This window comes from Rhamphochromis sp. 'chilingali', assembly GCF_963969265.1.
Source record: "Rhamphochromis sp. 'chilingali' genome assembly, chromosome: 19".
NCBI lineage: Eukaryota > Metazoa > Chordata > Actinopteri > Cichliformes > Cichlidae > Rhamphochromis > Rhamphochromis sp. 'chilingali'.
The window spans coordinates 20,314,156-20,425,641 of record NC_137946.1 but is presented as its reverse complement, the minus strand read 5'-3'; the positions used below and the strand labels follow the sequence as shown (position 1 = coordinate 20,425,641).

Genomic DNA, 111,486 nt, shown 5'->3' with positions numbered 1-111,486 from the left:
CTTAAAATACGCATCAGTGACTGTGGTAATGTGCCAACAAATGTCTTAGCCATCACTGGTGCTCCTTACACTGAGCAGGATTCATTTTACAGTTAAGCTCCTCTAAGGGGCCATAATGCCTTTTCAGATTGTAAAGTCACACATACATACAAGTACAATAAGTTAACCTGAATATCTTTTTTTTTTTTTCTTTTTTTTTTTTTTTAAATCTTTATTTTTTTAGTTGCTCCTAATTGGCTTGCTCTGCAATCATAATTTCAGGATGTATTTTGTCTACTTAACTAGTACTGCTGTTAGACTTTCATATTTGATGATCTTTACTGAATGTGACTAAAAACCCAGAGACAGAAAACCATTTTTGACCAGTGTGACAGCAAAGTTAGCCTTGCATCTGATATCCAGATGTTTCACTGTTTCCACTTTTCACGATTCTTTGTAAAAGAATGAGCAAATACAGAAATGGAATCTATAGCTGCCACGGAGTGAGAGCTCTGTAAAGACGTTTTACTGTATTTTCCGAATGCGTTCTTAAATCTGCTCTTCGATACTGTTGCCTCTGACTGACAGATGCGTAGAGATGAATTGTACTTGTGGGGCTGCTCTCCCCGACACTCCCTGCAGATTCTTGTTTAAGATGAATTGTTTTTGTCCATTGAGTTTATCCAAAAACAGCTTTAGGACCTGCTCTGTTTAATGTGGCTCTCAGTGCCATTTCTTTTCTGTTAAAATGCTTCATGTTGGTTTTTGGACTTTATGCCTGGCATTGCCTTGTTTATTTTACAAAAACTGAATGTCAAATAAAATGAACCATCCACTCTGAATGCTGTGACTGTTCTTACTAATACTTTGATGAAGTGTAAGGAAAATAACAAAATAAAGATCATTGTTTTGGAAAAGGTAAGCGACTGAAAAGTGGGTGTGATACCACCTGCTGAAATTAAAATGAAATGCCACACAAATAATGTTAAGCAAATAATAATGGGTGTAGTACGTAAGGTCAAAAGCAGTCGAATGTATTACAAAAGCTGTAACAATCAGTTTCTTTGAAAAGTCTCATTTATATGTACATTTTGGAGACAATGCATCAGGTGACTGAGCCGTTGCGTCTGACTTTGAGGTACTGCAACAGCAGAGGGCAGCAATACTGTAGGAAACATGCTCCCCAAAAATGAAGCCAAAACGTCTCTATCACCGCCTAGTGTCTTGGCTGCAGTATAGGTCATAAAAAAAACCCTCATCTATGTTAGCGGATGGGACTGGGGTCGGGCTAAAATTAGAAGAAAAAAAAAATCAGATCTTTTTTTTTTCCAAAGATGCTTTCTATCATTATCAGTAGTTCTCATCAGGCTGATTTATGTTCATTGGGTCTCCTTTCTTATAAGTTTGATTCTAATTAGTAACACAAAGCTGTTAAATTGGGGTGAAACGTCATCACGACAGCTTTGACTGGCAGCTGCAGTCACGGAGAAACTTGCTTATCTCTGTTCGGGAAGGGCAGATGGAGCCTGACGCTGAGAGGAGGTCCAGCGTTTACGTTTCAAAATCACGGCTGCCCCTGGGTGGGTCTGGGATGGGCGTGAGGTTCTGGGGGCGCTCCGTCTCTGGGCTGGGGCCCGGGCCGGGCCTCGGGGGCTTGGGTCCTGGTTGGTGTGTTGCCGGGGTTGTGGGCGGGTGGGTGCATGGGGGCCCAGCCCTGGAGCAGGGTGCCGCCGGTGCATCGAGCCACCTGGGGGGCTCTTCAACTGGTGGGGGAGATTGTCACATCTTTCAGGAACTCTCTCTGCAGGAGGGGGAGATACAGGAGAGGTGGAGGAAGATCTCAGCCTGGGTGTTTATTGTCTTATGTAGTCTGGAAGATGAGTGGATGGTGGGGTGGGTGCAGTTTTCTCTGTGGTGGGGTTGAGTGGACTGTCCCGGGCTCTGTGGGGCCAGGAGGCGCTGCTGCACTGGGCCCCGGTCTGGATGGGCCTGGGCCCCCTTTCCCTGGCGGGTCGCGGAGTATGGGGGTGCCTACTGGGGTCAGCGGGGGAGCTGGCCACTTGCCCCTCCCTTCCTTCCCTCCCCATCTCCAGCTGCCTCCCCCTTCCCGCTCCACCACAACCACCCACACATGCAGGACCTTGGAGTAGGGGTATGTCACCAGGATGCAGAGGAGGCTACCCCCCCCCCCCCCCCTCTCTGTCCCCTTCTGGCTGCCTCTGCCTCAATTTTATCCCACAACTTAGACATTCACATTACTCACACTCTCATTACACATACATATAGGATCTTGGGGGTGGGCACGATACACGGAGTCCAAAGTACCATCAGGGTGTACACCCCACCCCTGGCATCGTTGCCCACCTCTCAATTTTAAATACACTTAGACATTGAGGGCTAGCAGGAGGGACCATGCGCTTACCTGCTGCTCTCTGGCAGGTAGCTCCATGCCCTCCTGGGTTTTAATTGCACCTTAAAACACACATGCATCAACACTACAATGAGCGGGTGGAGGGAGGTTTGGAGTCTTCTCCCACCCCCATTCTCTGCGGCCTGCTGGAGCAGGGGGGCTAGGAGGAGGAGTTGGCCGTCCGACTGCGGTCTGGAGTGTGGGGTCTCCCTGCTGCTGCGGAGTCGGGGCGGTCTGCCTCTCCCCACCGCAGGGAAAAAGGGTAACACCACCTGGGTCTGGGTGCAGTTCCCCCCTCCAGGGGCAAGGGTACCTAGACCCGGTTCGTAGAGTACGCTTGGGGAGTGTGATCGTGTGTACAGCGTCTCTTTATGTCTGTCTCCACATTGGTTGAGTGTGGAGTAAGTGCATATGAGAGCATGAGGGTGGGAATGGATGTTTGTATCTGTGTGTGCCTGTATGTCTGTGTCTATATGTCAGGTTGGGTATCAGACGCCACCTCTCTGGGGACATCTCAGGCCCTCCAAGGTTTGGAGGCCTATCTCCCCCCACCACCACTTCCCCTGCCAGTGGCGGACTCCCTCAGACATCGGTGCATTGGTGGTTCTTTGTGTCCGGGGATGGGCATCCAGGTACACACCGGCTCACTCCTTGGCGGCCGCTTATCGGGGCCTGGAGCCTGGGGCTCGCTCGGGCCACTTCGGAGGTGGGGTGCCCCCGGCCTCTCGGCCTGGGGCTCGGTCACTCAGGCACGGCTGGCTGCCGGCGGAGCTTACGGGCGCGTCACTGCAACTCCCCCTGGCTTCTGCTCCGCGGCTGCTGAGTGAACCCTCATCTGGGACTCTCCTCAGCTCTTTCTGGGACAGTGGTGCTGCTGCCCCTCTGTTAGTCTTCCTTGGTCTCTTGTGTTCTGGGGGCCTCTGGATGTCTGGAGTTTTGATCTCCTCCACACCTGCTTCATGCCCTGGAGGACGGGGCTGTGGCCCCCCCACACCCTCTAGCAGATCATTACATGAAGGAACCTTTTAAAAAAAACAAGCGCGTCCATGCTCACAGGTGTACACACGGGTGATCACACCCACAAACTACACCCTTTTTGGCTCCTACCTCAAAGCACACTGTGTTCTGTTGATCTTATGTGCTGCACAATAATGTTTAATATTTAGTATTTACTGTCATATTCCCATATATCATTGTGATGTTGTTTATTCTATTACTCTTGTTCTCTTCTGCTTGTTTTCTTTTTTCTTTCTCAGCAGGTGATCCAGGTGATTGATATATGCATTTTTTTTCTGCCCGTTCTGTTGGTTTTTGTCTTTTGCCCTTCTCCCCCGTCCCTCTTCTCAGCTGTTTCTCTTTCCCTCTTTCTTTCTCCCCTTCTTTCCCCCAGTCAAGTCTGTCCCGTATTCAGTAAGTGAAAATAAAATAAACAATAAAAGGTGAATCAAATGGACCATTACGGCAAGGCTGGGATGGTCAATTTGGTAAAGTAAATCCGTTGGGCATCTTTCTTTGCCTTTAGACAACAATTCTGATGGCAAAAGAGCCAAACGGGACAGGCGCAAAAAACAAAAACAAAAAAAATAAATCACGACCAGCTGTTTCATAGTGACAGCCTGAGGTGTTGTTGAGTAAAGTGGACTACCCCACAGACAGACCGGTGTTGTGCCAAAAAGTGATTTCCAATGTTTCTGTGTATTTTTTATGTGTAATATCTTTACGTATGTTCGTAAATAGACTTCGGTGAACAGGGTTTACAAAGGGGTTATATAGAGAATTAAAAAATTATCCGTTTTTCAAGTATCTTTATAACTCTGTGTTATTGTACTTGCATTATAACCAATCCGGTCCTTTATCCCCACTTAAAATATTTTTATAGAACTATTGTAATATTTGCTGCCATTTCTGCTGTGCTCTTGGCCAACTTACTCTTACAAAAGACATTTTAATGTTAATGAGTTTCTTTTAAACTGCATAAATAACGGTTATATAAAAGTCACTGCCAAAAACTGATTGCGGCTTCTACCTTTTTACACGAATGTTGTTTGTGGCTCAAGATGACTTTATGTCATCCATAAGGGATGCATTTGACATATGTTTCACATAGTATAGCCCAACAAGTTACTTATAGCAGTTTAAATACAAGCAATCAGTTTTTGGCAAATACCGGAAATCAGTTTTTGGCAGACAATCACTTTTTGGCACAACACCGGAAGCCCCGTGGCTTTTTTTCGGTAAGTTAAATGTGTTTGTGTGGGTAAGTACTGTCCTTAGCTAGGTCCTGAAATGTAGGCAGCTAAGCTGAGAAGCGGGCTCTTCGGGGAAATTTGTTTTGTAAAGTTGGTTTAGCTAATGCGTCCAGGCGAATGAATTGACCGTGACAAAAGAAATGATGAGAAAAGCAGTGGGTAGGTGTTTTGTCCAGTCACTGGTGCTAGCTAAGAGGATGTAATAAAGGCAAGGTAGCAGAGGTGAAAAAGGAGTGGTTGTTGATAAATAATTAGAGAAAGAGGTGTGCAGGGCAAAAAGCAGGTGTGAATGTGTGAAATGTGTTGAGTATTTGAGTGAAAAAATGCGTGGTCTCCAGCTAATTTGGAAAGGCTGCTTGCACGATGTACAGCATGTGCACTTGAAATAGAAGAATTTTCCCCATTCTCTTCGCCCGTCATGTGGCGACACAAACAGCCCAGCCCCATTTATGGGACCTCTTTGTTGTCATGGTGTCACAACGACCACTTGTCTTGTGCCAACAACTCATTGCCTCACAAAAACTCACTTCCTATCTTTCCCTCTGTTTTTTTATGGCCAATATCTTTACATATCTTGCTAGATAGACTTCCCACAACAGGGTTTACAAACGCCTTATCCTCTTGGTCCACTTAAAATATCTTTACACAACTATTCTTACATTTCTTGAAACATCTGCTGTCCTCTTGGCCACACTACTCTTAAAAAACACATTTTTAATAGCAACCACATTTTTTCAACTGCATAAATAAAGCATATATAAACATCACTAACAAAAACTGATTGCCGCTTCTACCTTGTTATAGCAATTTTGTTTCTGGCTCAAGATGACTTCATTTCATTCATGAAGGTTACATTTGATAGATCTTTTCACATATTGTAGACCAACAAGTTGTTATGGCAGTTTAAATACGACCGATCCGTTTTTGGCAGACCATCATTTTGTAGCACAACACCGCTAAGCACAGACTCAGCCATCCTTTCTCCTCTTCTTCTTTTCATGCCGCTGCCATGGGAAGCGCCCACAAATGTGTCATTTCACACTGGCAGCAGGCTGGCGGAGCTAGCCGTGGTGCTTGATTTCTCTGACTTTGCTCTTTCACTGTGTTTAGATAATGTGCCATCCCCAAACAGTTGCGCTCGTTTTCGTGCTTTAGCTTTGTACTCAAGCACACACACACGTGTGTGTGTTCGCTTGTTGACACACATGCAAATGGCATGTGGATTGTACTCAGAACTTGGAAATTCTGTCTTCTGAATAGGAAGATGTAGGTAACTCCAGACTGCAGATAAGCTGCATACAGAGCTGGACTGGGACAAAAAATCGGCCCGGGCGTTTTGACTGACCGGCTCACCATTATAGGAAAAATCATAAAGCCTTTGAATGAAAACAAACGCTGTTGTGACAGTGATGTACACTGTTCTGATGGTATATATGTATCAATCTATCAATTGTTTGTTGTAAGATTCAGATAATTATTTTTTTAAAGCTAGATATTTTAAATGAGAATAAGAAAGAAAAGTATTTCTTTGTGCCCCCCATTCCCTGTTAATGCCCTACATGCCCCCCTGGCAACACTTTGCTAGACCCGCCCCTGCACAGTTACCAGCTGTCAGCTACCTAAAAAAGGATCCTGGTGTTATTTGTCTCTCAGAAACAGTTCATAACTTCCCTCCAACTCATTCATGTCACCTAAAAGGTAAACCTGTTTCTCCATCACCTGTTCAGCTCTGATGATCCAGTAAGGACATCTCCTGGTTTCATCTTCATGTTTCCCTCTCACCAGATAACCAAACCATATCATGACCAGCAGGTTTTACAGCTGTGGCTCCAGCAAACATCAGCTGATACTAGAAACTAATATTAAATAAATTCTAACAACAGCTGATCAAGCTTAAACGCGCTGCTGTTGTTTAACGCGACATCCGCCGGTTTCCTCTTTCTGGCAAGTGGGCGATAAACAAACAAGAGAGAAAAGCCGATCAGCTGATCATTGGTCAGTTTCATGATTGAAGTAGAAACAGGAGAGAGAGGGGGAGAGAATGAGAGAAGAAGAGGCAGCTGTGCAGCAAAGACATAGAATAACTCCAGCTTTGTGTCTTTTTTATTCTAGCTGAAGTACGGGGACAAACTGTGTTCCTTTTCACCTCAATACGAAATGCGTAATAATTTCTCTGAATACGGGACGATTCCGTTTTTTATGGGATGGTTGGAAACTCTACTAACTAACCTTATGAACAAAAAAAAGTTCAACATCAGTAACATAGCACCACCCAGCTGTATAGAAACTCGGTCAGGCTAGCTAGTACGCAGTACGAAAAAGTCAACATAACGAAAATAAACTACACCTAAACTTGGTTTATAGGTCATATAAACCAATACTTCAGGTCATAACTTCTTACCTGAAGTTCAGTTCACCTGACACTCGGACCGGCGGCCGCCTCGGGTCTCTGCTCCTCCTGCCTCCCCTTTCCTTCATCCACCTGCTGGCCTCCACCACTTGCTAATGTTACTGAATCTGTGGAAGCTCCGCGATAGCCACCGCAAGAAGTAACGAATAACGAGCCTATCTAAATCCCAGTAACGATTAACGCGTTCCTGATTTTGTTATAATAACTAGTTACCGTGCACGTTACCACAATAATAACGTAGTTACTGTAACACGTTACTTAATAACGCGTTAGTCCCAACACTGCATATAAGCTACTTTTTTCTATTGCTCAAAACTTGTCTGAACACAGACTGCACTTGTTGGTCCACTGTGATGTATGTGGCTGAAGAAAACATACTGCTGTTATTTTTAGCTTGTACAGTCCCGATCAGAAGTTTAAGACCACTTGAAAAATGGCAAAATAAATCATATTTTGCATGTTTGGGTCTTAACAAGGTTCCAAGTAGAGCTTCAACATGCAACAAGAAGAAATGGGAACATTTTTTGATCATGCAATTTATTGAAAACAACACTTGAGCTGGACTCCCTCAAGGTGGTGTCGGAGAGGCGGATGCTGTCCAAGATAAAGACAATGTTGGATAACACCCCCCACCCACTCCATGACATGCTGGTCAGTCACAGGAGCACGTTCAGTGAGAGACTGAGATTACCGAAAAGCACCACTGAACGACACAGGAAATCTTTCCTGCCTGTGGCCATCTCCCTGTACAACGCATCCACTTAACACACTGTTTGCTGCTATAACTACACATGTTTCTTTTTCAGCTATTTATTTATGAGTGACTTATGTATGTATAAGTCACTCATAAACTGCTTGCTTGCAGTGACCTATTGACCTATTGTATTAAATTCTCTGCTATCTTTCCATTATTGGTGTCTTTTATCATGGTGGTACAGTCTTACCTTGCTATAACCTATGTGCTGCAGTTTACTCTTATTGGTGGCTTTTATCTGTGAACATAATTCGTTACCTTTATGTATTTGATGTTAATGTGTGAACTGTTTTATTTTTTATTGTTTTATGTAAAGCACTTTGGTATGCCCAAGGCTTTTAAATGTGCTCTATAAATAAAGATTGTTGTTGTTGTTGTTGTTGTTGTATGTATGTATGTATATATATGTGTATATTGTACTATTCTTAGTTAGTGTATTGTCTGTCTTGTCTTAATGTTGGTTTATAATGGAGCACTGTAACAAAAAATAATTTCCCCCAGGGATCAATAAAGTATTCTGATTCTGACCTTAATTTTTTCGGGGACATTCTGGCTACAACAGTTATTGTATGTAAATATGAACTTTTAAATAAAAAAATGTATTGTATTATACAGCTCTTCTGTACTTTTTCAATTACCCATAAAGAATTTTATAATTTATTTTTAAATTCATAGTTATTTACTGTAAAAAAATAAAAAATACAAAAAAAAATATAAAACTCTTTACTGTGAAATTCAAGGTTACCAGAATAGTATACCGTTTCGTGTTCTACATTTACAATTGATTTTTCAGGTTGAAATTCTGGCAACCACATCTGCCAGTAATTTACCATAAAGTCTACATTTTTTTTACAGTGTTATTACAACCAAGTAATGCAGAAGAGCATCTCTGAACAAACCACACATCAAACCTTGAAGCAGAAGACCACACTGGGTGCCACTGCTGTCAGCTAAGACCTGGAAACTGAGGCTACAATTCACACACGGTCACCAAATTCTTACTCAAAATTACTCCTTCATGTTCAAGAATCATTTTACCCCTCAGCCACGAAAGCCTGGAAAGGTATGGTCAGGGGACACCCAAGTTTATGACTGCGATAACTCAAGAAGGAAGTCACCTAGGATTTTCACATTTGTACCACACGTGCATCTAGTAGGAGGCTGAGGGCTGACAAAGGTGGCTGCCGGGATGTTGTTTTGAGCGTAGGATGAGAGGCGGCACAAAGCCTGAACACGTCACCAATCTGTCGCAAGACAGGTGTACCTAATAAAATGGCTGGTGAGTGTATGTAAAGCAGTTTTGTACTTTTGTGAAGGCAGGGTCATTCTTGCTAGTAAAATAATGTTAACATTTAATTGTACTTTGTGCATTAGCGTTCTTACACAGGACACTGAGTATTTCTACTTTAACAGACTAAATAGAGTAAAAAGACTGTTAAAGTGAAAACAAACTGACGGCTCAAAGAATTTAGTGATTGTGATGTCGGCTTAAGGAGATGTTGCACCATAATCACAGGTTGCATTACATCCGTTTAATTTTGACGTTACCACTTTTGGGTTATTTCTGCAATTGCACGATGTGAACACATGATGGCGCAGTTGTGTTAGTTTTTAGATTAGCTGGGCTCTAATCTAAGGCCACAGCGCTGCTGGACGCGCGCGCACACACACACACACACACACACACACACACACACACACACACACACACACACACACACACACACACACACACACATTCCTTGGGCTACTTGTGTCCCCGCACTGTTGGGAATCACTGCGCGCACTAAGTTAGTACCGGTGTTTTATCTGAGCGTTTTTCTTTAATCTGACATCTCCCGCAGTGCTCATGAACATTCCTGCATTAACTCAAAAATGTCTATCTCTGAATGCGTTTTATTAAACACCGAATTTTGCCTCAGAAATCTTAAATACTTTAACACTTCCGTATTAAAAGCCCCACCTGTGATGCCCAATTACACCTCCGTGGCCTTTTGATACCGTATTTCCTTTATAGTCCCTCGAGAGCAAATATACCAAACCTGACTTTAATGACCTGAAATTTAAAGAGTCCTTTTTTTAAATCGATATTTCTTCCTGAAACCTCACCAATCATATCTGATATTTTGAAAATTGAAAAAGTGACTAACCAACACTGTTTGATTACATTCACAAGCATTTATTTCCTCCACAGTTTAGCTGTGGGCCTACATGAGCTGACACGCGGTGATAAATATGTTCGTTATTATTTTTGGATTATCTGTTCCTGTTACACGTGTTTGATTTCTTCCCGATCGATCCAAACACCTCTCACACCTCTCAATTTTTGATTCATTCCATTATATTATTATTATTTTCTCCTCAGCTATGAAATTCTTTATATCCCACACGGGTTCATCCGCCACCGTCTCCTTCTTCCTCTATAAGCAAGAAAACTGAAGCATAAAAGACTCTTATTCTCCATAATCAAGGTCAAGAGCGTTTTTCAATAACCTTTGGGAATAAAAGCCTGGAACGGCGCCAGTGCGCCCTGCCAGTCATTTTCACAGCCAGCCGAACACCGCTAAAGTTGTTGACCTTTTGCACCTAAACAGATCAATACGCCGCAGTTTATTCTATTAAAAAAATAGTCCACCGAATTATCTATTAATATTTGTATTTAGTTTAAATCCCCCCTCGGCGGCGTGATAAATTGTTTCAAATAACAGATGGTGCTAAAGGGAGAAACAAAGCGGGGAAATCTGGTAGCAATTATCCTCAATTATGTTCATTGTTATTTTGAGCTAATTATTGTTATTGTCACTTTTGTTTGTGTGTCTTGCGGCGCTAGGCTGCAATAAGCAGGCCCGAGGAAGACAATGGGGGGAACAGGGATATGTTGTGACGAGGAAATGTGGCTTTTATAATTGAGCCTAACCAGCTGGTGTAAATAAAACTTTGATCTAAATGTAGAGGCTGCGGGTCTGCCTCGAGAAATAGACTAATAGGATGTGGACTCGGGACTATGGTCGAACATACCTTATTTTTCTTCTTCTTTTCTTCGTGGGGGTGTGGGGTCGCTACATTATTTAATTACTATGATTTTAAACAAAAACTAAATCTGCGACTAAGGTTTGAGTCATGGAGACAGAAAGATTAAAATCGTGTTTTGGGGCGTTTGTTCTGTTCTTAGATAGACTAGAACGAAACTGCCCACGCTGGTTAAATGTCTGAGATTGCCCTGTGATGTCCACTCTGCTGAAGTGCCGTTGCCCCCCCCCCCCCCCACCCCACCCCCCCTTTTCAGCTCCTCTATCTGAACTTTCAGCACGGATTCGCGCAGGACTTCATCTCCACATTTACAGAAAACCTTCTAAACGTTTATTAGAAATCCTCCCCTCAAAAAACGAGGAGAAAGCGGACCGGAGGAGGACAGCGGGAGAAGGAGTTCCGTGGCCACTGCACGCGGGGCAGACCTAACTCCTCTCTATTCTTTGTTTGGGGGCGTCTCCTCGCTTCTCTTCCCGTGCTGTCCCCTCCCCTCATTCCCTTTCCATCCCAGCTCTCTCTCTCTCTCTCCCCCCGGGGCGGGAGAAGCCGTGTTTGGTTCAGAGAGGGTCCTTTGGGAAGAGTCACAAAGCGGTTTCCTCTGAGAGAGAGGGAGAGCGAGCGAGAGAGAGAGAGCGGAGTGGCGAGAGCTCGGGAGTCTTCCGCGGGAAGCAGCGCAGCTCTGGACATCACCGACGCCAGCGCGTCCCGGACCACTGAGCTGAGGCAGAGACGAGAGCGAGAGCAAAAAAAAGAGGAAGAAAGAAGTGTCAGAAAATGATGACATCTGATCCGGGTACTAGCTGATCTCTCTGTTTTTTTCTCTGTGACAGCCCAAAGCGGTGGGTTTCCACGCGCACCAGGAGTGACTTTTTCCACCCTACACACATATTTTACGCACAGGGCGTGCGATTTTTAACCCTTTTTTTTTAAGTGCTTGGATGTTCTGGATTTTATGACTTATTATGATTCGCCTACCGTTTTAGCACCAACTCCCTCCTCAGGACAAGAGAAAGTGGAATAAAGGGTGCACGCTGGATTGAGGTCTTTCTAAGCGCACGCAGCACCAGCAGCAAGAGTGCGTCTCAAGGTTCCTCCGCTCGAGTCACTGAAAGGGATCCGCCAGAGAACAAGTGCAAAGCCGGGAGGAGAGAGGCAAACGGAGGGACTTGCATCGAGCTCAGGAGGTTTGTTAATGTTTGGAATCCAGGAGAGCATCCAGAGAAGCGGCAGCAGCCTGAAAGAGGAGCCGCTGGGAGGAATGAACGTCCGGAGCTGGATGCAGGGGGGCGGCGTGCTGGACGCCAACACGGCCGCCCAAAGGTGAGCTGTGCCTAAGTGAGGAGCACTTCCACCATCACTCATTTACCGAAAGATGGAATCAGCCTGCGTGTTCTCCTCCAGGATACTGCAGCTGTACAAGAATTGAGACTTTGGGAATGGAAGTGCAGCAGTCCGAAAAAAAATCTGTCCATTCAACTGCTGATAAAATCATCTGTAGAATTAATAATCTCATTCAGAACAATTCTACCACACAAGCTGTCATTAACTAAACAGTTGTAAGCAGCATGTGCTTGGTCTAGAGATTATTTTTTCCGCATATGTTTCAGATGCGATTTATTAAGGATTAAAACAAAGAACAAATACATAAATGCAGTCCTGTGCTAGAGAAAAATAAATCCTGTACTTCCCCCCATTTTCAAACTTACTCGTTGTTTTATTAGAAGGGAATAAAATTCTCCAACTGAACCACAGCCAGTCACAGTAAACGTGGATCTATCACGATCTCCCCTTTACGCGAACAGCAAGTTTGTGCTTCAAGTTGGTTTACAGATTCAGGAGATAATTAAATAAAACAGGCAGCTTTCATAATCACAATCTTTAAAATAAGAGGAAAATCTGCCAAAAAAAAAAAAGAGCACAAGCTAGATTTTATACTTTCAGTGCTTGTAGGCCCTTTAGGTTTGTTTTTATTTATTTATTTTAGGTTAACTTTACATAATTATTACTATTTAATTTGCTTTCCTTCTTATATTAATTTTGAATTTTTCTAATTTTTACAACATAAAAACTTTACATCCTCTGACTGCTTCTAACACCCCCCCCCGTCTGTGTGTCTGCAGTGGAGTGGGTCTGGCTCGGGCTCACTTTGAGAAGCAGCCGCCCTCCAACCTGCGGAAGTCCAACTTCTTCCACTTCGTCCTAGCTCTGTACGACCGGCAGGGCCAGCCGGTGGAGATCGAGAGGACGAGCTTCGTGGACTTCATCGAAAAAGAGAAGGTCGGTTCAGAAATACACGTTGGTCTTAAGAGTTTTTAGATGAAGGAAGATTACTGAGATTTTGTGAAGGCCTCGAATATTAAATTTGGTTTCTGACATTATTGAATGAATTTTTAACGTCCCATTTTAATGAACTACCTGTCCTTTAATTGTTTGTATTATTATTCTTATTATTTATATTATTATTATTATTAAAAACTAAAAATACAATATTATAAGCATTATAAATTTACTGTAAGGCACAAACCTCCTTAAACCCTCGTGTGTATTTGATAAATTTAAAAAAAATGCCTTTTGGAGTTTAAATTGTTTTAATTTACAGCTCCATTCAACCCAACCACTTGTTCTATATAAACAACGGCGCTGCAGCCCGGGCTTCTCATCAATTATGACTTGGCTTAAATTAGATGAAATGTATCGGGAGAATTCCGTGTTGGATTTATTGGCCCTCCAAACACAACTAGTAATTACGCAGGAATTAAAAATCCACAATAACACCACGATTACACACGGAGAAATTACAGGGCTGCACTCCTCTGAGCATAAATCAGCTTTTATTTAATGCAAGACCGCTGTAAAGAATTCATTAAGTTGGATGTATGCTTCACTAGCCTACATGTGAAAAGAGGAAAAAAAATAATTTCTTGCTATTTTTTAAAAATGGTGTTAAATTTTCCATAAACAGCTGTGTGTTTGTTGTGTGTGTGTCAAGGAGACCAGCGGAGAGAAGACCAATAACGGGATTCATTACAGGCTACAGCTTCTTTACAGTAATGGTGAGCAGACTGGCACACTCACACACACACTCACATATATATATGCATGCATAGTTAGAGTCAGCTTTGCCAGATCAGCTTCATGTCTTATTTTATCAGACACTTAATGATATTCACACAGGCAGCAGCTGATTCTTGAGGGGGGGGGGGGGGGGGGGGGGTCCTGTCCTCAAAGTAGTAAAAAAAATGTTGCAATGGGTTATCAAGGCTTCCAGAATTTATGTCAACGAAATTGCAGGGCAGAGATTCACGATTGTGTAACGTGACCGACTTCTATTAGTCAAATTTCAAGGCAGCTGTTACAGGATGTGACCCAGCTTTGTGGCTTCATTGCTGTCACTGTCCCTAAATTAGTTTGTCCAGTTTTATGTGCTCTTTATTTTTCTTTTTCTTTTTTTTTTTAAATAATTTTTTGACAGTGTGAGCTGCACTCTAACCCAAGCAGGGACATCACAGCACCAGCCTCCTGTGTAATAAACAATAGCTACAATTCGTGTCTCGCATGTGTTGATATTTGGGAGTCAGAATAGGCACAAGCAATTTATCAGATAAGTCAACAAACAAGGTGTTTGAATCTATTTACCACCTTAACACGGGGCTGAACGCCCAAGGTCTCGTGTTGTGTAAACTATGCCGAGTTAAACGTGTGATTTTCGTGTGATTTGGGAGCTATATGGATACAGCCGGCTTGGCGTAAGGCTTGCATCGCAGCAGAGAGAAATGCAGAAGCTGAACAACATTTATTTTCACACTGAACTGATGAGCAGCTGCTGGCTGATCTTTAATAAGCCTCTCACCTTCTTCACAACCCCTTTCTGCCTCGTTAAAAAGGAGCCACTGTGTGTCAAGTCGCAAGTGTGAGCGTTTAAAGCGTTCTGCTCTCAGACTGTTCTCCACTGACTCATATTTCAGGCCTAAATAGGAAACATTAATAAAAGCTTTAAGAAGAAAGAATTTGCGAGTCAGAATTACGTTTGCCCCGCTCCTTTGTTTATTTATTGCGAGCTTATTGCTGTAAATGACGTTAATCTCGTTTCCTTGTTCCCGCTGCTGCCACTTTGCTAACCTAATTCCACGTATTTTAAATGCCCTGCAACGTGCTGCACTGTGTGTTAAAATATGTGTAAAGTTTACAATATTTCTCCCTTCCTCTGGATCCCAACAGGCATCAGAACAGAGCAGGACTTTTATGTTCGACTCATAGACTCCATGACTAAACAGGTAAACACACACCCTAACACACTCTCAGAGCGGTCTGTCACCTCTCCTGTTACCTCTCTGACAAAGAGCTGCTCCACTGATCCTCTTGTTCTCCGCCGCCCTCCTCTATTTCACACAGAAATGAATGTTTATGCGTGTATGATTCAATGGGTGGGTGTTTCCACAGTGTATGTGGGTAGGGGCACACACACACACACACACACACACACACACACACACACACACACACACACACACACACACACACACACACACACACACGGCATGGCTCCAGGCGTTTTTGCCTGTGCTCCTCTCGCTGTGATTAGAGTGAGGAGGCAGCGAGCGGGTGTTGAGGAACAGGAGCGTAATTCTGCTGCTCTCAGTAGGAAGTGGAAAGATATAAGGGCACCTCTGGGATTTGGTCTGCTGCGTATCAAGCATTCCGATCAGATCCAATTTTTCTGGTAATGCTCTTGTTTTTGTTTATGTGTACATTTATAAGAGGGAGGGAGAGCGAGAGAGAGAGAGGGAGGGAGACAGAGAGAGGAGCAGGTAGAGTTTGAGGAGAGAGGCGGGAAGACAGGGATGCATTTTCAGTTTGTGCGCTCCTGGTCCCGCAGGTAAAGTCAGGATGAAAACTGATTGTTTTTGTTCATGAAGAAAGTGCGAGTGAGAGTTATCTGCCTGATGGAATTCAAAATGTGTGTGTGTGTGTGTTGTGAAAGCCAAGGTATGAGGAGCCAAGAAGCCCACCATGCACTGAATACTTACTAATGTGACTCCAGGCTCTGACAGTCTCACATTACTGCTGCCACGTTGCACCACATACTGTGTGTGTGTGTGTGTGCACGCTGGCAGGCCTAAGAGACCACACTGTTTCCTAATAACACTCTTTAGGTTCGGCTTGGTGGGGTGACAACCAGCTACACACACACACACACACACACACACACACACACACACACACACACACACACACACACACACACACACACACGCATACACACAGTTGGGACTTTCTCCTGTAGAGTTTGAAAAAATTAAATACATGCACACTTTTTCATGCTGAAAAAATTAATGGCTTTTTAGAATTTCAATATTTGAAAAGGGGGGGAAAAAAGGATGGAGGCAGGTGTGCTGCACCTGTGGTGCCTTCCTTGCACTGTGTGAGTGCTGCTCTGTGGCTGTGTGGATGGGGAAGGGGAGCAGGTGTTTAGTGCTGTATGTATACAGTAAATGTGCAAAGGTGCTTTGGAGAAGGCGTAAAGCATGCTCGCTTCAGTTTGTGTGTGTGTGTGTGTGTGTGTGTGTGTGTGTGTGTGTGTGTGTGTGTGTGTGTGTGTGTGTGTGTGTGTGTTATTCCCAGTAGTGGAGGAATGGAACTTTAACAGGTGGTCAAACCAAAACAGTCGCGAGGTTGGCTTAGCTGGTCAGTGATGTCATGGCCGCTGTCTCTAACCGCACACACAGGCATTTGTTCGCACCCACTGTTGTCTTGCCAGGCGGGGGAAAAAAGAAAAGAAGAAGAAGCCACACAGAAGACCAGAGGTTGCACTGGTGTCGCTCTTATTTCACTGGTTGTTAACAAGATGTGGCTTCATCCACCAAAATTGAAAACACACGACCCGAGCCCAGCATGCCCAAACACATTTTTGACAGGAACACACAAAATAAAGAGCTGCTGAGTTTGTAACCGTGATAATGAAACAGGCTTTCTGTTTTACAACTTAGGAAATAATCATCAATATTTACATTTGTCATGATGCAAATGCTCGAAAATCCAGCCTTATTCTAGTCTCGTTAATCTCTCTTGGTGCCGTAGTAGCATACCTTTCACACATTTCACTGTTTAAAAGCCCAGAAACAGAAGACGATAAAAACAAGAAAGCAAGAGGGTCATTTCTCTAAGATTATTCAGAGTAAACCATAGAAACATAGATTTGTTTTAAGTATGAATTTCTCAGTTTTAGTAGTTGATCAGCGGTGTAAAGTATTAATTTTAGTTTTACTTAAATATTCGACTCTGTAATTCAGAGTATGTGCAACACACTATAATGAGGCAAACGGCTTTTATTCTGTTTTTTTCCGCCCTTCTCACTGTGATTTAACAGCCAGTAAAGGAAAAGCCTACTCCAACATTTGGCATTTAAAAGCTGCTGCCTGTTTCTGTTCTATTTCTGTAAGTCTACCTGTTCTGTGTTTGTGCGCTGAGGGCCAGAACTGATTGTGTTAAACGGAGAAGGAGAGCACCTCCTAGTCTTCAGAAGCAGAGCGTGGAGCTCGTTGATCACGACTCTGTCCCGGAGAATAAAGCGTCTGTCACTGCGGCCCTGCCGGATCACTAGCTCGCTAGTCGACCTGACACTAACGCAGGAGGAAGTGTGTTCCCCTGCTTAACGGATCCTTGTTTACATGCCGCACATATCACGCCACTTCAAAGGTGGGGAACAGAGAAGCAAAGATGCTGTGTGAAAGGCCTGCTGAGGTGGAGAGAGGAAGGAGACAGAGGAGGGAAAAGCAGATGAAAGAGAGGAGCAGAGCAGGCAAAGTGACAGCAATGAAGAATCTGAGGCAAACGTGGGCCGTGGCGGTAGAGGAAGGTACACACTAACACAAGAGGCTGTCACAGAGGGTGGATGAAGTATCTTTGCATTGTCACTTTTTCCTCTTTGGAGCTCCAGAGGTCTCTAGCTGCCATGAGGGCAGACCAATTAGAAACTTTAGACCTTAGTTTCATGCAGTTCTGCTGTAAATACTAATGTTTTGTTTTACCTTCCGTAACGCAAGACCTCTCTCGAAAACCAAACTGGTTTAAAAAAGAAAGATTGTTGGCACAGGGCGAGCAGCAATCAGTCAGGTGGGAAAGAACTGGATGTCTTTTACAGTTACAAACTTTTACTTTTGCTGCATGACCCAGACTGTAGCTCATCTATGCTGTTGACCCGATCGCCTTAAATAAAGGAGGTGGGCTGTTATGTGGTGGTACGTGTCACGGGCGACACGGCTGTTCTGTTTAGAAAGATCAATGCATTCACCCAGCCAAAGGTTTAATGGTTTACTTGTGTGTTTGCGTGTGGGCGTAAGACAAGAAAATAGCAAAGTGCAAAAAAAAAAAGGGAAGAGATGATGGTGATGCGCGCTCGGCGAGGTTAGGGAGCAAGCTCATTGCTTTCTCCTGGCCCACTCTTTTCCCATGGCGCGAGGAGCAGGACTAATCACAGACACAACTGTGGTTTATAAAACACGTTTCCTCTTCAGATTTGCTCTGTCAGAATTCTGTCCTTCTCTGCGTTTCCCCACACTTAGATTTGGCTTTCATTAAAGGGCAATCAGGGGGATTTTACGGTTCAAATGTTGATGAGTGAGCGTTTCCAGAAAGAGTTTCAGATGTTGGGTGTCGGATCAACCTCAGTAGTGTGTTAATGGGAGCGGTTTTTTTTCTTCTTTGTCTGAGGTCATTTAAAATATTTACAATCTGAACAAACGCTTATTTTCTTTCCTGCGTATTTGAACTTGCGTCAGACGCTTTGACAGCTTTTGGTCAGATTGGCTTTTCTTGGAGAATGTCAGCTTAGCCTGGTGCAGATTCCTCCATGAGCTCATTTTTGTTTCATATTTTCACCCCGTGCTTGAATCGACTGTGGGTGCACATCCCTGGAATCCTGGACCACCAGGAGCTTTTCGGTCTCCAGGTTCACATATCGATAGATTTCCTGCAGGCGTGGGGAGGAGGGGTTCAAATGGAATATGCACATGCATGGAAAATTGTAACTGACAAGGGCCTCGGGGCCTGAAACACATGGGGGCTCCAATTCCAGAAAACACAGCTAGCTATTAGTATGAAATGCTTTAGGCTACAATACTGGGGCCCTCAGACAGTACAGCCTCTGTCACTGCTTTCCATTAAGTTTCACATAGTTGGTACAAATGAGAGGTTCAGCCTACACCCTTTGCTCATCTTGAGGCCCCAATAAGAAGCCACTGGGAGGTTCAGAGCCTCTCCACTGTGCCCCTGAATCCTGTTTTATGCAACCAGCAAAGTGTGCCCCTGTTAATTTCACTTCATGGAGAATGACAAGGAATCACAGGTGAAATAAAAGCACTGATTATTCTTCTTAGAGGGTTTGCATTTGAGTTTTGGGCCATGTGTAGTATATCTGACAGTCCATAAGCTTTAAAGCTACTTAGACATAACATAGGTATGCATTAACATGTGAATATACATGTCTCATTTTCCAAGTATGGCGGTGTCAGTGTGGCCTTGTTAAGTGGTCTTAAAATCAGCTTTATTCATTCATCATTGTTCACTTGATGGCAGCAGGCAGTCTAAACATGAGCCAGAGATGATTTTAAAGGGCAGAGAAACTTCCTGGCTGCTCATGAGGAAAGCGATCTTGTCACTCAGTCAGGCTCGCCGCAGTTTTCGGTACGACACATCAAACCAGCTTTTGCAGACCAAAGACTGACAGGGCGTGCGTATTGATTGATAGGTAGCTTAGTGGTGTGTGACTTATGCCGGTTTATTCTGCTTCCATAGCAGCGCGGGAGTGTTGTGTAACAGAAGCAGGTGAAGCCTCGGCAGCAGAGGCAGAAAATGTGAGGACCATTCTCCGGAGCCGATGAGATGATGGTTGTTATTTTGAGGATTTTCTAAAACAATGAGTGTGAATCAGCTCCGTGTGTGCGTATGTGTGCATATGTGTGTGTGTAAGGAGGGGTGTGAGACACAATGGGTGTGAGTGTATGTGAAGTAGAGGTGCTACTGATGAAGGATGCATTCATGGAGGTGAAGTGGGACCTAACCTATTATCTCAATAACACTTTGGCGCTATTCTTAGTGTACGGTGCAGTTACGTTACAGAAAAACTACAAGTCAAGGTGCAGCTTCATGCTCGTTATGATATAAATCTACTATTAAGATAGTAATTTCTTCAAAGCTTTTTTTTGAAAATGAAGGTTTAAAGTTCCCACAAAAACAATTCACTGATCCCATTAACAAATCTCATCGGTCCAACTTCTGATGATTGCTCTGTTGTTGTATTACATATCAGTTAAATGGATCTCTGTGAGCCACTCACATACCGTAAATAAAAACAGTAAGAGGCTTTGGTGTGCTGTGAAATGAGCACGCTGGAGCCTGCGAGTTTAACTCTCCGCTTTCTTCTTCTCCTCTTTCTTTTCAGCCGATTGTTTACGAAGGCCAGGACAAGAACCCAGAGATGTGCAGAGTGCTACTGACACATGAGATCATGTGCAGGTGAGAACAGATGCATCACATCTCTCCTCTCTCCTCCAGCATACTTTGCCTGTGAAGTTCTCACCAATCACCGCTATGTACATTTCTTATTTTGTCACCCTCATTAACCCCCCCGACACGCACATACGCACACACACCTGAAGCCCTATCTGTTGAGGAAGATGAGTTTTGGCTATCATAGTTGTTGCTTTAATTATAAGCTTAAGATGAATTTCTTTGGAAGTAGGTTGGGAGGAAAGTTCTATTTATAGGGACGTTTTGCCGACCTATCCTATACAATAGGAAACGTGCGCGCGAGAACATGTGTATTTTGTGTGCGCATGTGTCTCTGACGCCTGGTTAATTAGGACACAGAGAAACTCATTAGTCAATCTGAACCCTTCTGTTGTTTCATGGCTAACAAATGGGCCTTGCTCTTCAATCTGACTATAAAAAATAGGCAGGAACTCGCGCACACACACACACACACTCGCACACACACATAGATCCGTAGACACAAAGAAGTATGCTTGTGTATTCAGAGCCCTGCACAGCGCAGTTATAAAAATTCAGATTTAGCACATGAATTACGTTGTTCTTTTTCCTTGACCTTGTCACTGAAAAACTTTAACTGTACCAATATAAATTGGGGTTCATCTACATGCGCACACAGGGACTTTAGTTGTGAAATCAGGCCCACTAATACTTCATCGTATAGCTTGGTGAATATTCCTCAGGCAGTTCAGCTGGAGAGGCTCATGATAGACCAATTGAAATTCGGATTTACAGTGAATATATAAATAAACAATTTGGCAACAGATTTTATTGTAAATTATTGCCGTTCATCAAGTGGAGGATAATTGCGGACCTGAATCAAATGTGCTTGCGTAACCTGTACGGTATGACTCTCGTACAGTAGAAGGTACTCGTTCTGTCCTGCAGGATTTTGTTTTAAATACTTCCTTTGGGGGAGCAACAGTGCAGAAAGTATGGCTTCTGCAGCGAGTGTAAACAGTCGCTTGTCTTCAACAGCCGCTGAGGTCAAAGTTACGGCTGTTGCCTCATGTTCTCACATGCTGATTCTGCAGCGGGGGCTTTGCACACAACACAACACGCACACACACACACACAAAGAGCTCAGGGCGTCCATTAATCAGTGTGGCTTATTGTCACGGCAGTGCTATTAGCCATATGCTCCCAGCCAATCTGCCACCACAAAGACCTGCGTTGCAAAATTGGCTGGAGCGCTGGCACGAATACGTGAGTGATTTCACTCTAAAATTGGACAATAGATGCTTCAATGAACGCGCTTAATACAAATGTTGGTCGTGCTCAGTGTATTTTAACATTTGCCCTCTTTCAAATCAAGAAGCTTTATGGCATTGTAGATATTTTATTTCACTCTGTCTGACAGAGCAGCCTCGGTATAGCTGGTTGAAATTGCTTTTATTTTTAAGGTGAGTTTAATTTATTGTGGACATTTTAGCATAATAGTTTTCATTTCTTTGGAAACTCCAGGACATGAAATATACTTTTAGACAAATTTCTGTGAATTTGGAAAATCCTTGGCTGCTCAGCTTCTGTGTAAGCAGACGTTTATCTGTTATTATTTGTATCTTTTTTTTTAACAGACATTTGAATGAAACATATCTCTCCAGGAATAGAATTATGGATTAGTGATGAGCCTGTCACTTATGTTTTTAAGTTATTATGTTTGCTAAACTAATCAAAATCTAAGGCTAATCTCTTGACTTTATTTATATCATGTGATCACTGACATGTTAACATAGCTGCTAATCATTCTGACTATTAAAATTAAAGTTAAACACCCATTATCTAATTAGCTTTGATTGGCCAACAGTCAATATCCAAAGATTTTTCATTTACAGAGACAAAAAACAAAGTTTGTAAGTTGTGAATTTATTTTGGCATTTTCCCTCCCAACACATGTAAATTGCAAGTAAGAGACATTGCATCGATTTGGACTCATTGTTTCAGTGATTAAAGCACAAAGATCAGGTGAAAATCATGTCTTATGTGTGTTTGGTGGGAGATGCATGTTAGAGCAGATGATTAGCTCACCAGCATCTACAGATATAGGTCCTGCATTACTCCCATCCCACCCCTTCCTTCTCCTTTCATAGCATAAAACACTCTTCTCCTTCCTCCACTTCCTCTTCTGTCCCTTAAGTTTCCTTCACATCTATTCCATCCCCTCTGTTTCCCACGCCATCACCCAACCTTCCCTCTACCTCTCCCTCATCTGGTTTAGCTTTCCTTTTTCACCCCCCACCCCGGTCCCTGATCTCCTGCTTGATTCCTCTCTCTAACCTCTCTCTGTTGCTGCGCTCTGCTCTCCAAAGTTACAGTGTAATGACCCAGTTCATAGAGCGGCAGAGAGCAAACGACAGCGAGAGCAGAAAGAGCGGCAGATAGCGGAGACAATGAGAAAGGTGTAACGTATCAGTCGCTTTCTTTCTACCTCTGCCATCTGTGACAGCGGGAAACCCGAGATGTCTCCCCTTCCTCTTCTTCCCACCCAGACCCCTCCTCTCCCCTCCCTCCCCTTCTCACCCTCTTCGTTTAGCTCTCCATCCCACGCACACCCTCTCACTCTTTACCCCCCTCCCCACCCATAGCCATCTTTATCCTCCGCCCTCCTGCTTACACCTTTATTCATAATTGATGCATGGAAGAAAGCCTTTTTGACACACTTGTAGTACACGTGTGAATTTCGGTAACCATGTCAGGTGTTTTGTTTTTTTTCTCACATATGTGCGTGCGTGCGTGCGTGTGCGTATACCACCCACGTGTTTTTGGAACCTCGGGCTTCTTTTTTGTTTCCATCTCCACTTTACCTGATGGTTCATCAGTACAATTAGGATGGACTTTTCGCGCTCGATTTCCAGACGATTATGCTGTTGGTTATGTTGCCTTTGGAAAAAACTTGACTATAAGCATCTAAATGATCTCAGCTTGTTAATTACGTACTCATGAAAACATTTTCTTGCAACACATGTGGAGGGGATTTTAACTAATTAACCTTTCATAACCCCAACAGTATCATATTGACACCAGGAGAGGTTATTATTCTGAGACTTTACAAAACCCCAGAGTTACAATCATATTATGCAGTCACCTTCATGGGCTATGAAAATAGGTGTAATGCCCCATTACAATCTAGTTTCATAGGAAAAAGTGTTGTGGCTCTCCACAGCACAAAGCATGGTGTTTTACAATAAACGCTGTAAAATTGTGACCTAGCATGTAATGTTAGTATATGCGTGTGTAATGTAGGGGCAGGAGTCCTGGCAATCTTGCAAAATGGAAAATGGAGCTTTGCAACATCTGGTTAAGGTTGTTAAAAGATCAGTTTTAAGCCAAAACACGATCTTGGTGCCTGGAGCTCTGGAACTTATCTTTATATTATTTTGATATTCAGCTAAATTACTACCTGCGTAGTTCTTATAATGTGCTGTGCAAAATTAAATCATCTATTTGAGCCCAATCCTAAAAACCTGAATGTTTGAGAGGTTGTTGGGATTCGGATGAAACTACTATCTTAATAGTTGATTGTTTGAGCCAGATGGGCAAACTGTGGTTAAAGGTGCACCTTATACTGGGAACACTGGTAATGAATATCAACCAGCTCAGCAGTAAAAAGTGGAGAAAATGGAAAAAAGAAATGCTAGGCAGTGACCACAGCAACAAATTACCCACTAGTGAGACAAACCACGACCAACAATAAATCCGGCAGTGTCTTTTTTAATGTATTTGTTAAAGCAGCGATCCCACAGTGTATTTCCTTCAGATCCTGCTATACAGTCACTTTCCTTGTCTTGCAGGTCTATTTTTATCCTTGCTTTCAGGGCAGATTTCTCTGAAAGACTTTCAGTAAAATTCACTATGGCCTGTTTTCGACAGATTGGGACAAATTCTGCAGATGTTGTAATAAATTTGTTTTATCAGTGCAGACGAAAGGCACGCACTGCAACACTCCCACTTAAACCTCTAATCTGGAAATTCCATAAAATGTACCCTATGCCCAAATTTCCCCCCACTTTGCCCTGTGTCTTCTTCCCTGACGGTCTTCTTTTCTCTTCCCGTAGTCGGTGCTGTGACAAGAAGAGCTGTGGAAACCGTAATGAGACACCGTCAGACCCTGTTATCATCGACAGGTACTGTCTCTCACTTTGCCTCTTCTCTCTCTCTCCTTACGCACACACTTGCGCACACCCACAGACACACAGTGGACGAGGGTTTGTGCGCTGACCCGTTTGAACGGCGCGGTGGGACAGGATGTTTGTGTGTTTGGATGAGCTGCTGTCACTCCTCGATAGAATCAGCGGCCTCAGATGCACGGGAAGCATTTGAGAAACCAATTTTGCTTTTATAAGTCAAACAGCAGGACTCATGAGTGGGTGGTGACAGTGTGGAATTACACTTGCAGACACACACACACAGGTTTTATCTGCATGTACATGCGCACTCTAGTAACGTAATCATCGATCTTTGCAGAGGGGACACAAATACACATCAGCTGCTCTGTTACATCCCAAAGGCGCACTTTCAGACTTGAGTGCTCAGATGAATGTCTGTTTCCTCTACGTCACGCGAAACACAAAGCAGCTCACTAGCAGGAGTCGTCTGTTGTTTTCCTGCCGCTCGTCTCTGTCTGTCTGTCGCTCTTTTTCTTCCCTTCTGTCTGTCACAGGAGAGGACTGAAGTTATCCCTCCCTTAACATCCACCCCACCCCTCTTTCTGTCTCTCCTGCAGCAGCACAGAAAAGTGGGTCATGAGCGAAGAAGAACAAAAAAAAAGTGACAGAGAAAAACTGAAATAAGATCCAACCTCATTTTAATCTGATTTCTCCTTGGCAGTTGTTTTAACCCTGTGCGAGCAGTTCTGTCGGTCTGTCTGCATGTGTTTGAGTAATTCATAGGAAGAGGAGTGAAATATTCTACTCCCTGTCACCACATTGTTACACAACTTAAATCACTGTACAAAATATCATATTCCTGCAGATTTGTACCAAGTGTTTCTTTTTTTTCTTACTTCACCATGACCAGATGTTTAAGTTTCAGTTTGTGAAAGATTTTTGGCAATTATAATATAAGCTGATCATCTGCAACATTAAAAGCACTGACAGATGAGGTAAATACCTCAGATCTTCTTGTTGCAGTGCAGTGGGTGCCGGCATTCATGTGGATATTACTTTCACAGCATCTAGACACTGTTGCAGTCCAAGCACACTCCCTGAGGCACTAGTACTCTTGCAAAGACTTCTCTGGTTTGGCTCAAGAAACACGACAAAGAGTTCGGGGTTTTGACCCTGCCTCGGGATATCCAGATTTCCAGATTCCAGTCCAATCATACTGCATGTAAGATGTGCTAGACCAAGTGAGATATACGGAGGAAACACTCCACAACTTACAGGACCCAGACGATCCACTGACAGTGTTCCCATGCCCTACCCTAAGCATACCCCCATTGTGTGGCGTGAGGAACCACACAATTGAAACTGAGGTTTAAATATTGTGGCTTATGAGCGTCTGATGAACAGTAATCACACCATAGACTCTCAGCTTTGTATCTACAGACTGTCCTTCAGTGCTTCTTCACTAAAGGTTCATAAAGACAAACATCAGTGTGATCAGCGCCGCAAACAGAGGTCATAAAGGTTATTACAGGGATAATTTGGCATGAATGAGATTCTTTATTCTCGCCACTTTGGAGGGGATGTACAAGGTTTCGCTCTATACGGTGCAAAACTCCTCTTTCCTCTTTTTCTTTGTGTTTGGAGAAATCTTATTAAGTGCACAAACGTGTGCGTGTGTCATACGCTATACGTGCATTTGTGTGTTCGTGAAGGATATTATAAGTATTGCCACACCACCGCCCAATTATCCTGTTTTGTCGGCTATCTCAAACGTCTCAGCTTACAGCCTTTTATATATTTGCCTAGAAAGTGTGTATGTAATCTGCGTGTGTGGATTCATGGCTAAGGCTTGGGTTTGGCCCCTAAAAGAATAGCTGATATATTAGACACAAACTGACAAAGTAATAGCTGCATAATCATAATACGTGTGTCACTGTTTGTTACATTGATGCTTGATGACTATTGAAGTGTGTGTGTGTGTGTGTGCGCGCACACACAGGGGGTGTACGTCTCATTTTCCACGGCAGGAGGAGAAAAGCGGAGTGAATTGTGGGAGATGTCAGGGAACTTGGTCAAGATGGAATGTCAAGGTTACCGTGGATACCGTGGGATACTTCCTGTTGCCCCCTCCACTTTGCAGTGGTTCACAGCCTCTTGGTGTAACATCTGGAGCTCTGCTGTTTGACGCAAACATGTGGAGAAAGAATGAGGCAAAGTCAAAATGACAGCTTAAAGTGTCATTGATTGTAAACAGAAGTAGAGCTCGAATTAACTCACCCACTCCAAAGAAATATTCAAAATGTAACTTTAATAGTTATTTTAAACAGTTACAATGAAAACATTAAGGGCTTAGCAGATATATCCCCCTGCATCTGTGGTTATACATACTCAAGTGTATGCTGCATTTAGTTATAATAGTTACAAAGGTACAATCCGGATTGGTTGACAATTTGGCTTGAACTGAAAGGTAATGCCAATGTTTCGGGATGAAGAAGAAATGAAACAAAAAATGGCGTCTTCGCTACAAAGATGTCTGTGATAAATTCCTTCTTTTTAACGGCTCAACTAAAAGACCAAAAACAGCACAAACATAAACAAGAGTATCCCACATTCTTGTCTGTGATCTGTTTTTTTTACACTGCCCTCTGGTGATAGTATGAAGCTACAACATGCAGATGTGCACGTGCCAAGCTCCGCATTGGATTTATAGTTATGTGAAAATGTGGGATGATGGACGCTAATGCACTTAACTGACCGTCAGCAGATGTGAGCGCCTCTATAGAAGAAGACGTTTTGGCAGTTTGGTGGTCTGGGGCGTTTATTCACGGCTTGGGTTTGCAAAGTTGCATCTGAACAAACTACAAAACCTCTGTAACAATGTCCTTTGGACATATGAGACCAAATTGGAGATGTTTGGTTGTAATGCACAGCAGCCAAGCCTGACAGCTAAAGCTTTGCTGAAAATGGATCATGCAACAGGACAATGATCTCAAACAGAGCAGAAAATCTACAGTAGAATGGCTGAAAAAGAAAAGAATGAAGGTGTTGCAATGGTCAAGTCAAAGTCCAAACCTCAACCTGACTGAAATACTGTGGTGGGACCTTAAGCGAGCTGTGCAAAAACCTCAGTGAACTGAAGCAATGCTGTAAGGAAGAGTGGGCTGATTTTCCTCCACAATTAAGTCCTTCACAATGCAAAAGGCTGACAAAGTCATACAGACATACGACAATTTAGTTTTTCAAAGGAATACATAGAGTCCTGTAGAAACTTTCTTTTCCACGTGAATGTATGGACCACCAGTCCACATACTTTGCCAGGCACTTTAAGTAAGTGTGCTATTAAAACAGCTTGAAACCTTGCTCACTAGCGTTAGAAGCCTGTGATGAGCTAATCAGCATCATCAGAGTCAGTGCGATGTGTGTCTTGGCCCCTTTGCTTGACATCATGGGAAAACCAAAGGAAACTGCCCCGACACTGGAAAAAAATTGTGACGTTCCAGAAGCCTTGTTCATCCTCGTGAGCAATTTCCTGAAAGATACCATGTTCATCTGTACAAACAATAGTATGTAAGTATAAATACCAGTCGTAATACTTAGGAAGGAGATGCATTCTGTTTCCGTGAAACTAATGTGTGAACAGTGCAAACGAATCCCAGAACAACAGCAAAGGCTTTTGTGGAGATGCTGGAGGAAAGAAGAGTATCTGCACTCACATTAAAACGAGCCCCATATCAGCATAAAATTGGAAAGAAAGCTCTCAGAAAGAAAAGAAACCACTGCCCTAAGACCTGGATACTGTTGCATGGTATAAATGCTGCCCAACGCTTCTGCAGGGATGGTTTCAGCCAAGTGAAACTGATATTACATTATAGCATATACAGCGCACAGTAGAGAGAAAAGGCTCCAAAATGTTGCTACAGCCAAGTCTGCAGTGGGTTACTGGCAGATGAAGAGATATGCATAAGCACACTTATTTACATACCATTTAAACATTACATCGACATGTGAACAGAGTTAAGGCTCACGCTCATTTAAACACATTACTCATGCTTTAACAAATTCAAACATTTGTCTGTGCGAACCATTAAAGAGAGTGACTGACAGCTCATTGCGTGTCTCTCAGTCCTTGTGCGCACATGTGTGTGACTGACAGCTAGCCCATCGTACCATGTACGTATGAGTGTATCTGTGAGTGTGTGTGGCCCAGTTAATCCTTGTTATAGCACACTGAGCATCCCACTGCCTCTCAGGGTTAATATAGGGTTAACGACATGCAACGCTATCCTATCATACGCCTGCTTGACTCCTAAAGAGCCACAACCACTCTTCTCCTCTGGGTGTGTGTGTCTATGTGTGTGTGACTGCCATTCAGTTTCTACTTGTAACTCTTACTGTCTTTTTTTTAATCACTCAGCATCCTCATCATCCCCTTTTCTCTTACTTTCCTCCATCACTTCCACTTCCCCCTTTCTCGCTTCCTCCTTTTCCTCCCTTTTTTCTGTGCCTCTGCTTCACCTCACCCTCTCTCTCCACACCCCTCTGCTTTGCTCCCTCTCCCAACCTCCTTTTTTCTTTCTTTGACTCTGTTTTCGTCTCCGTGGCCCTGAGGGGTTACCTACCTCACTGCTCAGCTTTGTGCCTGTTTAGACTGCTACAATTGGCTTAATAGGCTCAGACTGTGCGTGTGTGAGCAGTTTGAGGGGGTTATAGTCTCAGGTGGTGTGTGTTCAGGGCTTAGACGAGTGTCGCGGCGCGAGGAAGGCAGTTTGAGTGTGTGTTTTTCTGTGTGTAGGGGTGCTACAGATACCAGTGTGTGTGAATGTATGTGTCCTCTCAAAGTCTAAAGGGGCCCACATAAGCCTCGGGGTTTAAGGGGTTCCCTGTGTGTGTGTGTGTGTGTGTGTGTGTGTGTGTGTGTGTGTGTGTGTGTGTGTGTGTGTGTGTGTGTGTAATCTATAGGGTTAAGAGGGGTCAGAGCTTGAGCAAGAGATGATGGGAAAGAGGAAGGGATGGAGGGATGACAGAAAGAGGAGGTGAAGATGATAAGATGGCATTTAGAGGGAGCAGAAGGAAGAAAGGAGGAGTAAGGGGGGGGAGGGGGGGGGGAGAGTGGGAGCTTGTCTAGGCAGACAGAAGAGAGAAAGGAGGAGGAGCAGAGCCAGGTTTGTTTCAGGGGGATAAGAGCCTCAGTCTGGGGAGTCCTGTCAATCAAAGAGCACAGGGTGGGTGAGGAGGGGGCGCTGTCAATCAGATAGAAGAGGAGAGAGGAGGAGGCGGAGGAGGAGGGAGGGCGGATGGAGGGCGGATGGAGGGGTGAGGTGAAGAAAGGCGACAGAAAGTGAGAGGGATCTTCTAAACGGTCTCTTCATCTTTTCCGCCTTTGTCTTCCTCACTATTGCTCTCTCCCTCTCACTCTCACTTGTCCTAGTTACCAAAATATCTCTGCCAACCTGGTATGTCACTGTTCGCTCAACTGTCACTGTCTGACATGTAGCCTACACACACACACACACACACACACACACACACACACACACACACACACACACACACACACACACACACACACACACACACACACACACATCTAAAATAGACTGTGAGAGAATATGCCTCCTCCTTTCTTGACCCGTCCTCATCGCTCTTTTCTGTCTTTGCCCTGGTTTCCTTCAGATCTTCATCCTCTCAAATTCTAATTTGCTTTGCTTGGCATCAGCATAATTAGGTACAGGTACAATAATGAACTGTACAATGTAAGAAAATTGCATTAACAGCACATTGGATTTCTTTTTCTTTTTTTTTAAATTGAAGAGGCAGCTGAAAATCACAGATGCTATTTTTAAGGCATAATCCAAAAATTAAAGGTTCCAATGTCAGCTATTGATTTTTTTTCCTGGAAAAACGCCAATGCTTGGTTGTATATATACTGAATAAGACACAAATGACTAAAGAAACTTTATATATAAGCCAACATGACAGTGCAGTGCAGTATCATGGTTTTACACTGTCGATGGTGAAGAAGACATTCAAAGTGGTGGTTTTTCACTTCTTCTAGTTCTTCTGTTTCTCTGAGATAAATCCCGAGAGTTGTTTTGGTCTGACAGAGTTAAATTTCTTTGATTTTACTTTCATCTTGTTCTAAGAATTTGCTGTTTTTTTGTATCTTTACGAAAGATGTAGTGTTGTCTCGTTTTTTGGGGGGAGAAGTGGCATCATTTGCCTTTGGGTTGCCAGGTTTGTCTGCTTCCATCAGTTTCACTGGCTCGGTTATGGTTACTTAATTTGAATTTTCTTAATTTCCTATTTTTTTCTATTTTTATTGTCACTGCCATTAGAAATGGTCAGTTCAGTAAACACGCTTCCATGAAGTTAACCTTTTTGGTGCCATAAGTCCTGTGAGATGTTCTCTTTGTGACATTATTTACCGATACAGATTGCATCAACAAATATAGTCATTTTTAGGTGGTTATAAAGTTTATTGCACTTTTTTGGGAGGATAATGTAAATGAATTTAACCAGATAAACTTCTTCATCATTTATTCTCGGTGTTTCCGTGAGTGTGGAGGATGACATTGAGGTTCTTTGGCTGGTTTGTGAAGATGTCTCGCACTTCATAAACACACACTTATTTAATTATTTGAGGCTGATTCTTTCTTTTCAGCTCACGCTCTGCAGTATCACTTCCTGTGTTAAAGGTCATCGGTGCTGGGAATTATTCATACTATTGACATAATGCCACTGTTCACTTCTCTCTCTCTGTCTGTGTTTGTGTGTGTGTGTATTTAACAGTGTATAAGAGAGAGGGAGAAAGAGGCAGAGAGGACTATGTTTTATTCATTTCTCTCATTTAGCCTCTCAGTCTGCACCTGTCCCAGCATTTAGAAGCTCGGCATTCACATTACTTGCTGATTTAGTTTGACTGCTTGTTTTAATGGACACACACACACACACATGCATGCACACACACAGACACACACACACACATTTTCATTTCCTCTAACTGTCTAAACTAACGCAGAGGAGCTTGTTTAGGTTCAGAGATGGAGATATGTGTTGTTGTCTTTGTCTATCTACTTTTTCTTCTTCTTTTCATTTTCCCCCCGAACATTTTCCTTTGTATTGTCTGTAAATTGGAATAATTCTAATTCCAACTTATTTTTAAGAGCCAAGTTTCTCCATCAGGCTTGTGTGTGTGAATGGGTGGATGACTGGAAGTGTAAAGCGCTTTGGGGTCCTTAGGGACTAGTAAAGCACTATACAAATACAGGCCATTTACCATTTACCATTTCTGTATCATTTGAATCGGGCGTGGAGTATCAGGAAGAAAACTGCCAAAGGGCAAAACTGAAGAGAGTCCACACAGATGTGTAATATGTACCCCCCCACACACACATACACCTTTTTCCTTTTTCTTTTCTCCCCATTTCCTCCTTTTTCACCTCTCTCATCCTCCCCTTCCTGCTCCTGTCTCCCGGTACTCCCCACCCCCCACCCCAGTGCACATAACCACTCTTAGGCAGGGATCACGTTACCCTAAAAGCTACAAACACGACACGAGGGTCTCAAAGATTTTCCCATCTGTTCCTTTCAAAGCTGTTGTGATGCCTCGATTACTTTAGGTGTCTGCTTGTTGTCAAAAACGACAACTGTTTTCAGCAGCGGGTGAGTGGTGCACTGGATTTTTTATTTTTTTTTGTCCAGTAATAAATATTTGACTACTAAACTGCACAATGAAAAATGTGCCCATTGAGGATGTAAAAAACCAAGTGTTCAAATATTTCAATCTCTGACATAGTAAACGTATAAATATTTAAAGAGGAGTTTAATTGAATTTTTACCCAAATTCATGTTCAGCTCTGCAAAGGCGATGAGGGCATGGATTTAAGCTACTAAAAAAATTTTTTTTACGTAGGCACGTAAAAGACTTTTGAATCTGTAGAGTCGACACATTGTCTCAGAAATTAGTTCAAGCCTCACAGTGCACTGTATAGACGCCATAGTGTGTTATCACATCAGGTAAGGGGAAAAAATCCCGACGTGGAACAGAAGGCACGCCTTTTCATTTAGTTAACTGACAAATTAGCTGAATGACTAATTAACTTGGCTGATTGATCAACAAACTTACTGATTAATTAAGTCAGAGAGTGATTATGTAACCTACCAATGGACTGACTTCTGTGGCTCTCTGGCAGGCTAACAAAAGACTAGCTGTCGTGTGAGCGCGTGCATTGGTGTGGTATGTGGATAACCTCCAGGTGGGCGATGAGACTGTGGCTAAAGGCCTCTGGGCTCCTACACAGAGATCTCTCTTAGCATGCTCCTATTACTGGACAGCGATTAGTCTCTCTTCCACACACGCACACACACACACACACACACACACACACACACACACACACACACACACACACACACACACACACACACACACACACACACACACACATGGAATTGAGGTAAGCATACAGAGTGGCTCATTCATGATAGGTGGTTGGCGGTGGCGTGTGTGCATGTGTGTGTGAATATCTTAAGCTCTGTCATTAAAAAGCAAACACATTTAGTTTATCTGGAAACTCCCTGCAGATTACACACACATACATATATATACTTGTTAACTGACACACTGATGAGACGTGGAATTTTTTCCCCCCCTTTACCACAAAGTGAACTTGTGGTTGATGTGTTTTGGGAGGCTGAGCAGGAGTGTGTTTACCTACTGTATGAGAGTTTGTACAACTGTAAGAAGGAATTTGTAGAAGAGAAGAGAGGAGAGGAAAGGGGAGGAGAGTACGAATGTGCCAGCCATGCATCATTTCATTATTAATAGCCGTGTCGGAATAAAAACGCTAACCTTGTCTCATCTAACGGACGGCTGAGTCTGCAAGCTCTACACTCTCCTCTATTTGTGTGTGTGTGTGTTTTGAAGGGACACTAGTTTGCTGTTGTTTCCCTTTGTTTGGCTGTGCAGGGCGAGCTGGTGAAGTCATTGCAACCCATACAGGTATAAATATCTGTGTGTGCCTCTGTGTGTGTCTGTGTGTGTGTGTTGGGGCAGTGTTTCCCGTGTAAAGCAAACCAGGAAGAGAGCACCAGTGTCCTGCCGAGAGGGGCATTGTTATCTACCTCCTAACACACACACACACACATGAACACACACACACATCACCCCTCCCAGTCTGAGCTGCCTGATCTGCGCACCGTCTGTGTCACCACAGTAACACATAGCACACGCCCAAACAACAACAAACACTATGTTTTGCGCTGCTATTGACAAGAAAAAAAAAAAAAAAATTCCTTGACTCACATAATCACACATTTACTGTACATGCAAGTTCACGCATGTGGGGATTATGAGATGGACCACCCTGCTTTGAGAGATGTTTCTGTTATTTTTGTTCCATTGTGGAAACAAAAAAAATAACGAAAACCCAAAACCACACACACACAAAACGAGGCAGGCGAATGCAGTCCTATGGAACTGCGGAGGTGTAATCTGTCAGACAGGAAGCTAGTGAGGTCAGAGGTCACCAAGCACTAATCGATTAGCCGTCAGTTAGTGCTGCGCTCATGAGGAGAGCGCAGCTGTGGCCAGCTCTTCTTCCACTGTGCCTGTGTGTGTGTGTGTTACAGTGAAGTGTTTAGGTTTTTTTAGCTTGTGTGCGCTTATTAGGGATGGCTCATGTGTATCTGAGTGCTGATGCTCATGGGTGTCCTCCGTGGCAGCACTGTGTGGGTGTGTGCATTTCTTGGACATATTGATCACAGAGAATTTCAGCTGATTTTTTATTTTTTCAGTCTGACCCTCTGAGGTTAAATGCTGCTCTCTCCCTCTCTCTCCCTCTGCGTCTGTATCTTTCTCGGAGCGAGAGAAAGAGAGATAGAAACACTTGAACTCGGGTCAGGCTGCGTAGGTGTTTGCAGGCTTGAGTCTCAAATCCGCCTCTATCATCCGGGTGTTTATTTAAAATGAAAGAAGTTTTCTTTTTTTTTCTCTAAATCTGCATTTCTTCTCTGTGACCTGTGGGTCTGGCATAAACTTAACTGGTCTTATCATAGTATTTATAATGCTGGCTTTTATGAGAAACTGCCCCTAAAGCCGAAAGCTGGCAAAAACTTGGTTCCTTGCGTTAACAGACAGAAAAACAACATTCAAACACCTTAGTCATATTAACTTCCACAAAATTATGTCCAAAACTATAATTCAGATAATGATGGCCACATGTAATGTTTTTATGATGGACCCATTTTTATTCTTGTTTCTATGTTAAGCATCACAGTCTTTTTATTGGCTAAAAATACCACCTGTTATGTGAGTTTTATGCTGCAAACGCCATATTTCTGTCATGACGCTGTGATACTTATACATAAAAAGGAGAAATTGTTTCTAATTTTTTGCCTGTAAAATTAAAATTGATCATTTAATTAATAACAAAAGCCTAGAGGGTATAAAATAATATGACTTTCCTTTGAGATAACAGAGAAATACATGGTAACATAGTAATTGAGAACTAGGAAGTAGGAAGTAATTACTAAGTTACTCAGTAGCACGTATTTACTCAGAAATAGGGATGTACTGGTAATTACAGCCTCTTTTTCCCTTTTATGTAAAGTGAGGCATCATAGTCATAGTTTTTTATGATTCATAAGTAACTACTATGTATGATGTTTCCCTCCTCTAGGCAGCAGAAAAACAGCACCTTATCATGGAGTGATGAGTAATTAATGAGCAATTACAGTTTTAATCGCAAACGACACAAGAAGAAGAAGAAAGTGTTGAGTTAAATCGGTTTGTTTAATTATGAATGCATAATTACCTGGTGATAACTCACTAATATGACATCTCCTGTGTGGTTCTTTAGTAAATAAACATCAACTATGTAGTCGTGGATAAGGAGATGTTAGAAGAGCACTGGTGAATGTCTCACTGTCTTCCATGTTAGTTCTGATGCCTTCGTCACGTGTCTTTATGGAAACAAGATCCTCCTGGAAGCACTTTCAGCTGGCAACATGTGATATTTCTCGGCAGGGAGCAGTCACCACTAATTCTTACCCACAAACCTCACTGCTGACAGTTCTTGCTGAACGTATTTTTTTTACAGACGTTTACCATAAAAACTGAAAACCCGAGTGATGTCATCTCATTAGAAATATAGTGTCCTGTGCTACAGTCACACTAGGGAGACCACGGCACAACCAAAATTACTGCGACCGTGTGCGATGAACTTGAGCTCTTGTTGCTTTTGAAATGGTTGCTTAAAAGATGGGCACCAGTTGTTGCCTTCAAAATAATAAAATAAATCAATTTTGTGCAATCAGTTTACAACAAATTGGTGAAAATCACAAATCTGTTGCCGTCTACACATGCAGAAATTAACACTAATTACTTACATTCAGAATCCAGCCAGAACCTCACAGATGTGAAACAGAAAATCAGAAGTTCTTCCACAAATATTGTCAAGGTGCAGCTGCAGAACGGTGACATAGGGGCTCAGCAACCTTGCTTCAATACTGGGATATGACCAGAAACCAAGCAGGTGGCAACTGGCTGAGTCGAGTCCCCTACTGCAGGAGACGCGTCGCAGTTGCACTCATCAGCACAGACTGACTCAGATTTCACACCTTTGCCAGTCTGTCTGAGAGTGACTGGAGTCAGTCTGAGTTGGACCTTAGTCGTATGGAGAGGTTGCCTCCCATGAGGCGACCTGTGCAATCGAAAGCAGTTGCCGCAACTACTTGCAACTGGTTCTGAGTGTGAAAAAATTCAGCGTGTAACCTGCAATTTTTCCCAGCTACTTGGAGGTTACAGTCGTATTTGTTCTCTAGTCATTTGCTAATGATGCAACATGATGCATCAAAAGATTAAAGGACGAGAATTTGTTAGACTGAACTTCAATGACAATCTAATGAAAAGAACTCCCATGATGCTCATTTCCTCAAAAGTCAGAGTTCGGAGTGACGTCATTGCTGAGATGAGAATGTTCCAGTGGTAAAGTAGAAAACGTAAGGCAAAAGAGGATTTGTTTGGAGCCATTCAAACAACACTAGCAAGACAGGACAATGCTTGTGATTTCAAAGCACAGCTGTGGCATGTTCATGGTCAGTGCGCTGTGCATGGCTTATTTTGCGAGTCATAAATAGACAATAGTGGCTGCAAAGATTCACAGTTTTACTACTATTTACATGCACTGCTGCCATGTTGGATTGTGAAGCCGGGGATACTCCAGTTGAAAACTCCGATTGGAATCTGAGAAATTCCGACTTCTGACTTCAAATGGAACACACTGATAGATAGCCTAACTGTTTACCTGATAGTTTAGTTGACTCACAGGAGTGTCTGTCCTAACTTTTTACATTAAGTATTGTCTAAATGTGGTCCATAGTCTTCATTCAGTGCTGAATGAGTCTGTATTTCCCATATCCGTGTCCCTGTGTCTAATTATGAGACCCCTGCAGTCGGCGGGTCTCATGGGAGGCTGGTAGGTGAGAGTGTGAGAAAGAGGCATCAGGGGATTAGTTTTTAGAAGGTTTAGAAGGTGACCAGCTCATTATAAGACTACATGTTATAATGATTTGTGGTATGTGGTGTCTGTGTATGTGGGGGGTTATAATGATGCTCAGAGCGGGAGCAGCAGTATTTGTAGTGTTTCTCCAGGGAGTCGAGCTCATGACCTTTCACCCTTCAGCTACACCTAAACCCTAAGATTCCCCTGCTTTGAGTTTCCTCTAACCTTCCCCCATACGGAAAAACACAAATTCTCTCTCATGACTTGGAAGCAGTTTCAGAGCAATTGCAGGTTCTCAGCAGCTGAAAGTCAGATTTATCCCCATCAACGACTATATGTGTGTGTGTGCGGTGTCTGTGCCTGCGTGCGTGCGTGTGTGGCGGCTGTTAAGCAGTAACAGATAGCCTGAGCGCACTGCGTGGCGATGCTGTCATTACCGTTGTGCTTCTCCACTGATGTGTCACGGCTGATGTCACACGCTCAATTGGCCCCGCCGACAGCCGCCATCACTCAGACTGTTTACTACACTTTTACTACAGTTATCACTCACTCGCTGTCGCCACCGCCGCTGTGAGGACCAGACGCCCCGCACCGCTGCTGAAACCACGCGCTGAGATAACAACAGAGGCACACAAGCCTTCACACATACATACACACACACGCATTGGTTACTGCATGGGCTCTTTGTCTTGCCCATCAACACACGGAAACACTCATTTAGGCAGGAGTGTGTGTGTGTGTGTGTGTGTGTGTGTGTGTGTGTGTGTGTGTGTGTGTGTGTGTGTGTGTGTGTGTGTGTGTGTGCGTGTGTTGGCAGGAGGTAGAGGAAGAGAGGGAAGGTGAGGGAGGTGCCTAAAACAAAACATCTGTGCTTAGATTCTGTGTTGCATTGTTTTTAATTTTGTGATTACTTTGTTTTGTTTGTGTTTGTTTATATAATATATTGTTTTTTCAAGCATGTGTGTATGTGAGTGTGTATCTGGAAAAGTGTGTATTCAGAAAGGTTTACGATGTGTTTTATTGGTGTGTATGTGTGTCTGCGAATCTAGGTTATGCTTCTTATTTCCACATGATTAACTAACTCGCATCCCCGGGACTGTTCCCTCCACCTCGGCCCGTGCCTACCCATAAGGCCGTGTGTCAGTGGGGAACGCTTGATTTATGCTGGTTGAATATGTAACGAGAGGTTGTAAATTCAGCAGCCGGGGCCACATGCATCACTATTCTGCACCGTCGTAATTTAGATGCCACCTTCATATCTGAGATGCTAATTGGTTAAATTACTGGGTTAGTTCTGGAGATTTATACCCGGCTAACGAGAGGGGTGCGAGGAGAGAGAAATGGGGGGATGCAGAGAAGGAATAACTGAGGGTTGAGGAAGGGGAGTCATGCTGAAAAAGCGGGAGAGGGCTGAAAAATGCGAAGGCTTGAGTTCAGCGGGAGGAGAGGAGAAGTGCAAAGTGCACAGACAGTAAGAGAAATAACTCAACTACAGCCGAGGTTTAGACTAAAGGAGGGCACCAGAGCCTGAAAACAGCACACAGATTTAATTATTCCAAAGAGACGCTTTGTTACATTTAGATACAGGAAAAGTTAGTTTGAGTGTTTTATTGTCTCTTTCAGGGTTTTTTTTTCCTCTGCAGCAGCATTAAATATTTTGACTTGACTTGTAGGAATAATTCAAGTATTAACAATTGTTCTGCTCTAAGCAAGTGTCTCCATTCATCGCCTTTATTGCTTATCTGTACCCTGTATGCTTATTGTTACAGGGTCACCGTTTAGGCCTCAGTCACTGGAGAAAAAGGTGTATTTCCCAATTGGTTGGTGAGTTGTTGCTGGAAGTTTCTGGCAGTTGACAGGTGACATTGATTGTAAAGAGGGCACTGGCACAAAAAACCTCCTTGCATTGCTTTGGTTGGGAGGTTATCACAGTCACTCCTAGTTTGCATGGAAGATGCAGATTTGTAAGCAAACCGTCCCTGACTAATTACCAAATGGCAGTGACACTTGGAAAATGTGTGACTTAAACCAGAAAAGTAGAACTATTGCCTCAGAATAACAGTTGTGCCTCACTGCGGCAACACATTTCAAATAGCACAACTTTATAGTTTACAATCACACTACTGCTTAGAAACTAGTTGGTGAGTGTTTGCAAACAAGCCAGCATCTTCCATGCAAACTACAGGAGCCAATATTCAAGAGACCAAAGCAACTGCAAAGAAGTTTAGGTGGAGAACCGAATACTTCTTTGTGACTGATCAGCAACTGGTTGGGGAATATATATATATATTAGTCCAGTGAAGGGTGGATGGCAGGGGGTTTGCCAAGTTGTCTCTAGGCCTGCGTGACTGGAGCCTTAGCTTGACTGAGAGGTGGGATACACTGGGCTGGTTGCCAGTCTTTCGCAGTGAAACAGAAAGACCACTGAAACCGACATGACACATACAACCAATTTAGAATAATGAATTAACCTAACAGGCAAGTCTTTGGACTGTGGGAGGAAACCGGAGCACCCAAGGAAAATCCAAGCAGACGCAGGAAAACATGCAAACTAAACAGTAAAGCTCCAGCCAGCGAGCATGTTCACAGCCCGAGGCACCGGTGCTAACCACTGCATTACCGTACTGCCCATAAGAGAACCACTTATTCACATTTATCAATAGACAACAAGCAAACTTCCCACTGATTTTTTTTTATTTTTATTAAGCAAGATGTATTCAGTTTATTGATAAAATAAAGTTCCAGTTTGGATACACCACCTACTCTTGAAATGACCAACACATCTCCCAAACACACAGTGTTAGTGGTGGTGTATCTTACTAATTTCAGTGTTTCTGAAACAGTGTTTCCAGTCTTAAAAGAGTGAAACAGTATGAAAACGGTAGAATGCTGGGAGAACACTCTGAACATTTGACCAGGAGAAAGTTAAATAAAGTTAAAGTTTCCCTTTCATTTTGTAAACTCTGTTTAGTTTCAGTTCACTTTATTATTTGGCTAGCTTTCAGCACTTTGTTAGGGTTAGTGAAAAGTTATGATTTGTCTCATTTGTTGCTCTATTTTGTTGGTTTCTTAGCACAGAATTTCCAACCTAATAGTGACATAAAGATATATATGCCACACATTATATATGCACGTATTCACACAGCCACTAGGGGCTGCAATAGCTGGCACATAGTGCCTATGAGGTCATTTTCTTGAACTAGTGCATTCTGACAACCGGTCAACCTAAACACCAACATATTATCAACTTTAGTTAGCGTGAAGTTTCATATGACTGTAGTTCACAATACTCATGACTTAGCTTGGTGTGCACCAACACCTGATGGTGATATCTGGCTTTTAGCTGCTAAATTCTTTACCGTGTTCGAAAACTACTTGGAAACCCTGCTAGTCTGCTAATCTAGTCGTTGTTTAGTTCCAGACAATGGCACTAAATGGTGACATTTCAGAAAGTACCTGAAATGTATGGCTGAAAAGTATGGTACATGTGTTGCTTGCTGATGTGAGAAAAAATGCTTGCATGCTTTGTTTTTTCAGAGGGGGGAGGAGGAAACGGCGTACAGTTTAGCTTTCTATTCACAGAGACATGAAAGAAACAACAAAGGAGTAATCTACTGCTCTGACATTGTTGCAGAAGACGAATGGAGTTGGCATCAGACATCAGTTAGTAATGTTTAGGCAGTCCTTTTGTCTGCTGCAGGGTGGATGATAATTATTGACGCAAATTAGCTTATGTACACCAACTCACACACTCACGTATACACTTGAGCGACAAAATATATCTTCTCTCTGCCTCCCTGTGTACTCCTTCTCCACCTCTCTCTCTCTCTACCATCTGTCTACACTCAGTGCCAGCCGGTAATTAGTCCTTGTAAAGTCAGTGTAGTGAGGAGTCCCTGTGTTTGGATACTGCTGTCTAGTCAAACACTGGGGAGAGGGGGGTAAGGGTGTGGGTGTGTGTGTGGGGAGGGTGCTAACAGCCTGTGTTTTATCTGTCAAGTTTGTTGCTGTTATGCAACACTCTCCAGGGTTAAGGTTAAATCTCCGGAGATTCAGCCAGAGTGTTGTGACTTTATTTACTAGTTAAATCAGTCTGTTTGCCTCGGCGAACAAGCAGCCGCACATAAATGGCGAGGAGTTTAATTTCTTTGTTTTATTTTATGCTAATTCTCATCTTTGAACATCTTGCGTTTTGTGCTGTAGCTGTTTATTTATGTGCGGCGTGTATTCTGCTCAAATGTGTTACTGACGTCATTAAACACACGGGCTTTGTGTGGTTTTAGGGCCACTTAAAGCATAAATAAAAGGCCTGTGCAACTGAGTAAATGCTTGGCATCAAGTTGAGAAAAAAAAAAACCCTGAAATTTTCACAGATTTCTCAAGTTTTTATCTAAAGGTTTCTTTTAATGGAAATTGAACATTACATAATATAAATTTCAGCCGCTGGGTGATTACAGGAGCTAAATCAGATCAACAAAGCTCCATGCAGTCACCTTCTTCCCTCCAAAGTGCCGCTTATTTTGACATTATGGCTCAGAAAGATTACTCTGTGTCATCATCTCTTCATTACGCCAATTTAGTCTGTTTACAAACAGTTTGTTTTTAAGCAGCTTTCTTCAGATTACAAATAGGTGAAAAGTCTTTAATTAGTCTCACAGGAAAACTCTGAAGCTTGTGCCCTGACCTTTATTTTCATAATTTTTGGCATTACTGTCTTTATTTGCACTTTTAATGTAGATGATAATATAACAATGCTTGTTCCTAATGTGCATATTTTAATCATTAATTTGATTTTACAGAAAAAACTTATATAATGCATATATGCATGCATGTTTACTGCAGCTGACAAGTGGTTGATCTCACTGTCATCTCCAGATTTTTGGTTTTACTAGAGTAAGCAGACTGAGATCTTGTTTAAAGCTGGCTGGTGTAGTTCTCTCATCATTTGTCACAGTCACTACCTTCAGTCAATGGTTTTCCCCCTACTGGTTCATGAGTGGTTGCTGGCTGTGGAATTTGCATTGAAGATGCCAACATGTCTGCAAACACTCCATGCAAACCACCAGCAATCTTGTAGGATCCAAAGCAACCACAAGGAGCTTTTTGGTGCAGCGCCATATATCTCCTAGCAACCAGTTTCACAGCAACCACTCCCCAACTGGTTGGGGAATACACTTTGTCGCTAGCAAACTGAGGTTTCCAAGGTGTGCCTGGGTTATTACCCTACTGTGCTCCAACACGCATTTGCTCCCACATTAGTAAAATCTTGTGATAATTCCACAATAAATAGGTGGAACTTGTTGGTAAAACATACCACACCTACCACACACTTATTCCTACCAGGACTACAAATAACATTTATTAATAGTGGTGTCGGCTTATAAGAAGAGCACAAACTCGCACACACACAAAGAAAAAGCCCCCTAAGCAGTGCTGGGCCGAGAACAAAGAGTTTGTATTTACTGTAGGCTCAGGTGACAATACATGACAAACTGAAATAGACTGGGTGTTGGTTTGTGCTGTGTGTGCGTGCGTGTGTGTTTTGCTCTTCCATATATTTGGGCTCCAGTGCGTATGTGTGGTAACACCCTGGGCAGCCTGCCCTGCAGATGAGATTTCCAGCTGAACAGGAAGTGGATTGCTGCCACTTCCTGTGCAGAACATTCAGGACATGAATACTGTTTCACACACAGACACAAAAACACATCTGCGGAGCGCAAACGCCTCGCGCGGTCATTCTTACCGAGATGACTGATCACACCCAAAGCTTTTATGTCTGTGTATGTGTAAATGTGACATGACATTTCCTGAATTCTAAGACACACAGACAATAGGAGGTGATGATTCAGACCGATGTTTGCATCTTTTCACTGTCTGACCTTTTGCCTTTAAGCCCCTCTCTCCATTGTGTTCAGTCTGCTCTCTACATCTCCTTCTGTTTGTGGTATAAGCAGTTTGTGTCCACTGGTATTGACTCAACAACTTGATAAACATTAAATTTCTGATCGTAGCTAAACAGACAGTCAGTCCCACTGGCAGGGTGACACAGTACAGTACAGAAAGACAGACAGACAGACAGGCGGGCTAACAGGGTGTGTGAGTTACTGTTGTTGCCTTTTATAATTATTTCAGGAAGCTTCGACAATCGTCTGTCAGTAACAAGAGGCGGTATCAATCTCCGTCTGACAATAGCAGGAAAGACAAACACACACACACACACAGGTCTGCATTCTACCACATTCCACCCTGTGTATGTGTGTGTTAATGTGTGTGTGAGCAAATACAGTATAGGCCAGGATACCAGCGTATTTACCGTTTGCCCACACCGATGACGGCACTCACTTCTGTATACGCAGTTTCTCAAGCACTTAAGTGAAAAAAAGCGCCTCTGAATGTCAAAGAGCAAAGGCTCTCCCTCTCTGAGATCAAATTAAACTTTAATGATGCCCACAGAGAAGCTTGATTACACTTCAACACTGCAGTAAACAATGATGGAACAAACCACCAAAAAGAAACCAAATGTACACTAGGATAGTGCATCTGTATGATGGACTGGGAGCAGATGGCATTAGGCATTGTTAGGCTATGAAAAATGTAAACATCAGTGTTGAGGTTGTAATGTATTTGACACAAAGTATGACACTATTCAACCATCAAGCATGTATATAATCAAAATAACCTGTCCCACACCCACCTCTGAGCCAGTTGCTAACAAAACTCATCATTCCCACAGCTTTTTATGAAAAACATTAGTCATATGTTGTTAAAGCTAACAATGTGGCTCTGTGAAACAATCGGTGTAGCATTTCGAATCCTGCAGAGTTGAATCATCAGCTGCCAAATCAGGACAGTTGTAAATGAAACAGATAGACTGACCTGCTTCAATCCACACAAAACCTTAAGAACAAAATAAAATACATTTGAATGAGAAAGAAAAATAAGATTAAACCAGTACGAGAGGAAATCATCAGTATTCATTTCTAATTTGTAAAAATGAAGGGGGGTACCTCCACAGAAATCTGGGTGTTATTATTAAATTAAAAAAAAAAACTGTTCATGTCAGCACTACCTTAAATTCATTCATCTCAGAGAGATTAAATGTACACAATCTGCAGATTTGATCTCCTCCCTTTCGTTTCTCTCCCACCAGAGCCAAGCTCCTGCACTTAGACAATAAAGTGCAAATGTGTTTTTTAGGAACTGCTTAACAGCGATCCCATGCTGTGTTTATGACTCCTCTTGCCCAGGAGGAAAAAAGTTGAGCCAACCCAGCAAGGAGGCAAAAACACAATCCAGGAAGCAGCTGAACTCACACGAAAAGTAAAGGAGGAGCAGTTCTCTGCTTCCTTATCGCCCTGCTAATAGTTACATTCTTTACATGCAATCTGTTTGTATGTGATAAATCGGCAAAAATTGCAAATCCTTTGCTGCCTGTATATACACATAAATTCACATCAAACAGAAATCCACATTATCTACATACATTCAGAGGCCAGTTAGTCCTTCATAGATTTGCAACAGAAATTCCTGCACAAAAAGTGACATAGGTGGTGCAGGATAGCAATTTTACCACAAACTGACATACAGTATGTGTTTGGACAACCGGTTAGCAATCAGCTGAGTCGAGTCCCCAGACAAGTTGCACTAATCTGTGCAAACTGACTCAGATTGCTCCACGTTCGCAATCTGTCTGCATTTATAAATTAGAAAGAGATTATTTGCAAACCTTCATCCATCTGTCTCAGAATGACTGCAGTCACTTCAAGTCGGACAGCAACTGCACCTGTGCAATCAAAAGTCATTGCCCAGAGGTTGTCGGTACCACATGCTCAACCTCTGGGCCCAGTTGATTGTTGCAGTCCCTTGCAACTGATCACTTAATGCAAAAAAAAAAAAAGTAATCAGAATCAGAATCAGAAACAGAAAGGGTTTTATTGCCAAATGTTGAGCAGGTTTACAACATTAGGAAATTGCTGCGGTGCTTCAGTGCAAACATACTGTCATAAATTACGCTTAAATAGACATGAAAATAAAAATAAGAATAAGAATTAAAAGTGCTAAGTAGATAGATATATACATGAGTGCAGGTGGTGATCAGTGCCAAACATGGAATGATGCAGTGAACACAGCGTAGGGTCATGTGTTAGTGGTGGGAACAGGCGACCACCAATTTTTCCTATCTGGAAGGATGTTGCCGTCCCGTTCTTTGCTCTAGACTGACTGAGCCATATCCTCCTGAGACCCAGCCTGTTCATGTATGTCCTATGCAATGGACATTTGTTTCTGATATATATATTTTGATTTGATATCTCATGTGTTTGGTCAGCCACTTTTAGCTCCAAAGAGGCAGGAAATCACAAAACCAGCAACAGTGAAATAATATTTTTTTCCTCAGTTCTCAGGAGGATAAGAGGACAAGCAGGTCCAATCCATGCCAGTAAAATGTCACCTGTTTAACCTGTTTTATCATGCACCAAAGACTTGTCAAGACAGTCTCAAATCATAGAAGAACCTGGTAGCTCGACACCGCACTAAAGTCTAAAGCTGAACTGTTTTAAACATTACAGAGGTCTTTACTTGCCAGGTTCAGGTGGCCAGTTGTGCACAAACGAGTGTCCAGTGAAGCCACAGTGAGGGAGTTGATGTCACATCCTGCCTCCAGTATCCACTCACTAGATGGACACTCAGCTCAAATGGAGCGAGAACACATCTGAAGTGGACCATAACCTGCAGAGTTCATGTTTGCAAACAGCTCGGGGTTTGTATAGTTTTATTTCTTTAATTTGTATATATCTGCCTCCATGTATGTGTATGGGAGCTTGTAGGCGCTCAGTGAAGGTATTCATCTCATCTCAACAGGGAGTTCAGCATCCTCAGCTTCTCCTAAACACAGGAGGGAGGATAGATACATCTGCTTTGGTCTAGTACGACAGTTCCAAGCCTCTCATCCTCCCTCTCCTCTCCCACCACCTCCCTCACATTAATTCAGAGAGGTACTAAATATTTCTTTTAGTAGAAAAAGCTATTTCCCCCCATGGCCGCTGCAATCACCAGCGCTTTCACTCTCTTCACACACACCTCACCCCTGCACACATGGGAAGTGCTGTTTTCTTTTTTTTATGTACTAGCTAGAATTATAAATGTTCAGCTGTGTTTATGGCTTATTAGGCAGTTACAGGAAAGAGGGAAGCATGTGTTTTATTGGCTTAATTGGGAAAGAACAGCTTCCTTGCTGCATTAGCACTATTTTCCTCTCATCAACGGCCTTGGCTGGTGAGGCAGCGCTCTGTGCAGTCAAAGGGGCCCTCGCCGTGCCACTCTTTCTGCTGAGGACGACGAAAGGGCTCCCGCGTGTGCGCGTGCATTTGTGTGTGTGCGAGTGTGAAGGGGAAGGTGTGAGTCATGTGAATGTGAGCTAAATGTGTTTATGTTTTTGCTTCTTTTTTTTTAAGTCTAAGAGTATAAGTGTGCGCACATTCATGCACGCGTGTGTGTTTGCAAGTAGGCATGCGTCCTGGTACTTGACTGTGAAGCTGCTCCTTTCATTAGTCGAGAGGAGAGACGATCCCGGATACTCCTTTGAGCCTGACAACGGAGAGCGATCTTGTAATGTGTTTTATCTCCTTCTCCATCCCTCCTTCCCTTCTTCTACCACTTCACCCCTCCCCAATTCCCTTTAATTCTCCTCCCCTCCACACACACCCTCTCACCTCCCTCCCTCTCCGTCGTGTGTTGCGCTCCGTTGCTCTCCCAGCATCTGAGGTGGAGACTAAACAGCCGAGTTATTTATTGTGATGTTTTCGTGGCCGCCTGGTTTAAATAACAGTTTGGTCTCTCTGCAATCCTCCTTCTCATCTCTCTGCCTTTATGCTCTCTCTTTTTTTTAGCTGCCGCTCTCCTCCTCGCCCTCTCCTTCTTTTTCTCCGCTCTCTCCACATGTACCCCTCCTTCCATCATGCTCCAGATAATGGTACATTGTTAACGGGCTGTCTATTGTTTGTGTTGTGCACTTGGCTAAGTGGAGGCTGAATAGTTTTTAGATGACAAACATGTAAGTTTGCTGCCAGCCATTCTGATCTGCTGGGCTGGAGCTAGTTATACACAAGAGCCGTCTGAAGCTCGCTTACCCTCAATCAGCGGGGATTTGCAGTGTGTCACAGCGAAACTTTAGTGCGTGTGTTGGTCTTTGTGTTTTGTGTGACACTGTTAAGACTACAAGTTTGAAATACAGACTTGGCCCCCGCTGATTGGCGTTTAAAAGCGATAGCGTTGTTTAGAGTCTCGATTTGCAGATGGGTATAACTCATCGCTCTCATCTCCGGGGACAAAGAGCCGAGACAAGAGCCCAGTTTCATTCAGTTCAGCCCCCTCGTAAAAGATGACACAATTACATTAGTCACAGCAAGCAGGTTACCAACTCTTATTTACACTCTCACTGGTCATCTGCAAGTTTTTATGCAAGAAAGATTCCAAAAATCCTGTTGAGTTATAACTTTTCCATCAGTTTGGATCAGGTTCAAATCCAGGCTGGAGCCTTTCTGCATGTTCTCCTATGCTGTCTCCCTGGGTACACCAGCTTCCTTGCAAGACATGCTTGAGGTCTGGCTAATTGGTGATTCTAAATTGGCTGTAGGTGTGAGTGTCTATGTATGACAGACTGGCGACCTGTCCAGGGTCATCTCTTGCCCTTTGGCAGCTCAGGCTCTGGCACCCCCACTCCCACAATGCTGATTTGGATAAGCAAGAGCAAGAGGACAGATGGATGCATAGTTCATGAGCTCGAAATAATCAGCCTAGTAAATTCATCAAATTGTGGTTACTTGCTTGTAATTTGTATAATTAACCATTAGTAAGTATATGCTATCATCTTCTTTCATCTGCTCTCTTATATACAAGGGCTAACCACAGCAGATGGATCCACTTACTTGATTTGGTGCAGATTTTTATACCGTTTGAGGTTCATGACACCTCTCATGAACCATTGACCTTTCTCATGTTAGGTAAATGTGTTAACCACTACAGTAGACGCTATCCTAATTATTGTTTGAATTGTGTTTTCAGGCCTTCTATCCATACTGACACTACACAGAGTGTGGAAGGTGCAGTCAGTCTTTATTTTTGTCCTTTTGTTTTCATGAAGGCTATCAATCAGGTCTTTACGCCATTTTATTATGTTTGAAGCCGACCGTAGAGGAATAGTGCATGGAAACCTTTGTTGAAATTCACCCGTGGGAAGTCTAAAATTGAGCAAATTATTAGGTTTAGCTCTGAAAATTAGTTTTATGGAAACATATTTCACATGTTCTATAAAAGAGGGGAATTCTTATCGCAATCGTTAACTGGTGTATTCACTTTATAGCATCATTCCCGGCTGTCCAGGGTAAATCTTATGCATCATTCACGTCACATTCAATTCTTCACTGTCACACACTAACGCTTGATGATCAAATATAAATTCATACAAAAATGTGACACAATTCCAACAAAGGGACACCGCACTTGCCATTTACACACGCACACAGTATGCAATAAAGTGACCCACCACAAACCTCCAGCCTCCGTCTCTTTATGCCTGTAGATCTAACATAGCTGAGTAAATGTGTGTGTGCACACGCACACGCACAATAACACACACATACACAGCATTTATAGCAGCAGCTCCACCATGGATGTGATGGAGGGTGTGAAGCTGCATTTTAATGGATGATTATGTTTTATGTTTTCTCGACAATGACCTGAACTGGCAGACCGGTATTATTCCCCTCCCATCCTATCCCAGCCCTCACACACACACACACACACACATACACACACATTTCTGCCTCTCTGTAATATCCATTTTGCCCCTCACCCCAACCGTTGTGCTTCACCCAGGGCTGTGTTGGAGTGACATGAGGTGCTCTCCTCTCTCTTTGGGCCAGAGAGGAGCGTGACTTAACATCCAGCCTTTATAGTAAAGGACATTCTCCTCTCGATTACCTACTGATGGAAAGGTCAACCAGCATGAATAGAAAGGTTGGGACCACTCATAATGTAAAACGCATGCTCTTCTCTTCTCTTCTCTTCTTTTCTCTTCTCTTCTCCTACATGTCCTGTCAGCACTCTCGACTCCTTACCGCCGTTAATCTGACACACAGAATAAGTGTGATAGACCGACAGACTGACAGGACTCTGTCAAAGTCATATTCTTTGAGAATGAAGGCAAAGGAAGAGGAAGAGACAGAGATACCACTTCTCTATCAGTGCTGAGTGGCAGAGCAGGACAAAGAAGAAATTATTTTGAATTCTGAGAACCATTAGCATGACTATAGATGCATTAAAATGCTAGATAACAGGAGCATGGAGAGGAGGTGGGTATGGATAAGGTGGGGAAAGTGGTAGGAGGAGCTTGAGTGTATTGTAGTAACTTGACTCCATCCTTGGATGCTTACTCAGTTTATTCCACTTTTTTTAAACTATAGAGTTGATATAGCGATTTGATTTTGCAGGAGAAACCTAATTGTTCAGATTGCATTTAGTTCTGCCTACAGACAGTTCATAAGTGACATTTCTGGAGGTTGGGGGCTTACAGCATCTAAGAAAAGCTGACAGGAGGCAGCTGATATGAAATAATATCTAATCACATTGACAAAAGCATGTTATGCTACCATAAGTACAGTGTTGGGTGCAACACGTTACAAAGTAATGGCAATCTTCGCATAGACAGATGTATAGCAAGCATCTACACAGACAACATGCTAACACAAAGCTAGCCAAGTGTCCAGCCCAGCAGCCAGACCCTGATATTCAACAGGTAACAAAGGCAATGAGGAGCAGTCAGGCCTGTAGGTGCAGTGTAAAAAACTTTAAGTTAAAGGTTTTTTTGTGTTGCAGCGTGAAATACCTCCAAAATTGCTGTCTCTCTGCTGTTAGCTCCCTCCATGGTACATTAGCTCTGGTGCTAACTGCTGCTGCTGTGTTGAAGTAACCACAGAACAACATAGAACTGGGGTCATTGTCTAATCCAGCGTTTTGGGCCAGATATGTGATCGAAATTCCAAAAAGGTTCATGGTTTGAATCCCCCAGAAGACCAGGAGCTTTCTCTGTGGTTTGAATGTTCTCCCTATGTCTAAAGACTTACATGCTAGGCTAACTGGTAATTCAGTATTGCCTGTCGGTATAAATGTGAGTTTGAATAGCTGCCCCTCTCTCTGTGTTAGCCTGGCAACCTGCAGGGTGTAGCCCACATCATGCTCTATGACATCTGTGATAGGCTCCAGCCCCCTCTAGTGACCCTGAACGGGGTAAGAGGTCCAGAAATTGGATAGGTGTGTGGAAACCATCAGATCCTAAATCCACGTAACAACCATCTTCTTGTTTACGCAGCTCTAATCTTTACCAGCGCCTGAAAATATTTGCAAGTTTAGCTCCTCTGCCTGGCTTTCTCCACCAGCTAGTTGCTATCTTTAGCCATCTGCTGTTTAGTGCTGGGAAGAGCTCACAGTGGGTTTATATTTAGATGTTGTTTATGATTGCACTGGCTAAAGAGGACTGTAAATGAAACAATGAGCTTAAAAAAAGGCTGAATACCATTGTTCAGAGTTATATTTTTCTGCTGATTTGCTGAGACCAATGAACATGTGACCTTCTGATTTGGTGCTAATATAAAATACCAGTTGGTGTAACAAAGTTTCTTGAGTGGAAAAAAAGAGCATCCACCTTTCTGCCAAAACAGCTGGTGCAGCAGAGTGAAGGTAGAAAGCCTCTGTGTACTTTCATTACATTACATGTGTGTGTGTCTTTGCGGACAGATTCTTTCTCCTGCATCTGCTGTTAGCCTCTGCTGTTGTCTGTGTCATAGCTGTGAGCTTTAATCTAATGAAGTGTGTGTGTTTGTGCACGCGTGTGTCTTTCTCTGTGTGTGCAAATCAATAGTGATATATAATTCACTGCATCCCAGCCCCACCACTCTTTATACCCACACATACTGACTATTTAATATTGCATGAGGACACACACGTACTGAGCTGGGTGCAGGGGGAGGGAATATATGTGCGATATGCGTGTGTGCAGCCCCTTAGGATAGTAAAAGAGGGTCTTTTACAGCCCTCTAACCTCCTCTCCTTATGCGATCACAGGGCAGTTTTACCTCTTTTCTCACTTTTCCTTCTTTCTTAGGATTTTCCTCATTTTCTTTCTCTGTCTTTCCTTCTCTCTTTCTACTTCACTTTTCCTCTCGTATCTTTATTCATCCCCCCTTGTTCTCTCCCTCTCTTGCTCTCCTCCTGTATTGTTTTGAACCTTACCCTTGGGGTCTTCACGTTCACTCCTTTTCTGTGTGAATAAATAAGAATTCATCTCCACATTTAAATAGCTCCGGGGGGTTTGCAGGACACACACTCGCACGCATAGTGCACACATTTCTCAGTCGTGTTTATAAATCATTAGAGTCCGGGGTCACCGGGGGTCACGCCTCTCTCTCTGGCCACCACGCTCCATCCTGATTGGTTGTTGACACTGCGGGCCACTCACTATGCCTGTTAGCTTAGCTGCGCTTTTTACCCTCACCTTGCCTCCAGTGTGTGTTTGTGTATGCTGAATTATTTAACAGTTACTGCCTCTGTGTATGTATTTCCATATACGTATTTGTGTGTACGTATGTGGGTGTGTGTGTGCAGGGAAAACTCAAAGGCTCAGATGCCCCCCGTCCTCCTCATCTTTTTTGTTAGCTTGGAGTTTCGTCAGATTTAAACTAATTTTATTCCCACTCAGTCTCGTAGACACACACACACACACACACACACACACACACACACACACACACACACACACACACACACACACACACACATGAATCTTTACACAAACACGCATACACACAAACACACACACACTTTCTCCTCATCTTTGGAGCCTCTGCATTCATATTTCATCGCCTTATGACTCCCTATGAGTTGCTTCAGTGTGTTTTATTGCAACATGAAAGAGCCGCTCCATAAACATGTTAATGGCTTTGATCACATAATGAGCTGAACAAATAGGAAACAACAGTGAGATTAAACAGAGAAGGATAAAAAACCTGTATGCACACAGCCTGTACAATCTTGGTTTGTCTGACTGAGAGATAATTAGTAGTTTACACTCTGTCATTCTTTTACACTGCAAGGCTCGGCATAACAGAGAGAAGCAGTGGCAGCAGACTGAGAGTCAGCTGTATCGCAGACACTTATAACATGGAAACGCACACACACAAGCACTCGTTAGTGTGTCTGTGACTTCCACCAGGACTTGCATTAATTTCCTGGACACTAAAAATTGAAAGATTTGTATCACAGGGACACACACACACAGGTATAGTGCAACACATACACACATGCCATCATGGTGTCTTCCACCCATGACAGAGAACAAAGGGGGAAACTGTTAATTGAACAAAGGGTCTAATTAAATTGGTTCATGTGGGTTTTTTTTAATTATTAATTGTCTGTAGTTTAATTGGTTGAAAGAAAGAAAGAAAGAAAGAAAGAAAGAAAGAAAGAAAGAAAGAAAGAAAGAAAGAAAGACTTAGTATTTTGTTTGGTCATTGTTCATTTACAATAAGTAACAATAAAACCAACCACGCCATGTTAAAATCCCATGTCCTTGAGCAAGATAAGCTCAAGTTGCCCCCTCTGGATACATGTAAGTGTGTGAGCATTAGGTTAAAAGTGCTTAAGCACAGAATAAAGCTCACAGTAAGAAAGTGCCTTGAGTGCTCAAATAGAGTAGAAAAGTGCTAAATAAGTACCAGTCCATTTACACTCAGTGGTTTCAGGAAATTTATAGACATTTGTTTGTGGTAAACTCAAAAAGCATCAAAGGCTTTCTTGTGAAAAGTCTCACCACTCGTTCCGAATCTTGGTAAAACCTTGAGGCAGTTATTTTGGGTTAACATGATCAAGCGGGCAGCACGGTTGGTAGCACAGCAAGAAAGTCATGGGTTTGAATCCAGTCTGGGACCTTTTTTTGTGCGGAGTTTGCATGTTCTCTCCGAGTTCACAAACAAGCCCAGAATTTTTATTAAGCAAAGGTGTAAATGTGAGCATGAATGGTTGCAACAGATTGGCTACCTGTCCAGGGTGTATCCTGCATCTCACACCATGATGACTGTGACAGGACAAAGACCCCTACAGCTCAGACTTGGATAAGCAAAGGGACATGGATGGATGGATGGATGGATGGAAGGAAGAAAGACCAAGCAGCTTGTTCAACATGTTATGGTTTCGGGTTTTATTTCTATCATGCATGTGCAAAGTTTCATAACATTACATCTTAGGCAACTGCCCAAACTAGAGTGCCAACATGATCCATCTCTCTAGCTACGTCAAGGAAAACAATGTTTACAACCATAACAAGAGCATACATAGGATCAGGATTGTCAGCTGAGCTCTTCTTTCTTATATTTATCCATGTTGCGCTGTTATAACGCAAATTATTGGCTGACTCTTTACATTTCTGTTTAGAACGCTTTGAGCTAAGAGCTTCAGTACGTATGGATTTTCTTTTTTCAGGAGTAGAATAAGAAGTTGTGCTGTGTTTCTTACAGACTGCCAAACCATGATCTTTTCCTGAGTCTGCTCTAAACTTCAACCACGAGAAACAAGATGCTAGTTGTCCTGAAACAACACTTTTTGTCACTTTTTCTCTAAATCGTGCCAGATGAGTCTTTTATTAATTAAAAAATCTGATTCTATTATTGAAGCTGTTGATCTTATTAGCAGTCAGAGTAAATGTAATAATTTGTTATTGATTGTGTGACACTTTTAATGGTGGATTTAAAGTTCCCTCGTTATTGTTAATGTAAAGAAAACATAGTAAGGAGATGAGTGATGTAGATGAGTAGAGGAGTGCAGATTTGTTTCTATTTTCATCATTACCCAGTCCTCTGTACTCCTGAGTGGAGCTCCTTGTTTAGAAGTGTGCGCTTGTTTTGTAGTCAGAACGTCTCTTTTCTTCTCGTCTCTTTTTCATGTTTTTGTCGTGAGTCTACCTTGTATTTCTTCTTCTGTGTTCTTGATCCTTGAGGTGTTGTGAGTTGTTTTGTCTGGTTAATTACCTACACCCCAGTCGGGAGGTGAGTGTTTGACAGTTGTCACTGCAGTGTGTGTGTGTGTGTGTGTGAGTGTGTGAGTGGAGGTGTAAGTCTGACTGTATTGCAAGACCTCACTTATGTGACAGCATGTAGACATGATGGCTTTGCTGTTGTTCAGGTACTAGACAACATTGTTCTCGTTCTCCTACTTCTCTCTCCTGCACGCGCACACAGACACAAAGACACACACACACAGTGAGGAGTCTCCCATTGTACTCCATCTCTTGCTGTCTCTTTCAGTGGAGGTGGTATTTCTTTGATCACAGCAGCGACACTGATTAAAAGGAATGATGCCTGTCGTGAAGGCAGCCGTATTTATAAGACTAAAGGAGGAGACAAGGATGCATCCCTCCCTTCTTCTCTATCCCTCTCACACATCATCTTCACCTTTTTGTCTCCTTTTCTCCTTCCTTCGTTCTCTGGGTTGACTTTATTACTCTTGTACTTATTTATAGTTCACACTCATACTTATTGCCCAGTTAATATCTGCACTGTTGGTGATGCAGCAACTCGTTCAGTTTTCATTGTGAACATGTCGGTGTGTGTGTGTGTGTGTGTGTGTGTGTGTGTGTGTGTGTGTGTGTGTGTGTGTGTGTGTGTGTGTGTGTGTGTGTGTGTGTGTTCCTGCATGCTAAGTGTGCCAGATCAGGTAGTTTTAAACAGGACAGCAGAACCTGTCTACTTCTTCCCCTTCATCTCTCTTTAACAAGTTCATTTATTCATGAGTGTGAACACACACACACACACTTACACATGCTTGTGCACACACACTCTGGTTGTGTGGCAGGAGGATAGACTGCTGGCAGATAAAAGAAAGAGTTCCTGAGCTGTTGTTAAATAGTCTGTCAGCATGACGTGTGCACAGACACACAAACACACACACCAACACACACACACACCAACATACACACACGTAAGCACACAGAAGGTGAAAATGAGCCTCTTTGTTTTCAGATTTATAGATTTTAATTATTAAAAATTTAAAAGGGAGAAAATAATAAGTATTAATTATTCATACACAGCATGTTAATTGGTTCTTGAATATTCAAAACAAAACAATCTCATGAATATTCAGATGTATAAAGAGAGGATTAGAGAGCTCAAATGAAGAAAAACATGTTCCTGTAATGAAAGGAAAGGAAGGAAAGGAGGAGGAAAGGAAAGGGTCAGCGAAGCCAGGAGAAGAGGATGAAGTGATTGGAGGGGGAAAAGGGGGGAAGGAAAATCAGTAAAAATGAATATAGAGCAGAAGAGGTGCTGTGGAGGAAAGAAAATAAGAATAAAAAGCAAAAAAGAAAGAAAAACAGCAGAGAGTCAGGGGCGTCTTTTGTGTTCTCACCATGATGGATGACAGTGTTGACTAAACGAGCTAAATTAGAAGCTTTTTCCTGCAACTCTGTTGAAATATTATTAACACGCAGCAACTTTAGTGAAACATATGATTCAGCTGCACATAATGACCTTGGCTATTGATTTGGGAGTAGAGGGAGCAGCGGTGTTTTTGTACTGAGAGAGCGGGGGGGCGTGTCAGATGGTTTGTTGCAATGCAGGTCTCCGTTATAGACTGTCATTATAGCATTAGCTCATGAGATGCCTTAATATACATACTCTCCTCTACACACACACACACACACACACACACACACATAGGGACACACACTTAATAGCTTTAATTAGCTGGGCATGTGTCCAGTCTTGTAATTAGCTAATAACAGCAACATGGATGTGGTTAATTAGTGGTGGTAGGAGGTGCTTGTGAATTAGAAAGCTAACGACACCATTACTGTGGCAGGAATAACACAGCTATATGAAACACATGAGCATTATTAAATTAAAAATTATATAGGTTCTTTTCAGTGCGTCTTGTTGACTGAACATTCATAATGATAAAAACTGTGGCTCTGACCACCTCCGCTCTCTTTCGCCTCTCATTTTTTTGTTTTAATGCTCCCTTCCCTCAAAGGTAAGGGAAGTTCCCTGTTAGTTTTCCCGCTTTGTAGCTTTAAAGGAACGCTGAGAGATTTCGGCTTAATCTCTCATTACACATGAAAAGGAAGCGATTATCTGAAGAGCTTGTCGCCTTTCTTCTCTTCATCCTCCTCTCTGCTCCTCCTCATCCTCTACTTAATTGGAGCCCCATCAACCCGTTAATCAAATTACTTCTGAACCAAAATTGACAGTTTTCATTAATTATAAAGGATTATTCTAATTGCAATTCAAATTTATTCATTCACAACAGACGGCGCTCAGTAATATTTCAGTGAATTAGCATATTAAATGGAGTGGTTCGAACATCAGTTATGGTAATGTATGCATATTTCCTTATTTGGACCAGGGTGAGCCATATGCGTGCCACACGGGCAGTTTATATATATGTGTGTGTGTGTGTGTCTGTGTGTGTCTGTGTGTGTGTGTGTGTGTGTGTGGGTGGGTGCACGCACAGGTGAGGAACCTTGACAGTATTTAATTTGTTTGACAAACGTAGCGGGAGTTAAATGCTCTAACTTGCCCTAAACATTTCCCTCACCTTCTCCTTTTTCTTTCTCGTCCTCATTTCTCTCTTCTGTATCTTTTCTCGCATCCTTTCTTTCACCCTTCACTGCTCACTTTTCTCAGAAAAGTCCCAAAGTAATCTTTAGGCTGTTGTCCCGCCAAAGTAAAAGCTCTCACAGTCAAAACTTTAGGTGAATACCATGAAAAATAATGATCTCAATCCTTTATATGAAAGGAGTAACCAAGTGAAGGACACCGATATTAGTGGTAACACCCTTATATTGGGAATTCGGGTGTTTTTCTTGTGTTTTTCACCCAGAAGTTCTTTTTGTGAGGTTATTTTTTTATAGATTTTCACTTGCTTTTTACTTTCGCTTTTGGTCGTGGTTAGGTGTAGGCACAAAAGAACTGCTTGGTTAGGTTTAGAAAAAGATGTGGTTTGGATTTAAATATACCCTTTCACAACATTAGCATGACTGGAATGAGCTGTGACTTTTTGTTTTGTTTCCTTGCCTCTCTGTATATTTAGAGCCAAATGCATTATTAAAGGAGACACCAGATGCAAAGACAGAAGCTGAAGCAATTTGTAGCACATAATGTTAAAGTGGCAGCCCGAGTGGACAGTGAGTGCTCAGATCAGACTCCAGCCAGAGAGATAGCAACTTAAATTAAATAATAATTCCAAGATGTTGTGACTAAATAAAAAAAAACATCCCTTTAAATATACTAAATATCTAAAAAAAAACAAACAAAAAAAAAACACATACATGTGCATAAGTGCTGAAGCGGCACAAGAATATACCAAGTGGCACTTAACGAGTTAAAGATTATTTTATATTTTATTTACAGTACTGTACATCTTATACAACATGCTTCTTTTATATACAGTTGTATACAGTTGAAGGAATGTTTTGCAGTATTTTCCTGAATCTGAGGAGAGAGCACAGCCCTGTATGCTTCACAGTTCATCCTCCTACTACTATCAGCAGTCACATCATCAATAAATGCCAGTGCTTCCACCGCATCCACCATGGTTGACAGATGATGTGGTATACTTCATATCAAGATCCTTTTTTTTTTGCTCCTTCTCCATACTTTCTTCCTCTAATTATTCTGGTCCAAGTTCATCTTGGTGTCATCTTCCCAAAAATTATTTCCAGAAATGTTCAAGCTCTAATCCGGCCTTCTTGTTCCTGAGTGTAACCAGTGGTTTGCACATTGTTGTAAACCTTCTGTATTTTCATGTATGAAGGCATCTCTCACTTGGACACTTGTACAATGACACTCCTACCTTGAGAGTGTTAAATGTTAGAAGGTTTCTTAACCCTGGAAATGGATCTACCATCCTGCACTCTATGTGTCTTCTGTGGCCTCTCAGATCTTTTTATGCTGCTAAGCTGGCCAGTGTATTCTTTTTTTTTAAAGAATGAACCAAATTGTTGATGTTGGCTGCTTTTATATGTCTCTGATAGGCTCGAAAACAAAATAAACCTAAGTAGAAGTGAGGCCTCTGTCAATTGCAGAGAAGACTTTGTATTTTGAGTGCTACCAAATAGATGTCAGTCAATTGTCTGATTACTTTTGATCCTCTCAAAATGGGGATCTATGCATTTAAATGGGTGTAAATCATAAAAGTTAATGCAGTACTTTTGTAACACCACTTGAATTGAAGCTGAGGTTCGACACTTTAGTCACATCTCGATCAGAAAAACTGTGATTCCCCCAAAACGTATGGACCTAACTCTATCACCCTCATTCCTCCTGATATTAAACAAATGATAATTCATAGTTTTTAATGAAATGTGTGCTCATGTTTGCCCACACCTGTACACAAAAAAGGTAAACACATACAGAAGGCTTAAGGTCTTTCAATCCATTAGAGCAAATTGAATAATTAAATAAAGAATCACTTCATGCAAGTGTTTTCTGGTTCTTTATCTACTGTACATGAAAGGTTTGAGTTTAAACTATGGCAACTTTGTAACACTTTACCTTGCTGAGTTCCCATTTGTGTGAAAACAAGAGGTCATGAAACATAAATGTTGAATTTATTGAAGACGGACCAAGCAAGTCCAGCTTGGAGCAACACATGCATGCATCATACATCTGCGTGGAGAAGAAACTTATCAACGTCCCCTCAATCATTACCATCATATCTCAGAAATCTCTAAGTAGGCAAGAGATGCATTTTTACTGACAGTGAAGCTGTGTGTGTGTTTGAGTGACTGACTGATGGAGAGAGGAGGAGACAGGAGGAGAGAGGAAGAAGAGGTTCCTGTCAATATCACTTCCTTCATCGCTCTCTTCCTGCCCTCTGTTCCTTTTCGTACCCCCCACCCACAATCCCAGCCCCCCTCCGACACAATCCATGAATTATTTCTAAGAGCAATGACAAAGGAACAGACGCTCACTCAAAAACAGCCCCACAAGTTTAGTTCATCTGCTGAAACCCCCGCGGCACACTGGCGCTGTTGTCTTGTTAGTAGGTAATCACCGAACGGAGGGTGTATCTACGTGTGTGTTTTTCTTTGGTGGTGCTGATAAACTTTATGTGTGTGTGTCTGTGTGAGAGAAAAAAGAGTAAAAAGAGTAAAAAGCACAGAGAGCCTGAGCTTCAGTTCGATTTGAGGTAAGCTGTCTGTGCCTGCGCTCCCGCGCACGCATGTGTGTGTTTGTGTGTGCATACTGTACATGTTTGGCCCAGAGCGAGCGATCCTTTAGCTGCTTGCTCCCCACAACTCTTGCCTCCCCCCTTCTCCTCTGTCCCTCCTTCCACCTTTTTCTCTCCTTTTTTTCCCCCTCCTCCTCTGCCTCTCACAAATCAATCTCACTCATCTATAATTCAACAGTTTGCCTTCAGCCTTTAAAATATACACCACAGTAACCTCCTCCCTCTGTCTGTCTAGCCCCTCATCTTTGCCTTTACCTCTTTGCTGTTCTCCCTTGTTTCTCCCCTCTTTTCTCTCCCTCTGGTGAGTCGGACCTCTGACGGCATTTGTAATGATGTTGTAATTTAATCTTATCATGGCCTCTAACTGTAGAGCAGCATCAGAGAGCCAGTAGCGTCGTTTTTGTTCAAGTATTTAACAAAGTTAATAACACCAAAAGCCACTAATCTCTTCAAGTGCATACAAGTAACCCCGGCAATGAATGTCTGGGATCATTTTTATATCAGTGAGGTTTTCAAAACGGCCGCGGCCTCAGTCGTTAAAGAAATCTTAAGATGCTGAAATGTTAAAGATTTTTTCACACAGCACAGCTTGTTTTTTTATGCGGCAGAGTATATTGTATTTATGTAGCTCCTCAGACTGTGTTTATGTAGTACTAATCTCACACTCTTATGGGGCCATAGTCAACACACACATAGAAAAACAAGACAAATTGCTGACTTTGAAGCATAAACCCTGATAATTTCAATATGTTTGCCTAATTTTGGTATCGAATTCATATTCTTATTAAATATCTCTCCAGTGATAATAAACTGTTGTCATCTAAGTAGCGTCATACAGGTTCATCATACAGAATGCAGTATCATCACCAACAGGTTTCCTGACTGAGAGCAGATCCTGTGTGTGTTTGAAACACATGACATCATTTTTCCTTCCACCTATCTGATTCAGGGTCAGCTGGACTCTATCTTAACTGTCAAAGGCCAAGAAGTGGAGTGCACCCTAGGCAGGATGGCAGTTTTGGACTAAGACAGAGAGACATGGAGAGAACATGCTTGCATGGACCTTAGATCTGATCGTGACCACTTTCTGTTGTTAGACTCCAAATGAAGCAGTTTCACTTTCATGTAGCTTATCAGTTGGCCTGTTTACAACTTGTCTGGCTGACCGGTCATGAATGTCTCATCTTCTGCCATTTGTCTGAACAGGATTTGCAGTTTATGAGTCGTCTTCTCTTCTCAGTCGTTCACTGACTCAGAGACACAAACACACTGGAGGTTCTCCTAAACCTCTGTATAATTTTGACCGTTAACCTCCAGTAAACCGGCGCTGGATCGACGTATCGCAGCATTTGTAATGCATTACTGGGCTGTGCATCGCTCTGCGCTGCCTTGTCATAAACTGATGACATCAGTGTCACCCTTACATGCAACAATGATGTAATGACACTTATACAGGTCTGAATGAGTGCAAAGTAAGTACGCCGTGCAAGTTATTAATTCTCAGTCTATCTCAGCCCTGCAGACATTACGAGCCCTTTCTCACAGACATCATGCACACTGGCTATCACCACTCTGGCCTGCGCTGTCATTTAAATATGCAGAGATGACAACAATGACAGCATTAATAGTAATGATAGCAATATGAAGCTAAGCCCTCATCATCATCATCATTAGCATATCTCCAGGGAGATGAGCCGTGATTGACAGCTAGCTGGGTGTTTTTTGGGCTGCAGCTCAGCTATCAATTACCTCTGTGCATATCAACCATCATTATGTAAAATAACTCTGCTTCGCTCGGCTCTCTTAAGTCTTGTTCCCTCGCATAACTCTCTTTCCCTCTCCCATGCATTTCCTCCCTCCTCCCCAGCCCCCTCGCTCCCTCCTCCGCTGCCTTTTTTCTTTCTTCCGCACTCCATTTTGCTCTTCTCCCACCCACCCCTGCACCCGCCCCACACATTTTGAATGTTGCTCAGCCGCTCTGCTCTTTTTCCTCCACTCTCACACTCGAGTTACGTTCAGCACCGCTCACCCATGGCCCTGAGTGTTTTGCATTTGGACATCTTAGCTACAAAAGTTACTTAATACGGTAAATGTGCCTGACGTGTATAGAGAGATGCACAGTGCGTTGTTGCAAAGCAAATGGAAACACACATTAGCCCTCTGTTGTTCATTTTCAACCAGGTTCCTGTTTCGTTATCTTCAATAAGAGATGTCTTCAGTTTGTGTGAAAATCAGCAGAAACGCTCTTTGCACTTCGTGGACAAATTATTAAACTTTGCTTGTTAGATTTTGTAACTGCATGTAGAAAGCACAATATGAAGATTATCAGCTTTGTGTTAGGCAAGACTTCACAAAACTCACATATTAGTGAACCAACCAAAATACATCTTCCCTCCAACTCAGATCCTTCTGATTTCCTTACATTTCTGCATCATATTAGTCTCTCTAATCCATTTAAGACAACTTATCAGCATTTAAAATACTAACTGCCTTTAATTACCACTCCTCCGACCTGTAAGTCAAAGTGGATGTAAACATTTAAAGAGATTTGAACTGAAATCTGTGGATTATAGCACTGAGCCCTGTATCAGCACCTGTTTAATCTGCTGAAGTGCCCCTGAGCAAGATAAAACCACAGCAAAGTAAAACAAGCATTCCTCCAACAGGAAGCAATATATTATCACATTATGACTGCAGTAACAGCCGAACAGATTGCCTAATAGGATTTTATGTCCTTGTTTTTCCTACCGAATACTCAGATAGCAGGCACGGGGCCCAGCAGTGCTATCTGATGTCATCACATTAAACAATAACAAACTCACAATGTAAACAGGAAACAGGAAGTTGATCTCTGTGAAAGATCAACAGACTGAGAGGGAAACTCTCACTACTCATATTAGCTGCAGATTAGCTACTGACAAATGAGAATAAAGCACATTTAAAGGCCGGTCACTAATGCGCCGCATATAGCGATAGCATGAACTTGTGCTTCATTTTTTTGTATTTTTTGCAACTGGTCCCTCACTTTGTGCAGAAAATGATCAATTATTTGGCTGTTACGATCGGTACACATACATTTACGAGTTGCTTCGCACACACACGCAGACGGAGAAAGTGAATATCATTCTGTCAGAAAGCTTTGCCAGGAAACTTGGCAGCTAGGTAAAACAAGATATCTAAAGAAAGCAGTGAGACAGAGAAGAGACACAGGAGGCAGGAGAAGCTAAAGCACTGATCTGTTGTTCAGTTTGTCTGCACAAACTGACTCACTGCAATTTCTCCACCTGTCAGCAACAACTCAGAATACCGTGTGTGTGTCTGTGTGTGTGTCTGTTTTCTTTCTCTTCCAAGGCAGCATCGTTATTCTTGGCTCGGTAGCACACCAGGTCTTCTGGGAATAAAACGGACACAGAGATTCAGTCTTAGACGCTCACGATCTTCTTCACACATACACACAAAGCTGGAATTCCCCCAGATGTCACCCTTGCCCCGTTGGTATTGTAACTATTTAAATGACGGGAGAGTGGTCGAAACAAACTCCCATAATCCTCTTTCCCGATTCTCTTTTCCATTTGTTTCCCCTTCACACACTCCTCCCCTCCTCCTCCTCCTCTTCCTCCTCATCATCACTGTTTCTCTCTCTCTCTCTGCATTCAGCCATCTCTCCATCCCCTCTCTCTGTCACTTCCTGTCTCTCTGTTCAGGTCTGTGTTAGCCCTACATATTAAATATTAATGTCAGTTGTGCTCTGAGCCATAATTGCCATCTCAGCCCCTGAATAATGGATGCTGCTGTGCTGTTCACCACTACACTATAGCTAACAAAAAATAACAGCATCCAACTGTTGTTTGCTATATTACTACAACCAACGCAGTACAGTGCAGTAGTGATAAACCTGTCCACCCTCAGATAACTTCCCAACAGTGCTGGTACGAGCAGCTGTAGTTACCTTTTCACATTAAATGATTCGTTTTTTTAACAGTCTAAAAGGGTGTATTTTAACCCTAACTTAACAGTTTTTTGCTAACCAAACAGGAAGTGAAAGAAAAAAAAAACAACTGAAAATGAGACCATCTGCCTGCTTGTGCTCGTTTTATGTGTCCGTTTGGACGTTAGGTTCCTGTGCAGTCCTTCAAAAACCCAGCAGCAACAGCTCGACTGTGTGTTGTTCCAACGCTGATCAGTGGACCGCAAAAGAGAAGAGAGCTTCAGCTTTTCATTTTGTATGTTATAACTTCATTCTTTTCTGCAGCTGGCTGACAGAACAACAACAGCACAAGCTAGAGCAGCCCACAGACAGGTCGCACCACATACATTGGAAACTGCCTCCAACAGGCAGCAGACGTTCTCTGCAGGTAGACGGGCTGTCTATAGCACCCTGCCAATGCACTGCCAAAGGAGAACCATATTCTACCCATTATTCACACTTTGACGTCTCATAATATTGAAAATAATTCTTACAAGGGTAATTTAAGCTGGCAAAAATAGAGATAGTTGATTGTTTATATAATCTGGCTGATTATATTTTACGGTTGCCTAGCACTTTGTTTTAGTAGCATCAGTATTAACAATATAGCATGCTAACAACCCAGCAACATCTTTTATATTTAAGTTTATAAAACAAACACACTAAAAAAAGTGCTCTCCTGTTGCAGAGTCTTGCATGGTTAAGAATACCTTAGTAAAGCTAGCATTCAGCTGCAAGCTCTCCCTGAATACTGAAGATGAGAAACACAGAGATTATCCTGTATACACTGGATATTGTAGTCTTTTGCACCTATGTCTTCATCCACACTCTGACTCTATAATGAAAAATCACAAGTGTATAAGACAGTATTACTTTTGCATGTTAATGTTTTTGTCTTTCTTCTTTTATTAGTTTAAATTACTGCTCCCCCTGACTCCAACATTGAAGAGCTGTGTGTGCATGTGTGTGCATGTGTGTGTGTGTGTGTGTGTGTCTGTGTGTGTGTGTGTGTGTGTGTGTGTAGCAGGCAGGACTGGTGTCAGGTCAACTCTGTGAGTGTGGTACTCACAATATAGCAGCAAAGGTCAACAGCGCCGTTATCACTTGAACATGATCGGGCCTCAAAGAGGGAGAGCAGTAGCGGAGGGAAGGGGAGCGCTCTCCCCTCCCCCACAATCACTCAGACCCTTATAATTGCCCATTTTAATTGGAGGCCTCTTAACGACCAGCGACTGGACCAGCCAATCAATTCACACAAGGTGTCTCTGTGCGTGTGTGTGTGCGTGTTGCTGCAGGGTCTCTTTGTAGCACAGTTGATTAGGCCAGATGGGGTCAAGTGAAGGGGAGAGAGGATCGCTCCCATACTGCATTAAAATGTAGAATATGTACTTTTGACAGTCAATGAGAGAAAACACTCACACCAGAAAAGGACAGAGTCGAGTGGAAGATGGAAATATGAAAAATAATGAGATCACCAATAAGCTGAGCCAGTGATAGAAGGAATGCACTGAGAGGGGGGAATTATTGCTGTAATACTGATGTGGTGATTATTAAGGTGATGTTTAAACCGTTCCTATCTTTCTCAGTAGAGCAGCAACAGAGAAAGCAGCAAGAAGAGCCTGCAGCAGAAATATTGTTACAGTAGCTGCAGAGCAGAAATAGAAATAAAGAAGTTCATTTACTCAGAGCACCTAAAGGAGTCCTGTTGCGCTGTAGAGGAGTGCCTTGCTGAGGTTTTATTTCTGCCTTCCATTTTATCGATGCAACATACAAGTGCGCCAACGGCTTGTTGTAAAAGTCAGCTGCAAAAGTCAGCTAAGTCCCAGTTTACTAACGATTTAATGAACTGGGACATATAACATAGCAGAGTCTCAGCAATGGCAGGATGATAGGAGGTATGTTAGGACACTGTGGAGACTAGTTGCTGGTGATGGCAGCTCTCTCACCGACCAGTGTGAGGTGGAGATGGAGGAGGCAGGATGCAAGAGTCTAAAAGGCAGAATGACAGGAGAGTATATGAAACAGCCTGATTGGCTCACAGAGGCTGGGTAAGAAGATGACTGAACTTGAGTAATGATGACAGAATTGAGCTGGACACTGTGGGAAAGTGAAAGAGTAGACTAGAAGCCCAAACCCCCAGGAATACACACCTTCCTCAGTGAACTTCTAGGGCTCATTTATAAAATGGTTCCATATTCATACTTGGAAGTCTTCTGATCGTTCCCAACAGCCTGCTTATGTTTTATTCATTAAGGAAAAAACATACGCTTACGAAAGAAGGCTGTAAGGTCCGCGATAAATTTATTTAATATATAAAATCAACTTAATTCGACAGACCCTGCCTTGTTATTTATTCTCGACTAATGCCAGCTTGAATGAGAGATTATGTCAAGTGCGAGAAAAAGAAAAGAGGAAGTCAAACATGGAGCACGAAAATGCATTGATTGAGATGGGACACATAGTCAGAACTGTAAAGTTCACTGCCAGCTTGGATGCATACGTGTAGCAAAGTGTAATACCCTTCACACCAGCAGTGGGAAAATCACTCATGGTGTCTAAACTTTACACAGAGATAACATTGAGGTCAAAGCAAGGTTTATTTTTACATTTAAAGCAATTTAAACAATGTTGTTTGTGGTTATGGTTATAGATGAGACCACAGTGACAGTGCATGTAAAATCCATTCAGTTTGTTTTAACTATCAGAGTAAGACACATGCATTTGATTATGAGAATCCAACCTTGTGTTGTGTCTCCCGAATTCATTGTATCTGCTTTTCTATTGTCTGAAACTCTTAAAAACTTATAAATAATTCATATCACTTATATATTTGTGTTGACTAAAAACCAAGACAGCATTAAAACTAGATGTGTAGAGATGATATTCTTGGTAAGATCTGCGTTATATACTCTTCCATCAGATCAGTGCTTTTGAACAACTCCACAGTCTTTATTTTAATATTTTGTCCTTTATTATACTTTTTATCTTATATGTATGTTATACAACATTGTAGAAGCAAATTATGTTTAAATTACCGTTTCCAGAAGCAGACGTTTCAATTACAGCATCATTTGCAAGAGTTACATTAATAAAATGCTTATAGTTTTACACTATAAAGATGAATTTTTTTCTCTTTCCCATTGGGTTTGTTTTTTGTTTGAATCCATATTATTTTCAGTCTTTGAAATTTAGGTCTTTTACTTGTAAATTATTGCGTTTTTTTTTTTTTTTTTTAGTATATCAGACAGATGAGCGGGGAAGTGTGTAAGCCTCCCAGTCGCCTCCTTTACGCAGAGATCTACAGCACAGGGTCAGCTGAGGCGCTCATGTTAACGCTATGCTAGTGTTGTGAGAAGGACTAGACAGTGGGAGGTCAGCAGGGGTCACCGTGGCTGTCCTCCACTGTGATAGGCTGTCACCCGGAGGTTAAGGGTCAAGATAATTAGGTATGCAGAATCCCAGCGCTGGTGTTCTAATGAAGCTTGAGCTCGTTAATGCAGAGTTCTACACTCAGACCTGCCACTAGGCTGTGCTGCCCCGTCACACACACACACACACACACTCGCATGTGGACTACATGTTTGCGCGCACACACACGCGCACGCTCATGCCTCTGCTTTGTTCTGGTGGTCCAATTCAAGGGCTGTCACCTCTTGAACAGCAGAGCTTCGGGCTCAGCCACCAGGGAATGGAGATAATACAGACATATTTTCATGAAATCTAACATAATGCAATAGCTCTGCAATCTTAATGTTATAATGGAGTTATAGTATAGGATAGTATAGTATTATATTCAATAATTTTCTGAGATATAGAGGTGTCTTTTTCAATCTTATCTTTAAATATCTTATGTTGGAGGGCTGTAGTTTGTGTAAATAGTCCTGTAGACCTTTGAAATGGCAAATATGGTTAATGTAAAAAATAATGTATTGGATTGTGTTACAATTTTCATGTGGTGCTTTAGGTTTTCATCCTAGGCTAGTAACGCTGTTTGAGCTCATTTCTTTGTTTCTGTAAAGAAATTCCTCCCGGATTAAAGTGAAACTGAAGACAATCATCTGCTGTTTATTAACACAAAATATATTTGCAAAGTAAAAGGTTTTGCATGAGTGCAGAGGAAGGGAAGTGGCGGTCTTCTTTGTGTTTGAGGCTGTGTGATGGGGTATTGCTTTTGTTGAGCTGTGAGGAGCACAGATGTAACACAAATACACATGCAAACATGAACATGTGTGGGTGTTTGTGTTTTTCTGTGCAAGTGTGCCTTGTTGCTTCTGCCAGGCTGGCCAGCTGGCTCACAACAAAACACAACCTGGATGTGTTTGTTTGCCGTTGATGGCCATCTGTGTGTTTGATTTATTCTGTAATATAGATTCATGACATATGGTCCCATTTCAAACACCTAATGTCAACATAGCTCCACTTTTTAATGGCTTGACATCAGGGTTAATGTTAAGAAAGTAGATCCTGAATCTTAAGTTTTGCAGAAATATACATGTGGCGTGGGTGTGGTCCTTGGCCAGCTGCAGAGGAGGCGTGACGCAGTGAGCTCCCGGGGCGGCGCAGGGGCGGGGTGAACAGGTGTGCTGGGATCTGACAGTGATTGTGTCTCTTTATGTGTTGGCAGTGACAGACGGAGAAGGAACGTGACAGCAGAGAAAGAGAGCGCGGAGTACATGTGTCCACTACAACCCGAGCTTAATAAAAAGTTCTGCACTGTCAAAAGTCGCTCCGGCTGGTATTTCTTGGGTCCACCGTTACAATACAGTTGCTTATTATCTTTAACACTAACTGGATTTATGCTTTTTCGTGACTTATGGAAAGACAGAAACAGCGGGAAGGCTGTAGCTAGAATTTTGAGAGCCGAAATTCACAAAAAGTGTAAAACTTAAGGTCAAACTTATGATTTCCTCACAGTCACGTAGTTTCTGCAGTTTTGCTACAATACTATAAAACTTCCCTTCTCATGTGCTCATTCGCTGTCTTTTTGTGGACTTTTCAAAGAAGCTGCTGTGGATTTAGGAACAAAAAAAGTTCCTTACATCTGCAAGCAAATTCCACAAGGAAATTCATTTTGACTTTCACACAGTATGAAATATTAATTTCTCTCTCTGTTTATGTGGATGTGTCTGCACTGGGCCTGAGCTCGCATTCTGGAGGAAAGCAGTCTTCACTCTGGTCTATTGTCAAGCTGTTAACCTCAAATATGGCCTTATCCTCTTTGTCTCCACAGATTTTTCCTCAAGTTTTTCCTCAAGTGCAACCAGAACTGTTTGAAGAATGCAGGAAACCCGAGAGACATGAGGAGGTTCCAGGTACAAACCGCAAGATTTTCTTCACTCTCGTAATTCATTCCTCATTTTCTTTTGTCGAGGCTTCTCTCTATACCTCGCTGTCTTTTTTCTCTCATTCTCGCCCTTCCCTTTGTCTCCTGTGGACATACCACATAATGACACAAATGCATGGCTGCTGCAACACATATACGCAGGAATGTGTGTATGCGTGTGTTTCTGTGTAAGTAAATAAGCTATCAGCGCCTGTACAGGAAACATGAGATCCTGACCCTGAGTAGTTGGAGCATAAATATACACACAATGCAGGGGTATAGAGGGGAGAGGGTAAGAGAGCCAAGCAGTGTGTGTGTGTAAGAGAGAGGGAGAGATAGGCCACAAATTGGCAATGATAAAAGAAAGATGCTAAAAAAAAAATCATGGCAACCAAAAAGAAAGAGATTATGCAGTCTGACAGGTGAGGCTGGGACAGAGATGGGGGTCCAGGGTGTCCCCCACCTCTCACCCTGTGTCAGCTGGGATAGCTCCAGCTGCCCAGGACCATAAGCTGGGTAAGCAGTGAGAAAAATGGGTGTATAAATAGAATATGGAAGAAGCAACTGAAAAATCCCATTTTTATTATCAGTCTAACATTCCCAGTATGCATCGGCATACTGCAAACCTGAGGGACCACGAGTGACAGAGACACAGCACGCAAATGCATTGCCTGTGACACTGTATCAAGAGAGAAAGAAAGAAGGTTGTGAATAAGATTTCAGGCAGTGCACTCAGTATTATTTCCTTATCTAAAGGCCACAACACAATCAGGAAGACACCACTTGAGCATGAATAGAGAAACTGGACGCCCAGGAGATACTGATAGATTTATTACCGTGGCACATGAGTATGGGAGTGTGTGTGTGTGCGTGCGTGCGTGCGTGCGTGCGTGCGTGCGTGCGTGTGTGTGTGTGTGTGTGTGTGTGTGTGTGTGTGTGTGTGTGTGTGTGTGGCGTGCTCTCTTGTGTACAGTCTTGTGTGTGTGAGAGTGAGATGGGATGGAGAGAGTCATCCAGCACCAAGTGTGTGACGGTATCTGTGCCTCTAATTGTGCAGCTCTATTGTAGTGGAACCAGAAAAGACAGCTCTGTTTCCCTGGGAGATAATTAAGGGCCGGACCCATCAGGAACTATTGGACAGAGGAGGACACACACACACACACACACAGAGTGTACAGTGACTTAGTGTGTGTTGAGGGTGCTGGTAATAGCAGTGATAACAGGTTACATTTAAAGAGCTTTTCACAGTTTCATGCTTTTAACTCCTCCCTGCGATGATCCCTCGACCCCCGACTTTATAATTCCTCATTTTTTCTTTTCTTTTTTCTTTTTCTTTTCTTTCTCTTTCCCCGCTCCCTCCCTCCCTCCCTGCCTACCTCCTTTCCCACCCCTACCCATTTTTTATGTCCACCTTTTCCACCTTGTTCCCCAATCCTCTCCTTGTTAATCACCTTATTTTCTCAATTGTCCACCCAACTCTCTCTGCCACTCACCCCCTTACCTCTCTCCAGGTGGTCGTATCAACGACAGTGAGCGTGGAGGGACACGTCCTGTCGGTCTCTGATAACATGTTCGTTCACAACAACTCCAAACACGGTCGACGGGCCCGCAGGCTCGATCCTGTGGAGGGGACGCCGTCTTACCTAGAACACGGTAAGGAGTGTGTGTGCATGCATGCAAGCACGTGTGTGTGTGTGTCTGAGAGCATAAGCAGCATGGCCACCAGATGGTTGATGGTTTAATCCTATCAGGTGATTCCTGCCCCTCCATCTGGCTAATCCAACTCACTACACACACACATTGCATGGTGTGGTGCTTTCTGTGTGTGTCAGTGTGTGTGTATCGGTCTAATATCATTATGCTTTTTTTCATACTCAAACCCAGACTAAGGGGTGTTGTTGTAATTCAGCTGCATACTGATAATCACACACAAACACTTACACTGAGATGAGAGCTGGTTTTTGACAGACGGGTTTTTGTTGTTATGATATAGGATTAGATCACATGAGCTTAAACACACAATACTCTGTCATATTGAAGTGACATAAGCTGACTGTATCCATTATGTTTGAAGTCATGTGATGCACACCAAACCGTCTGTGTGTGCTTTTATCCATGTAAGATCATTAGTTTCAGAAATGAACTGTCCTAATCTCGTGCCAGTCAAGCTTTGGGATCAACAAACTGTAAACACACCAATACAGATTGCGTCCAAATGATGCTTTTAAACTACCTTCAATCAACGATAATGGAAAATTACACAGTGAAACAAGAAGTGAGCTTCTGTTTTTGGGGTTTTTTGTACAAGTCATTTAAATAAATCTCTTTTTTACCAGGAGTAAATAGTAAACTAACTGCTGTTGGTTCAGAGCTTTCAGTGATTTCTTTTAAAATTTTGGTTAAATTCTATTATTATGACAGTCTATTCTTTCCCACTCAAACACTTCTCAGAAACATAAATAATGGTTGAAACTGAAGTGAAGAGAACCCAAAGACTTTACTTGATACTTCAGCACTCGTTTCCTGTGTTTATCATTTTACTCAGCAGAATTATTTACAAGGGGAAACCCTTCTTTTTTGCACAAGGACCCATTGAAAAAGGACTCAGTCTTTGAATCTGCAGTGTTTTCAGTGAATAAGTGTGATGATCTGGAACACAGCCAGAATCCGCGGGTGCAGCAGGATGAATTATGAGGTGCAGATGCAACAGGGATGAAAACGCTTCAAGCCAGATTTCCCCTCCAGTTTGCAGACTGATTTGTGTTTTTTTTACAATAGCAATATAGTTAATATTTCATGTCTTTTTCAGCTGCAGTTTATTGTAGATGCATGTTAAATACCAAAAGTACCTAATTCTTTTTTTTCACCCTTTTACTCATGGATCTAATCATGCTCTCATCTATATGCTCCAGGAGCAGCGCCCTGCATTAAAGCCATTAGTCCCAGTGAGGGCTGGACTACGGGAGGTGCTACTGTCATCATCATAGGAGACAATTTCTTCGACGGTCTCCAAGTAATCTTCGGTACCATGCTGGTTTGGAGCGAGGTCAGTTTACCAGCCGTCCTGCCCCAGTGTTGTTTCAACCCCTCAACTGTGTGTTTTTGCCTTCGGAGCTTTGGAAGTAATTCAATATGAAAACACACTTTTCGTCATGGTCAGGCTCTTAACTGTGCGTGATCAAGTGCATGTTTGTGTGTACGTGTGTGTGTATGTGTGTTAATGTTTGTCTAAATGAGGTTTGGCTCTCTAATGAGTCCCCACCAACGAGCGACCACCGCCCCTCACTACCTTCCTCACCCACACTCCCTCTGTCTCTTTCTCTCTGGAATACTGATCAAATCAGCAGATTTTGATAGCCATCAGCTTAATGCTCACAAAAACACTCCCTCTCTCTCACACACACACGTACAGCTCACTATCATACTTTTCCCCAGCTCCACTCCTCGACTGAATGTTTATTTGTCTTTTGACTCCACTCACCGTGTGTGCCGAGCGACCGTGGCTCTTTTCCAACAACAACAGCGACAGTGTTTCTGTGTGTGTGTGTGTGTGTGCGTGTGTGTGTGTGTGTGTGCGTGTGTGCGTGTGTGTGTGTGTGTGTGTGTGTGTGTGTGTGTGTACACACACACTGGCAAACATGGATGGGTGTTTGTGTGTCTGTGTTAAGAGCTGAGGGGTTTGTTTACAGTGTTGAGAGCCACACTTACACTCACTAACATGTGTACAGAGTCTCAGTTCAGTTCAAACTGACTCAGCTCTCTTGGCGTTCCTCATTCCATCCTTCGAATGGATTTTAGCCAACCAAATGCTTCATTTGCACTCAACCTGATTATTGATTTCGAAGCAAGAAAACACAGTTTGAAAAAGGTCCGTCGGTGGAAAGTCATTACATGTTTGCCAAGTGGGGTTTGTCTGTATCTCTCCATCCTGTCTACTTTTTTTTCAAAACCCTTAACAGATATTTTGAAAATCATCCATAAATATGTTATAACTGGTTCAAGTGTGTCTCGAATATGGCTCAAAAACAATGATTTATCTTCCTCCTGGTATAAACAGAGATGCTGGAAGGTCAGGATTTAGTTCATTTCTATTTTCTTTTTATTTACCCTAAACTTGTGGTCCATTTCAAACTAAGTCATGTAACATACTGTCATCATTGTGGAGCAATTCTGTCATCGTCATTTATTGAGGTTTACCACAATTAGTTCATGTCACAGCTCCATTAAGGTCTCGCCACAGCATTTGAACCGAGTTGAGGTCTGCACTTTGACTAGGGCCATTTCAGCACCGTTGTTCTGTCCATCGTCTTCTACTGGAACAGATCCCAGCTGTCAGTGGGCGATAGGTGGGTTACACCTTGGACAGGTCGCCAGTCTACCACAAGCTATACACAAAGAGACAGGCAATAAATCACACTCACATTCACAGCTACGGACGGTTTAGAACAGGGGTGGGCAACTCCAGGCCTCGAGGGCCGGTGTCCCTGCAGGTTTTAGATGTGTCCTTGAACCAACACAGCTGATTTAAATGGCTAAATTAGCTCCTCGACATGTCCTGAAGTGCTCCAGAGGCCTGGTAACAAACTAATCATGTGATTCAGGTGTGTTCACCCAAGGTGAGATCTAAAACCTGCAGGACACCGGCCTTCGAGGCCTGGAATTGCCCACCCCTGGTTTAGAATCACCCGTTTATGTAACATGCATGTCTTTGGACTGTGGGAAAACCCAGAGTATGCAAACTCCACATGGAAAGGCCACATCATGTGCACTCAAATCCAAGCCTTTCTTGCTGTGAAGTGAGGGTGCTAACTAATGCACCACTTCACAAGCGCATGGCACAACACAGAAGAGCCACCTCCACAGGACAAGACTCAGCAGTCCATCTGCATCTTAAGGATAAAGGACACTCTTTCGAGGATGCCAATGTTCACATTTTGGACAGAGAGGACAGATGGTTTGAAAGAGGAGTGAAAGAAGCCATCTATGTCCACTGTGAGCGACCATCTTTGAACAGAGGCGGGGGTTTACGACACCAACTCTCTGCCATCTATAATCCAGTTTTGAGATCCCTTCCCAGACGCCTTAACGCCCACTCACATCCTGGGCCATCTGACCTCAGGAATTCGCATGATAAGGTGGGGCCAGGTTTCACAATGAACACACCCGAAACTCTGGCTGATTGGGACCCACACCCAGTTTCACACCTTGGCTCAGGCGATTAGAGGATCATCAGGGGGTCCTTTTGTCCCTCTGTGGGGGGACTAGGTTATATCTGGGACTCTCCACCATTTGACCTTAGAACTGAAGAAGCTTCTCGGATGAGAGGTGAAACGTCTTCAAGCTACTTAAAGAAGTCCAGACGCTTTTCTTTGCAAGCTCCTTTGACTACGATGACGTGGATGACTGAGAACCTTCACAGACATAACTAATGCACCATTTTGCCACCCCCATCATTGTTCTGTTGCATGACCCAACTGGGCCAAAACTTAGCTGTTGGACGAATGTCCCCACATCTTACTCTAGAACAGCGGTCCCCAACCTTTTTTGCGCCACGGACTGGTTTATGCCCGACAATATTTTCACGGACCGGCCTTTAAGGTGTCGCGGATAAATACAACAAAATAAAACTAGTACCGGTACCGAAAAAAGAAGATTTATTCATAACACACGTGAAAAGACCAAGGAAAACCGAGTTAACGATAAAAACGATAACAAAATAACGCTGAAAACCGATAAAAACCCTGAAAACCATACATTTCACACCTGAGCCTCAACTCTCGCGGCCCGGTACCAAGCGACTCACGGACCGGTACCGGTCTGAGGCCCGGGGATTGGGGACCGCTGCTCTAGAACGTTTGGTATACAGAGGAGTTCGTGGTCGACTCAATGATTGTAAGGTGTCCAGGTCCTGTGGCTGCAAGAAAAGCCCAAGTCATCACCCCTGCACTACTGTGTTTGACAGTTGGTATTTCTGCATTATGGCCAAACATCTCCATTATGGTCTTGTCGGTCTAAGGGACATTGTTCCAGAAGTCTTGTGGTTTGTTCAGATGCAACTTTGTAAACCTAAGCCATGTTGCCATGTTCTTTTTAGACAGAGGCTTTTAGAAAGAGGCAAACAAGCCACACTTTTTATTTCTTTTTCTGTGTGTTTTTCTGATCATGTTGTTGTGAACTTCAACATTTAACATGCTAACTGAGGGCTGTAGAGTCTTGGGCGCACTTTCACAATTTCCCAAGCATTGCATGGTCTGACCTTGGGGTGACTTTGCTGAGACCACTCCTGGCAAGATTGTGGCATTGTGTTAACACACACCTGAACGCTCCGGACCAGTAAACCTGCCAAAACCTCTGCTTTTATAGAGGTGCTCACACTTGCTGATGACGACTCTATGACTCATTTTAAATCTTAGCTAATAATGAAAAAAGGAATCAGTGGTTTTGCTCCAAATGCCACCTTCAAATTCAGACTAATGCAAAAATGCATTAAATTCAAATATAAAACCAGGTCAGCTAGAGATCAATTTCACATCATTAACAAGCGATCAATCTCCAACCCAACAACTAAAATAAAGTTTAGAGCAAAGCTTCAGTATGCAGGTTTATTTAAATCTGCGACTGAATTACTAGATTTAAAGGAAACATCTTTTTTTTTTTTTTATCAGTGGAGATATTTTTCATGAATAGAGAAAACCTAGCTGCACAACATTAAGAACTAAAGGTGCTGTGGTGTCCCGATGTTTAATACTTCATTCTTCTTGATTCTTCGGGTGATTTGACTCTTGGTACTCTGTTCCTTGCTTTTCTAGCTGATTACACCACATGCCATCCGGGTGCAGACGCCTCCCAGACACATCCCTGGGGTTGTAGAGGTCACTCTGTCTTACAAGTCTAAACAGTTCTGCAAAGGCACACCAGGGAGGTTCATATACACAGGTAGGTTCAAAGAACACAGTTACACACACATACAATTTACTGTATTGTCTTAATTAAAATATGTTTTTCTTCTTCTAATATGAAAACTGTCTAATTTGTCATTGTAGGTTAGTGAAAAGGTGTGTTTGCATATATAAGCTTTTGTATGTGCATTTGTGTGTTTGTACATGTTTCAGAGAGACTGTGTCTGAATGTGCGTGTGTGTGTGTGTGTGTGAATAACATCTATGAGTTGTAGTTCACTCTCAGGCCAGACAGTGTTGAACTAATGACTGTAGATTAGTCAACATTAACGACCCACACTCGTTAGAATGTTGCCATAATCAGAGGCTCGTTAAAACCAGCTACAATTAAACAGTCTGCTCTTTATAGCCCTCCATACTGAAACTATTAGTGAAATCATCCAGAACACCCAGTTTACTAACGCACATTAAACGCACACACACAAACACACACGTTTCTGACCGGATTGTTGACTTTGAGTGAGCATTTTCCTGCTAAACGGAGTAGTGCAGGAAAAGGAGAGAAAGCATGCGTGTGTGTGTTACTTTGCACATACATGTGGAAATGGATGGAGGTGATGTGATGTCTGGTATTGATCCGCTCAACATGGCTCCATCACACCATAACGATGACGTCATTCACAGATTCACAGACAAGGGGGGGAATTGTAGCTGCCATAGAAATTCTTGGAGTCTTGAGACATTTAATGACGCCAACATTACAGGAGGATTTAAACATGATCAATGAAGATGGAAAAAAAACTTACAATGAATAAATGTGAGTTTTACTCTTGGGGACAAGTACATAAAATCTCTAATATTTCCTGCTCAAGAGGTGAGAAGAAAGTGATGAAGTCTGCATTTCAGCTTTGCGTGCTTTATTTGATTAAATTAAGCTCGATGTGTATTCCATGATAATGCCCAACAAAAAGTCATAGAGGAAGAACAGTATTAGGGAAGTAACTGAAAAAGGAAGGACAAATGCAAGCACTTCACTGCTTTAAACCAGTCGGGATTGTACAATTTAAGAAAAATGGGCTTCTGTGTGAAATCGCAGCTATCACCACAAAAAAAAAGCAGCAATTATAAGCTTAAATGGCAGACCCACAATCAGGATTTTGTTAGATGATGGCTGTACAAAATTTTGAGGAGTAAAATGTCAGGCGATGTGAGTTTCTTTTAAAGGTAGTTCCTTTGTAAAAGATCTCCAGCTTGCTTCAGTGTTCTTCAGACGCAACATCTTTGTGACCCTGAGGCTAGCCGGCTGGTAATTGGTCCGTCTGGCATCTAACTGCTGCTCCTATTGGGCGCAGATGACCCACTCGTGACCTTGCGATTGGCTAATGGCTTCAACATGTGACCCAGGAAACGCGATCCGTTAGTGCGGTTGCCTGATCCCGCCTCGAGGTTGACTCCTTGCTAGAAGTCACTGGTGAAAGGTCAGGGTGGTGAAAGCTGATTGGCTGTGGTGGTTTTTCAGCGCTTAAGCTGTGGTTGCCTCTGGGTGTAAGGGCTGCGCAATTAAACATACTCACGAGCACACATGTGCAAAAAAACGCGCACGCACACACCACACGTAAAAACGCACGCAAAGCCACACTTACATGGGGTCATGTCTTACACAACTTACCACACACACTTTCAAACAGGGGCAGGAGTTTAAAGTAATTGTAAATCAGAGTGATATGAGGGAAAGATGGTGACTAGTCTGGTAAACAGATGGTCTACCACATATGTATACACACACACACACGCACACACACATACAAACACACGCACACACATACAAACACACACACACCCTACATGCACACATGGTGCCGTATGGCTGCCTCATCTGCCCGATGGGAAAAATTTACATTCTCGACATCACACACCATAAACTATAAACACACAAAGGTACAAAGTGACAATCAATAAATGCTGGCATTATGAACGCATGTGTGGACACACACTCGTATAAAGAGCTGATTTATTATCAACAGCTGAAGAAAAAAAAACTCAGAAAGCTCAGAAACTTTTAGAGAAATTTGAAAAATGGTGACAATTTTACACTTTTTTTCTTCACTTTTCCAAACAACCTCGCTTGGAGACGGGAGAAGTGAGAAATAGAGAGATTAAAAACAGAAAGCTGGAGATGCATAAAAAGGGGGGGGGGGGGGGTGCATAGGAAGAAAGGTGGATTTTTAAAACCAGATTGTAAAGTATCGATCCGCTCATAAGTGGATCACATATACTGATACACACATGCAGATACACTCATCGTACATAGACACATATACAAACACACGGAAAGTCACAGAGAGAAGACGAGCTCGGGAGAAAGAGATCTCATCTCATAAGGAGAAGAATGAAGCAATAATTCAGTGGTATTGAACTGCTGGCTGGCCAGAGAATCAATATCACCACACCTCCTCTTCTCCTCCTCCTTTTCTTCTTCTTTTTCTCCTTTTACATCAGTCCCCTCTGTCCTTTCACCCACCCAATTTCACTCGCTTCCCTCCCCTCCTGCTCTTTACCCCATTGTTTTTCCTCTTTCTGCACATTCTTTTGTTTCAACACCACCCAAAGATAACTAGAAAAACATCGCCATTTTACAATAAATGCACATGAGAAATCCTAGACATACACCACCCCCACGTCTTCTCTTCTGTCTCCCTCCTCTGTTCACATTTTATTGTGAAACAGGAGTGGATGGCCTGTCCTCATGAAACTTCAATGAGTATTGATCTGATGGCAGCTCTGGACTCTGGAGGAAGAACTAGGCTGGAGGATGGAGGGGCGGTGGAAGAATGGATGGACGGATAAAAGTGGCAGAAGGTGTAGTTAAGAAAAAAGGAAGGAGGTGAAGCGGAAGAGAGTAGGAGGAGGGGAGAGGAGAGAGTCATGCAGTGATGATTTCACAGGCAGAAGGGTGGCAGGATTTGTCGAGATGAAACAGGTTCAAGCTTCAGTGTCACCAAATCGTCCACCGTCTTGAAGCTGTTTATCTTTTTTTAGACTCATCATTGACACAACTCATATCATTGGATTAACACGGTGCTATGAAATGTATTTGCCCCCTTCCTGATTCCTTTTTGCATATTTATCACATTTTCAGATATTGTTGACAAATTTGAACATTAAACAAATAATAAACCAAGCAGAAAGGGAAAAGCGCCGAAAGGTGATCTCCTCTCAAAGACCAACACATCATGCAACAATGTAAAGAAACAACTGAGAAACAAAGTCAGTGGCATGTATTAGTCTGGAAAGGGTTACTAGCGAGTTCTAAGTCTTTGGGACTCCAGTCAGAGCCATTATCCACAAATGGAGAAAACTTGGAACGATGAAACTTCCCAGGAGTGGCCGGCCTGCCGAAGTCACTCCAAGAGCGCATCAACAACTTATCCAGGAGGTCACAAAAGAACCTAAAAAAACATCTAAAGACCTGCAGGTCTCACTTGCTTCAGGGTGTAGAAGACTTGCCATAAAAGATGGAACCATGAATTCTGCTCTACCAAAAAACCCTGAAGGTGAATGTCTGGCCATCAGTTCTTGCCCTTAAACTGAAACACACTTACATTACACAGCAGGACAATAATCTGATACCCACCAGCAAGTCCGCCTCTGAACACCTCAAAAAACTAAATAAAGGTTCTGCAGTGGCTTAGTCAAAGCCTGGACTTAAATCTAGTGCTGTGGTCTGACCTTAAACAGGTCATTCCTACTCGGATATCTTTGAGTGTGGATGAATTAAAACAATTCTGTTAAGAAGAGCGGGCCAAAACCCCTCCACAGCAACTTGAAACACTCATTGCCAGTTTTTGCAAACACTTGATTGCAGTTCTTGTTGCTAAGGTTGGCACAACCAATTAATAGCCTTAAGGGGCAGTTATGTTTTCACACAGGGACAGGTAAGCTTGGATAACTTTTTTCCCTTAATAAGTGAAATCATCATTTAAAAACGTCATTTTGCATTTACCCAGTTACCCAGTAAGTGTGAAAAATATGCAAAAAACTAAGAAGCCATGAAGAAGGCAAATACTTTTTCACACCACTGTACTCTATGTCCTTATGTCAAAACTGGCATCTGGAGACCCCCCAACTGATTGTAGTTGTCAGCATTTCTATGGTAAGTGAACCTAATCTGATACTACTAATGCCTTTTATAGCTGATGTGTAACCACTGGAGTGAGTTCTGTTGGGTGATCATTATTGTATTTTGCACAACTCTGTTGCTTGTGAAGCTCGCACACAAGAATTTCACTCACATGTGCTGTACCAATGTACCTGCACATGTGATGTGACAATAAAAGTGATTTGATTTGATTTGATTTGATGTTGTTGCTTCTGTGCATTAAGAAACTGCTAAATCTTTTGGGAAACCTGAACTTTTTGCTTCAAAATTCACACAAACTGTACATGTAACTACGCAAATCCATAAATACGCAAACATTCCCACCTTAAAAAAACATTTAGTTCTATTAATAAAGAGTCAGTTGGAGATACTTGAGGCCTAAGGTACTGAAACCGCTCAAAGTCATGCTTTTGTATATTTGTACATGAATGTGTGTGTGTGCGTGTGTGTGTGTGTGATATTACAGTTGGCATCGTCTCTAGAGATGTACAGGGAGCGTGGATCTGACACTGGCAGTTAATTTTGGCAGTTGATATCCCGCTGACTGTTAGGCAGCTGTTTTTCTAATTTTTGTTTTTCTCAACTATGACTAAGTTTAGTTTTCGGCTTTGTTTGTTTTTATTGCTTGAACACAAGCTCTCTTCACTCCTTTCGCCACCTCTCACCTGATTCTATTCTTTTCTGCTTTCATTTCTTCTTGCTCTTCTGCTCCTCCTTGACCTACTTCCTTCCAGACCACTCCATCATGTTCACATAATTATCCTATGTGGATCTTAAAAATCATAATTTGTCCAAAAACTTTCCTTGGAGCAGGGAGAAGTACTGTCCATGACAGTTTAACATCTGGTGTTTTTATAGCTCTGCAATTTATGAAGTTATCTTGCTAACAAATTGCGGTTCAGGACATAACAGAAACCAGAAACTTGGGTGTGATGTGATAATAAAACAGACATATATCTAAAACACACACACACACACACAGAAACTAGAAAACAACACAAGATATTCAGCTGCAACTAATTTAATAGTGCTGGATGTGGAAAGTACCCGATATCACTGCAGCTGCACACTTGGACATCACACACGTGCAGACACACCTACTGTGCATCCATTCATGTGTCCATTTGTCTTTGTCTTTTTTTCTACACTTATTCTTTAACTCAACTTAAGCATACATGGGTCGAAAAATGGGGTGAAGACACATGTTCAGCACATATAAATAAACACAGAAAATCCTTTAAAGCCGTCATCCTGACTGACAGAGCTTTCATGTCTCTACTTGAGTGACATATTGATTGTGTAAAGACTGCAGAGGGCTGTAATTGGGACATTAAAGTGAACACTAAACGCTCTTTAAAACCCTTTAGATTATACACCTGCAGTGTTATTATCATACAAGTGCTTTTGACACCATTAGCGACTGCACCAGGTTTATCCATCTCTGCACATATTTGCATTAACCGCCTGCACTCTATCAGGTCTGCTACCATTAATAATGGCAGTGTAATATCAGTTAGACTGGGCCGCCTCCCCAGAGTTAATGCTTATGTTTTAAGGTATGTATGTATTTATTGTAGATTATATTTATGTAGCTCTGCAGAGGTAAAACCTTAATAAATAAAGCTAAAACTATGCAAGGCAACTGTAGATGTCTCAAATAGTGGTGCAGAAATATACTCACTGCCATCAGGGACATATGTTCAATTGCTCATTAAAGTAAATATCTGATCAGCCAAACACATGGAAGCACCTTAATGCCTTAAGGATTGTAGATGTGGTCAAGACGACCTGCTGAAGTTTAGCTGTTCATGGCAGCTGTGGTAATGTAAAGGCTTAGGGGACACTATGACAACTGAGCATTGTCACAGCCTCATGTCCATCCCTTTATGACCACAGTGTACCCATCTTCAGATGGCTTTTTCTTTGCACAATAGCACGCCATGTTGCAAAGTTCAAAACATCTCAAACTACTTTCTTGAATATAATAATAAGTTGACTGTACTCAAATGGCATTCACGGTCAACAGATTTCAATCCAGTAAAACACCTTTGGGATGTGATGGAACAGGGAGATTGAAATCATGGATGAAACTGCAGCAACTGTTTGATGCTGTCATGTCAATATGGACCAAAATTTCTCAGAAATGTTTCCAGCACCTTGTTAAATCTGTGCCGTGAAGACTTAAAGCAGTTCAGAAGACACAAGGGAGTCATACCTGATATTAGTGTGTCTGATAAAGTGACCGGTGATCTTAAACTTGAATTTGATGTTGCTACTCAGTGACGTTATAGTCCCATGTGATGCCCAGAGTGTAGAATAAAGGCATAAAAGAAACAGGTCTGTTTGGCCTGTTTTTGTTCTCTTACATGCATCTGAAGAAACACAATTCAGCTTTAATTCATCACGTTTTCTTAACAGCTAGGTTTTCTTCAAGTTTTATAAATTTAAAATCTGAAGTCAAGCATTCAACATTTAACAGCGTTCTGCTTCGGGAGAATATCCACAGTAGTTGCTGAGAGATGTATTTTTCTCAGTTACAGTTTCCCAGCCCGATTTTGAACTGCCGACCTCTCAGTCACAAGCCCTCATCTCTAACTTCCAGGCTTCTGTTGGCTCATGCTGAGCAGGTTCATTATTTTCCAACCCAGTTTTGCCAGAAAACCCCCCCAAAAAACGCTTCTTGATACCAGCATGTTCCTTGGGAACAAAATGTCACAAAATGAGATGTCATCCTCTCTCCTCTCTAGTGAGATCTCCCCGTGCTGATTGCCATAGATGTTGTGATTCTGTCTGTTTATGCGCGCTCAGGCTGAGCACCGGCAACAAGAGCATTAAAGGTGCTACTCTAACTTGTTGTTTTTGAGAAAAGGATAGCATCTTTTGACTTATCATTTATCCGCTGAACTACTAGGAGGTTGAGGCGATGAATGGGAAGGCCTTTGAATTTTTGGTTTATCGTAAATCACCATTAATTTACACAAATATGAGTTTATTGTCTGACTTTGCCCCCAAGAAACACACAGACATATTCTGCTAAATGTAAATCTTGTAGGAAAGTCATCTTCCTGATGACTTAAAGCAAGAGGTGAGAGTGAGCTCTGTTTTTATCTCTCAAGGTTCATGACCAGTCCCTAGTTGTACATTTTACAATATATGACACCAGTGGGATTTTGCTGCAAATCAGCAAAATTGCTTCAGACCGTAAAAGTGGTTAAAAGCACATGGAAAAAAGCAAAGCTGACATTTCTAGAAACAGCAGATGGTGGAACAAGAAGTGAAAGGCTGATGGAAAATCTTATCATACATGTGTAGCCTATAAAAAAAATGTGGTAAAGAAGCTACAATATTGTTGTTGTTGTGACAGGAAGCCTTTGGGATTGTGGTAAAGTGCTTTTTAAAGGATGCAATCTGTGTTTTTATATTAAGATATGAGTTACATGACTTGCATGTCTAATCACATAATTTAGAGTAAAATAGATAAATACTACCTGTCTCTGAGACTCCCTTCAGGAACATATACAGAAGCAAGTAGCTACAGAGACCCACAATATCTATCTGAGGGCTAAAATGAATTAGGTCTGCCTTTACCAGATGAGTATTTTATTTTTAGCAAACCAAGTCTAAGGCCTAAAGACTAGTTGGGGCACCCCTTTTAGCCTCCAGTAGCTAGGGATAAAAATCTGTTTTCCCTGACTTGTTGGTGAGGGTTGATGGAGGTCGTTGGCTGTCGCTTGGTTGAATCAGTTCCAAAGAGACTCCTGCACCAAAAAAAACCTGAAATCTGAAAAAAGCATCCTCCTCCTCCGTACAGTAGTGGTAAGATCCAGTCGTGAAATTTGAAGGTAATAAAGAGCCATAAAGTGCTTTCCCCTCCTGTTAGCAGCTAAGTGATGGACATATTAGAGTGAGCCTGTAATATCCAGCAGGAGTTGGTGGAGGTCTAGCCTGAAAGATGGATTTAGATGGACACAAATATAATGTGTAAAGTGGCACTTTGTGCTGACAAGCTTGCAGCATGAATTTAACAGGTAGTGATTTAGAGTTGTGTCCACAGCTTGTTTCTGTAGCCACTGATTGGCTGAATAAACACTCAATGCAGGTGCAAAGTTGAAAGATTTAAACTCCCAGTTATTGAGTTATGGGTTTATGTCAGAAAACTTTCCAGCTACACCCACAAGTGCAGCATGATGTCAACACTGGAGATGGAGTGTTTCCAGTTGTTCTCAGGAAATTTCCATATTACTTATTCCCTCTGTTTCTGTTTCTCTTTGTCCTCTCCAGCGTTAAACGAACCTACCATCGACTACGGCTTCCAGAGGCTACAGAAGGTCATTCCTCGGCACCCTGGTGACCCTGAGAGGCTGCCAAAGGTACCGAAACAGTTCACATTCACAACTTGCCCATTTGTACCACAGCTTGTTGGACTTAGAATAAAACAAGAACTTGTCTTTTGTTTAGGGATATTTCAAAAAGGACAGAAACTGTAGCTTTACAAAGATGTGAATGAAAGAACTTTGTGCTTATATTTTATTTGCTTTGTATATGCTTGTTTTTTATATTTCTGACGAGAATATGTGTTTTTAAATCTCCTGTGGGCTGTTCTTTTACCTCTTTGTGAACCCTTTGTGTGTCAGTTTCTTAGCTCCACATTTACAGGGTGAGTGCTTGAGTCTCTTCCAGATCAGAGAGTCATATCTGATTATTTGTTTATCAGCTGGAGATCAAGCAGCGTGTTTAAAGGTTCAGCAGATGTAAACAATTAGCACCAAACGATGAGCTCCGCTTTGATACCAAACTCTGTCATCTTGCTCTGTACATGCAGGATGACTTCTCTCAAAGTGTGTGTGTGTGTGTGTGTGTGTGTGTGTGTGTGTGTGTGTGTGTGTGTGTGTGTGTGTGTGTGTGTGTGTGTGTGTTCACAAGTCGACCTGTTTCAAGTCTGAAATTGTGTATCTGTGAAGGCAGAGGTCATGCCCTTGTAAACAGCTGCTGTTGATTGGTTCGCCATTCCTGCTGGAACTAGTCCATGATTGGCTGTCTTTGCTGTGACATCATCAAAGAGTGGGCGCTGGTCACGATGTGATGGATGTGGTGATACAGCTGTGTCATCACGGTCATGGTGACACCCTGGATCAACCACATGTGTTATCAATCAGATGTAATGTCCACCATCACCGTGGGAACGTGTTCAATACGTTACGCAATAAACATAACTGGTGGATTTGTTGCTTTCACTTATGGTAAACAGTAATGAGCTCACTGTTGCTTAAAAGCTAATAAACCTACAGTACGGTCAAATTTAGAAATGAGATGATGAGGATCAAAACATCAACCTTCTTTATAGTAGGTGACCTGCTCTACTACCTACAGCCTGCTCTACAGCCACCCTGGATGGGGTCCTGGATGTCATAGTGAACATGTAGCTGAGTGTAATTATCATTTTTTCTTATTCTTAAGGTTTACAGTGCTCTGCTGAGATGAGCCAGAGACACAGATAATATCTGCGCCATAAATTAAGGTGTAAAATAGTTTTAAAAAAAAAAATGGTCACATGTACAGTACAAAATGTGACCTTTAAGGCGGGAAAACTTTTAAAACCTTATTTGTGGCAAAGTCAGTAACTTTTCTCAGATATCAGCAATAGTTCCATACATGCATTTTGATATAACTGATCATTAAGATTAAAGTTGTAGCTTTCTCCTTTTTCAATGAGATAAAAGTTTGTCCTTGTTGCTGATAACTCCCCAGGGGCTTTTTAAGATGACTGCCAAGTGGAAAGACTTTCTCCTAAAAGTTCTGCTTTAGTTTGGTGATAACACCCCCAGGAGCTGCTCGAACATGGAAACCCATGTCATGAAGCTCCTAGACCACGTTATTTGTGCTGATTTTAATGCTGAAGGGGGTTTGTAGCTTATCAGCTTTTGAATCAGCAGAGCGTTAGCAGTTTTTATGCACTGGAGCTCAGCACTCAGCAGCCCCACTCTGTAACTTTACCCGGTCTGTCACTTTGTGTCTGAGTTTCTGTGGAAACTTCCCAAACTGACTTGTTGCATTGGTGGCATCCTACTACAGTACCACTCTGAAACTCAGTGAGCTCTTTAGAACATGCTTGATTTTATACAGCAGTGACAATGGACCGAAAAACATCTAAAATTAAATGTAATTCAGATGTAGGATCTAAGAGGTGCAGCCCAGTACTTTTGTCCATGTAATCTACGGTAGCAACAATCTGTTCTTAACATTGCCGCCTAACTCTATCTTCGCTTTATCCCATAACCATGCTATTTCCCTACTCAAACCTATACTATATTCACCGTGCACAAATATTCATAGTCTTGTCTGAGGATGGATCGCAGCTGTAGGGGTATGACCATCAACATTTTGTCTTAACCATTTAATCATGGGTGATATAGTAGTATGATTGTTATTTGGACAAGTTTTTCAAGTCACTGCTTTAAAGAATACATTTAAATCAATTTACAACCCAAACAATGGGATATTATGCAGCTCACTGTTGTGGGTTGTGAGTTGTGAGTCACTCTCCTGGTCCATGACGCCAATGGTTCAATACTTCTCAAGAATAGGAACAGTTAATTTCAGTATATTTTTGCACTGGTTAAACAGGCACCTCTTTAATGGTCTGCGTATGCAGGCAATTCTAAGATAGTTCAGTGTAACTCATTACCTATGGTCCATTTGTTGTTTGTTGTGTTGCACTGGGCAGATTGAAAATGTGTTTTGCATTTTTAAGGCTTAACATAAATACAGCATACATTGTGCAAAAAGTTATCGCAGTCAGGGATGGATATGAGGAATGAAGCCAGCCCATCAGAGAAGATTTAACTCTTTTAAAAGCTTTTCTGAGCAGGCCTGTCCTGTTTCAGCTTACTATAAATGCAATAAGTGCTGCAGAAAAATCTGTGCAGGAAATGAGGTTCGCAACCTGAAGCGTGCAATACCATAAGTGATGTTAGTAGGAGCTTCTGGTAAAGGCTGAGTCAGAGAAGTGACTGACTCACTTTTTCAAGCATAATCGGACTTTCTGCTTAATTTGTGAGCAAGAGACACGCCCTGCTAACATGTAATACATAATGCTTCCAGCTTGTTTTGTTGTGTTTCACATGAAATCGAAAAGGGGGGGAATAATAAACTTAGACCACACTGAAAAATCTGCTGTGTTTGAGTTGAAGCTTTCTGCAAAATATGCTGGTAATGTGACAAAATTGCCACTTAACTAACTGGCAACACTGGATGCTAATTAAGTTTTTTCTTCTGTTTCTTCTTCTTGCACATAGCAGGTGTGCATTCCTTAATCCAAAAAACTCTTCATGAGAAAAGTGATGAAAAGTGAAATATTTAAAGGGGGAGTTGAACAATCTTGCCTTATCTCGGCCTTAGTTGACATATTTTCTTTTTTTGGCTTAAGTTTGTCAGTTAAAAAAAAAACAAATGAGCACGCCGAGCAAATAAATGTATCCATAAATACCTTTAGAACCAAATATTATCACATCTGACCCCAAAGCACTATAAAGTATTTTTTTCTTGGCCTGTTTTTTTTATTTCATTTTATTTTATTTTTTTACTCCCATCAAAACTGGTCAGGCTCATTATTGAAGCCATGGAAAATATTTTTATATAAAGCTACAATCAGAGCAACCAAAGTAATGCCATGCATTGATCAGGTGTCACACTGAAGCAACAGATGATAAAGAATTAATCAAAGCCAAACATGAAGCATCTCCCAGAGATTTTCAGTCATGGTGAGATCAAGATGAAGTTCTTCGGGAGCATGAGAAGTGAGGTTTAAGATAATAAGCGTCTGTTCACCAAGGGACATGTCACAGTTTCTTCAGGCACAGGGTAAAGGGTGAAAAACATGGCAAATGAGTTCAGATCACTTTTGAAATTAGACAATGATTGACAAAAGTCTGAGAAAAACAAGTGTACAATCCCATCTCCCCCTCACCTCTGTTCATGCATTTCTCTGAGGCTTACAGCACTGTGGAGCCAATTTACAAAAAAAAGAAAGAGATCATTCTGATGACAGAAAGCTTTTAAAGCCAGACTTTATTTGAATACAGTCTGTACTTTCTTTGTTATTAACTGTGTTATACCGTCAGTGCTCCCACTTTAGATCAAGGTTCATCGCACATGCTTGTATCTGCTTCTGTGTGTGAGTGTGTCTTTGTGCGTGTGATGCATGTGTGTGGCCGTCGCTGGGTAATTCATCATTTTGTAGCCGTGTGGTCGATCAAACTGAGACTTCATTATTGCTGCTCACCAAAGAGAGAGGGAGAGAGAGAGAGAGGGAGGGACTGCATGGGGATTTGTCTTATCTGTTAGTGCGATGCTGGATACATAAGAGAACAATATGAAAATGGTTATAATGATGGCGAGTATGTGCATGTGAGCAGGTGAGCGAAATAAGTTTGGGCGATGGAATATAGTGGGGGTGTTTCGGTTGGCGCCAGAGCCACACACATGCAGACACACACACGTGTACACACACCACAGTCTTGGCTGCTCATCCTGAGAATCGATCAGCCCATTTATCGAAGTTATAGGAGTTTGTTTCCAGGCCTAAAAAGAAGACAGACGGACAGACGGACAGACAAACAGACGGGGCAGTGGAGTGTGTGAGAGGATTACCAGTGGACAGCCGATTCGATAATTGTTCAGTGAACATTCAGGGGATTTTGTTGGCTACACACACACACAAACACACACACACACACACACAAACACACAGCAATATTCAGCTGCCAGTTTGTGTCACTGTGATCTCTTCAACATCCAGCCATATGTACGTGCACGTACACTTTCTGTACACAGCAACGCACATATGGACCGTTACACCTGAAGACACATACAGTAGGCTGTGTTTTCAACATCACGAGTGTCATTTTATTTTGAAATGTCAGCGACTTTTCTATAGTGGTTTCCATCGTTTTTAACATTAACCTGGTTTTAATTCATAAAACCTGAAGAATAGTTATGAGAATTCCCCATCAGATCGCCATTTTAAGGTTATATTTGTTCAGATAATAATCTTGCTTCTTATCTGGGGTATAGATACATTTTGTAAAATCAAGGGCCAAATTTTGCATGTGCACATCACCCACCCACTGCTCGTCATCTGTGTGAGTGATTGCTCAGTCCTCACTCGATGTTTTACCTCAGTAAAAACTTTTCTATTAAGTTTCATTAAGTTCATTTTGAAAATTATCCTCCCTGCTAGAGTAAAAAAGATGATAAGTCTGGGTTTGCTTTAGGGTGGACCCGAGAATGCAGTGTTTCTGCCTCTTCCTCCCTCATGGTGTGACGCGACGCTCAACTCGAGGCTTCAAAAGTAAAGTCCACAAATTCACTTCAATTCAGTCTTACTTAGAGCCAAATCACAACAACAGTCACCTCAATGATGGTGGTATATGTTATAAGGTAGAGACATGAACAGGTGATGCTTCAGTGTCGTAATGGAAGTGAATTGGTGCAGTTCACACATTTCTTTTCTTGGTAAACGGTTATTTGGGAAGCATATTTTCCTTTTGTTGGATCATTCGACACAGACACGTCTCTCTCTTTTCCTTAAGTTCAGGTTTTGGGTGTTCATGGTTTTAAAGGTTGACCAGTATGTGTCACCCTTGTAAGAGTGGTGACTTTCTCTGGTGACTCACTCAGCTGACATTGCTATGCAACTCCTTTTGATGATGTCGTACATAACTGAGGTCATGTCATCAGCATCACCATTATGAGTAACTGTGGTGATGCATGAACACACATATTTGAAACTACTCTAAATCCGTGTGTGTGTCACACATATCTTTGTTGACACCACCTCACCACCCATGAGAAGAAATAAAATCTGAAGCCTCAAGTACTAACACTATCTGGCAGCGTTTTTAGCAAGAGAAGAAACGCTCCCTAAAGGACGTGTGTATGAGTGAACACGTTAGTACCTCTGTATCTGTGTGTGATCGGACCTGATATCTCCCGTGAGTCCACATGTAAAGTATGACATCATCTCACTGCGAGGTGTGACCCTGCATGTACGGCATCCCTAATGGCGCATTAGAAGCGGATCGGGCAGCTAATGTGCCAGCATTAGGGAGGAATAAGTCGTGTGTGCCGTGTCTGTGCCGGCCTGGCACACGCACGTTACACACACATCTGACCCCGCAGAGACTCGGCTCAGCATTTCCTGGTCCTAATGCATACAACATGTGTGTGTCTGCGTGTGTGTGTAATGTATGGTTATCGCATTAGTGCTGGTCATAACTCAGACAGTAAAAGCACCTAGACACCTCCTGTTATTCTTTCTCTTTGCCAGCAGATCTGCCTTCCCTTTAGCTCACCTCCCGCCTCTCTCTCTCTCTCTGTGAGTCTGGCAGACGAACTGTTTGTCTGCATTTTTACCCGAAACAGACAGGAATAGATTATGCTAAAGGTTACAAAAGTCTGGAGAAGCAGTTATATAAACTCAATCAAGGACTTGCATCCTTTATTCGATCCAATGTTGAGTTGGAAAAGTGACAAAACACAAACACACAAAATTGAAATGACAAATGAGTGCTTGTCAGGTATATATTCCATAAATACCTGACAATAGATGAAATGTGGCATGATCAAGAAAGAATCAAGCAGAGATAAAAAGCTGTAAAATTGGACTTTATTGCAGCAATTAAAGTAAACAAAAGGATTCATGGTTAACAAGTAAACATTTCAGAGATGGTTTCCATCACTTGTCATAATTCATCATTATCCGCAGTAAGCCGAGACAGCAGTTGATGGGCAGAAACACGAAGGAGGTGGTTGATCCAAAAACACCCCAGTGAGTTTTGATTTGGTGATTTGCATGTCAAAAACATCCATGCAAACATCTAAACTTGGACAGGATTATGGAAATAAGTAATAAAGTCCACTCTCTGTACCTAAACTTTTACATGTAAATCACCAGATGAGCAGTTTTTAAACGGAAACCTGGAATATTTAGACATGTGCAACTTTTTAAGCAAATTTGAACTTTTTACCTAGTTTCTGAAGCGGCTGCAGGCTGTCGAGGCCCATAGGACGTCAAAACTGGATCGTTGGGCTTTTTGACAACCCGTTAAGTCTCATTCACGTCAGCTAAACGTAGCTGGAAGTGTTACTTATCTGTATTAGCCAGGAGGTAATCTGACGAACATACTTTCCTATTTACGGACAAGCACAACCTGAAAGATTAATTAGGTGATGTATGTGTGCGTCTAAATATGAACAAAGTATTCAGAGTGCATCGATTCCAGACACTTGAATCACGTAGCAGCCAAAGCCTGCAGACCTGATAATGATGATGTTACCAGAGGATCATCTTTCCTTCCCGTTTATCAGCTACTGGCCTTACTGGAACCACTCGAACAGTCAGGATCAGATTTCTGTGTGTGTGTGTGTGTGTGTGTGTGTGCGTGCGTGCGTGCGTGCGTGTGTGTGTGTGTGTGTGTGTCTCAGCTCACCAGTCTAATAATGAGAGGTTAACAGAGAGGCAGCCAGACCATAATAATGTGTAAGAGATTGAATTTAGCACCGTGGACAGGCACACTAAAACTGCTGACTGGCTCTGTGACCTCACACACGCACACACAGACACACACTGATGGAGAGGCAATATGTTCCACCAGGCACAAACTCGCAGGAGAGCACACATGCAGCCAACTGTAAGTACGTGTGTGAGCGTGTCACACGGTGCAGGTTAATACTGTGAAGCACAGAGTAATTTTCTCTCTGTCACCGGGCAGCCTCACGCTGTGGAAACGACAACACATTAACTGTTAAACAAGACACCTTAGACCCCGGGGTGGGCGCAGAGAGAAAGAGGAAGAAACCAAGAGGGCGGGCGGGTGAGGAAGCAAGGAGAAACAATAAAGAGGCTTGGCAAAAGAGCAAAAGGGAGTGGAAGACGGAGGAGACAATTCCCAGCATGTGTGCAAAATGGCAAAAAGGAAGTGGAGGAGAAACACTTGAAGCTGGACCAGGAAAGCAGAGGAAGGGGAGGGTGTGGGGAGGACTGACATGAACAAGTGGGGGAGGGGAAGGCATCAAATCCTCAAATAACTGATTGCACTTTCCATCACAAGATCCAGAAAATGTGAATGAAAACTAGCTTAATCTGGCTTTATTGGTCACCTGGCCTGTTAAACAAATAGAGCAGCACGAGACCAAAACTACTCACACTGTGGTCTATTTTGAACAGAGATGCACAGCAGAAGAGCCTGCAGCACTTTAGATTGACTTCAGAGTATATTTTAAATACCTGTCACCTTAAGATGTCATTAAGATGCACAGGCACATAAAAGCACTTGACTTGACAGCAGGTAATCTGCCTTTAAAAGGACTGAGGAGCAATTTGTTTATCGTGAGTAGATGGTAAAATGGATGTGAAGTAAGGGGAAAGGGAATGCACATGTGTATCATTTAGCAACTATTATAAGTGGAAATTATGGGTGTGCCTTCATGTGTGTGAAGCTCAATTTTACTTTATGGATTCAAGGTTTTTCATACTTCCCGTCTCTTAAGGAAATGTAAGTAGAAAGAAGGAGACAGTTACAGGTGATTAACTGTAATACGTGCTGCTGTCTTCAACTTTTCTCTCTCTTTGTGTCAGGAGGTCATTCTGAAGAGAGCAGCAGACCTGGTGGAAGCCCTCTATGGTTTGCCTCATAATAACCAGGTACACATACACACACCGCATGGAAAGAGGGAAATCAGTACTTTGCCATTGTGTTTATTCTAAAGCGCTTTCTTCTTCCTGCAGGAGATCATCCTCAAACGTGCAGCAGACATCGCAGAAGCTCTTTACAGCGTTCCTCGAGGTCACACCCAGCTTTCCAGTTCAACTCACAGTGGCATGATGGGAGTCAACTCTTTCACCGGGCAGCTGTCCGTCAACGTATCCGAACCCTCACAAGCCAATCAGGGTAAGAATTTGTCATCATGCTGTTTAGTAATTGCCATTAAATACTTAACATCGCTACAGCGCAGCCTAAAAACACCATATGAGCTCATTTTATTACATATTTGCAGGGACATGTTTAAAATTGGTTTACAGGGAACTTTGTAATTTTTGGTTTTAAATCAAAGGCAGGATATTTGTTTCTTTATCAGCCATCCCATAGTATTTAATCTCTATAAACATATATATTTATTATATATATTTATATACAGAATCTGAAGGCAAGACTCAAAATCTCTGGTCTCTGTTTGGAGCTACCTGACCTACTGACCAATCATGTTTAAACAGGCTTCAGCTACATCTTCTTCCTCTTTAGGCTGCTCCATTTAGAGGTCACCACAGTGGATCATCCCAAGCATCCTCCTCTGTCACACCAAACCTCTGCATGTCACTACATCCACAAACCTCCTCTGAGGTCTTCCTCTTTTCTTCCTGCCTGGCAACTCCATATTCAACATCCTATGTCCATTATATCCACTTTCCCTCCTCTGCACATGTCCAAACCATGTCAATCTTCCTCTTGGCAAGGACAAAAAATCACTGTGCAAAGCAAAAGAGGGGTTTCATTTTCTGAAATTCTACCTCAGGCCCATTGCCAATTTAGTTTTGTTTATTCACTATTTTAAATTTTAATTTATAAAAAAAGAACAATACATGGAACGGGAAGTCTGTTCTTTGGCTACACTGGAAGCCCTGGAAATCTTCAATGTCCACACACTCCATGCTTCCACTGTTCCACTTTCTGTGGAGTTCTGTTCTGCAACCAGGAAAATGCTAAATTGAAACTTCCCGTGTGTGGAGATGTGTATTATAAATTATTTTAATTAGCATCACTTCAGTCCTTTTTCCGTATTTCCAGCAGGTTTTGTGCGCAGCAGCAGTAGTGTGTCACCCCACGGTTACGTGCCCAGCTCCACACCTCAGCAGACCAGTTACACCTCAGTCACCAGCACCATGAATGGCTACGCCAACAACACCGGCATGACCAACCTGGGAGGCTCGCCCACTTTCCTCAATGGCTCTGCAGCCAACTCGCCTTATGCTAGTGAGTGGATCTGTGCACCTTTACAATGTGTTTGCACCGCTGCCATTTAATTTCAGGTCCTCCACACTGCCCACATACACCATCAGTACCTTCAGACTCACAGATGAAAGCAGCACCATGCACTCACATACAAACGCATACTGAACCGCGCACGCGCAAAATGCCTGTGGACAGAAAGTGAAAGTCTCAGATGTGCTGTGTGGAGATTCCCCCATGGGGCTTTCTGTCACAGCGTCTTCAAAAACAATCACCAACTCACGGCTCATCGCTCCATTTTGTCCTCCGTCCATCTCTTCCCTCCTTCCCAGAGTGCCTTTTATCTGACAGCCACACCTCTTCTCCCTCTGTTGGTTAATTGCATCCTATTTCCATTTAGCAGAAAGGAAAGACCAAAAAAAAAAGCAGAGAGGGAGGGAAGAGTGGAGCCACGTAGAGAGAAGCGAGATTTTTTTGTTTGAGAAGAGTAAACTGGAAGACTGGAACCATCTGGTGACACTTCCCATGAAGTTCATTTTAAGCCACATGCAATAGATGGACATCTGACAACTCTGGAACCTGATTTGTTTACAATGAAAAGCAAATTTTGCCTGTATTTGCACACCATGAGCACACTTTATATCTCAAATAGGGAAGAAGGTGCTCCCATTTCATTCAAAAGAGAATCAACTATTAGTTTCTGAAGCTTTAATCATTTTTATTTTAATTTCTGTCTGCTCTCTCCTGTCTCTCCAGTTGTTCCATCCAGTCCTACTATGGCCTCCTCCACCTCTCTTCCCTCCAACTGCTCCTCCTCTTCTGGTGTCTTCTCCTTCTCTCCAGCCAACATGGTGTCAGCAGCAGTTAAACAAAAGTCCGCCTTTGCTCCGGTAGTCAGGCCCTCGTCGTCCCCTCCATCCTCCTGCACCAGTGCCAACGGCAACGGGCTTCAAGGTAATTTAGCATGTTAGTCTATCATATGGTGCTTCGAGGTAGGATTTTCCCCAGCACATGAGTTTAGGATGATTTCGTTCCTGTTTTTTCAACTAGTCTGTCACATCATCCTCTAACTCCTCTCAGATCCTTACTGCATTGTGAGCACATGCACACACTGTTTTAGGGTTAAATATTTTAGATTAATGAGTTTCTTTGGTCCAAACTGGTCCCAACATCCCCTGTGGCGTTCCTGTTTATTAGTGAAATAACGGAAGAGCTATTGACTGGATTGTAATGAAAATGGGTACAATGCTATTCCAAATAGATTCAATTCAAAGTCAGAGTCTCGAGAGTCTGCATGCTTATGGTAATAAGGTGATTCTGGGCTAAAATGACTTTCACTCATTAGTATTAATTTTCTCTTTTCTGCGCTACAGGCCTGAAACACTACAGGCAACAATATCTGTGGTGTAATGAGGCTTATCCAACTTAAAAAATGCTAAACTAATTCTCCTCTCTTAACTTTGCCACTTTTGAATAATAAAAATATCCCTTCCAAAGCTTTAAGTTGAATCTGGAAAGTTCTCGTCCCTTGCCACTTAGAATAGCCCTTATACACCAACATAAGTTTATGACTGGAAAAGGAAGGAAAATGTAAACGCGGAACTTTAATTCAGTGTTATAAAAGTGCAGTTAATGGGTCAGTGGCAGCATTTTATGAAGCTGCAAGTGCAACAAGAAAATAATCCAATGCTGTATTTCTTTCAGTCCTAGCTCATGTCACATTGTGCTATATAGCAGCTCAGAATGAGACCAAGGCAACATTTCTCTTCTGTTTCATAGCAGACTAAACATTATCCAACACTTACAAATACAGCTGCTATTAAGAAATGTTGCAGTCTCTATAAAGGTTAAAACGCCATAAACAACCACAAAGATGACAGCCACCTTCCCCTAAATCAGACAAACGCTAAATAACTGTGTTGGATGTTAACATTTGCAGCCCTCAGAATATTTTTGGTTCCCCAAGGCCTCAGCCATACAGGCCTAGAGACTAGTTGGCAAACTGATGCCAGCTTGCCATTGCTATGGAAAGGTATGTGCTACCTAACCAGCTGGTTTAACGTTTCTGGAGGTTGCTGCCTGTTCCTAGTTGAAATCAGTCACATAGACTGATTTCATGAACTAGACGTGTCCTTGATTCAACACAGCTGACTTAAATGGCTAAATTACCTCCTCAACATGTCTTGAAGTTCTCCAGAGGCCCTGTAATGAACTAATCATTTGATTCAGGTGTGTTAACCCAGGGTGGGATCTAAAACCTGCAGGACACCAGCACTTGAGGCCTGGAGTTGCCTACCCCTGCTGTAGACGGTCTTGTCTACAAACACCATCCAGCTACTTTCCAAACTGTAGCAAAACTGTGAAAAGTGTAACGCAAACTGGAAATGGCGATTGTTTGACTTTAAAGTAAATGTCACGTGTTTTGAACCATATTGGTTACAGGTATAACCTTTACTTTGAAGGCAAACCTTCTTTTACCATTTTGTGTTGCACTTTTTCACGTTGTACTCCCACTCGGCAAGTAGTTAGCAAGTATTTGCAGACAAACGTGAAAAACTACCGACAACAACAATAACTTTGGTGATTTGTGAGAGTCACCAACCTCCAGCAACCACTGCTAGCCATTTGAAGAATGTATCATGTCCAATATGGCAGACAAAGTGCGCATTTGTCACATCTGGAAACCTTAATACCTCTTTGGGAGCAGCGCCATGGTTGCCAACAGGCTGTCTCTAGGCCTGTGTAACTAAGAGTAAATTGGCAAGCAGTGACCAAAACTTTGAGAACGCCACGTTTAAACTATTTAAATAGCTTTTTTTTTTAAACTTTAAACTATTGTATCTAAGTTTTATTTTTGTTTTGCTTAATAGTTTGGATTAAAACATTTTCAGTTCTTTTTCCTGTCTTTTCTTTTTACTTCTAACCTCCCCTCTTTATTATTCCTCTGAACTGCCACCCTTCCCTTATCATTTCTCCCTTCCTCTCTCTACCAGATCAAACATTTGTGGACTCTAGCAAGTACTCAACAGCCAGCTCTCTACAAGGCCTGGCCTTCACCTGAAGTATGTTCCTCTACTGATTCTTCCTTCAGCTCTGTTAACTCATTACATTGGAACATTTACTCAACTAATTTCACTGAAGCAACCATTGCCGTGTTTCACATCTTCCACTGAACGATTGCTCAAACACTTTCCTGCTTTTTCACCCTTGTACGGCTTTTCTTTCCCTCTCTCCCGCCTCATCGCCAACTCTTCATTCTTCTCGTGTACAGATCAAGAAATTTGTTTTGCTGGGTAACTCCTCCCTGTCTTCCTATTGGCTGGGAAGAAAGATGGGAAGTTAGATATTTACAAAGACCCCCACCCAAAAAAGACATTTGGAGTGGAAAATTTATTGCTCAACATCACTGGCTTTGTGTAGCTGTATGTGAGCGTGTGTGTAGAGTGAGCATGTGCGGGGGTGTGGGAACTCAAAGCGTAGCCTCAAAGCACAGCTGAAATAAACACATCCCACTTACAGCTCCACACACACACACACACACACACACACACACACACTTTCCTCTGTCACAGACACTGGGTGATCACACACTAGCAGCTTACTAGGGAGCGATCAACAATGACAGCTGTTCGACTCTCTTGACAGTTTTTACAGTCAGTCTACCTGCTCCATGGTGTGTGTGTGTGTGTGTGTGTGTGTGTGTGTGTGTGTGTGTGTGTGTGTGTGTGTGTGTGTGTGTGTGTGTGTGTGTGTGTGTGTGTGTGTGTGTGTGACTGAAAGGAAAAAACTGGAGGTTTTACTGAAACAATTTTGTCATGCTGGTACTAAAATAAATTAATCCTTTTTTTCTTGATAGTTTTCACTCACTGTGAAATAAAAAACTGTTCACTTAATAATTTCTCCAGTTTGCTGTGCACATTTCATGGGAACATACCTCTGTATTCAAAGCAACAGGGGCCCACCAAGGATAATGTGCAGGGCAAAGGTAGGGGTCAGGCAAGCAGTAGTTGTGGTTACGGTTGGGGTAATTCTCCAGGAAGTGAACATAATGTCCAAAGTAATGTCCTCTGAAGTGATGTAAACGCGGCTCTGTGTGTGCGACATGTATGTGTGTGTCACTTTTGGGCTGAGCTCTGCTTCTCACATGTTGACACCCATCCCTCGGGTTTAAAGGCAGCACATGCCATGATGCAATCTGTCAGGCACACGTACAAACGTACAGTTAAAATATGCCAACTGTTGCTGCGCATAATTAAATGTGTGTGAGCTTAAAAGATGCGTCCCCGCACCACTTTACTGATTTATTTGTCTATTGATGTTTTAAATGTCGCTTCGGTCACACAGCTGCGCAGATGGGAAAACATATTGATGTATTTAAAGGGGGGATTTTTTATGATGATGAAATATTTGGCTGTGTTTTTAACAGTTAATTTTTCCTTCTCTTCCCCTCCTTCCTCTCCCTCTTTTCTCTTTTTTTTCTCTTTCTCCCACCCAGCAGCAATCCCGGGAATGATCGTCCCACCCATGTAAAAGTGTGTGTGCATGATTTTGTGTGTGCGTGTGTGAGTGAGAGAGAGAGAGTTGAACCAAGCACACTCTCACTGATCGTGGTGGAGGCTTCAGTGTGAGTCTGACTCTGGTCGGCGATGGAAGGAGTTGTCCCGATTTGAAGGAACAAACCCAACTCAGGCCCTTTCTAACACAACAAAACAACTTCGAGAGAAAAAGAAGAAGAACAAAAAACAAACTGTTTGCAAGAAAATAAGTTGTTTAGACTTTGTACACCTTGATGCTTTTTATAGGAGAACGGCCACGCCTCTTACAACTCTCCAAGGACACAGGAAGTGTATTTATTTTGGAGAGAATCCACTTCCTCCCATGAGTGTTTGTTGACTTTTTTTTTCTTTTCACGCAACAGTTTATGTGTGATAATCATCTTCTAACTGTAACCTACACGAGGTGGTTTCTATTTAAGAAGTTTTGTCTTTAATGAAGGAGTAAAATGTGAAGCATACCTGATAATGATGAAGTGATGATGAGTCAAAATGATGATGAAGTCACAGGGTCAAATCCAGCCAACACAGACAAGCCAAACCAGACACACACTCACACACGCTTTCACTTCTCTTTGCCAAATCCTTGCCACGCCAAGAGGAAAAAAGAGGAAGCTTCTTATCCGCATCTGATGCTCCAGTTTTAGCCATTTAAGAAGTTTACTTTGAGCCTCCTCTACATACATCTGTCCTGCATCTTCAGTCTTTCAGCCAACAGACTTGCTTCACTTGTAGTAGAAGATAGATTTGACAGTAGATGCATGTAAAAAGGAAACAAATGATCACAGATCCTTTCCCACACAGTAGTACATTATTTTTGTGTGCCAATAGCAGCTTCACTGCTCAGGATTTGACCCCTACCCTCAATTATCCCTGTTACAGCAACTGGTTGAGACGCATACAGCCGCAGAGACCTCTATGAGAGGGAGGACATGTCTTAAAAGACTGCTGCAATTTAGACTTTTATTTAGATGTGTGAGATTTGTTTTCTTGAGTTTTGTCATAATTGAAAAATATTTCTTTGGTTTTTTTGGTTTGCTGTGTTTGTTATTTTGTTTTTTGTTTTTTTATCAGCCGGCCAATCAGATTGTGCTTCTTTTTTCCTTGCCTGCTTTCTCATCTAGTTTGATTTGAAACTTGAGTGGGAAAAGTGCTGCGCTGCAACAAATGTCAAGTTCAAAACATTGCAACTGAGGATTAAGAACAATCGTTTTTTTCAAAAAGTGTTTGTGAAAACAAATGCCAACGAGTCCTTGCAAGAAGAACAGCAACATTAGACCTTTCAGCAGCTGCGCTCAAATGAAGAAAGCTTACGTTTTTGTAGTGACTGCAGTAATACAAGTGTGATTCTAGGATAGGTCAAGAAAACATGCAATACTAACAAAGAAATGCTCTTCATTCCACCTGAACCAAGTTGTATTTGTGCTTAATCGTTACTTTAATTCAGTTTTTTATTTTTATTTATATAGCATCAAATCACAGCAGTATTCGCTTCAAGGGGCTTTAGATCGTAAAGAAACCTCAACTATAAGACAGCCCCCTATGTATAAGCACTTGGCGACAGTGGGAAGGAAAAACTCCCTTTAACAGGAAGAAACCTCCAGCCGAACCATGCTTAAGGAGTGGCAGCCGACTGCTGCAATATGTTAGTGGTGAGGGAAGGAGGAGAGGACAAAACACACAGGAGAGCAAGAAATTAACAATAACTAATGATTAAAAAGTTGTGCATGCACATATAGAGAATGAAAGGATCGCCGACATCACTAACCTGTAATTCATAGTTTTGTTACATCATTTAAAAAAAAACCTGATATATTGTGTAATCCTGATAGGGACGTCATATTGTAATTCTGATGTTTATGTTTCATTCAGATGACTCATCGGTTCAGTATTTTGCACTATTTGTGACCTGAGGTATAAAAAAATGGCATTTTTTGCAGCGCAGAACAAATAGCCAGCAACATGTCTTAAATGCCCGCTGTGTAAAAACTAGCTGCAGTGTGTGTGTTTTTTACAGTCTTGAAATCTTAAAATATGTTATTTTTGCCAAAGCCCTTTTTGAGACATTTATGCTTAAACAGTCTTACGCCACAATTATTAATATGATGTTTCTTGTCACACATCATAAAAAATGAAAATGCCATTTTAAGTTATCTGTCTGTGCTTAACACACAAGCACATCTTTAAGCCAGGTTTATGCTTTATGGTCCCTGCACTGGTTGTGTAACATGTCAAATGTGATGTCACAACGGCCCAGTCACTGTTTATATTGGTGCTCGTCCTGAATGATAGGTCCCGCCATTTGCAAAAAGCCATGACGTAGGTATCCAGTCGTTAAGTCTGACGCAGTGTTGCCAACTTAGCGACTTTATTGCTATATTTAGCGAGTTTTCAGACCCCTTAAAAAAGACGTGAAAGCGCGTATCTCTTTTACTCTGAACAAGCAGCCGGTGCTGTAATGCAGTCAGTTCTTCTTTTACTCTTTTACTCTTATGCTGTTTTGTGGATCACAAGGTTTAAAACTACTTATAAACACACACACACAAAGTAACTCCACCAGAGTGCCTATTTCCGGTCACTTGCCGGTCCAAGCCCGGGTAAAGGAGCAGGGTTGGAATTGTGACATTAAGAAAAAACAATAATTGCTAAAAGAAATTTAATTTGTAGTTCTAAATAAACTCTAAATGCATTTACATTTATTTTTTACTCACTTTATGTCTCTTCCACGATGTTATTTCTCTCTCCAACAACATAGGTTACAATTAGATTAGCATGACCATATATGCAAATTAGGCGATGATGTCATTTAGCGACTTCTAGCGACTTTTAGGACAACCAATAGCGATTTTCCTTACTGAGGAGTTGGCAACACTGGTCTGACGTCACTAGCCGTGTCTGGGCCTAAACTCCGCTGCAGGTCCATATATCAAACGATCACTATGGCATTACTGAGAGTTGAAAAATTGTCTAAAGTCTTTTATCTTTAATAAAATGATCAGTGTTCTGCTCTACCAGGTGTAACAACCGAGTTTAACATCCAGGCATCCATGAAAACGGAATTTATGACATTTAACGGAGTCAGAAGTTAGCAGGAAGTTAGCTCGCTAGCTTCTATCTAAATACAATATAGCATGTCCTGACTGTGGAGTTTTGGAAACAAATTAAAACGTACAGCTCTGTTATCACTTCCAACATAAATGAAGACAGAAAACTAAACAACAGTGACGTTTGTAGGGTTACTGAAGTTTGGCTAGCTGGTATATAATGATGTGATACGTGACCGCTAGCGACACAGCTATGTTAGCATAATATAAACAAGCTAACTTTTTTTCCCACTCGATAAAAGTTAACGTGAGTGTTCTGGGTGGTCAGGAACAAATGTAATCGCATGGCAGGATGCTGTAAAAGGACCAAACTTCAGCCAGGAGAACAACTGAGATAATCCATCCACAATACGAGGTTAGTCATTCATATACTGCTGCATGGGCTGGGCTGTAGTTACATCCTAAGGTTTTAAAAACTGAGCTTAAATAAATGATTAGCGGTAATAAAAGCCGAGGGAGATCAACAGTGATCACTGACTGTTTTAGGAGCTTTTTGAAATTAAATAGAAGAAAATACATAACATTAAACATGTTAACAACACAAAAGCCATATTAAATGCAGACTACTTTAGGCCCGGAAGTAGGATTCGTCATGTCATCATTTAACGACCGGATAGGTTTTCTCTGGAAAGTCTCATCTTTTCAAGCTCATTCTTCTCTTCGTCTGGGAATCTCTCACTCATATCTTCAACCTGCTCCCATCCCCTCCCTTGGGTACAAAAATCGACAAGTGTATGACAAGCTGAAATGACACTAAAAGAGTGCTCCAGCAGTTGTGACATCACTTTTGGCAATTGCCTCAAACAGAAAGCTGAAAATGAATTTGATTCTGAACTGAACAGAAAATCACTTATTTAATATACAGATGTCATCTGTAATTATAGCCTGGGGTGATGTGGACCTAGAATGCCATAATGTTACTACAAAAAAACAGGGAAGAACATACTTAAAACGCTTCAATTCTTACATTCACCTCCTCAGCCAAGGGGCAGTAACCAGTAAGTCAGTAAAGTAAAACCCGACAACTGGGATTAAAAACACTTAAAAAAAATCAAGTAGAATGTCTTAAAATTTAACCTTTGAGATGTCAGGAAGCAAAAGAAAAATCCCTGAAAAAATGAAGGAAAATCCTGAAAATCGCCTCTGTAGAGCCGCAGATGTGTTCCTTATTTTATTTGTCTCGTGTCACGATTAAAATGTTATAAATTAATCTTATTTGTTTTTGTATTATAGTGTCTGTTGTTAAAAGCCATACTTCCACTGCTAATTTCAATCAAACTAAAGCAAGCCATGGTGTACTTTTATATTGCGTTAGGAGGCGGATGTTTTTCTTTTTGTCATGTCGTTTGTACCATTCTTGTTACAGTTAGCACCATTTTTTGTTGCATTATGTAGATGTAGTGTTTATGAATATGTCCTTATGATTATTCGTGTTTGTCTTCCATTTGATGGATTTTAGGATTGAACAAAGTTGCTCAATGAAGGCTGAAAGGGATAAAGGAAAATTCTCCTGCTTTAGCAGGTTTTATGTCCTCTCTTTGCTTCCTTCCTCTGTTCATTCACCCTCCCCCTGCAATATTAAATCTGTATGTTTGCCCTCTTTTTCTTCTTTCCCTTCACTTACCCTTTAAATCAAATGAGCCACCTATTTATTTTATCTCAAATATGGGTCTGGTGACCACTGTTCTGTTTCTGGAGTGCCTGTGAGTGCGTGTGACTGTCTGTCATCTTTTTCCTCTGAAAGAAAAGTGACGTTCAAAAGCCGAGGAATGTTTTTTTTGTTGCTTTTTTTAATAGTACATATATAAATACCTGTACAGGAAGGTCTAAATAGAGCGTTTTGTTAAAGGAAGTAAGATCCAAAGCACTTGTCTAACAAAAGTAACACCATTTATCATGGCTTGTCTGCGTTCGGGCTTAGAGTGGTGGGCATCTTCTACACACACGTTATCAGCAGTATCAGTATGGAGGGGAAGAGTACAGAGGAAACTACTGTAAAGATGATAATGATGATTTTTTTCTCATTATTTTGAACTTTGAAGTGTAAAATAACTTTTTGACTCTCACTATATTTAATTAAAGTTCTTTCTTCTCTGTGAAAAGGTGTCGGTTACTGTCTCTAAAGTGCCACATAGAATGCAACACGCAACACACACATGCAAGGAAATTATGCAGTATAATTATTTCCTGAAAAAAACCACAGTACTTACTATAACTTACGGTATAATTATTTCTTCTTTGGGTAAAACTTAACTATAATAATGATAATTAACCATTTATTCTAGTACTGTATATTTACCCATAAGTCTTTGTAGGCCAATTTAATCGCAATCATGAACATAATCATAATTTCAAATAAAATACGTTTAAATTCTATTTGAGTCTAGGGGAATTAAACATTTTGTCATGGGCCATATTATAAAGTGATACCATTAGATTCTGTGTGTTTTTCCTTATGGATCCACCTGCATTAAAGGTGCAGTGTGAATTAACTTTTGTCTGATTCTGCATCCTACATTTGGGTCCTAAATCCACACTTCATAACGGGCTGTCATGTGACAGTAAACCACCAAACACACAGGTCTCCACCGGTTATCTGAAAACACTCAGTATTAATGCAACTGATGAATGCTGGACATTGTTATTACTCTGTCTCTGATATGACCTTTTACACTATCACTGAACAGAAACTTGACCAATATTGGCAATAGAGGGTGTCTTACAAAGGAAGCATGCATACATCCAGAAAGTCCAGGCTTTGCTCCCTCATTGTTTATTTATTTAAAGCAGAGCGATGGAAGCTTCAGAAATATATACCTAGACTTGTTTATCATGCCCCACGGCTGCATTTTAAATTTTATGTCCTTGGCCTTTGGCTAAAAGCAGTATTTCAGTCTGCTACACAAAAATAAACCAAAAAATCTCAGTGTTGCTTTGGACATAACCATAAAAGGAGAGATTGTGTGCATAATGAGATTTGTATGCCATCAGTTTTCTTTTATATGGTCAAATCACTCTTCTGATTAGGGAAAAACATATGATCATCCTCTTAGTGTTTAGGTATGAACACAAAACCAGCAGCAGAAAGCAAATATGAAAACCAGCACAAAGAGACTTTAACGCGATCGCCACAGTGATTCTACTTTAAGATTATGAAGAGGAAGAAATGGAAGCTGTAGCCTGACTGCTCATCACTGCCTTTGTTACCTGTTGAAGTTCAGGCTCTGCCTGCTGGGCTGGGGTCAGCATTCACTCAGCTTTAAAATCACTTTCAATCTTAGCTAGCTTAGCGTTAGCATGCAGTCTGTGCAGATGAAGTTGTGTTAGCAGCATAATGAGGTTGTTTCCATTCCGGATGCAGTTTAAACTTTACTATTGTGCTCTCTTCCTTTGGTACAATGAAAATGAAAGTTATGTCCATATCCACACTGTAGTGTGTAGTCTTTCTGCTGGGAAGCAGTTGTCTGAAAAAACAGTTCTTGATTCCCATCCCTAGCAGCCACTCATGTTGCTTCCTCTATATATTTTCAATAAAATGAAGGAAAATTAGTAGCCTGGGAGTATTCTAGTATTCATATGAACTCTCTGGTGTTAGATGTAATATGTTCTTTTGTAACTTTACATTGCTATAATCTCATCACATAACACAGTTATGTAATAATGTAATATACTACTGTGCTAAATTCAGTAATCACATTATAGTTAGTTACAGTGGTTCCTCTTCCTGCACTACAATCAGCTGGTTTCAGCTTGTGTTCACCAGGGAGGAAAATGATGGAGTGATCTGCAATTTTTGAAGAGAGGAGATATGGACATGACTTCTGTTTTTATTGCATGACTAGATAACAGGGTAATGATGAATTGCAAACTACATCCAGGACAGAAACTTCTCCACTGGTGCTAACATAACATCTGCTCTTTGCAGGGACACAAAGCTATCCAAAAACTGACTGACATTAAAGCTGAGTGTGTGCTGAAATAGGCCCAGCAGCCAGAACCTGATATTCAGCAGGTAACAAAGACAGTGAGTGAGCAGTCAGACTTGGAGCACTGTAGCCTCAACTTCTCCCTGTATCTATTTCTACAGCAGAATCACAATCGCAATCACTTTGAAGTCTCTCTGGGCTGGGTTTCAGTTTTGTGTTGTTGGCTTTGAGTTCAGACTCAAACACTGAAAGAAAGCGTGTATGTGTGTCATCATTAGGATAGGAATATTTGTCAGGGCTGTAAGATTTATATTTATAACTTGAATTATGTGTTAATGCATGAAATGTAGCAAGTAGTGTAACTAACTGCTTTGGCCAGGGAGTAGTTAACATAATATCACATACATAGGCACATATTATCATTCACACTCAAGTTTTACACACAGCCAATTTTGAACCACCAATAATTGTTTTGGACTGGGTAAGAAAGCTGGAGTAAACTACACAGCCAACGCAAAATCGTGGAAAATCCACACAAAACAGCCCCAATGCAGAACCTTCTCACTAGAAACAATACAACCATCAGCTAACCAGTGCACCACTGTGCAGCCTCAAAAATAAAAATAATCTTTACTGTATTTCATTATATATGAAATGTGAAATATTTGAATGCTACAACTATACTGAAAGTTGAATGTCACCTTCTACACAGTAATCCTTTTCCTACTGACTGTGAAGAGAAGAACAAAGCACAATTTCACTGCTGAGTCATAATAAACAGTTCCATGCAAAAATATTTGTCTCTGATACTGACAGACGAAGTGTCCTGGTGTAGTCAGTGAGTATTATTGATGAAGGGTCCGATGTGTAGTTTCTCATCATTTTCAGGCATGTCATAGTCTTATGTAACTTACCATGAAGAAAATATCAAAATATCAGCTCAGCTGGTGCATTTTGGAACTTTCCACTCAAATAAACACACTTAAGATATAATAATTTTGGTTCTCTCTCAACTACACCATACTACACAGCAGACTGTGCAAATTTTGCAGACGTTTTTGCAGAAAATCAATCTAACCGCACGCCTCTTGCTGATTTCAGTGCATGAACTGTAACCAAACTAAAAATGTATCAACTTTTGGTATGTGTTTTGATATGATTACATCAGAGAATTCAAAACAAATAATATGATACAAAAATTTTGACCACACAGTTCTCGCTAATCAGGTTTTGTTGATCAGAAATGGTGATTGTCCTGTTCTTTCCAACATTTTGCAAATTACAATTCGTCAAGCCTCTGGCTAAGCAGTGAAGGCCACCTAGCAACGGCCATCAGTTTGGGAATGGTTGCTTGAGGTTGCAGAGAGTGCTAAGTGAAATTATTTGCAAAAAAGCTGCTGCATCCTAAACCTCCTTGTGATTGGTTTGGTCACTAGCAGAGTGCTGTGGTCACGCAGCTACTACACTCCAACTAAGATGTTTTAATCAACATGTTTCGAAAGGTTCAACTTGTACTTTGATTTCCTTTTCCAGTTAGCGCAAATAGTTTCCTAAAAGTGTTAGCAGACAGGTCTGTGTCTTCCACGAGCAAACAATGGGAGAGCTCCCCAAGTGATTGCCAGCAATCTCTAATCAAGACGATCGAGGAGTACACATTTTTCCCAAGCTAGTGAAAAAAGCGTCTAGGCCTGTGTGAATGTGGCCTAATACAGAATTTTTGTAACGTAAAAACCATTTAGCACAGATAAACTCAATGCTGAGACACATTTGATTTCAATGTTTGATTAAAAAAATAAATAAATCATGCACTTGTGATGAGCATTTCCATTATAGTTGAACTGGTCTGACTGTGAAAGTGCTCACTCATTCGCCAGTGACTTAGACCCCCCCAGCACAAACACATCCTCCAACCACCAGTGACGGGAATAACGGCGTTACTTTTTTCAGCGTCATTCAAAATGAATGACGTTACACCATAAACTCATCGGGAAAGTGTTCACAGAGGTCAAGTCAGAAAGTCGTTTTTTCATTGACCTACAGAAGCTTTTCTGTAACCATAACCACGGCCATCACATGGTGATAGTTTCAGATAGGATGGAGGTGTAAGGCATTTCATTTATTTTTTCTTGTCGCAGAAGCATCCATGTTTTTTACCATGTATCAATTTAAAAAAAAAAAAATTATGAACACCCTTTTGAGAACATGTAGTTCAAAGCACTCAAAGAGTGTCTTGCTGTCTGTCCTCAAGTGTCAAATTCACAACACTTTCAGCAGCCAATAATAGACTATTGTTTCAACCAACATTTATCTGTAACATTCATGTTTCATAGTGCTGAAGACTGAAATGTTTAAAAAACAATGACATGCATCAAAACACTCATAAAGCAAAACCAAAGGAGAAGAGTGAAATAATATAGCTGAAATATGATTTACACAAGATTCTTTTTTAAATGTCCTGCTCCGTGCCAGTAAAAACATACAGCCAGTGAGGTCCTCCTGGGTTAAATTATTACACAACTTGTTGTAAAACTCACAAACAGAAGAAGGAATTCACTTAGTGGGTATATTCATTTCATTATTTATTTTTTTCTTTTATTTCTTCACCATTTTTCTGTAACTTCAAGGTTTTTCTGTCTCCAGCAGCTCTGATGTTGAGCAAGGCTCCCCAGCACTGCCAATAATGTGGTCATAGACATTGTGCGTGTGTGTGTGTGTGTGTGTGTGTGTGTGTGTGTGTGTGTGTGTGTGTGTGTGTGTGTGTGTGTGTGTGTGTGTATTCATAAACAATACAAATTCTCTAGTGAGACCCGTTTCTGTAATGAGACAGATGGGCCCTGCCTGGAGTTAGCTATCAGCATGACCGCAGGCTGTGAGTGTGGGGAAAGGGGAAAAAGAGTGTGAGGTGTTTTCTCCTATTCCTTGCCTGTAGGCTTAATCAAAGAGGAGCCACAGATGTCTTATTGACACCAATTAGTTTCTGTCTCATGGCACACATACATGTATGCACACGCCCCCACACACACACAGACAAAGACACACACAATGATAGATATTTAAAGTGTGGACACATACTTTAAAATATGTGTTTTTTTATCTCATAGATTGCATGTGAGTTGAATTTGAGATTATTTGTGGTCTCGCTTTCATAACATGAGGAGTGCAGTTGATTTGTCTGAGCGCTAACTGCACTCGCAATGCACAAGAACATACCGGTTTGATGGTGTGTGTGTCTTTGTGTGTGTGCGTGCGTGTGTGTGTGTGTCTGTGTGATAATACCAAGTCTGACAAGACAGAACTGAAGACATCCATTAGCTAATGGATTTCTCCTCTCATTTTTTTCTCTTTCTTTTATCCCTCTCATCCTCCCTCCATCACTACATCACACTCCGGGTGCACTTAACCCCATCATGAAGAAACACACAGACACACACTCCCTAAAACCTAAGCACTCCTCTTCTCTCACTCTGTTTCCCTGCTTCCTTCCTCAGCTGATTTGAAACCTTTATTTACACAGCATGTAAAGGACGACAGTAAGCCGTCCTTTGAGGTTTATTTTTTGTCAAAAAGAATTGTTTAAAAAAATCAGTTTTACATCAAAAATCAGTTTTACACCAAAACCAGGACTGTTAGCAGCACACAGAGAAACGTTATTGCCCACAAATGATGATGGTGAAAAGTGCCCGTATGTGTAGAAATAAAAAATTCATGTATGCTTTATTTTTTTCTGAATCTGGACTAAAGAATGTGAACTGTGAATTAGTCAAATTTACTCATTCACAAGTACTGATTCAAGTTTAGTGAAAAGCCATAGATGTCTTCCATTCACTGAAATGCATATTTTAATGTATCTTTGAGGTATAAATCTTCACTTTTGGACAGGTGATAGTTGACAGTTGCAGCACCGTGAATACACAGACTGTTGCTGACTCACTTATGTAAAAAACTGAGAAAGGCAACCAGCTTCATCCTACACATGCCAGACCAGACCAAACTTGAGGAGAATAGTTCATAACACCAGCCCAGCCTTATCTAAATCCTCGGCTATATCTTGAACAACAAAGTCATATGTCTTTGTTTGAACTGCAAATGGTCAAGGGAGCAACTCGGGTGACTAAAAGGTGAGACTTGCAGCAAATACCTGGAGGGCATGATAAAGATGAAGAAAAGTAATTAAATATTAAGAGGGCTTATTTACAATAACTCTCTGTAACTTAATGGGTGGTTAATTTTATTGTATTGCAGTACAAAAGTTAATAAATTATTTACAATTGCATTTGCATTACTGGAACCTATTTGAAATTCCTGTTTGAAGACCACGTTGTTCTCTCGCATCCAGCATCTTTGGGTGATAGAAACTGATAGTCCACAAGAAATCATCAGTGCTTAAGTCTTTGTACATGGCTAGTGCAGTACTTTAATAATGACTAATACAATATTGTTGGGAAGATGCTATGCTGTTTAAGTAAATATTGATACATGAATACTGACTGGGCTCCCAAAAACGCTCAGGTTCTGCTCTACTGTTAAAAAATTATTTTAGTGTCATTATTACGTGGTTGCCAGGCAACATATTGGCATCATAAGATATCATCCAGTGGTCGATATAAATTAGATGTTCTCATCATTAAATTCAAATTATATGATGCTATGGTGTTATACGTGCATACATTTTAGCTGATTGACAGGTGGTTGCTTGGTAACATGATCATAATATTTGATATAGATAAGAACCTTCATGGGCCTAAGATGTACCTTGTGCTGACTGGTTTGCTCAACTCTTGATGATAAAGTTTGTGGACAGACAGATAAAGGCACTGTTGGGATTTGGAAAACGAGAATGTGTATTAGGTGCGAAGTCAGACCTTTTTCTGTGAGTGACCCTGTTACATATGTCTTTGTGGTAGGCCCATTGTCAAGGTAAAAATTAAAGGGAGAAGAAAATTTTAAGTCAAGCATACAAACTGAATTACTAATGTTTGAAGCAAGCAATTTACTGTTAATAGCTCTGATATTTAACAATAACTTTTTGGGGGTGGCACTTGATTTTGAAATTAGCTGGCTATGCCTGTGTTTAGAAAACACCACAATGTTTGTGAATCACCCTTAAAAACATGCAGACAAGCTTGTGTGCAATCCTTCAAAAGACTGAATGCACGTATACGCTGACTGGCTGAAAAACTAGCCTGAAGAGGAAAGGAATGGAGTTCTCCATGAAGGGATGAAAAGTGAAAATGAATCCAGCAAAGATTTTTTAAAAAGAAGAAAAAGAAACACAGACAGTGGCTTTGGAGGACACTTTTCATTGTTTTTCTCCTTTGTTTGTTTGTATGTCTGTTTGTTAGCCGATGTCATTTTCAGATTTTGTGTGATTTTTGATATTAATAACAGTTTGAGCTGATTTAATTTTGAACAAAATCAGGTCAAGGTCACACCAAATGTGAAAATCAGTAAAAACCGAGTAAAAACTATATTACCCACAACAAGCATTTAACCTTGACCTTCATAGTTATGGTCCAAGGTCAAAGTTTACCTTAAAAAAAACATTGAAGAAACCATATCAAGTAATATCTCATATGAAAGGGCATGGACAGAGCCTTTGCCCTTTGGGGGGAATTATGCTCTCTGAGTGCTCTTGTTAACGCTCTGTTTCAGGTCATTGTAAGTTATGATTCTGGTCTTGCCCACAGGTTGGAGGACCAACAAGAGACAAGCAGGCAGAACCCACAGACGGGATTTGTTTAGAAGTTTTCATCATGATCTTCCCTAAAAAATAAAAGTTTGTTAAAGAAAATAGAATTGTGAGAGGTATTTTTTCATGATAGCCAAGGTTCCTCTGGAGTATGAACCTTCTAGTTGTACATCTACATGTTTAGTAGTATATTTATTGTTTTTAACTTCTTTTTTAACACTGCAGTAAAAGTAATCTAATCTTTATTTCAATAACATACAGATAAAGAAAGAGGAGAGGTATGGAGCAGAGGATGAATAGCAGATGAAGAAGAGAAGAGGAGGTACTGGAAGGAAGGGTGATTAGCAATCGATTCGATGCAGATAGAAAGGCGATGTTGTTGTATGTTTTAGCAATGCAGACCAGAAGAACAATAAAACAGCAGTGTGTGTTAATGGTTTGTCGTGTGCATTTGAATGATGGATGCTAAAGCTAAGTACAGGTGATGGCACTCTTCACTGATGCCACTCCAAAACCACTTGTAACACACAGTTTCACACTTAATGAAACACACACATACACACACACTTACACCCACTCACTTAAGTGGAGGGTTTGAA

The 111,486-nt window shown here is 41.9% G+C and overlaps 1 protein-coding gene across 5 annotated transcripts; it reads left to right on the top strand.

Annotated features, from left to right (window-relative positions):
- Positions 1-11,395: 11,395 nt before the first annotated feature.
- On the top strand, positions 11,396-103,364 carry LOC308386983 (transcription factor COE1-like). Of its 5 annotated transcripts, none has more exons than XM_080866842.1 (17): positions 11,396-12,152; positions 12,953-13,109; positions 13,822-13,885; positions 15,051-15,106; positions 20,272-20,345; positions 24,434-24,502; positions 68,460-68,541; positions 70,064-70,205; positions 71,465-71,598; positions 75,362-75,488; positions 83,891-83,979; positions 92,247-92,312; positions 92,397-92,559; positions 93,454-93,639; positions 94,372-94,569; positions 96,609-96,677; positions 98,114-103,364. In XM_080866842.1, exons 1-16 carry the CDS (start codon positions 12,025-12,027, stop codon positions 96,674-96,676), a joined length of 1,803 nt encoding a protein of 600 aa, XP_080722968.1. In that variant the 5' UTR covers positions 11,396-12,024; the 3' UTR covers position 96,677; positions 98,114-103,364. The 5 variants fall into 5 exon arrangements, with proteins under 5 accessions (XP_080722968.1, XP_080722967.1, XP_080722971.1 ...); XM_080866841.1 differs by having other exon boundaries at positions 98,111-103,364; XM_080866843.1 differs by having other exon boundaries at positions 11,397-12,152; positions 93,457-93,639; positions 98,111-103,364.
- The last annotated feature ends 8,122 nt before the right edge of the window (positions 103,365-111,486 follow it).

What these genes read in the sequence shown, in the direction of transcription:
- LOC308386983 (XM_080866842.1), top strand. Translation starts at nt 12,025, where the DNA reads ATGTTTGGAATCCAGGAGAGCATCCAGAGAAGCGGCAGCAGCCTGAAA. An exon ending in AGGGAGGTTCATATACACAG is followed by an intron (nt 75,489 to 83,890) that starts GTAGGTTCAAAG and finishes TGTCCTCTCCAG; the next exon opens with CGTTAAACGAACCTACCATC. An exon ending in AGCCAACTCGCCTTATGCTA is followed by an intron (nt 93,640 to 94,371) that starts GTGAGTGGATCT and finishes CTGTCTCTCCAG; the next exon opens with TTGTTCCATCCAGTCCTACT.